This window comes from Corylus avellana, chromosome 1 (genome assembly GCF_965113065.1).
Source record: "Corylus avellana chromosome 1, dhCorAvel1.hap1.2, whole genome shotgun sequence".
NCBI lineage: Eukaryota > Viridiplantae > Streptophyta > Magnoliopsida > Fagales > Betulaceae > Corylus > Corylus avellana.
In genome coordinates this window covers 43129086-43273062 of record NC_142490.1, presented here as the reverse complement: position 1 = coordinate 43273062, position 143977 = coordinate 43129086, and the positions used below count along the sequence as shown (strand labels likewise).

Genomic DNA, 143977 nt, shown 5'->3' with positions numbered 1-143977 from the left:
AAAAAGTTATAGTAAAAATCTGTTCAAAGTACTTTTCTTGTTGCAATGGAAGACTTTAAACTACTAATTATTTATATCTTTAACGCTATATTATATTATATTAGATTATATTAATAGGTCATTAAACTATAGTTAGTGGAGAATATATAGGATCTTAAGCTACTAATTGTTTAATATTATAATTAATGAAAAAGCAACAACAAATATCACATCAGAGAAGAAAAGAAGAGCAGCATTCAGTGAATCTCGTGGCAGAAACTGATGTTGATACATTGGACTCCACATGTTCTGTAGACAAATTAATTAAGTTTAATTGTGTTAGATTGTGTTAAAGAGTAATGGATTGGTATCTAAATTATTCAGATTATGATATTTGGGCTGCTTCTTTAACACATGCATTAACTATTTAATATGCTCACCACTTGTGAGACAACCTCAGGTACTGTTGTTGTGTTGTACGAATCTGTGCAGCCTTTTGATTTTATGACTACAAATCTGCATAATTAGATTCATGTATTGGTCTGGAATTCTAGACATTCATTTGTTTTTTTAGAGGAATTGAAAGTATAGAAGCAGACAGAGATTCAACTTTAGCAGGATTTTTGTAGTTGCTGTTGGTTTTTTTTAACGGTTTTAAAATATGTGATTTTAAAACGTTTAAAATTATAATTATAGTTACGTTTTGGTAAAATTTGTAATTTGAGAAAAAAAATAAGTACTTTATAATTGTGTTTTTAAATAGAGAAATTATATCTAAAATCCTTAGGTAAACGCGCTTTTATTAAAAACTCCCTGGATATTTTTTTTTGGAAATTTAGTCTCTGGGTCACTCGAAACTACTAGAAAACTCCCTACCGTCAATTTTTGTTAAATTCGGTTAGTCTACTCAAAACTCACCGTTTTATCTGATTAAAATATTATTTTTTTATTAATTTAATTTAAAAAATTCAATCTTAAAAAAAAAAAAAAAAAAAAAAAAAAAAAAAAAAAAAAAAATTTGAACGACCGCCAGGCCACCTCCCCCCCCCCCAACAACCCATATGGGGTGGCCGTAAGCCACCCCAGGGGTGGTTCGCCCACCCTTGGGGTGGCTTGCGGCCATCCCCAGGTGGTTTGGGGTGGCCCGCAGGCCACCCCAAACCACCCATGGGGTGGCTCGAGCCACCCCTTGGGTGGCTTGCGGCCACCCCATAGGGGTTGGGAGGGGGGGGGGGGGAGGGGGGTCGCCAGGGGTGGTACCGCCACCCCTGGCCACCCTTCAATTTTTTTTTTTTTTTTAAGATTGAATTTTTTAAATTAAATTAATAAAAAAAATAATATTTTAATCAGATAAAACGGTGAGTTTTGAGTAGACTAACGGAAGTTAACAAAAATTGACGGTAGGGAGTTTTCTAGTAGTTTCGAGAGACTCAGAGACTAAATTTCAAAAAAAAAATACCCAGAGAGTTTTTAATAAAAGCGCGTTTACCTAAAGATTTTAGATATAATTTCCCTTTTAAATATGATCCCTTGTCTACCGTGCGACCCTGCCGGGATTCGTTCAGGATTCTATTGGGACCTATTCGGGACCCGCTGGAAATCGTTCAAGACTTCACTGGGACCCGCCTGAAACTTTTCTGGGACCTACCCGAGACCCCGTCGGGACCCGCTTAGGACTTGATCAGTTAAGTCCCGAGCAAGTCTCGGACGGGTCTCGGGCAAGTCCAGTCAAGTTCCGGGCGGGTCTCGGGCAAGTCCCGGGTGTCCAAAGTAGGTATAGTCAAGTCCCAGGCGAGTCCCGATCATGTCCCAAGCAAGTCCTGGGCGGGTCTCGGCAGGGTCTCGAGCATGTCCTGGTGAGGTCCCTGTCAAGTCCTGGGTGGGTCTCGGTCAAGTCCTGTGCGGGTCTTTGTGGGGTCCCGGGCGGGTCCTGATGTAGGACAATATTTATCTTTATTTTCGGTAAAAATGAAAATAAAGAAAATATCAAAAATAATATTAGGGCAACGCCGCTTGATCAGAATTTTACCGGTTTTCAGACAATTGAAGTATAAAAGGAAAGATTGTCACGATTCCCGCTGATTGTCAATTTTATATTATGATTTTATTTTATTTTATTATGACTTTATTTCATTCCCTTAATAGGGTTAGATTTGCTTTAATTATTTTCTTTTCTTATTAGGATTAGGTTTATTATTACTAATAAGTTTATGTTTACTTTTTCTACAAGTATTTATCTTCTATCAATATGCTAGTTTATTATGTAAAACTAACTCATTGAATTATTATCAAATTAGAGAATTTTCTCTCAAATACTCAGCAGAGTTTTATCTTTTGGGGTAGAAGACAAAGACGCTTCTCCAGAATCAAATACGCTGCTCTTTGATTAGTTACCTTAGTCTTCTGGACTCTTCCGCTACGTCAGGTCCCAGTCAAATCCCGGGCGGGTCCCATGCAGGTCCTAGCAGAGTCCCGGGCAAGTTCCAACTTGTTCCCTGTCAAGTCCTGGTTATGTCCCGGTTAAGTCCCGGCAGGGTCCCAGGCAAGTCTCGAGCGGGTTTTGGGCAAGTCCCGGGCAAGTCCCAGGCAGGTCTTGAGCAATTCCCAGACGGGTCCCGTTCAAGTCCAATCGAGTCTCGTTCAAGTCCGGTCGTGTCCTAGGCAGGTCCTGGTGGGGTCCCAAATAGGGACTGGGTAAGTCCTGGTCAAGTCCCGAGCAGGTCCTGGGCAAGTCCCGGCGAGATTCTGGGCGGGTCTTGGCAATGTCCATCGATTTGAGAATAAGATGCTCAAAGTCAGAAAATGATTTACGATTTTTAAAATCGTAAACCATTTTCCAAAAATTAAAAAAGAATTTTTGGTCAAAAGGAAAATATTGTCCGTTGACCACAATTTTATGTCGAAGTAAACACTATAAAATGCGAAAATCATTTTTTGAATACCATTTTACGTCGAAGTAAACGGAGCCTTAATCCATATTTTCGCATGTTTTCTGTTGACTAATTTAGTGTTCAAAACAATATAGTGCAAATCTAAATTTGATAGTTTAAGTTAGAATTCAAATGTTTGGTTAAAAGTGAAGAAACTGAAGCACTTGGTTGGAATACTTGGTTGATGGTTTGTTAAACACCCTTCCTCAAATACTATTTACCTCAATTTTTTTAAAAATTTAACATCAAAACATTCTCACTTTTTATATTACATTATTTTCTTTTTATATTAGATCATTTATTTTTTACTATTATTCAAATAAAATAAAAAATCAATATAAAACGAAACTTTTTCACTTTTTAATATTTTTTTCACTTTTCTATATCAATTATTACTCATATTATGTTTTCATACCAAACAAGTTAGCGAGATACTTGGTCAGAGCGCTCGTTCCCACATGGTCCAGATGAGCTAAATCAACATTACATGAAGAACTATTGCACCTAGTTTGAATGTGCATGTTTGATGTTAAAATTAAAAGTCCCGAAAAGCTCAGTGGGTATGAATCCGAACTGGAATTTTTCGAAAGAGTTGTCCAAACGAGGCGAAGATTGTAGATGTTAAAGAATATGTAAGCTTGTCCCACATTGTTAATTAATGAGATTCTCTTTTACCTTTTAGCTTTTATATATTCAGCCATCCTATATACTATCAAATCCTTCAATAAAGGAAGAGCTTATCAAACTTTAGTGGGTAGATGTAGGTATATTACCGGTCCGACTTAATCTTTTGACTTGTATATCTTTCCACTAGGTAGATAAACTTGGTTAATTGGAAGCTCAATCGGATTCCATTGAAAATTAAGTCTAAAGGATAATGAAACCCAAAAAATCACAACCCAAATCCTTGATCCAAACGCATCCGTAACCAAGATATGAACATAAAAAGAACAAAATTTCATATAAATCTACAAACTACAAAACACCTTGTACATCCTCTTCTACAACAGTTACATGAACAAACTGTCTCTGTGTCTCTCTCTAACACATCAAAGTAGCTGAATCAAGAAAATTGAGCACCGCCACCACGTCTTCCAGCACGGCCACTTTGAGAGAAGATAGAAGAGACAGAGTGAACTAAGCCCAACACTATTGCCACCTTCACCTTGCCTCTCTTGGGGATCGGCCGGCCAGAAAACTTCCGGCACAAGTTCCCGCCGTTGATCACTGCCCTTCTTGCACCTTCCATCTCTCTTCTTCTTTGCTAAAGAGCTCTTCAAAGAATTTCAAAAGGAATAGAGAAGAACAAAGGGGTGGTTGTGTGAGAGAGCTTGAGTTTGGGGTGTGAGGGATTCAAGGAGAAGCTTGCTTCTTTATATTGAGGAAAGTGTTAAATTTTTGCCCTTCAGTTTTGCACATTTTACACCACTTTCTCTTGATGATTCCCACGTGCAAGTTGTCTCGTTCCCACTTAACACTGTGTTTCCTAAAGGGTCGAACCTAAAAATTTTAAAAAAGTTTCTCCAAATTAATTTTAACATTTTTATTTTTTATATCACATTAATTACTTTTTATTACAATTCAAATAAAAAAATTACTACAAAATAATTTTTTTTTACTTTTTTATAAAAAATATTCTTACTTTTTTTTCTTATATCAATCAAATTTGTTACAGTACCGTTTCATTCTCTTTTTTCATTCCATTGCCAAACGCGGCCTATTTTTTTTTTTTTTTTAAACGTTGAATTTCTCAAAAATGTCATTTTTATCATTCAATTCATTCAAAGTGTTTGATCTTGACCTTGAAATTGACTAGTTGAGTCGTGACCACTTTTGTTTTTGCTTTGTGGGGGCAAAAGATTAAAGGGTACCCTTTTACTTTTTCTTTTTCTTTTTTTTTTTTTATTTTAAAAAAAATGATAGCAATTCTCGTCATATTTATTATGTCATTTATTAAAATATAAATTATTATTTGACGGTCTATAAGATGAGGTTAGAGACTAAAATATAGACTATCATGTAATAATACTCTCACTTTCAAAATACGAAAATTTGTAAGAAATTTATTCTTATTCATACATATAATATATAGTAGTTTGGAATAGTTAGGGTAGTTGTGTAATTTTAGGAGGAATTGACGAGGTGACCAAAGACAATAAAGATGCTTCTCGTACTCAAAGTGGAGGCTTTTAGGTAGTCAAGATAAGTTATGTATTTCTTTGATGAGTAATTCAAATCACGTGTCAAATTCTGTTCACATTGTAAATGGGGTCATGATTTGCGGTGGCCCCACTGTGGCTTTTGTCGTTTTGCCTTTACCTTTTCATTACTCAAAGGGCAATCTTGCCATTATTGGTAAAACGAAACATCCGTTTCTCGTGTGAAAATTGGATTTACTTTAACTTTTAGTCTTTTCCTATAAATTATTTATAAATAGAATTGGCGGATGGCGGTTAACTTGTGGTTGGCCTTTCTCGTTGTATTTAACATTGTTTGAAAAATATATTTTTTTAAGTAAAAATATTTTTTTTTGGTAAAAGTTTTATTTTTAAGTTTTTATTAAAAATGCCTTCTTCTTTTTTGGCTATTTTTAAAGTTAAAAAAATATATATATATTTTTGAAATTTCTTACCACCCATGCAAACTTTTGTTTAACACGGTTTTTTCATGTAGTAACGGTTTAAAAGTACTTTTTAAGCTCTCTAAGGATCTATTTGAAATTGCATTTTAGGAGTCTAAAAGTATTTTTAACACTCAAAAAGCCCGTTTGAAGAAAAACGTATTTGTTTGGTAAAAATATTAAAAGCGTTTTTAAAGATCCAAAAAATCTAAATGGCCAAAACACACTTTTAGCAAAAGCTAAAAATGGCCAAAATGCACTTTAAGTACTTTTAACTTAAAATTTATATTTCTCAAACGCAATCCCAAATATACTCTAATACAATTTCAAACAGGCTCTTAAAGCCTATTTTGGATTGCAGTGAGTTTAAAAAAGATTTTTAGTACCTAAAAAGTTGTGCCAAATAAAAAGCTAACATCTTTGATAAAAAATTTCAAAAGTACTTATATTACTTTTTTATTCTAAAAAATAAAAAATAAAAATTGTCAAAACACACTTTTGGAAAAGCTTAAAAAAAATATAAAAAGCTTTTTTTTGACTTTAAAAACTCTATTTTCCAACGTAATTTCAAACATTCTCTTAGAGCTTATTTAGAATTACGTTATGCAACTTAAAAAATACTTTTAGTACCTAAAAAGTTGTGTCAAACCAAAAAAAGTTGATATGTTTGATAAAAAATTTCAAAAGCACTTTTTTAACTTTTTATTCTAAAATTAAGCAAAACACATTAAAAATAAATATAAATAAATAAACAAACCCTTAAAAATGAAACTTTTTTCTTAGAAGCTCAATTTTTCAACGTAACCCCAAATATTCTTTTATTCGTCCGCCATTAAAATATTATCTATTAAACTATTATATAAATTTATAAGAAATTTATAGTAAAAACTGCTCGAAGCACTTTTATTGTTGCAAGAGAAGACTTTAAACTACTAATTATTTATATCTTTAACGCTATATTATATTATATTAGGTTAGATTAATAGGGCATTAAACTATAGTTAGTGGAGAATGTAATAGGATCTTAAGCTACTAATTGTATAATATTATAATTGAAAAGCAACAACAAATATCACATCAGAGAAGAAAAGAAAAGCAGCATTCAGTGAATCTTGTGGTAGAAAGAAACTCTTGATACATTGGACTCCACATGTTCTGTAGACAAATTAGGTTTAATTGTGTTAAAGAGGAATGGATACGTACCTAATTATTCAGATTATGATATTTTGGGCTGCTTCTTTAACACATGCATTAACTATATAATATGTTCACCACTTGTGAGACAACCTCAGGTACTATTGTTGTGTTGTACGAATCTGTGCAGCCTTTAGATTTATGACTACAAATCTGCATAATTAGATTCATGTATTGGTCTGGAATTCGAGACATTTTTGTTTTTTTAGAGGAATTGAAAGTTTAGAAGCAGACAGAGATTAGACTTTAGCAGGATTTTTGTAGTTGCTGTTGGTTTTTTTTTAATGGTTTTAAAATATGTGATTTTAAAACGTTTAAAATTATAGTTACGTTTTTGGTAAAATTTGTAATTTGAGAAAAAAAAAAGTACTTTATAATTGTGTTTTTAAATATGATCCCTTGTTTAATGTGCGACCCTGCCGGGACTTGTTCGGGACCCTACTGGGACCTGCCTAGGACCCCGTCGGAAATCATTTGGGACTTCATTGGGACCCGCCCAGGACTTGACGGAGACTCGCTTGGGACTTGTTTGGGACCTTGCCAGGACCTACCTGAGACCTCGTCGGGACCCGCCTAGGACTTGACCAGTTAAGTCTCAGGCAAGTCTCCGACGGGTCTCGGGTAGATCCAGTCAAGTTCTGGGCGCGTCTCGTGCAAGTCCTGGGTGTCCTAGGTAGGTCCGGTCAAGTCCCAAGCGAGTCCAGGTTATGTCCCTGCAAGTCCTGGGCGAAGTCCTAGGCAGGTCTTGGCAGGGTCTTGGGCATGTCCTGGTGAGGTCCTTGTCAAGTCCCGAGTGGGTCTCGATCAAGTCCTGTGCGAGTCTCTGTGGGGTCCTGGGCGGGTCCTGTAGGACGATATTTATCTTTATTTTCGGTAAAAATGAAAAATAAAGAAAATATTTACCGAAAATAAAGAAAATATCAAAAATAATATTAGAGTAGCGCCGCTTGATCAGAATTTTATCGGTTTTCAGACAATGGAAGTACAAAATGAAAAATTGTCACGATTTCCGCTGATTGTCAATTTTATATTAAGATTTTATTTTATTTTATTATGACTTTATTTCATTTCCTTAATAGGGTTAGATTTGCTTTAATTATTTTATTTTCTTATTAGGATTAGGTTTACTATTACTACTAGGATTAGATTTACTTTTTCTACAAGTATTTATCTTCTATAAATAGGCTAGTTTATTATGTAAAATTAACTCATTGAATTATTATCAAATCAGAAAATTTTCTTTCAAATACTCAGTGAAGTTTTATCTTTTGGGGTATAAGACGAAGACGCTTCTCCGAAATCAAAGACGCTGCTCTTTCATTAGTTACCTTAGTCTTCCCGACTCTTCCGCTATGTCAGGTCCTAGTCAAGTCCCAGGCGAGTCCCGTGCAGATCCTAGCGGAGTCCCGGGCAAGTCCCGGCTTGGTCCCTTTTAAGTCCCGACAGGGTCCCGGTTCAGTCCCGAGCAAGTCTCGAGCGAGTCTTGGGCAAGTCTCGGGCGAGTCTTGGGCAATTCCCTGGCGGGTCCTGGCAAGTCCTGGCGGGTCCCATTCAAGTCCAATCGAGTCCCGTTCAAGTCAGGTTGTATCCTGGGCAGGTCCTGGTGGGGTCCCAAGCAGATCCTGGGCAAGTCCTGGTCAAGTTCCGAGCGGGTTCCGAGCAAGTCCCAATGAGATTCTGTGCGGATCTTGGCAAGGTCCGTCGATTTGAGAATGAGATGCTCAAAGTCAAAAAATGGTTTACGATTTTCAAAATTATAAACAATTTTTCGAAAATTAAAGAAGAATTTTTGGTCAAAAGGAAAATATTTTCCGTTGACCACTATTTTATATCGAAGTAAACACAGTAAAATGCGAAAATTATTTTTTGAAAACCATTTTACGTCAAAGTAAACAGAGCCTTAATCCATATTTTCGCATGTTTTCTGTTATTTGGTGTTCAAAACAATATGGTGCAAGTCTAAATTTGATAGTTTAAGTTAGAATTCAAATGTTTGGTTAAAAGTGAAGAAACCGAAGCACTTGGTTGGAATGCTCGGTTAATGATTTGTTAAACACCCTCCCTCAAATACTATTCACCTCAATTTTTTTTAAAATTCAACATCAAAACATTTTCACTTTTTATATCACATTGTTTTATTTTTATATTAAATCATTTACTTTCTACTATTATTCAAATAAAAAAATAAAAAAATCAATAAAAAACGAAACTTTTTCACTTTTCAATACTTTTTTTCACTTTTTTATATCAATTATTACTCGTATTATGTTTTCACCAACTCATGAACGGTGTGTTTGAGCGTGGTGTTTACCTCAGAGTGCTCGTTCAGACATGGTCTAGATGAGCTAAATCAACATTACATGAAGAACTATTGAGACACTCGTTTGCACCTAGTTTGAATGTGGATGTTTAATGTTAAAATTAAAAGTCCTGAAAAGCACAGTCGGTATGAATCCAAACGGAAATTTTTCGAAAGAGTTGGAGGGCATCCAAACGAGGCGAAGATTGTAGATGTTAAAGAATATGTAAGCTTATCCCACATTACTAATGTATGAGATTCACTCTACCTTTTAACTTTTATATATTGAGCCATCCTTTTTACTATCAAATCCTTTATTAAACTTTAGTGGCTAGATGTAGGTATATTACCGATCCCACTTAATCTTTTGACTTGTATATCTTTCCACTAGGTAGATAAACTTGGTTAATTGGAAGCTCAATCGGATTCCATTGAAAATTAAGTCTAAAGGATAATGAAACCCAAAAAATCACAACCCAAATCCTTGATCCAAACGCGTCCGTAACCAAGATATGAACATAAAAAGAACAAAATTTCATATAAATCTACAATCTACAAAACACCAACTTGTACATGCTCTTCTACAACAGTTACATGAACAAACTGTCTCTGTGTCTCTCTCTAACACATCAAAGTTGCTGAATCAAGAAAATTGAGCACCGCCACCACGTCTTCCAGCACGGCCACTTTGAGAGAAGATAGAAGAGACAGAGTGAACTAAGCCCAACACTATTGCCACCTTCACCTTGCCTCTCTTGGGGATCGGCCGGCCAGAAAACCTCCGGCACAAGTTCCCGCCGTTGATCACTTCCCTTCTTGCACCTTCCATCTCTCTTTTTCTTTGCTAAAGAGCTCTTCAAAGAATTTCAAAAGGAATAGAGAAGAAGAAAGGGGTGGTTGTGTGAGAGAGCTTGAGTTTGGGGTGTGAGGGATTCAATGAGAAGCTTGCTTCTTTATATTGAGGAAAGTGTTAAATTTTTGCCCTTCAGTTTTGCACATTTTACACCATTTTCTCTTGATAATTCCCACGTGCAAGTTGTCTCGTTCCCACTAAACACTTTGGTAAAGGGCCGAAGACCCAAAAATTAAAACAATTATTCTTAAAATTAATTTTAATATTCTTACTTTTTATATCACATCAATCACTTTTTATTATAATTTAAATAAAAAAATCACTACAAAACCAATTTTTTTACTTTTTTATAGAAAATATTCATACTTTTTTTTCTTATATCAATCAAATTTGCTATAGTACTATTTCATTCTTTTTTTCATTCTATTGCCAAACATAGCCTTTTTTTTTTTTTTTTTTTTTTACGTTGAATTTGACTCAAAAATGTCATTTTTATTGTTCAATTCATTCAAAGTGTTTGATCTTGACCTTGAAATTGACTAGTTGAGTTGTGACCACTTTTGTTTATGCTTTGTGGGGGCTAAAGATTAAAGGGTACCCTTTTTCTTTTTCTTTTTTTTTTTTATTTAAAAAAAAATGATAGCAGTTCTCGTTATATTTATTATGTCATTTATTAAATATAAATTATTATTTGACGGTTTATAAGATAAGATTAGAAACTAAAATATAGACTATCATGTAATAATACTCTCATTTTCAAAAAATTTGTAAGAAATTTATTCTTATTCATATATATATATATATATATATATATATAGTAGTTTAGAATAGTTAGGGTAGTTGTGTAATTTTTAGAGGAATTGACTAGGGGACCAAAGACAATAAAGATGCTTCTCGTGCTCAAAGTGGAGGCTTTTTAGGTAGTCAAGATAAGTTATGTATTTCTTTAATGAGTAATTCAAATCACGTGTCAAATTCTGTTCACATTGTAAATGGGGTCATGATTTGCGGTCCCGGTGGCCCACGGTGGCTTTTGTCCTCTTTACCTTTTCTTTACTCCAAGGGGCAATCTTACCATTATTGGTAAGACGAAACACCCCTTTCTCGTGTGAAAATTGGATTTACTTTAACTTTAACTTTAACTTTAAATTATTTATAAACAGAATTGGCTGTTGACGGTTAACGTGTCGCTTGTATTTTAGTCACTAAAATATGGTTGTTGTGTTTGTGTTTCACATTGGGTTTGAAAAAGATTTTTAGTACTTAAAAAGTTGTGTTAAATAAAAAGTTGACATCTTTGATAAAAAATTTTAAAAGTACTTTTATGACTTTTTTATTAAAAAAAAAAAAAAAAATTTGTCAAAACATACTTTTGAAAAAGCTTAAAATAATTTAAAAAGCTATTTTTGACTTTAAAAACTCTATTTCCTAACATAATCTCAAACATTCTCTTAGAACCTGTTTAGAATTGCGTTATGCAACTTAAAAAATACTTTTAGTACCTAAAAAGCTGTGTCAAACAAATAGTTGATATGTTTGATAAAAAATTTCAAAATCACTTTTTGAACTCTTTATTCTAAAAATTAAGCAAAACACATTGAAAAAAAAAAAAAAAAAAAAAAAAAAACCTTAAAAATGAAACTTTTTTCTTAAAAGCTCAATTTTTCAACATAACCCCAAATATGCTCTTATTTATCCGCCATTAAAATATTAACTATTAAACTATTATATAAATTTATAAGAAAATTATAGTAAAAACTGCTCAAAGCACTTTTCTTGTTGCAATAGAAGACTTTAAACTACTAATTATTTATATCTTTAACGCTATATTATATTAGATTAGGTTAGATTAATAGGGCATTAAACTATAGTTAGTGGAGAATATAATAGGATCTTAAGCTACTAATTGTATAATATTATAATTGAAAAGCAACAACAAATATCACATCAGAGAAGAAAAGAAGAGCAGCATTCAGTGAATCTTGTGGTAGAAAGAAACTCTTGATACAATGGACTCCACATGCTGTGTAGACAAATTAGGTTTAATTGTGTTAAAGAGGAATGGATTCGTATCTAATTATTCATATTATGATATTTTGGGCTGCTTCTTTAATTAACACATGCATTAGCTATTTAATATGTTCACCACTTGTGAGACAACCTCAGGTACTGTTGTTGTGTTGTACGAATCTGTGCAGCCTTTTGATTTTATGACCACAAATCTGCATAATTAGATTCATGTATTGGTCTGGAATTCTAGACATTCATTTGTTTTTTTTTTTTTAAGGAAATGAAAGTTTAGCAGCAGATAGAGACTCGACTTTAGCAGGAATTTTATAGTTGTTGTTGGTTTGGTTTAACGGTTTTAAAATATGCGATTTTGTTTTAATTTAATTAAATTTTTGGTAAAATTTGTGATTTGAAAAAAAAAAAAAAAATTAGCGTTTTCAACTACCTTTAAAACTGTACGTTTTTTTAAATCGAATCACATCCGAATGTCAGTAGGAGAAATCTGTTAAAACTCTAGCAGCATTTGAATGAGCCAACTTACTCGTCGGAATGTAGACTTCAAAATTACTTTTTTCAGTGTTTTAATTGCAAACAGTCTTTTTTTCAAGGTCTATATAAATACTAGAATGCACAATCTTTTGTAGACCTTGAGGCCACTACTTTGTGAGCTAAGAGAGACCTTTCACATACTATGCCTTCAATTGTTAATCTCTCTTAGAGTTCGTTGAAAACTACATAAATTCTTAAACCTTCAAGTCACTGGAATTCTAGGTACGTTGTAGAGGAAACTAAATAAAAGATTGGCCAGAGTTTTAGAGCTGCTGGAGTAGAAGACAAACATGTTGTTTGTTGGATGCAAGTCAGATTTTTAGTATAAAAGTTTTGTGAGTATACACTCATTGTATGTTTAATCTTTTATAGTGAACCAATTTTCTGAATTTGACTACCATTTAGTGGTTTTTCCTTCAAAGGGTTTTCATTTCCTCACTGAAATTGATGTGTTTGATAATTTAATACTTTGATTAATTTAATGATTGTTTGTGTGGTTGCAAAATTTTAATTTATTGGATTTACTAGAAAGAGTAATGATTTAGAGAACACTGGCGTGCATAAACAGTGTGCACGCCAGTGTTCCCTAAATCACTACTCTACTAGAAAACACATATTCACACCTTTCAGGGACAGAACTAAAACTTTTAGTTTGTTAGGGCAAAATTTTTAAAAAATACAATTGGGGGGCAAAATTTAATTTTTAAAAGTCTTTTTTTTAAAAAAAAAAAAAATTATTCTTTTGGGAACTACCCTATGCCCCTAGGCCGATGGGTGGCTCTGCTCCTTACACCCTCTAAGTGTTGTTTGGGATCATTGGGCGAATGTCGTTGATGGGTGGCTCCACCCCTTACACCCTCTTAAGTGTTATTTGGGATCATTGGGCTAATGTCATTTTCAACGGAATCCCAAATGGAATTACTTTCTACCATTTTGTTTAAAAACGCTTGGCCAAACACACTTATTGTCCAAACAGGCCACGTATCATATTTTTTATGAAATAAAGGCGGCAAGTCTGCCAATTAAACAAGAAAGGAAGAAGAAGAACAATGTTGAGAAGACCCAAAATGGATGCCTCCAAAACCCCCAAAACTGGCTCTAATAAGCTGAGATTATTTTTGGTTTGCAGGGTATATATAGCTAAAGAATGAGAACCACCATTGGAATTAAAACAAGATTTGTTCCAATCTAATGTCTTAAAACAAGATTATTAAGGTAGTTTTAGTGGCAATTGTTGCTTTTGGAACTTTCGACTTCCCATTTCCTTGAGGATGTTCCACTGAACATGATTGAACAGATAAACAAAAGAAATATATCTCATTCTATACAAACATATCTTCTTTTGTACAGAAGCTGGCACTCAATCTCTCCCTCTCACCCCATCACAAATAAACAAAAAAGAACATATGTGATATGTCCCTTTCACCCTTTCACTAATCCTCATCAAAAATAGGCTTCTTGGGGTCTACTGAGAGAAATGATAAACAACAGCACATGATCGGCGGCGACTGAGGGAGAAGATGGAAGCAAAAGAGTGAGCCAACACCACCACTATGCTCACCTTCACCTGACCCCTCTTGGGAATCGGACGGGCAGAAAGCCTCGCAGACAAGCCTCCACCGTTGATCATAGCACACCCACCACCTGCCATCTGTGTTCTTCTTTTCTCTTTGATTCTTTTCCAAGATCCGAAGTAGGACATGCAACAGCAAACGTCGTCTGACTGGTGATGACTCTTTACTTTGTGGGTGTTTAGAGTAGTGGGAATTGGACAAGTGTCATTATATAGAGGCTAGTGTAACAAAATGCCCTTGAAAGTTGGCCATAACTACAAGGCCTGCCCCTATCTTTGGACAATTGTGTAAAGTTTTTTGACATTCTTCCATGTGCTAGCTAGTGTCAACATCATATTATATTATTGCAAGTTGTTGTCTTTGTTACCTAATAAACCACGTTGTTAATCTGACGAGGCAATCTTTAAGATATACTTAAATTCCGCTAGTTTATTAAACAAGTTCAGATCTCACACTAAACGATGCTACTTTTTATATGATATAAAAGGACAATCTTATGTGAGACGACATTCAAACTTTACCTGATTGGACAAGTATTTACATAACTCAAGCCACACTTGCTTAAATAAGTATTGGAGCAACTTTAGCAAGTGGAATTTAGGTTTTTTGAGTATTTGCCTATCAGAATAAAGCATCAATACTCTCTTACATGAGACTGTTCATTATAATTATTATACCTGATTCTCATCCGTCGGATTTAATCAACCGCAATTGTTATTCTCTTTACGCAATCTCGAGAATACTATATTGAGTTTGACTAGTCTATTAAACAAGTCTATATAGGAAGCTGAAATATATTGTAAGTTTCATATTTGTATGCTTGGTTTGACTAGTCAATTAAACCAAGTCTATAAAAGAAGCTCAAATCTACTTGTTCATCCAATCAAACGAATAAGCCAAACCTTGTTAGGCAAGTTATTGTACAATTTCATCATTACTTATCAAAAATGAAAAAAGAAAAGGCCAAGACTCTGCTATTTGTTTCCTTAAATTCATTAAACTAATGGGTTAGTGAGTGGTATCAATCCGTTTCTTTCCACGAAATCAATGGACATATTAATCACGTTGGAGATTTTGCAAATATCAAATGAGGGTAATCGAGTCATATTAAAAGTACAATAAAGGAGCTGCAATGATGATGGTGCTGAAATATATATGTATACGCCATGAGCTCTACTTTAATAAAGTGAAAAATGGAAAATGCACAAGGTCCTAAGAGTAGCACTTTTAGACGGCAAAACTTTGAAAAGTAATATTAAAAAATGGAAAACGTTGGGTTTTCTTCTAGTATTTTTTAGGTGTCTTCTAAATTGTGATGTGACTTTTAAAATTATTAATAGATTAAAAATCAATAATAATAATTTCAAATTCAATGATAATTTTAAAAATTACATCACAATTGAAATGACACCATAAGAACACCTAATATTTCACTATTTCCCTTGAAAAAAAAAAAACAAAAAACAAAAACTATTACATTATTGCATGTTACACATTGCATTAGCACCTTACATTAAATAAGATTTAAAAAGTTCTAAAAAAAAAAAAAAAAATTAAATGACACATGTGATAGGCACATATGTATTTTTCTTTTTTATTTATTTGAATTACTCAAATTATTTCTAAAAAGTATTAAAAAATAAAACCAACAATTTTTTTTTTTTTTTTTTTTTTTGAAGGGTGGCCTAAACCACTCCTCCAACTACCACATGTCAACCAAATGTCCTTTTTTAAAAAATAAAATAAAATTATTTGATACATAAGTATTATTGTCATTTTGAGTTACGGGTATTGCATGCGACCCATTTTTTATTGTATTTAACAAAAAAAAAAAAGTTATAACAGATAGAAAGACAATAGAAACATAGGGGATAGGAGGAGGAGTAAAGGGAATGTTGTCAAAAACAATTCTTAATGCGCCCAACATGTCACATAGTGGGCATAAAAGTTTACACTTTTACTAACTTTTTGAGCTTTCTAAAAGGAAGAATTTGAAATAATATTAAAGATATCGGAGATGATAGAAAAAATCCTCCAATCTTAAGAAAGACAAAGGATGCTGGAGAACCAAAATAACCACCTAAGAGTCACTTTCAATGATAAAACGATCAAGACAAAAGAGAAGCCGCCAAGGACACCGCAAGGAGAGCAAGCAAGCCATAGTTGTCCAAATGTTTGTTTATGCCAAGTTGCGCACCTATTAAGTATAGACCACGTTGGGATTTCGTCCGTTTTAGTTGAAAAAGAGTCAAGTCCGTTTTAGTTGAAAAAGAGTCAAGATTCGGCTCTATCCTTTCGTTTCTCCAAGCCAGCCAATCTTCTGAGTATTGGACCAAATTTTGAAATAAGATTCATTATGTTGGGTCTACATTTGACAATCTTAAAACAAATGCTATTATATAAATGTCCAAATCTTTCTTTATTTGATTCATTGTATGCATTTTTTTACAGGGTCCACAGAATTTATTATCTAACATCCTTCTTCCTCTTAACTAGGAAAGTTTGCCTTTTTTTGCAAGACAGAGACAAATAAACGATTAAATTTATCTGTCAAATTTTGTATATAAAGAGAACCCGCTTATTATATTGAGTTGTTACACTCTTTATGATTATAATTCATCAACTTGTTTGAGAGAAGAGAGGAAGTGCATCGAATCAAGACTCTTTCTCTCATTTAAAATAGAGTGATGAGACTATATACACTAAAGTTGGGAGAGTTATAATAATTGTACATGATAGTTATCATATTGTTAGGAGGAGTTCAAAGTCTTAGTCTTTGATAAGTGAAATCATTGTCTCCACTAGCTACGTAAAGATGATGGTGTAGTTGAAAAGAATCTTTGAGACCTAGATTTCAATTTCAAGCACTAACAATGGAAGTTTTCTCCTCTAACATGTGAAAGTGATAGATAGCAACATCTACCCACTAACGCTAACATCTATGTGCATGTGAAAGTTCATGATAAGTTTTGCGTGTGGGACTGCCAAAAGAGTGAGCCCACTCCAAATAAGAAAAAACTGATGTGTGTTTTTAAAGCACGTGACAATTACATGTGAATCGTCTACTCTAAAGATATTTGTCTGGTCTTGTTTAGAAAAAAATTTATTCTATCCCCAAAAGGGTAGCTAAAATTTGACTAGGCTATGGGATTGTGGGCTTGTAGTGAATCATGTGTTGGGGTTATCCCATATTGGTTGTGGGAGGGGCTAGTGGTTAGTTTATAAGTATGAGGAAAAGCTTCACCTCATAAACTAGTTTTTTGGGTTGAGAAAAGCCCAAGACCACCCAACACTAGTATCAAAGCCTAGGTTTAATCAACAGGTCTCGGCCCAACATTCCACGGAAGAAACGAGTTGTCTCTACTCTAACCCAGAGCCCGATATGTGAAGGAGAGATTGTTGGGATTATCTCACATCTGTTGTGGAAAAGACTGGTAGTCACTTTATAAGTGTGAGATAAAATTTTACGTTTTTAACTAGCTTTTAGGGTTGAGATAGGCCCAAAACCACCCAACATCATAGGCACTTATGTAATTGAGTGAATAGAGACTATAAATGCCGGTCTTCCACTATAATCATGGCTTGGTGAATTGGGTGCTAGAACAATTCGGGTGTATGGATGGTCCAGCCTAAAAAGCAAACCAGGGCCTTTTCCCTTTTTAGGCCAAAAATGTGGGTGAGGTTGAAAAAATGGGTCTAGCCGAAAGAAAGAAAACAAACATTGAATACATGACTGGTCCAGTCTTGTGCTTTTGGGTTCATGATGTAGCCCAGCCTCAAACCTACAACCATTTTGGGCTCAGAGTAAATTAGCTAAAAACAGTTTTTTAATCAAATTTTAGTTAGTTCATTATTGGATTTCCTTATTCACAAATGGATTTTAAGAATATTTTCCTCCAAATCCCATTATTTCAGATGGCATCTTTTGATTATTGGGTTCCCATGGAACCATTTGGTATTGGATCTTGCAATTTGTGAGTTTTGGATTGAAGAACTATAGGTGGGTTTTGAAATTCTTATGTTTGGGATCTATCTTTGATAAAATTGGTTATTTTTTCAGGTGGGTGGTGTCTTTTCTTTTTTTGTCTGGAGGATAGACAAGTTTTAAGGATGCTTTTATGAATGTATTAATAATACTAATTTTCTATTTTTCAAGATGGTTCCCGAACATCATTTTGGTGGCACATGATTCTTCATGAATTTACCCACATCATGAATAATAAAGAAGACTTTTTAAATAGAAATAGAGAAAGATTTAGATAGATGTTCCCTGCTTTTGAAAAATGCTTAACTAAACTAAAAAAAAAAGTGAATTTTTTAGCCAAATTTTAGTTAACGAATAGCTAATCCGTTGCGAATCCTCTTAAAAGGACACATATGGAAAGGAGAATGCATGAAGAAGAGACAAGAGATGGACGAAATTAAACCTTAAATTGCTCCAAAAAAAAAGAGGTAAATTTTTTCTTCAAATTGGATTTGAGAAATTTTTCAAACCTGTTGGAATTAGTGGCTCATATTAATATTAGTAGAAGGCCAAATAGACAGGAGCGGACGAAATTAAACCTTAAATTCACAGAGCGGGAGGGGGCTTAGGGTTTTTCTATATATATGTATGATGTAACCCTAAATCATTAAGAGTAAAAATACAGCCGCCTCTCTGTAGACATAGGCAAATTGTCGAACCACGTAAATCTGTGTGTCAACTCTCTCTCTTAATCTCTCTTTTCGATTCTATATATTGTTTATCAATTATTGAGCACGATAACAACAAAACTCAACTTACATATTTTCTTAGAGTACATGATTCTTAAGTGCATATCACATGCTTTAAGGGAAGATGCCAATCTAATAAAGTAAATTAAAAAAAAAAAAAAAAAAAAAAACTTCAAAATGGCCATGAATATGTTAGTGAGATTGCTCATAGATAACCCAAAAAATCAAGGGTATGTGGCACCCATAATAGTAAACTGGGTAGGTGAAAGTGGGAAAGCAGCCAACTAAACTCTAATTGGTTAATAATTAGAAACTATTTTAGTCACTAAGCATGTATATATAGTAGCATAAGGTTTTGAACAAGGTTGAAAGGGACAAATTATAGGATTAATAAAGTACTGCAGTTGATGTAAAAAGAATCAGCACCATTTCATGTGGTCTGAAGGAGAGATGTGATTAACAGAATTACACACTTAATATTTTAACAACCTTATACAACGTCATGTTAATGGAAGCTGAGCTAAGCCCATCTTAAGCAGCACTACTTCAAAATTATCTGCCTAAATTATATGGCTGAAGTCATTCTTGGCATGCTAAATGTCATGCATGAGTCATGAGCATGGTTGTTAAGCCTGCCGAGGAGGGACGGAACTGGCGGCCGGAGAGAAACGGTTAGCTATGCAGCTGCAGTATCGAGGTAAGCAGTATTCCCTGTCTCTTCCAAATACTTTTAATTACTATTGACTTTCTCGTAATGTTTCAGTTGATGATTATTTCAAGTGTTACTATTTGTGCATTTACTATCCATCGTTTAAATTCAATAATGTTTTAAAAGTTTATAGTGTTAAGTGTTTGAGAAATACTATATGCACTCTCAAGTGTATACTCACCGTCACGTTTGGGATTGTGGACTTGAGAAGTGGTCTTGCGGGCCTGCGGCCATGAGTGTTGCCAAATCTTCGAAAGTTTGATTGTATGACCGTATACATACGAGGTGTATTTGTATGCAAGACCATAATAAAAGAGGAAATAAAAAGTTAAAAAGGTTCAAAATGAGAAATTCTTTTGCCCTTGCCTCAAAGCATCTCTTTCGTAAAAGCCTAGTGGTTCCAAGCTTATATGGGGCATTAAAGTGAACAGATGAACAGATAATAGAATATTTGCCACTGCCTAAGTGCCTAGGTATTGCAGCATCTAATGCTTTTCTTAGTTGAGCTTGATATTTTGAATTTTCAATATAAATTCTAGATTTGTAAATTACTCATTTATTCGTGTGTTCCCTGCCTGCTATTTGGTGTGACAATCTTAGTGCAATCTCTTTGGCCTATGATGATATAGTAGATTGCACATATGCTTTAGGGTAATGGGCACCAACAAGACAAACAGGATCAGATTGAAACCATGATGGAGTGCTAGCAGGAAATAGCTTCCATGGTTAAGTCATGAGATATTTGTATAGTGGAGGTAATGGCATTGTACAGATCTAGACATGTGTCATTGGGTGATTGGGTGAGCCGGAGCATGTGTTTTCTGACGAGTTGAGGGTATTGCCTATTTTGTAGTCGAGAATCGTAAGACGGTTGGGTAGCCATGCATGGAGGGAATTTTTTACGGTCATTTTCCTTTTGCGCCTGATGAGGGCCCTTTGGGCCTCTCTATTAATGTCACACGCCTCCTTCGATTGAGCTTAGGCCCATAGGCTGGTTTATTTGGCATATTGAGGAACATGGGTATATTAGCCTCTAACCCAGTGTTTCATGTTCGCATCAAACACATTAAAGTAGACTATAATTGTGCGGGAGAAATTGTTCAAAAGTATATTAAAGTTCATTGTGCTTCCACTTGAATTTCAACTTGCAAACATCTTTTCCAAAGGACTCTCTTCTCATTTCAAACTTGGGAAAGACTTATTGAAGGTCCTTGATGAGCCCATCAATTTCCAAGGGCGGTGTTAATTAGTTGACAATGGCAGCATCAGGAAAAAGTGATGTGGAATGACAAAAAAGTAATTTTGCTTTTAATATTTTATTATTTTATATTACCATTTTGTCATCCCACATCACTTTTCCGTCATCCGGGAAAAATGATGCTCTCAAGCATTACTCATAGCTAATTTTCCTGATTGATGTAAATATGTTAATTTTTTTCTCTAATAATGATATTACTTCTTAATAAAATCATGTGTATTGATCAATAAAATCACAAGTTAATAGTAATTATGTTGTTACGTTATTTAAAATTTTAACTGACATGATACCACATACGCAGTTAGATTCAACTAAACAAAATCTTAAGCATAAAATGGATTGTCTCAATTTCATTAATTTTCCTCTTGAGGACAGAATGAGTGACTAAAAGCAAAATCAAGATAATGAACATTAATCAAGCTTATTATAGGTGGTCTTAAAGATAAACATCATGCCATATATATACCACAAACATAAATCGTCATATTACCTCTTGCCTATGTCACCCTGTGTCTCTGAGATGTATGAAAATCATCCTAGGATAAACATCATGTATTGTTCTTTATTAAAAACGTGACTTATGCTGCACCACTTTCATAAAATCTATGGCTTTAGCCTTTTGTGTCCTCCCAAGATGTGAACCTCTTTTGCGGCAAATGTGTGTTTGGTACTCTCACTCCAACTTTTGGCATCACATTCCCTGTAGGGTTCTAATGAGCTCATGATGACTCATTGATTATGAAATATAATTTGGGACTATTTTGGATAGGAGAAATGTTTGGTGTTTGTTTTTGTCCATCTCTTGTCAATTTCTTTACAAGACACGTGGCAAAATGGACATAAAGTAATATTACGTTTCACACATATTTATTACATTGATTTCACATTGATATAAAATGTTTCAAGTGGTTAACCCTTTTAACTTTTTATTATTATTATTATTATTATTATTTTATATGTCAGCACAAGAGGGGGAGAGAGATTCGAACTAGTGACATCTACTTCTTTAGGTATAGTCCTAGCCAATTGAGGTACCTCTTGAGTACCTTTTAACTTTTTTAAGCAATTATAAAAATCACTTAAAACACATTACAACAGCCGGTGTAAGATGAGTGTGTCCATCAATAATCCTAACCAATTATGTAACGACGTAAAGAATATGAGACTTAATATTCATGAGAAGTCGCAAATATGTCCTTGCCTTACACGCTATAAGGTATAAGGCTCTGTTTGTTTTTTTATTTTTATTATTATTTTTTTTTTTATCTTCTGCTGATTGAGTTACCCTTTAGGGTTCTAATGAGCTCATGATGACTCATTGATTATGAGATATAATTTGGGACTATTTTGGATAGGAGAAGTGTTTGGTGTTTGTTTTTGTCCATCTCTTGTCAATTTCTTTACAAGACATGTGGCAAAATGGCAAAATTATTCCTCACACATATTTATTTAATTGATTTCACATTAATATAAAGTGTTTTAAGTGGTTAACCCTCTTAAATTTTTTAAGCAATTATAAAAAATTACTTAAAACACGTTACATCAGTCGGTGTAAGATGAGTGTGTCCATCAATAATCCTAACCAATTATGTAACAATTTAAAGAATATGAGACTTAATATTCATGAGAAGTTGCAAATATGTCCTTGCCTTACACGCTATAAGGTATAAGGCTCTATTTGTTAATATATATTTTTTTTCTTTTATTTTCAGCCGATTGAGCTGCTACCCCTTAAAACGTTTGTTAATGTTTTAATATATATATTAATTTTAGAAATGATATAATCATAAGAGAAGATATTTTAGAGTCTCTTCATTTCTCATTATTACACCAAAAAACGATGTGACAAAACATCATTTCACCTTTCTTCTCTCTTCCTCCCCTTCCCAAAACACACTATAAATAGCTGAATTTATTCACCTTTTACATACCAATTCTCGTAAAATGATGGGTATCCCAAACTTTCACAATCCACCGAGTGAAGGCTTTAGGCTTTCACCCCCTGTTCTCAGATCAAGACCCATGAAAGCATTCTGATAAATTATTCTCAAAGTGGCCCTAAAGCTCTTCGCTTTCTTTTTCATTGGCCTTTCTTTGTGCTCTTTTCCTCATCCAACGTCATAAAACCAAACATAATTCTGATTAAATCGCAGGTTACCGCAGAGAGAGAGATAGACAGAGACAGACAGAGATTTTTTCTTCATTGATATGCCTTTAAATTGTTCAAGCCTGGCTGCCAGAGTTCCACATGTCTCGGGAAGCGGAAGAGTAATCAACAAGTTCACACCCAACCATGTAGGAAGTTTGTTCTTCATCCACCACCAGAACCCATCAAAATACATTGTCTCTCTATCAAATTTCAACCAGAGCTGTTCTTCTTCGACAATGGAGGACCAGAGAAACCTGCGGGTTGCGGCCTCGGAGCCGGAAAAATATTACAAAGAGCTCGATGTTGCTGTCAGAGCTGTACAGATGGCGTGTGCTCTCTGCCAGAGAGTGCAAGACAGTTTGATTGCTAAAACCAACGGTCAGGTCCAATCCAAGGATGACAATTCTCCTGTTACTGTTGCTGGTAATTCTGCAACTTCTTACTTTACTTTTTCTTCATAAAATTTCTGAATTGGGTTTGTGATGCTGCGTTTGATTTTCATGTATTTTGGTCGCTTTTGGCTGTAGCTTTGGTGGGTATTTTAAATTCCTCTGAAAAATTGTCCCTTTATGGGAGTTGGGTTAGGATGTATATATAATTGCTTTCCTTTTAAATTATACGGTAAAGACTTGCTAAGTGATAGTCAAGTTGTTTTCTGACAACATCGTTTCATGAGAATATTAATATTCATTTGTTTGCTTCCTTTTGGTGCTAATACAATAACAATTTTTTAATGGAGTAGGTATTGTCGCGTATATTTTTGAAATGGGCTAATCGTAAGTGCAATTTTTAAGCCACCCATACATATTGAGATTGAATAAGGACTTTGGGAAGCAGAATAATAGGAAGAGAAAGTTAACAAATTGGTTTGAAAGCTGGAATGCATGGAGAAACACATCCCATGTTACTGTCATAGCAAAGAACTTTATCTTCTCATACATGGAAATGGAACATCGCTTGTTGATTAATTGCTAGATGAAAAATAAAAAAAAAATAAAAAAGGTGAGGGACTCTCTGATAAGAGAAATATTCTTAAATACAAGAGACATTTTTTTTAAGGATAGGTAAACTTAATACTATTGTTTAGCTACAAAACTTTTTTTTAAGGATAGGTAAACTTAATACTATTGTGCAATAACAATAGCAATGAAAAAAATTATGGATTGGGCCATTAGGATGCAGTATTGTGGCTGATATACTGCTTGTGGATAGATCATGGAAGACTTCATAATTTCTGAAAACCACAGTAGCCTATGAAGCCACATTTTCAATTTTTGGAAGATGGTAAATTTCCTTGTCAGTTGTGGCTGCTTTTGGAGATACGTAGAATTATTTAAGAATTTGACAACTAGAAAAAGAAAACAAAAAAAAACAAAAGAAGGTAGTATTAGCATAATTCAAAGTGGCAAGTGTGGTCTTTGAGCAGCTCTTGCTATGCATACTGATACAGTAATGCTAAAATTTGGAGTTAAGATGTGCTCATGGGGTATGGGAATTAAATGAGTACCGTAGAGAATGCAAAGTACTTAAAAATTGGTTTGAAGCAGGCACCGAAGACTTTAGTTGTGAATTTTTCAACTATTTGCAACAAAATTCGGGTTTTCTCTTGAGCAAGCTGCATTCTTTATGCATCAAGAATTGGCTTTTGAATTTTTAGTCTCCATTATGGGATATATACCATTATAGTTCATTCATCATCAAAGTGATTCAAACTATCAATAGTGGGATATACTTTCTGTTTACAGAATCACTTACGATGAGTCGATGACACCCAGCTAATATGTAGAAAGTGTGACAGAATAGTGAACTGGTACATAGCAGTCAAATTAGATTCTGCAACAAAACTAGATATCCCCATAGAAATTCTTTTTCTTTTTTCCAGATATTGTTCTATATTAATGTATATTTTAGAAACACTAAAAGGCACTCTTCACTCTTGGGACCAATCTGAGAGGTGAAATCGATGTTTTTATCTGTTCCAGCCTATATAAGTCTCTTTATTATTTTTTTTTCTTTTCATTTTTTTGGTGTGCTCTCTGCAAATGGCTGATATTCTTGCTGTCCCCCTATTAGAGGAAACAAAGTTATATTTTCCAGAAGCAACTCCTTAGCAAGAGTTTCTTTATACCATAAATCATCATGCTGCATCATCTCTAGTTTTCACATAGAACTCTTATTCCCTTTCCTTGTATTCTTGCTTTCTTACATCTTTAAGATACTCCATGTGCTGCCTTAGTGAAGTACCCACTTACCCTCCTTTCCATGGGAAGAATACACCCAAAATTTCCTTTTCATTGTTAGCCATCTTTTTTTGGCATTCTATAAGTACTTTTAATGCTACATGAAAGCAAAGTCTTGCTGTATTTCTATCAAAAATTAACCAAATGCTTCAAACTGCAAAGCTGAAGTTTCCCCTATCAGTACTAGTCTTGAAGTAATTACTTTTGGTTGGGACCTCCACTGGTTTCCTAATCTTCTCCTGGCCCCTCTTTATGTCACAATTTTATGATTGGGGCATTAATTGATGAACGCACTGCAGTTTAAACTTATAGACTTGCTAAGAAATAACTTACAGTATAGTATTAGGCGATCTTGGTTCTTCATATTGCTTGGTCATCATCATCGTTCTGATATGAAGCCTATTTAACCATAGAAACATGTTAAATGAGAGCTATGCTCAGATGACTGAAATGTTTTTAGAGGCAGGTTATAAAATCCTTTTGATGTATCACCATTTGATCCTCAACAAGTAAATTTGATTTCTTCTCATTTAATATATTGAATATGATAGATATATATGCTTATTGCATTTCAGATTGGCTAATTATGTTAATCATGCCACGTACACAGATTGGAGTGTCCAAGCAACTGTCAGCTGGTTACTGTCCAAGTCTTTTGGGAGGAAAAATGTGTCCATTATTGCTGAAGAAGATGTTCAAAAACTCTCCAAGGTTGATGCATCTGGACTATTAGCAGCTGTAGTGAACACTGTGAATGAATGTCTAGCTGAAGCACCTCGTTTCGGACTTGAAGGTCCGAATATGGCCCTCAGGGCCTCAGAGGTGCTCGAAGCCATCAGTCGTTGCAACTCAACTGGGGGTCCTACTGGAAGATTTTGGACACTTGACCCTGTGGATGGTACGTTAGGGTTTGTCCGTGGGGATCAATATGCTGTAGCTCTAGCACTGATAGAGGATGGAGAAGTTGTGCTTGGAGTTCTTGGGTGTCCAAATTACCCTATGAGAAAGGAATGGCTAAGTTATCATCACCGCTATCATAGAATTATAACTAAGTTGACTCCACCTACGTCTGAGTCGTGGGACAAAGGTTTTGTTACTTATGCTACAAAAGGTAGTGGCAAGGCTTGGATGCAACCACTGCTCCATGCAAATAAGAAGTTGGTGTGGCCAAACTCTGCAAGGCCAGTTCGAGTGTCTTCCATTGATGATCCAGCATCGGCAACCTTTTGTGAACCAGTCGAGAAGGCAAATTCAAGTCACTCCTTCACAGCAGGACTTGCTCACACAATGGGGCTTAGGTGCATATATTTTCATTCCATTTTCTTTGCCAAGTTTATACATTTTATTAAGTTCGGCCAGCCTATATTTTCTTTCATTCTTTTACAACATATTCATATCCATTAACACATGACACAGTTGGATAATGAACATTTCTTAGCTGAGCTCCTATAAATATAATTAAAGATGAAACTAGATTCTTGGGTTACATGCAGAGAGCTGAAAGTTCATGTTAAAATGGACAGATAAACAGAAAATGATGATAGCGAGTGTGCGTGCGTTCTTCCTTTTAAAAGGAGAGAGAAAATGAATATTATAATAACAAATAGAAGAAGTTAAAGAAGATGGGGGAATAAAATTGAACACCTTGGCTGTGCGGAAGAGCTCATGCATCATGATTTAACTGCAGGAAGCAACCACTACGAGTATACAGTATGGTAAAGTATGCTGCTATAGCCCGAGGGGATGCTGAGATTTTTATGAAGTTTGCAAGAGCTGGATACAAGGAGAAGATATGGGATCATGCTGCAGGAGTTGTTATCATAGAAGAGGCTGGTGGGGTGGTGACCGATGCCAGAGGGAACCCACTGGACTTTTCAAAGGGCATTTACCTAGAAGGTCTTGATCGGGGGATAATTGCATCTGCTGGAGCCAAACTACATGAGAAGATCATCAGTGCTGTCGATGCTAGCTGGGACTCCTCTAGTCTATAATTAAGGTTCTGCCATTTTACATCCATGGAAGAGAACACGAGTTTACATGATTGGACAGAATAAGGAAATTGTGGATCATCATTTTCTTTTAAATTCTTCTTTTTTCTTCTTTTTTGTGTTGGCTTGGGGGTAGGGGTTGAAGCTTTTGTAATTATAGGTTTGTAGGACATCCCAGAAATCAGCCTGCTTCAGCAGTGAACGAAGCTGGTTTTTGTCTATTTTAAGTCACCAATAATTAATGTTTGGACTGAGGAAGTGAGTCATCCTATTTTTATCTGCATAGTAATCTAAGTGATGTTTAATTTTATTTTTTATTTAGCAAACACTCGTACAACAATGGATGTATGCTTTTTTTTTTTTTTTTTTTGGAGCAAGGATGTATGCTTTTTACTAGAACTATCAAATGCACCAACTTGAATTCCATTAGATATTCTAACACCTAATGAAACAAGTTACTCGGACTTGAGCTTCAGGAGCTAAATGGGCCATTTCTTACCAAAAAACAGAGATCTCTCAATAGTAGCTCACCTGTAGTATTATGAAAACATTAGGGACCCAGTCCAATAGCTTCAAAGGGCCGGTGCAAAAGACGATTTTTAAAGCAATCCAATGAAGGAGTGGCTTAGAAGACGGGAATTAACCCAAAAATTAGAACTTCCATGGCTGCAATGGGGCTGAACCAAGCAGGTGGAAGCCCATTAAATGCCTGTCAGTTGGGATATAGACTTTGCTGAGGGTTTACTGAATCAAACACTTACATGGGCCCCAAACAAGAGAGCCCTAATGCCACCATTAGGATCCACATAGCTCCTCTATTTCTGCTATGCTTGGGGCTTAGGCCTGGGGCATTTGGTAACTAGGCTTTGAATAGCTCAGACAGAACTCTCCTGCTCGGACAGAAAAGCCCATCTCACATATCTTGCGCCCAAAGAAATACTCAACTATTACCAGTTACCACTAGGGTTTGGCATGTATGTTTTGACTAAACCACCGGCCCTAGAAAATGCCGGTGGACATTGATTTGTGGATAATTGTGACAGATGGGAAATATGCAGAAAAAAGTAAATAATGGCACTCATATTTCTAACAAGAATTGATTGGGCCATTGATTTGCATGCCTCTGTGTTTGTGAAGAAGTGGTTGGGTTACAAAGAAGTCAATGTTGTTGTTTATAGTGGTAGGACAACCTTGGCATGCGTGGTCGAATCACAATTTGGCTTCCTATAATGCAATTAAGAAAAGGGTTGCTCCCTTGGTACAAAGTATCTAATGTCCCATAAATGTAATCAATTTTCAAAATAGATTGAAAGGTTTGGTTGGGAGAAGTATGCAGATCGTCAAAGGGTGTTGTGTGATGGGACACATGTGCTGCTTAGATGTTAGATAGGAATTTAGGATCCTTTGCTGTCGTTGATGACTTAATTGGGAACTCTTGGAAATCATTTGGTGACGTGGACTAATTAAAATTCGACACTTGGCATAAGTGGCCACGTCATTCGTGATGAAGAGTGTTTTAAGTTATTTGTTAATGTCTTTGACTTGAGAATAGAGACCAAATCCCATTCTTCTCGAGTTTGCACTTTATTTTGGCTTGAGAATAGAGAACGAACAAATAGATCTACTTCATTTCAAGTGAAATGAAAATGAGTTTTTAAGGTTTGAGATTTTATATTGTTTATCTAATGGTGTATATGATTCCACTTGGCGTAATGAATGGAAACTATCTCCTGAAAATCTTTCAAACAAATTGTTCTGCTGCTTAAGTACCACACCAAAATTCAGCTTTCAAATTTTATTGGTAAGAAGATTATTTATGTGCAAAATGATTTTCATACAACTTGGTAGAGAATTGCAATTGATCCTGGGCTTATTTGGAATTGTTCTTTGATAAGAGCTTTCTATTTTTAAAAATTCAGTGAATTTTTTTGTTTGTTTTTTTGGCTAGATAGTTTATATTTTTTAGTTTTCTGAAAATTGTAACTTAAAATGGTGTTTTCTAAGAACACCAAAATAATTTTTCCTACCATTGATTTAAACTTTTTTAATTAAAAAAAAAAAAGAAAGTAGAATTATTGGAAACATCTTATTATGATTTTTTTTATTGGCTGAAAACCTTTATTTGGGGAAACTATTTTTTGTTCCCATGAACTACAATACCTTGACACTTTTCCTCCATAAACTACCAAATGTGACACCCGACCCCCATAAACTATCATTTTTGTGCTCAAAACCCCCCTTCCATCAGTCAAAGGTGTTAACTCAGGCAGTCTACTCGTCACTTTGCCCCATAAACTACAATGCATTGTCACTTTGACCGTCTGAGCTAACATCTTTGATTGACGGAAGGGGCCTTTGACTAATAGTAGGAGAGTTTTGAGAACAAAATGATAGTTCATGGAGTTAGATGTCATAGTTAATATTTCATAGAAACAAAATAAAAATACGTTTTGGGCAAAAGATAGTTTCCCCATCTATTTGGAAAGTATTTTCTTAAAACACAAACATACAGCAAACACTATGATTTTATAATTTGTCAACTAGGTGCAGGTTGCCACAGCTGGACCACACTCAAATTTGGGCACGCATTATGATTTTATAATTTGTCAGTGGGAATATTTTGGTTAGGTACCAAGAAGGAAAAAAGAAACTGCTGTTATAATATAATAAATCTTCTCATACATATGGCTGAAATTTGGAGAACTTTCAAAATATTACTTCAATGGGCAATTTCTGCCTGAAAAAAAAAAAAAATCAGGCATAATTTTAGCTTGCTACAAGCAACCACAAGTTCAAAAATTTGGATAATTTTTTTATTTCTTTTTTTTGGAAATCCCTGATGGAATCCATGGCACTGTTGCTATCAAAAAAGGAGTGTAGAAGATTAATATACAATATATGGGTATAGTGGAGTATTGGCTATAATCATCATGAACACAAATTGAACAGAGAGCATGTTTTGAGAATGACCCATCTTTGATGCTGGACCAATCTTTTGCCTCTAAGTAGATAGGAAGCAATTTTTTGATGGGTGGGTATCATGAATGCATTTGGGTTTGGATATATCTTTCCGATTTCAAAGAAAAATGTAAAGTTGGAAAATGATTAACAAAGTTTTTGTTCACATTTAATAGTGCCACTCTACTCGTGTAGATCACTCTACGGGGTGCGATCAATTTTGAATGTCATAAAAGACTTTGACTTCTCTCACTGGACACTAATTAATTTTCACATGTGATGGTCAAAGACTCGATCCAACAAATAATAATAGAAACAGGGTCATTAGTTCTAGTTACGGGAGCGTTGAGTGATGGATTGTTGAGTTGCAATAGTGTTACTTTGCTCATGTGGGTGACTCTTAGAACATACCTTGCGATGTGCGATTTCGAATGACATAAAAGGATTTGGCTTTCATCACCAAACACCAATTGATTTTTCATATGAGATGGTTAAAGGCACGATCCAACAATTTTATTCTAGTTCATTCTATTTAAATTGACCATTGTTCTTAAAATATGTGATTTTTACGTGCACTTTTAATAGAATTAATAGATAATATGCATTTTAAAATAGTGATGTTGCACTTCACACCCACTTCACATCGACAAATTTGAAGTGTTTTTAAGTAGCACACTTTCCATGTTAGCCATTTGAAATAAACAAAAAAAAAAAGTTACTTCAAAGTCACCCAATGTAAAATGAGCATGATAAATAGGTGTGAAGAGAGTAGCACTACTCATTTCAAAAATATTAGCGCTTAGACAACAACATTTTTATTCAACAACTATCCTACAAGGTTGATGTGGCAATACCTACAAATCCTTGGATTTGTTCTTTAACAATGACTAATCAAAAGGTTGGTTGAGATTGTCACATTAACATTGCGAAATTATAGCATTATTCTTTTAAAAATAAGTAATACTATATATTACACTTTCATCACACCCCTATTTCATTGGGCTAATGTGGCACTACCTATCAACAAGCCAATGAGATAAAGATGAAAAAGGGGTATAGCGTGTAACATTAATCTTTAAAAATACATCAAAGAATAATGTGTTTTAAGAATAACTGTCAATTTAATAAATTAGTTTGAACAAATTTCTTCTCACCCAGTTTAGAAAACCTTTGTTGGTAACCAAAGCTCATTACTAACTCTCCGGGTCGGAACTACTCTTAACCTCGAGGGTCCCGTTCCCCTCCAACATTTAAAACATGGCATAAAATAAAAAATTTAAAAATTTATTCTAAATTTTAATTTTATTTTTTTAAGAAATGGGCCTCAAAACTAATATTTACCTTTAACTATTTTTTTATTTTTATCCTCCTCGATCTCTTAAAATTCTAATTCCACCCCAATGATTCTCATGGTTATCGTTTCAAATGGACAATAAAATGTGATATAAAGGGCATTAGTGATATTCGTGGTGTGAGAATATGCAGTTACTTTGGCTCAAGGATCACCGTCAATTTTAATGATACGCAGAATGGAGGTTGGACGCATTGATGCCATGTTGCCGCTTACACACATATCTCATTTATTTTGCTCGGTACATCCACCATTGCTTTAATAAAAATAAAAATAAATCTCATCTTTGTTGCTTTATAGTCAAATTATCTGCACGTGGTTGTACCTCCACGGACAGGGATCCTTTCTTGTTCCTTTCTTTTTCCCAGGAATAGTCTTCAAACGTAACCAGATAAATAATGTTGAGACGCAACAATGTTGTTTTGTTCTTTTAAACAGCTCTTAAAACATGTTTTGTATGGAATTAGATTTTTTTCAGTTTATTTGAACGAGAGAGTATTCGGTTAGTTATATATATTTGAAGGTATTTTTATTCTTTTACTTTTTGATGAGGAGAAAAAAATATCCCTAAAATATAACTAACTCTATATTTTCAAGTTAAAGTGAATCGGAGAGGATCCTTATTCATTTTACATTATTCGATTTCGAACGTCATAAAACACTTTGGCTTTCCTCACTGTACATCAATTAATTTTCGTATGATCTGATTAACGACCCGATCCATCAAATAATTATTTCATGATTTGCGCCTTTTATTTTGGGACCCTTGTTATTTTTTATTTTGTAGTTTACCTCTAACCTAAAAGTTTAGTTCCTACCCCTTAGAATGCATGCTAGGCAAATAAACTACTTGCACATGCCACCAATATTGGACCTACCCTATCTCTATTACCAAAACTGACCATTAAAAGTTGCATACAGTTATAACCCACTTCATCACATCCTCTCAAAAGTCCCCCATCGCGCATGCACAACCGTCTCTATTGTTTCATGGTCCAGATTATATTTCACATATCTAACGAGCTATACATAACATGAAGTTACAAATATGTTGTTGGGTTACTTAAAAATTTTAAATAATATTGTATAACAAAATAAAAATTTTATTCATAAAATTATTTTCTCTTCATTTTGATTCCTTAAAAGGATAGTTTTTTAAAAAGAAAAAAAAAAAAAAAAGGAAAGGAGAGGAGCATAATAAGTGCGGTTAACCTACTCACATTCAATGAGGCCCCTCAACTGTCCAAAACCCTCCACATAAATGCTCTTTTGTCACCCCCACCACCCCACTTATATATTGCTCCACACAAGCAATCCCATCTCTCCTCATCACATCCCAACCAGCTACAATGAAACCCACAACCAGCATTCTCTTAGCCTTTTTTCTCCTCACAGCGGCCGTCTCTCTAGCGGCCCGCTCCGGATCCGACGGGTCCTTTTCAGCCCAGCTCAAGCACTCCTCCAAGAACAAAAACGACAAAGGCGGTGGAAACGATGGCGGCATGGGCGGGTTCTTTGGGCCCGGAGGCGGGTTCGGCATACCCGGTTTAGGGAAAGGGTGGGGCGGTGGAAACGGTATGGGAGGCGGGTACGGACTCGGGGTCGGAGGTCCTAATGGAGGTTACGCTAAGGGTGGCGTCACAAGGCCTACTGTGGTGTGCAACGAAAAGGGTCCGTGCTACAACAAGAAGCTTACGTGTCCGGCCAAGTGCTTCACTTCCTACAGCCACGCCGGGAAGGGATATGGAGGAGGCGGAGGCGGCGGCGGGTGCACCATGGACTGCAAGAAGAAATGTACTGCTTATTGCTAGATCGATGGATAATTATTAAGCAGCCAGTTTGCGGCCGGTATTAATTAACTAGTTTCTTTCTATTATGATCTCAGTAGTTGTATAAGCATGAGACGACGTAGTTTTATATATATATATATAGCTTATATTATATTATATATATGTGATTTTGGTGTAAGGGTTTATGTGTGTTTTCTTCTTTTTCTTCCTATTTTCTCTCCAATACCAATATATATATGGAATGGAAATATAAAATATTCGTACGTACCTTTTGGGCTATAGAATTATAACAAATAAAGAGCACTGGTTTAATTTGTAATTAATGGTGAAAAGTTGGATGTTTTGGGGCTTTTGTGCCAGTTTTTTCATATTTTCAAGAAGAAAGCTGCAATACATGCATTTCTCATATATTCTTTTACAAATTCAATAGTAGATTTGAAATAACATATTCATACGGAGACGGATGGAAAATGTAAAAAAAAAAGAAAGGTGAATTCTCTTTCCGAGTTGAAACTCTCTTGGGGTAAAGTTTGTGAATTTAATGTTGAAAGATTTGCGATTCTCTTTCTGAGTTGAAACTCTTCGGCTAAAGTTTGTGAATTTAATGGTGAAAGATTTGAAACTAAAGAAACTCTCATTCTCAGTGGCATTAAAATTACTTTGATCACAAGCAAGATAGGTTCTTACACTAAATGTGTCGAAAAATCGGAAGGGTGTACGTAGAGCTATACAGACATGATACTTATTATGTTAGTCAGTGACAGAGGGAGGGGGATCAAGACTGGCATGGGGTATGGCTTGGCCCCTACCAAACAAATTTTGGCATTGTTTTTAAATTTTTTGGCCCTATTCAATAAAGAATTTTGGTCATATTCTTAAATTTTTTGGGCCATACTCATTAATTATTATTATTATTTTTTTTGGCCCTTACGGCCTTGCCAACGCAAAACCTGCATTTCTAAATTTTTAGAATCAGGGAAAAAAGACCTGCTATTCACTTGTTTTGTAGTTTGGGAAATGTGAGTAAATTGGCACGAGGGCGGGCTCAATGTAATTGGGGCCTCAGGCAAAATTTTGAAGTTTGACCTTATTTTTTTTAATATTTAAATATTAATTAAATAATATTTATTTTAATAATATTATTATTATTTTCATTCTTATTATTGTTTCATGACTTTTAAGTTTAACTTTTAACTAGTTGCCAAAAAAAATTGATGTGGCATATATATATTTTTTTTTTGGTTAATTGGTCTTATTTTACAATGAGCTTATTATATTGGGGCTTTATTTTAGAGGCCTTAAATTTTTATGGGAAAAAATTTTGTGCCTTATTTAAAAAAAAAAAAAATTAGGCCTTAAGTTAAAAAAAAATTAAAAAAAAATTTAGGCCTTATTAAAAATTTTTTTGGACCTTATTAAAAAAAAAAAAATTGGGCCTTACTAATTGGGGCCCCTAGGCGACCACCTCAGTGGCCTAGCCATTAAGCCGGCCCTGTTTGGCACACACATGGCAAGAGACAGAGTGTGCAGTGACTTTTTATTGTTTATTTTTTCAAGTTTTAATTTTCTGATATCTTGCCAAACTTGTCGTGCATTGTGTGTGTGGGTGTGAGAATTTAAGTGTGGAAATGGGCACACCAAGGCAAGTGAAAACCGTGAGAATTACACTTATTTTGTTGTTATTTAATAAGTATAGTTATTTAATTGTAAATTGCAATATTTTTTAATTTTTATTCGATAATTATAGTTTGGGGTTGTCTTTAGTTTATAAAAAAAAAAAAAAAAAAAAACCAAAATATTTTTTTTTAATAAAAAAATTATAAAGTTTGTAAAAAAAAAATGGTTGGTCCCCTCCCATCAAATTTCCTGACTCCGTCCCTAATGTTAGTTATTATATAATTAAATTTATTTTTTAAATTTTTGTTTATTTTTTGTACCTATGCCACATGCGGTATTCATGTAAGTTCTCCCGTAAATTTATATAAAAAGAGCATGAATTTGTTGGAAAATTATAAGAAAATTTTAATACTCCAAACATTTTTCATGCGAGTACGGTAGTACCCATGAAAGAAGATTAGCATGTCACTTGAGACGTCGGTCAGATTAAGACATACAACTATACAATGTTCCTAATAAATAGTCCAAAAAAAAAACCTAAAGCATCAAAGTAGAAGACATTATAAGAGTGTGTTTGAGTTTGTAAATTTAAAAAGTGATTAAAAATAACAATTTTAAAACGTGATTTTTAAAAACGCAATAAAAACGTTTGACAAAATTACAGTTTAGCCTTCAAAGTTGTATGATTTTTTACGTAATACCAAACAATCTATTTTATGCAATTTGATTTAAAATTGCATTTTTTTTATTTTTAAAATCACAATGCTAATTAAGCACACCCTAAGTCACATTTCAATGCCCGGGGTATATAGGACTTGTTTTGTAACGGACTTAGTAAAGAGTTTTTTTTTTTTTTTATTTGAAAAAAATTTAGTCTCATTGAAGAAAGATTACGAGCATAACACTCTTACAGCATATAGCAAAAAAGCTCTGAAAAATTATAGCCGAAGCTACGGGATTACAAATCATAGATGCTTACATAAAAATCAAACATTCAAAACCTATCTATGACATCAATATCCGCTACCTTATGACTATTTTTCAGTTGTAACATCAGATCTGTTCCAAACAGACTCAACTCAATGCATAGGTAGCTCATCTTTTTTACTCTGAAAACAGGTCACATCCACAACTCAAATGTCTAGACAATTCTTATTCAAACAAAAATACAAAAAAAAAAAAAAAAAAGAAGAGAAAACCCAATCCCAACAGAAAAATAGCCATAAGAGCACAAATCTGCTCCTGAGAAGATTAGATCCACTTCTCATCGACCCAAAACGGTTGGGAAACTATATCATTTTTCTCGTAGATCGCTCACGAGAACAGATTTAAAGAGAAAACTATTATTCAAAACAAACAAAACAAGCAACACAGCTAGCAAATCAACAGCGACCAAAGTGGAGAAGATGATGGGCGCTGGCCATCGTTGGTACGTGGTGGAGCAGATGGAGGAGAAGGGAGACGCAACACCTTGGAGGGTAGGCAGTAGCGTTGGAGTTGTTGATTTCTGGCCGAAAAATACCTAAAAAAAAAAAAAAAAAAACGCTGAAAAGGAGAAGGGAATTAGGAGGGGGGAGAGGAGGAGTTGAAAGTAAATGATTTGATATGAAAGGTAAGAAAGTTAAAAAGGTTAAAATAAAAAAATAAAGGTAAATCCAATCAAGCCATTATGAAAGGTAAGAAAGTTAAAAGGTTAAAATAAAAAAAATAAAGGTAAATCCAATCAAGCCATTATTGACTTGAAGGCTATAGTCGAATCGAACCAAGTCCATCCAAAAAAATTGATTGGAATCTGATCAACAGAAAAGTGAACACTATAAGATTATGTTTCCTTGTAGGGTTCATGATTGACCAAGGCCAGCTGGCCAGCCGCGGAAGCTTAAAGTGGTGTTTGGTAAATGAGTTGGCTTAAATATTGTAGTTGGTATAGATTAATGTGAAAAAAAGTAAGAATATTTGATATAAAAAAAATAAAAAAGTGGTATAGAAAAATGAAAAAATTTTGTTTTGTAGTGATTTTTTTATTTGAATAATAATAAAAAGTTAATAATTTGATATAAAAAGTGAAAAAAAAAAAAAAAAGTTAAAACACTTTGATGTTGATTTTTTTTGGGAAATAGTGATGAATAGTAACGAGAAAACCCAACTCTTTTACCAAACAGAGCCTATAAGAGGTCAACCGGGAAGATAGGGGTTGTTTGTCGCTGTTGGACCCAAATAAAAGCTTTATGCTATTCACCTTAAATTTAATTCAAATATTTTTATTTTTTATTTTGCATTAATTGTATTTTATTATTATTTATATAAAAATATATTATAATTTTTTTTTTTTTTTTTTTTTTTGGGTTCTCATATCAAATATTCTTACTTCAACAATTTCATGTCACTTTTCTTCTCTTAAACTAATGGCAAACAGCCCCTATAGGCAAGGCCGGCTAGACCACTAGGCAAGTGAGGTACTCGTCTAGAGCCCCCGGATTAATAAGGTCCAAAAAAGAAAAAAAAAAATTTGCCCAAAAATATTTTTTCATAATTTTTTTTTTTTTTGTAATTTAAGGCCCATTATTATTATTTTTTAATTAGGCCTAAATTTTTTTTTTCATAAAAAATCAAGCCTCTAATTATGATAAGTAAATAATTTAAAAAATGCCTCAATTTAATAAAGCTCAAATATAATAAGCCCATAGTAAAATAAAATCAATTAACCAAGAAAAGCAAATATCCTTATACTTGAAAAAAAGCCTATCTACTAATCTACCTATGCATCCGAAATTATTTAATACTGAAAGATCATTTTAATCCTACCTAACCATCCTTTTTTTTTTTTTTCTTCTCCACTACCGGCAGTCTTCCCTATTATTTTCTTTTTTTCTCTTTCCTTAATTTCACTCAAAACAGAACATGATGGAGAGAGATGAAGAGAGAGAGAGAAACATGTGTATCAATGAGGTAAGAATTCATAAAAATAAAAAAATAAAAAAATCATTGATTTATTATTATTTTTTTTGTAATGTGTATTTCTGTGCTTCATTTTTCTTGTGGGTTTTGTATGAGTTTTTGTCAATTTTTTTTTTTTTTGGTAGGTTTTGTTTGAAACAGGTGTATCAAAGAGGTAAGGATTCATTAATATATATATATTGATGTGCTTGATTTTTCTAGTAGGTTTTGTATTGGTTTTTGACAAAAATTTTGGTAGGTTTTGTTTGAAATAGAGGTGTATCAAAGAATCAAGTGAATAAGTTACTAACTTACTGCCATGGTATGGATATTGTTTTTTTTTTTTATAATTTTGTATGAGTTCTTTGGTGGGTTTTTTTTTTTGGGGGGGGGGGCTAATTTGCTTTTGTGTGCTTCAATTTTGGAACATGTGCTTAGCAAAAATTTGGTGTAGTTCTTGGATTAATTTGTTTATTATTGTGTTTATTTTTGTAAAGATTAATAAAAATAAGGGGAAACTTCAGAAAACCCCCCTGAAGTTCCAGCCGATTTGAAAAGACCCCCCTGAATTTCCAAAGCTCTCACTTAGACCCCCTGAACTTTGGTTTTCTCTCACTTTGGACCCCTTTAACATTAAACTACGTCGTTTTGGATGTTTTATACCCATTTTACCCTTCCTCAAAACTATGTCGTTTTGTGTCCTAAAATCACAACACATATCCAGCCCAAAACGACGTCGTTTTAAGCATAATTTTTTTTTTTAATTAAAAAAAGTAAAATATATATATATATATATAAAAAATAAAAAAAAAATAAAAAAAAAAGGGGGTGGCTTCAGCCACCCCTTGGCCAAAATGGGGTGGCCGGACCACCCCATTTTTGGCCAAGGGGGTGGCTACAGCCACCCCTGGCCGATCTGGGAGTGGTCGAACCACCCCCATGGCCAAGGGGGTGGTCCGGCCACCCCCTTGGCCAAAAAAAAAAAAAAAAAAAAAGGGATGGGGTGTTTTTGGGGGTGGCCGGACCACCCCCAAGGGGCTGGGGTGGTTTCGGCCACCCCATACTGGCCGTATGGGGTGGCCGAAACCACCCCCAGCCCCTTGGGGGTGGTCCGGCCACCCCATATGCACCCCCCCGCCCCCCCGTTTTTTTTTTTTTCCCTTTTGGGGGTGGCCGGACCACCCCCATGGCCAAGGGGGTGGTCCGGCCACCCCCAGACCGTCCAGGGGGTGGCTGAAGCCACCCCAGTTTTTTTCTTTTTTTCTTTTTTCTTTTTTTTTTAAAAATTTTTTTAAATTTTTTAATTTTTTCTTTTTTAAAAAAAATAAAAATTAATGTCTAAAACGACGTCGTTTTAGGCTGGGTAATTTTAGGACACAAAACGACGTAGTTTTTGGGAAGGGTAAAATGGGTATAAAACATTCAAAACGACGTAGTTTAATGTTAAAGGAGTCCAGAGTGAGAGAAAATGGAAGTTCAGAAGGCTTAAATGAGAGTTTTAAAAATTCAGGGGAGTCTTTTCAAATCGGCTGGAACTTCAGGGGGGTTTTCTGAAGTTTCCCCTAAAAATAAAAACTCTAAATATAATAATAATATTAAAATAAATATTATTTAATTAATATATGAATATTAAATAATAATAATAATACCCCATTTAAAAGTTTCGCCTATCTAAGGTCCAGACAAGATTGAGCCGGCCCTGCCAATAGGCTTTTGCTGAATATTTGTACGATGAACGACAATTGCAAGTAGCCTGGATTCAGCGGGATCAGAGTAGAGATTCAGAGGTGAAACTCTGCCCAAAGCTTCTCACGAATGGATGTGATGTGACACCACATATAGCTTTCTTAAAAATAAAAATAAAAAGGTTTGTTTTATTAGAAATATTTGGCCTATCAAATATTTTTTTAAACAAATTCTTGAAAAGTGATTTGTCACAGACTATACTTAAAACAACAACAACAAAAAATTTAATAATAATTATGAGAAATTTAATTAGTTGGTGTTGTATTTGGCTCCGACAACTCTGGCCGACCTACAAAGTTGTGCTGGTAAATATATATAAGAACCCAACTACACGCATTCATAACTTTACCAAAATATCTTTATTTCAAGCGTACGTGGTTGAATATATTGGCAAAAGTCTGAGAAAAGTCTTACAGAAATCTATTATAAGGAGAAAGCCTTCAACCCTTTACCTTCACACCAATTCCCAGCAAATGGGTTCTCTCTCGCATCAATCAACCCTCATTACCACCAAGACTTTCTCTTCTTCCTTTCCAAAAGGGCCTCAGCTTTCTAAAGCTGGAAAGCGGAGCCACCACCTTGGTGCAAGAGTGGCGTGCAAAGCCACCAATGGTGACCAAAAAGATGGACACCCTCTTCAAGGGAAACTCGATAGGAGAGATATGCTCATTGGCCTTGGAGGCCTCTACGGTGCTGCTGCCAGTCTTTACAGTGACCCGTTTGCCTTGGCAGCTCCGGTGTCGGCGCCGGATCTTACACAATGCGGCGAGGCTGACTTTCCTGCCGGAGCAATACCAACCAATTGCTGCCCACCAGCATCCACAAAGATCTTAGACTTTAAGCTACCTTCCCAAAACGCCCCCTTGCGTGTTAGGCCTGCAGCTCATTTGGCTGACAAGGAATACATAGCCAAATACAACAAAGCCATTGAGCTCATGAAAGCCCTCCCCGCCGACGACCCACGAAATTTCCTCCAACAAGCCAACGTTCATTGCGCATATTGCGACGGCGCGTACCACCAAGTCGGGTTGCCAGACCTCGATCTCCAAGTTCACAACTCCTGGCTCTTCTTTCCCTTCCATCGCTACTACTTGTACTTCTACGAGAAGATCTTGGGAAAGTTGATCGGCGATCCCACCTTCGCCTTGCCATTCTGGAACTGGGATTCCCCTGCTGGCATGCAAATGCCAGCCTTGTTTGCCAATCCCAAGTCAGCCCTCTACGACATCCTCCGCAACGCCAATCACCAGCCGCCAACTCTGCTCGACCTCGACTACAACGGCACCGACGTGGCATCGACAACTAAAGACCAGCTCTCCAGCAATCTCAACATCATGTACCGGCAAATGGTGTCCAACGGCAAAAACGCCCAGCTGTTCCTCGGCAGCCCTTACCGGGCCGGAGATGAACCCGACCCGGGTTTTGGCTCAATCGAGAACATTCCTCACGGTCCCGTGCACATATGGTCCGGCGACAACACCCAGCCTAATTTGGAGAACATGGGGAACTTCTACTCCGCCGCCAGAGATCCCATCTTTTTCGCTCACCACTCCAACGTTGACCGAATGTGGACCGTCTGGAAGACGCTGGGAGGGAAACGAACAGACTACACAGACTCCGATTGGTTAAACGCCGCGTTTATCTTCTACGACGAAAACGCTCAGCCTGTTCGTGTTAAGGTAAAGGACTGCCTTGACCAAAGCAAGCTGGGTTATAAATATCAAGATGTGGATATTCCATGGCTCAAATCTAAGCCGACTCCACGCAAATCTAAGTTCAAGAAAGTAGCCAAGTTTTTGCATTTAGGACATGGGGATGTAGCACTCGCCGCTGAAACATCGCCAAGTGTCAAGTTTCCGTTTGTTTTGGACAAGGCGATAAGCACTGTGGTGGCTAGGCCGAGGAAATCGAGGAGCCGGAAAGAGAAGGATGACGAGGAGGAAGTGTTGGTGATTGGAGGCATCGAGTTTGAGAGAGATGTGCCGTTGAAGTTCGACGTTTATATTAACGATGAGGACGACGTTCCAAGCGGGCCGGACAAGTCGGAGTTTGCAGGGAGTTTCGTGAACGTGCCACATAAGCACAAGCATGGGAAGAAGTTGAACACCTACTTGAGGTTGGGGATCTCTGACTTGTTGGAGGATTTGGAAGCTGAAGATGATGACACCGTGGTGGTCACTTTGGTGCCTCGGTACGGGAAAGGGCTAGCCACCATTGGTGGGATCAAGATTGAGCTTCTTTCTTGAGCTTTCAGATTTCAACAATAACAATTGAACCGTACGGTTGTTGTGGTTCTGTTTTTTCGCCGTATCGATTGTCTATATATGTTGTGAGACAATTGAGGAATTTGACTACTTTTACCCATCGAACTTTTGTTGTTTGTCAATCGAGTCTTTGTATATTTTGTTGCTTGTACTTTTCTTCTTACCCATGGCTATGAGAGCCAACATAAAAATAAGGATTAAAGGGTTAAATACTTTAGACCCCTTTGGAGTTTTATAACTTTGTTTTTTTTTTTTTTTTTTGGATTTTATTTTTATCACATGAGGTTTCTGTGGTTTTGATAATAGATAAAGTTAGTCTTCCGTCAGTTGAACGTTAATTGATTTAACGAAATTTTACGTGAACCAATCAAATGTTAATACGTAACATCTACTTAATTTTTTTTAAAATTAAAAAAAAAAAATTGGAGGTGGCCGAGCCACCCCCTTGGCCATTTGGGGGTGGCTCGGGCTCCAAGGGGGTGGCTCCAGATGGGGGTGGCCAGGCCACCCCCATGGCCATCGACCACCCCCAATTTTTTTATTTTTTGTTTTTTTTTTTTCAAAAATACTTTTTTTTTTAATTTTTTTTTAATTAGGTGTCACATGTCAACATTTGATTGGCCCACGTGGTATTCCGTTAAATTAACTAACGAAGGATTAATTTTGGTCTATTATCAAAATTATAAAGACCTCCTGTAATAAAAATAAACCCTAAAAAAATATAAAGTATTTAACCCTAAAAATAACCCAACATAAATCAAAACCAGTACCCATGACCATGAGAGCCCCAACTAGATAAGCATACCACTTGAGACGTCGGTAAGCATTAACGTAGATGCACTATTGTATTATAACACAAGATTCTCATGAAAAGACGTGACGTGACTGGATCCTTATGGAGAAATTGAAGAGAAAATCTACTAGTAGTGCTTAATTTAAAACCAAAACGACAGAAAAACAAAAACAAAAATTGACCAAGGTCAACAGAGGTGAGTGCTGTATGTGTTTTTGCTTCCGAGGATCTTCGCTGCAAAACTTTCCTTTAAACTTTCGGTGTGGGACAAAAGAAAAAAAAATTAAGAGACAATGTTCTTAAGTTTGCAATAAGATAAATTAGATTTTAAAAAAATTTAGACTTTAGATTGTAAAGAAATCTAAAAAGTTTAGAATTAATTATTATGCTAATATAATATAAACTTAACATTATAACCCTAATACTGCTAGAGTATAAACTTAATACATAAAATTAATATGGGAAGTAGGGGTGCTCAAACGGTTATAATAGGTGGTTATTGGTTATAACCGCAACTGCAACCGTCTTGGGTGGTTATCAATTTTTAATAAGAAAAAATTACAATTTACCCCCTTAAAGTTGACAGCACTTTTCAATTTGAACACCAAAGTTTTAATTTTTGCAATTCACCCCCACAAAGTTTCAATTTTTTTTTCAATTCGACCAATATTATTTCAAAATTCCCAAATTACCCATAATTTTTATTTTTTTATTTTTATAATAAATTTGGGGCTGCAAAAATGGCCAAATGGCCAAAGAGGTGGCTACGGCCACCCCGAATTTTTTTTAAAATTTTTTTATAAAAAATAAAATAAAATAAAAATTATGGGCAATATGGGAAGTTTTGGATACAATTAGTCAAATTGAAAAAATTTGAAACTTTGGGGTGGTGAATTGTAAAAATTGAAACTTTGGTGTTCAAATTGAAAAACGCTGTCAACTTTGGAGGGTAAACTGTAATTTTCTCTTTTAATAACTGTAACCGCAACAGCCTTGGCAGTTAGCGGTTATTCAATCCAATAACCGGCGGTTTTATAACTTTTTTTTTTATATGGGCTTTTGGACTTTTTTAGTGCTTTAGACCTTTAAAAGTGTTTTTTGGACCGGCTAATATTTTTGAATAAGGCTTAGCCCAAAACATCACATACTACATTATATATTTCATGTACATAGTCATAAATAGCCAAAATCCATTAATCTAAATACAAATGAAAAAATTAATATAAAATATAAAATATAAAATATTTATATTTATATTATAATATAAAAATAAAGGTGGTTAGCAGTTATAACCACTTTACCCTACTTCCTAAAATCGCTAACCGCAACTACCTTAGGCGGTAGGCGGTTAGTAGTTTTTAATAACCGCCTACCAAAGCGGTTAGCGGTTAGTATAACTGCCACGTTTGAGCCAGTGGCAGAGCCACGTTACCCACGGCACCCCCAAGGATTTATTTTATTTTATTTTTTTTAACCCACGGCACCCTCAAAATAAAAAAAATAAAAAAAAATAAAAATTCTTTTTACAATTTTACCTACCCATTACCCAAGACACATCAATCCTTCTCCCGCATGCCCATTTAACCCACGACAATTTAATCCACTACAACCCTTTTGCTGCACCCCAAAAAAAAAAAAAAAAAAAAAATCTCTAAGACGCTCTCTAGTCTCTTTGTAAAGTGCAGTTCTAGACTTTTTTTTTTTTTTTTTTATTTTTTATTTTTTACACTTATATCTTTTTGATATAGTATCAACATGTTACATTTCTAATATATCAATTTCAGCACATATTTATGAACTTTTATAGATATTTTTTGTGATGCATATATTATGTGAATTACCAAATTTTTATGGTGAAGAAGACGTTAAAAAAAATTTAGCAACCCTCCCAATATAAAATGACTGGCTTCGCCACTGGTTTGAGCAGCCCTAATGGGAAGACCCACAGTAATCATTGATAATAAGGATGAATTAGTAGCTTATCATCATCCACATAAATCACACCTTCTAATTCGTCAATCAAAACTAAACATTCAAGAAGCATCAAAATTGAATTAAAAAAACAACATCAAATCGGGGCAAAAGTTGTGTCGTCATATATCCAATTTAATTAACACATTGCGAGACAAAAAAAATAAATAAATAAAAAAACTCTATGACAATCAATCGGCGTCGACGTTCTCGTCTGCGTCGGCGTCGGAGTTCTCGTCTGCGTCGATGTTCTCGAAGGCCCATGCATTTTTGTCGTGGAGATCCTTCTCCTCTTCCGGCGTGAAGTCGTTCTTGACCCCGAAGAAGCGGCGCACGTACTTCACGCTCTTGTTCTTGATCCGATCGGCGGCGGCCTGCAAGAGAAAAGAGAGCATGTCTTTGATGTTGAGATAATTAGCAGCGAGAATCAACTCCTTGAGACACTCGTTGCTCGCCGGGCTCCCGTCCCCGAACTCCTCGTTCACGAACTTCGCTTCGAACGCCTCCCTCTCCTTCTCCACCTCCTTCCTGCCCTCCTCGTCGCTCGCCGCCAATTTGGCGCTGAGCTGGACGGCGCCCCGGCAGTACTGGATAACCTTGGCGAGTGCGGACGACGACACGTTCAGGAGAGGAAAGACGGTGTCGTACGAAACGCCGTCTTCCTCGAATAACGACTTGACGGTCTGTAGCTCCATTGCCACGGCCTCCTCCACCTCGAAGAAATCGCCGTCGGAGGTACTCAGCTTCACCGTCTTCCGGTCGACGACTTTGGGGCTTGGGTTTTCGCGGTTGTCGGCCATCGGGAATCTTTGAAAAGTTGAAATTGAGAGAGAACCGCCGGCCATCGGGAAACTTTGAAAAGTTGAAACTGAGAGAGAGAGAGAGAGAGAGAGAGAGGTAGGTTGAATTGCCGTGAAAGTGATGAAAATGTGAGGAAAGGGGACGCGGTTTTATAGTGGATGAAGAATTTTGATCGCCTTGGGCTTGGGATGTGTTTTCCTAGTGGGATTGGGTTACGATTAATAACTCCTTTTCCACGTGGGATTAGGTTTTGGTTTTTAACAAATTAGGAAAAATTATTTAATTTATACTTGTAATTTGAGGACGTGACAAATATACCTGTGTTTACTAATTTAATTATACTTGTTAATTTATATATGAATACATTATACATGAGTAGATTTTTGTATATATATGTGTGGGTGTAATGCATGTATATACATACTATACGATAAACATATAAATTTGAGATTAAAATTGGTTAAAATTTAAGTTAATTTATTTAATTACTTAAAAAATAAATCTTAATACTAATTAAATAACTAATAATTACTGCATGAAATTACCAAAAAAAAAAAAAAAAAAAAAAAACCCATTATGGCCGGTATGGGGGTGCTAGTTGAACCACCTAGAAGGAGAGTTTGACCACCCTCAAATAGCAAAGTAAGGGTGGCCGAAACCACCCCTTATGTCTTGTCTAGGGGTAGTCGAACCAACCGCATGATGTCATGGTTATTGAAGGTGGTTTAGTTACCACCCAAAAGGTCAAAAAAAAAAAAAAAGTGGCCAAATCACTTTTATGATTCTTCCGGTGGCAAAACTATGGGTGAAAAGGCAATTAGTAAAATTTACTAATTACCTAGACAGTTATCCGCCTAGACGGTTAATCGGCGGTTAGCGATTAATAACCCTAATAATTGCTTACCAATTTTTAAAATAAAATATTTTGAAAAAATTAAAAAACAAAACAAAACGACATCGTTTATATATATATATATACACAAAAACGACTTTGTTTCATATATATATATATGACGGTTAACAAAAATTTCCTAACCGCCTTTAAAAACGAACGATTAACGGTTAGTATGCAACATTTTCACCCCTAGGCAAAGCCATAAGGGGATAACCACTATTTTTTTTTTTGTTATTTTGGCCTTTAGGGGAGACCAAACCACCTCCAAAAGCAATAGAGTGATTTAGCAAAGCCATAAGAGGACAACCACTATTTTTTTTGTTCTTTTGGCTTTTAGGGGTGACCAAGGGCAATGGAATGATTTGGCCACCCTTAAGCCTACATTATTATTTGTTTTAATGAGGCATATAGTCACAACATAGTAATTTTTGATTGGTTTGACATAAATTGATGATGAAGGGAGGGACTACCAAAATCAAGTTATTAAACCACATGGGGCTAAAGGCATTTAACCTAAAATTTTCTATATTGTAAACAATATAATTATTTTTTTGCTTTTATTGTTTGATAAATATATTTTCTTAACAAAATTAAGGCTCTGTTTATTAATGAGTTTTGAGTAGTGTTTCTATTTTTTGTTTAAAAATGTGTTACGATATGACAAAGAAGTGAAATATGAAATATGAAACATGAAATTAAATTGAAAATTTGATCTGTTTAATTAAATTGATCAAGCTCGAAATTAACTATATAGTTTTATACATTTTCTTTAACATGACCTAAATTTCAATAAAATTGATTTGATTTGTTGAATTAAATTGGTCAAACTTGGGTTTAACTATATATATAGTTTTAGGGTGTGCAGAAAATCTGCGTTTTCAAATCGCAGATCTTAAAATCACTATTTTTAATCGCACTTTTTAAAATCACAATCTCAAATGAACCATTATACTCGTACCTTAATACGACCGATTGTACTGCTTTCATCAAAATAATTTGTTATACAGATAGGGAAAAATACAAAAAACAAAAATGCTTATAAAGTGTGTTACAAAGTCATTTTCCTTAAGAAAATATTTATCCTCACCAGAATTGGTATGCAACACGGTTACAAAACCGAAAATATATAAAGAGAATTGTATTATCAAATTAATCAACTATCTAATTGATAATTCAACTGGTACTTAAATCTAACCGTTAGATTAAATAATTAATTAGTAGATCTCAATCTTAAATCTTAATTATTTAATAGCTTCAGTTTGTTAGGCCTTATAAATGGCAACAAAATTTTTACATTTTTCAATGTGAGACAATCTTTATTCAATGCTCTTTAAAGCCTTTCACTTATTATTATTATTTTTTTTAAAAAAAATGCCCTTCCATTTAAAACATTCCCATGACACAAAATACTATATATATATCGAAAATATTTCAACATAATTTTGGAGAGAAATTAGGTAAATTTTACGTGCAACTAAAAATTTTTAGTCATGTTTTTTTTTTTTTTTTTTGACATGTCCACACAAGGGAAGGGGGAGGGGGGATTCGAACTAGTGATCTCCGCTTTATTAAACGTAGTCCATAGCCAATTGAACTACCCCTTGGGTACTTTAGTCATGTTTTGTTGTTTGTGCTGCTTAAGACTAGAACTTGCGCTGTTGAAATTTCCTACCAAGCTTTCAATGGCAACCCCAACGAAAAGCATTAGACCAGGCTTCAGTAATCATCTTAATGTTGTTCATCTTACAAAAGACAATGCAATTTCTTCTTTTATTGCTTGGCCTTAATCTGGATTTCAACCCACTACGTTCATGGCATGGCCCTACTGACAATCTGTGGCAGAGAACAATCTTTTTCAATCACTTTGGGTCGGAGGGGCTTTCTTTCACGCATCAGAAATACGCCGGGTTGTGAGTGAACACTGTTTCTGCATTTCATTTGTCCCACACTGAAAGTTTATAAGAAAGTTTTGCGCTTTATATTTACCTGTACGACAGGTAAGACTGGCCAAGGTTCACGGAAGCGAAACAAACATACAACACTCACCTCTGGAATGTTGGCCAACTTTTTGTTATTTTTTTTTCTTGCTTTACAACATTTACTTTATATATATATATATATATATAGAATTCTAATAATTATTTTTTTATTATTAATTTTTTTTAAATGAGTCATATGGTCACAACATAGCTAATAATTTTTGATTGGTTTGACATAGGGGTGAAAATGCGGGCGGATTATAACCGTCCATATCCGCTATTCGCACTGATCCACAATTTGCTATTCGCATTGATCCGTAATCTACTACCCGTTATCCGCATATGCGGATGTGGATAGCAAAAATTAATATCCGCAAATGTGCATGTGGATAGCGGTTTTAGGGTATATATATGTATAATAATAATTTTTTTTTTTTTTTTTTTTAAATGAGGCATATGGTCACAACATAGCTAATAATTTTTTATTGGTTTGACATAGGGGTGAAAATGCGGACGATTATCAAAAATTAATATCCGCAAATGTGGATGTGGATGGCGATTTTAGGGTATATATATAATTTTTTTTTTAATTTTTTTTTTTTTTTTAAATGAGGCATATGGTCACAACATAGCTAATAATTTTTGATTGGTTTGACATAGGGGTGAAAATGCGGGCGGATTATAACCGCCCACATCCGCTATCCGCACTAATTCGCAATCTGCTATCCGCACTAATCCGTAATCTGCTATCTGTTATCCACATATGCTGATGTGGATAGCAAAAATTAATATCCGCAAATGTGGATGCGGATAGCGGTTTAGCAGTTTTAGGGTATATACCCTAAAACCGCTAAACCGCTATCCGCAAATGTGTATATATATATAAATGAGGCATATGGTCACAACATAGCTAATAATTTTTGATTGGTTTGACATAGGGGTGAAAATTTGGGCAGATTATAACCGCCCACATCCGCTATCCACACTTATCCACAATTCACTATCCGTTATCCGCAAATGCGAATGTGGATAGCAAAAATTAATATCCGCAAATGCAGATGAGGATAGCAATTTTAGGGTATGCAAATACGGATATTATCCGCATCCGCATTCCTTTATATATATATATATAATATTTTTTATTTATGTTTGTCGAATTTGTAATTTATATTTTTTATATTTGCTAGATTTGTAATGTTGTTGAATTTTACTTTTAGAAAACTCTTTTAATTTGTTCTTATTAATTGCCTTATACGTTCTTCCTTCATTATTATTATTTTTTATATATATATTTTTTTTCTTGTTACCAAATATAGACTTACTAGAAGCTAAATATTAAATAATGTATGTGATGAAAATTTATTGGCAAAATGATTAGGAAGTGTGATATGAATAATAGTGTTCAAGTATAAATAATATATTTATACACTAGAAGCAAATAATTAGTGAATTAAAATTTTAAGGTCTAAAATGTTAATTACCTCAAATGCGGATGGCATATAATATCTGTATTAACCGCGCAGATGCAGATAGTAATCGCATGACATGGATGCAGATATCAAAAACCATTATCTGTATTTTCACTCCTAGACTCTGACATAAATTGATGAAGGGAGGGACTACCAAAATCAAGTTGTTAAACCACATACGGGCTAAAGGTATTTAACGTAAAAGTTTCTATGTTGTAAACAATATAATTATTTTTTACTTTTATTGTTGGATAAATATATATTTTATTAACAAAATTAAGGCTCTGTTTATAAATGAGCTTTGAGTAGTGTTTTTATTTTTTGTAAAAATTTGTTTTTTATATTTTTAAGATTACATTATTATATTTGAGTTACTTGTTAATATTTTTTAGAAGACAGTAGAGAATGAAAGCAAAAACAAAAATAATTTGTATTATTATTTCTAAGAAACGGAGGAGGAAAAGGAAACCGAATCCCAAGGTGATCAGAAATCCAACAAAAGATCGATCGTATGAATCTTCCACTACATCTCTCTGTGTCTGTCTCAAAGTTTTCCAACGCCGGGAGAAAACCCAACACCCAAAGTCTCTGTTTCAATGGCAACCCCAACGAAAAGCATCAGTAATCATCTTAATGTTGTTTGTTCATCTTACAAAAGTTTCTGCAACCATTCTTTTGGTAATTTCTTCTTTTATTGCTTAGACTTGATCTGGATTTCAACCCACTACATTCATGGCCCTACTAACGATATGTGGCAGAGAACAATCTTTTTGAATCACTTCCGGCCGGAGGGGCTTTCCACGCTTCAGAAATAAACCGGGTTGTGAATGAACACGTTTCTGCATTTCCTTTGTCCCACACCGGAAGTTTATAAGAAAGTTAGTTGGGGGGGGGGGGGGGGGGGGGCGGTCCACTCCCTATGATGTGGCGCTTCTACGTCACATGTTGCCTTAAAACCACACATACTACGAGGAGCTCCGTTAAAAAAAACTAAACTTACAAAATTTTGTCGAAAGTATCAAGTGAGTTTATTTGCTTATCATATGTACCATTTGTGACATTTTTAAAACTGAGGTGACTATTTAATTTTGGCATAAAGCACAAGTACTGAAAATACATTTAACCATTTTTTAAAATATAATTTTTAACATTTTTTATTTTATTAATAGTACTTTCGTCATTGAAGTAAACATCGATAATTTTTGATAGTTTAAAGACATCCTCCCAAATAAAATTGAGTAAAAGACATTATCAATTAAATAATAATTAGAATGAAGCATGTAGACTTTTTCCAATCTTAAATGGGCATTTTCTTGTATGAAGTGATGCTCGTTGAGTTGGTGTATATATATATATATATATATAACACATGTTTTGCAAAAATTCATATTTTATTACTCATAAAATAAAAGTCTATTTTTATTAAAAACATTTGGTTTGAGAAATCCCAACTTTGGATTGTGACATTAGGCACCTCATGCTGATTGCTGAAGACACTGTGAGATCATGTGTGGATCGGTGATTCTCTTCATTTTCCTTCTGCCAAACTCCATGTCCAAAGGGAAAAGACCAACTCCAGCTCAATCTATTAAATTGACGTGTCCAAAATGCATATGAGAATCACAAACTCTATTAAAAATGCATGTAAAAATCATATGCATTTTAAACGTATGTCAATTTAACAGATTGAATTGAAAAAAAAAAAATCCTATCATCCAATTTTAAGAAAAACTGTCCATAACCAGCTAGTTTGCCATTCCATGCTACTCAAGTTCAACGACCTCTTAGAACCGACGTTATTTTCTGCACATTCATGATTTATAGACAAAAATGAGCATGAATATGAAATAAAACCATATAGGATCAATTAATATACAGAAATGGGTGTATCATGTTTTACCATAATCCTCCAACCAACCAACTCCAATAAACCACATGAACAACAAATAAAGGTAGCCCTCAAAGGAAGCTATAAAACACAAGCAAACTCAAGCCATTCTATCTCTATCCTCATTTTCTGTGCCAAGGGCATATGTAATCTACAGTCCATACATCTTTTGCTTTTTGCCACGGGTGGTGTCAAAATGCTGCCCTCACAGCTCCTCTTGCAGCCTCTTGCCTCATCTGACTAGCTCTACCACTGCCTCGGAAATACATGTAAACTTGCTGCAAAACCAAATAATAATAAACAAATGATGTGAGAAGAAAATAACTAAAGGGAGTGCTGAGCAAATGCTTTTCAGAATTCAGGCAAGGTGAACAATGCCATAAGTTTGACCTGAATAACCCAGATGCAGACTACTATTTCAAGACAGAATATTCCAAATCCAACGAAGTAGAAGATCTACAAGAAAAAAGAGATTAAGCCTCAGCAATACAAGAAATAAAGGAGTAGAGCTCATGAAAGGCCAATCAATGGACTGCTCAATTCGACTAAAATGAGGATCCTTTTGAATTAGATAAATGCCACTATATAAAATATACTTTGGCACAAGCATCCTTACCCCAGCCAAGGGATGGCTGTCCACAACGTCTATTGCAGACAGAATGCCTCTGTTAGAAAGAGCACACAACATAGAACCATCAGCAGCATAACAAAAGCAACAACCGACATTTTTTTAATTAGAGACATTCAGTAGGGCAAAAAATAAACGAATATGGTTGAGAGAAATGAAATTAAATACCGAATCTTATTGCTGTATGTCCACTTCAAACAAAAGAAAGATAAATGGTTTCCTAAAGAGAAAATATAGAATTTCTAAAGGAACATACGTGAAAGATTTTCCTTTGAAAAATATAGGCGGAGCAACCGCAGCTACTATGCAGAAGCCAATGTGGACCTGCAGCAGAAGAGAATAGAAGAGAAATTAGGCGTCTTTTGATCCTTAAATTAAACAGAAGAATTGAGAAAGGAATATAAAAATTTTACCATATAAAACATGAAAAACCATCCAAAGTTCATGGCACTGTCTTTCCTGCAAGAGAAATAAAAGAGAAACTTCAAACATAGTAAGGAAATCAACGATTATACAGGCTTGAAAATATGTGTATATATATATATATATTTTTTTCTACGTCATTCCTTTTGCATTGGTAAATGGGCAGGTGCATGGCATAAACACTATTTTTCAGACGAACATATCCAAGTTGTTCCAAGAGAGATATACACCTTACGGGCATAGATATGCATTTCTGTTAAAATTCTTCTTCCATATATCCATAAGTATTTGCACCCATCTAATCAGATTAGTTCTTTCTGGAGATAACCACATACTATTCATATTTAACAGTGAAGTTTCCCCATAACAAAATTCATTAGGGGTGTTAGCTGGTGCATTGAAGTCTCACATGGCGTCCAAAGCCTCAGAAAGATTTCTTCCAATTATAAACGACTAAACAATTAGCATTTCTGAGTATAGGAACAGCTAAGTTTATAAAATCATGGGGAATAAGTACCTAAAAGCACGATAAAGAGGCCGATACCACAACACATAGGCTCCTGGAACCCCTGCTATGAAATAGATAATGGCTAGGAACCAAATTTTTACCCCTACAACCAAAAAAGAAAGCAAGATTGAGGTCTGTGGAATTTAACATATCAAGTCCGTAATGAAGATGTGGACATATTTCTGAACTCACCTTCTCCCTGAATCCATGCCGTAGTGACAGCAATAATGTTCCAAGTAAGGCACAGAACCAATCCTGCGTAACATAAACTTCACTGGCTTAGATCAAAATATATATTTTATGCATCACACCTCTAGAGAGGTCATCAAGTCACATATAAACCAGGTATGCAATCTATCTTACAACCACAGGTTCGAATCAAGACTGCAAGACTACGCAATGGTAAGAGACAGGTAGAATAGAGATTGTAGCAGGCCATGCCATTGACTTGGCCAACAAAGATGGTATAATCCAAACAAGCCAGGTTTATGGTATAATTCATGGAGACAAATACAACCAATTTATCACCTCTGGCTTGTTGTTCTTTTGAATCTTCAGATTTTCATCAAGGCAATTTCAATATTAGAGGTCCACTGACATCCATGAATTGCTCTAAAATGAAATATTAAACAAATCTTTGACTCTGTGAGACTGTGTCTATAGCAAATGAACGTCTTGATAGTAATATCAAATCCACTGTGAGGTCGATGGTGCCTTATGGAGTGCTATTTTCAATCGTATTGGGTTGTCTTAGGATATGCTTAAACGAGTAGTAGACCTTTTCACTTGTTGGAGAGGATCATATGGCAATCCTCAGAGTGCAACAATGTGGAAGATGATGTTGTCTTGCCTTTTGTGGTGCCCTTAGGGAAATAAATGATAGAAGATTTGAAGATTGCAAAAGGCCAGTAGTGAAACTAAAGTCCTTCTTCAATACTCTCTACCTCTAGGTAGCTGCTTTAGACTTTCCTAATGTGCTTGATTTTCATGTTTTTCTTAATCTTTTTTCCTTTTCTAGATAGGTATTTCTTTTGTATATTTCTTGTGTATTTGAATTGCGCTTTTAATGAAATTTTAATTACTTAAAAAAAATATTAAAATCTCATTGATTAAAAAACATTACATTCTTTTTTATAGACAATAGACATAAAAATTTTCAATCTATATAATTAAAATTCCCTCCAGGAGAAAAGCTATATAATTGTATCCAAATGCAATGCAAGATAATAGTTACATAAATCAACTGCACAATAAGCCAGTCTAATTACTTATCAAAAAACAAAACAATAAACCAGTTGAATTAATATGATTTTACAAGGATGAAGCCAACTCCTTCCTTCCCTCGCCCCTTCTCCCTTTTCTCCCTATCCAACAGGTACAGCCAACCCAACTTTTCCAACATAAAGGATTTGATGCAACCAGTGATCATTACATAAAGAGGCATGTTACACAACCATCTTTTAACCATCTCTTTTTGCAAATCCAATGAATCAATCATTGAATTTGTGGACTTATATGGGTTTCACACAAATTCAATGGTGGATTCATCAATTCGCTATATGAAAATGGTTGAAATAATGAATTTTATCATTTCTCTTACATAAATACAACATAAAACATAAAATTGGCTTGTAAGTAGCAGCTGAATGACATAGTTCTATGTTGTAAACACAATAACTATAGAATCAGGCAAAGGCTGACATACCTAAGAATGTTGAAAATGCAGTATACTGCAATTTTTGTAGATGAATTGGTACTTCATTTGCAATATCATGATGGATAATCGGACAAAAAGGAGGCCAATTCTTCTCTTCAAGAACAATTCCAGCTGCAGAACAAAAGGGAGAACTCAAACTATAAAATTTGTGGCCAAACTATGAGGAAGAATAACTTTCCAAGGAGTTAGAACTGGTACAAAGGTTATTGGACAGCAATTGAACAAACAAATTGATAACATAAATAGTGGATTAGTGCACTCAATACGGTATATATTTGATCGCATCTAAATGCAAACTGGATCTGAATGCAACCAAAAACACAATGGATACCCCAAGTAGAAAGAGAGAAAAATAATAATCAGGCAAATGAAAAGGCAGAGGACCAACAACCCCCAGCCTAGAAATGAAAATTTCAAATATAAACAGGCAGATAAAGAACCTCGTGCAGCAGCATCTTCTTTCCGTTTTACTTCCTGCATGGCACAGAAAAAGCTGACAAGTGAAATTCAAGAAGATACCAAAAATGTATTGAAACATGGAATCGCTAAACAAAAGTAGATATGCTATTACAATGAAATCGATACAAAATAATACCTTCAGATCTTCCACAGAACTGAGTACAGAAGATTTACAGGGAGAAAGATCTACCAAGATGGCACTCGTATTTCAATTAATTTGAAAGATTTTCAGGCTTTACTATCTCACAGTTCAAAAATCGTTTTGGAGCCATCATGACAGTGACAGATACTCAACCATTTCCACATTTTAGTCATACAGATATCACTACTTCAAATAAATTGAATAAGAACCAAAATTTTGAGATAAAATAATTTGCTGATCAATACAAAACAGCCAACTACAGTTTTCAACCATTACTCATGCCTAACTAGATTGCCTTCAACAACTAATGAATACTACTGGAGTTTACTATCTCAGTAGACTTAATCTCACTAATGGCTTCATGTACCGTGAGGCCAAGTATGATAAAACGAGCATGGCTTAAATGCGTCAAATTTAAAATTAATTGAAAAGCCTTGGTGGCTGCCAGATTGAAAAACAAAAATGCCACTAGGTTAGTCTATAGTTCTTTCAGAAATTGAACACTTCAAATTTCATTTCCATCAAACGCACACCTGCTCCCGCCTTCTCAATTCAGCCTCCTTAGCTTGGAGTTCCTTCTCTTTCCTTTGCAAATCCTAAATTTGAAACAGATTACAATGAGAAAAATCAATATCAATTATTTTACCATGAAAAAAAAAAGGAAAAAACATTGATTCATGTATTCATCAACCTTAAAGTTCCGTCCCCCCGACGATGTGTCAATAGGTATATCAATTGTTGCATCATGGCCATAGTTGAAACCAGCAGGTTCAGGAGGAAGAGGCGAAAGCCTTGAGTTTGTGTCAGATTTCTGAAAAATAGCGACATTAAATGATGTGTAAGAGTTCAAGGTAGAGTAACATGGAGAATCCATTTGTGCAGACTTCCACAGCCTGAATTCTTTGATATTTCATCTAGTTAGATTTTGTTAGTAGTCAAATGAAAAAGTTACTCCAAACATTGAAAAAAAATAAAAAAAAATTGATTGTGCTAACAAAAGATTGATGAAAATTAAAAGAGAAAACTGAGTCATTCAAAATGCAACTCTTCTATTAAAGACCAAACTAAGATTTGCAAGTAAAATATCAAACTGTACATATCACTCCAAGTATAAATTCCAAGTACATAGTTAATTATCAAGCTGATATATAAAATTCTCAGTCTGAAAGAGAGGGAGGAAGGTTGCCATGACAGCTAAAAAAAAACAAAAGCTTACTGTTGTGTAAAATGCACCTCCACCATAGTTTGACTGCCCTGATGCCTTTCCCCTAACTGCTGGATCCTGGTAGTAAAACTTAGAGTAGTAAGAAGTTGCATAAAGTGTATGTCCAAAACATATATCAACCATATTTGGCAGGGAGAAAGAAATTATATCATTAAAAGTTCAGAGGTAAATATGTATATCATCGATGACAACTAAAACCTTTATGTCAGAAACCACATGACATGTGTATGGGTACATGTAAGGTTTGAGTCCACCTGGTTGTCCAAATCATCCACACAAAAAACATTTAGGACACTGGACACAATGGACAGTAGTAGAAACATTCAACTTTTATACATCTACACCATAAAGAAAATGAAATTAATCATGAACCCATCTAAACCAAAATGCAGTCTCTAACCTTTGTGAAACCATCCAATCTACGCTACCTATTAAGGCATTTTAAGCATACAATCCATATATCAAGCATTGTAAAATCAACAAGCCAATCGGTTCAAAAATTGAAGATTCAATCATAGGAAACAACTTTATATCCCTTCATTCCAGAGACTGACTACGACCCAAGAGGCTCGAGTCTAAAAACTTCGAAAGAACAACTTCAAAGAAAACCCATCACAACGATGATCAATATTCACAAAAATAAAAAACCAGAGAAAACACAGTAAGATCATTTCCCAGCACAAGCTCAAAACAATACTAAAACGTCGCTGCTTAAGGTCAAACTAGAATTTTGCACCAACACAAGCTCAGAATGTGGAGAAAACAAACGAATTAAGCACAGAAACTGAAACTGGATCCAGCAATATAATAACCCAACAACAACAAAATCTAACAATTAATAGAACCAAAAGACCAAAATTAACCGAAAAACACACTTTACTTTCTGCTTCAGCCATCAAATCAAACAAATCACCAACTACTCAACCACACAAACTCCCAACTAAACCCTAGAAACCCAACAAGTTCCCAAAACGAAAAGCGTTCACAATCACCTCCCTACTCAAACTGAAAAATCAATGTTCGAATTCTGCTACACAACAAAAAGAATTAAACCAAGCAACAGTACAGAAACTACATCGTGAGCTGAGAAAGATACTCACAGCGAAGGGATTGACTTCTTCTTCGTCGAAAGGGTTTTTATCGTAACGACCAGCCATGGAAACAGCACGAGGAACGACCAGTAGTCTCAGCAGAGAAGAAGCTCAGAAAATCTGAGTTTTCTCGGAAACTCAAAAAGTTGCCGAGGAAGAGAGAAATCTTGGAGATGAAGAATTTGGCGTTTACTTTTCTCGCAAGTGAAGGGAAAGGGAAGAAGAAAATCTGAGGAGAGAAAGTAGAGGGCGAGGGGAAGGACTCGTCTTTGGTCAGCATCTACGGTTTTGAAAAAGAATTGAAGCGAAACATTGTCCTGGGATTGGGAGAGTGATATTGTGTATCATGGTTTCACAGGAAGTCCGTGAAACCTACCTAAGATTTGGACACCCTGTATATATTTTTAGATTTAAAAAAGAAAGAAAATCACATAGTCTTATTTCGTCTACATAGTCTTATACTCATACATTATCAATCCACTATTGATTTTTTTTTTCTTATAATAAAGGTTGATAATATAAGGGTAAATTAACAATCTCATGTAAGTATAGTGGGTTAGTGGTAGGATATTGGTACCAAGGCTAATAATTTTTGACACGACTAGCGAACCTGATACTAAATTAAAGGGTTAGGGATGAAGAGTCGACCCGTTTAATTAAAGGGGTTAAATTAGGATTAGCATATATAGTCTTATACTCATGCATAGACCCAACCCGAACCCGACACACGACATAATAACTTACAATTGTTGACATGATCCGTGAATTCAACACGAACCTAATACAAAATTAAAGGAATAGAAGAGAGAAATTTGACCCGTTTAATTAAAAAAGTTGGGTTATGATTAAACCACAGTAAAAGTGAGTTAAAAGTGCTAATTTTGCTTATCATTTTAAATTAAAAAATTATGAGCTTGATATATTTAAAGAAGTTATCAAATGAAGTAACTTGTTAGGTATATATATGACAAGAAAGATGCTATTGACGTGACCTTAGAGTTAATTACATACTATATTCGATGCTCTTTAGTCATTGGATTATTTATTGCACATTACAACTCTCTACAGCTAAAGTCCATACTATATTATTAGAAGCTTGGCTTTGGCCTTTGTGTTTAACTAATAGTTATTATTATCATTTTTGTTTTTTTGACATGGTTATGATGTTTTTGTTAGACTTGATCCCATGACAGGGGAATGTGAAACCTACTACTATAGATAGAGAGAGAATAAAATATGATAAAATGGTTGGGGTTTTACACCTATCTACCAACAAACTCACGTGATAGTCTATATGAGCGTCACGTGGCAAAGGCACAAAGAATGAGTGAAAAAATTAAGCAACAAAATTTGATATAGGTAAATTTAATTGACGTAAAAAGTATCACGTAGACTATTACGTTAGCTTATAAATGACTTGTAATAAAAGCAACAATACATAAAGCACATGGCAAAGGCGATTCGTCCCACGTTTTCATTTTTCTAACATTCTTTTACTTTTGATATCATATCAATCACTTTTTTTTATTATTCAAATAAAAAAACTACTACAAAACAATTTTTTTTATTAATTTTTTCATACCAAACATTCTTTACTTTTTTTAAAAAAACATTATTACTTTTTTCACGTCAATCAATTTTTGTTACAGTATCGAACCGAAGTCATTTACCAAACTACCCTTATAGTATTTTCAGCCTATGGAGATTTCTTCCATGACGCCACCAAGAATTTTGAATGATGACTGCCGGCCGTAAAGATGCATCATTTGGACCAGTTGACCAAGAGTTGTTCTAGATGAATGTTTTGTCTTATGTTTGAAATGTCGTACTAATTGACCCATGGAGGCCACCGGATCCATCTGGTGGCCCTGTGTTGGCCGCAAAGTCATCGGGCAACCTAGCAATAGCTGTCAAAACTGCCTAAAGGCCCCAGGTTGGCCGCTCATCAGGCGGCCACCAAAGTGAAGTCAACTCCAACACTTGTTTTTTTAAAAGAGGCTCAGTCCAGCCAATGATCATGTGCATAACCACAAAGCAAAAAATGAAGGACTTGTACAATTAAGCAAATGTAAATAAGCTGCCTGAACCATCAGGTACCCCAAAAAATGCTCATTGTCCATATATATATATAAGACAGCTACAGCTAGATACAAAAGGCAAAATCTAAATTTTCTAAGAACAAATATGAGGTGGTTCAAATAATGAAATAAATATGACAAACTCAATAACCCTATTAAGTATAGATGATAGTGGGTGTCTGTGGATGAAGCCCAACTAACACATATCCAAGCATCTTGGTTAGGTTAGGAGTGAAGAGAACTCAGTGTTGGCGACTTCTTTTTCTGTATATTTTCCCTCTTCTAAACGGATCAACCCACTTCTTGTCGGCCTCGACCGCTCGATTCCAACGCTCTTTGAAGATTTGAAGCTCCCATGTTGATTGCCTCCTAATCTGCTTAATTCATCATGAATGTAAAAACCAGTAGAAAAAAGGAAGGCTGCCCAAATGCCACTAACAGTAGATAATATCTTTATTTTTATAAAGTAATCAAAATTCATAAGAAAGCGAAAAGGCGCTACTCAAATGCACAAGAAATATACAAGAGAAATACTTGGACTAGAGATGAATGTAGATTACAGTTTCAAAGCTCTCACCTCAGTTCGCACATCAAAAGCTGAAGGACCATGTCTCTGAAAATCAAGAAGAAAATTGGCACAAAAAGGGTTAAATTTAAGGCCAACAAAGTCTAAATGCATGAATGAATTAACAGTGATTTATTGCTTGGAAGAAAACGAAGCTTACCTTTGTCAACTCTTCATGATTTGAGGTCTGCAAAAGGGTGAGAAGTGTTTATAATGGCAAAAGAAAAATGAACAAAATAACAACTACAGAATATGAAGTCATTAAACCTATTCAATTACTGGAAACAGATAAATATTCAGAAGTTTACAAGGTCACTCTAAAAAATCATACCACCATGCTACTTTTCATTTATTGTTTAAAACCAGTAAATGGATTTAGTTCATCTAATAGCCGATCCATTAGTTTTTATGAAGGATCACAACATTATAGTTTCAAGAGAAGGACAGATCCAGGTTGGTTGGTCCGGAAAGTCAAGGGAGACGCAGGCCAAGCCCCTCAAACAAAACAGTTCTTGGAGAAGACTTTCAATTTCTAGAGACCTCAATTACCCAAATAAGCAAAATAAAGAATTGAATGCACCTCAGTAACTTGTGTTTTTACATGCACAGTTAGGAGACTCTTCATTAGCACGGTATCCTTACAAATTCCAGACTATGAAATTTTGTCGCCAAAAAGTCGGCCAGATTTCAACCAGATGCCATTGGAATGTCTTTGAGCAGTAATTCATACTCTCACATTTTTGACATGTAGAAGTAATGAAACATAGCATGTCGATTACGGAGGCTAAGGAGAATATAATTTAGGATAAGATAGCATTGCGGAGAAGAATACATGCGGCTGATCCCGATTACTTGACGACCATCCATAGAGCAGACCCCAATTTCTTTGGTCTTTAAGATAGGTTGAGCTCAGATGAATATATTCATTTTGGACATCTTTCCAAATAAACAATTTTTTTTGGGCAAAATTGAGAAATATATGTAAAAGAAAGAAAAGTCAGCATTCAAAGGGAAAAAAGGGTATTCTAGAGAAATTGGAGAAGTCAAACCAAACAATTGATACTTAATTAAAGATAATTAAAGAATTTTGGTTGCCAAGTTTAGGCAGTGAGATCAGCCAAAACAAAGAAGTTGGATTTGGACAAAGAAAATTGTCTGGACAGAAGGTATGTGAAGCAATTAATTACATTTCCTAAATGTTTAAACCCCCTTGATAGAAAGGTTGTATTGGCTTTAGTGAAGGTGTATGCCAGTCTGTGTTATCATTTATAAATAATAATGATTAAGATCCCGCAATTATATCATTTCAGTGGTTGCCAAAAAAAGCACAAAAAATCTAAATTAACAAATACATAATCAGCTTAAACAATGCAAGAAATGGCAAAGCAAATAACCTTTTTAGAAGGCGGTCCACTCCCACCCAAAGTTTGTATGCCCTTATGAACTACATATTCGCTATCAATGACTCCCACATTCCTAGTGCGGTCCCCCTGTAAAATGCCATATTCATCCATTATCCACTGCTAATGCTACGTGTTATGCAGTGACAAAGAATTTAGTTTTACTAGAAAGGGAGATGGAAAAACGAATAAAGGAAGTCGGTAATCACATATGTAAAATTGGTCTGACACCAGTTGTTTGTTACTTCTCATAAGAAGTTAAAAGGGTGATAATTTCAGAAAACATATCGAAGTCAATCTCACCTGCGCACAATACCCAAGTTTCATATCCATTCCCCATCCATGGACGAGATCATTCTGAACAAAAAGGAAAGCAACTCTGTGATGAATCTATTAATATTATACTGAAAAGACTGGAACTTGCTGTAACAGTGCTGCTCAAACACCTTATAAAGATAACTACTCCAAAAGGCAGAAATTAAATCCAGAAAATTTAAAGACCAAAGATTTACTTTATCTGACAAGAGATGAAAAACTAAAGCAGAAAAATTACAAAATCATTCTAGCACAAAACATAAGACAATTTAGTACAAACCAAAACTACCAATTAACAAAGACCATCTTCTTTGAAATGGATAAAGGCAGTGAGATAATCCACAATCTCATCATGTCAAAGTCAATGCACTGTGTTATAGAAATCCATGTCAACAAATTCAAATGGTCAATAGAATCTTTTCACAAATGACAATTACACACAAAAAATACATGGCATAATGTAACAAGTATCCTGATTCATGAACAAATGATTTAGTGTAAGTTTGAATGTGAGAGTCAATGACATACAACAGCATGGACAAGCAAAATGATATAGGACAAGGCGCAAAAAACTCGCAATTGAATCTGAAGCTTTCACCAAGTATACACTAAAGGCAGGCAATTACATATTGGGGGAAGTAGATATACCCCTGAAAATAAAAATTATGATCAATAAATAAATTCAACTATAATGCCATTGTTTGAAGAAAAAAATATCTATCTATATACATAGACTATATATATATATATATAGAGGAGTATTATTCTCCCATCCAAGGTACACTTTTTTCAGATTACACAATAGTACGTGCCCCAGAAATTAACCTTGTTATTTATCTCATCCAAGAATGCAAATTCATAACAAATAAAAAGGGAAAAAAAAATGCTAACAGAGGACACTTCTCAACTAAACATAATAATTGGACTAAACTGTTTATACATATTGGAAGATGCTAGCTGGTTTAGTTTTAAAAACCTCTTTTTTATTTTTATTTTTATGAATGATAATTATTTAGAAGACGAAGCAAACCCGGTTTAATTTGTAAAACCTCTTGGTGTTGGACAAAACACCTGAGATCAAATCCTGCCTATTTAAGTTTAAATGTAAAGTTAAAAGGATGTTAATAAGTACATGACAATAACACTGACACAAGAGCTATATTTGCCTGAATAATTTTTCACAGACGTTAGTGTAAGTTACAGTATTTCTGGGTAGATCACATGTATAAGCTTACCTGTATAAGATGCCAGGTGCAATGCCAAGCAGACCTTGAAAACACCGGAGCCATGCCTTCAACAAATCTACAAATGAATATAGACAATCAAAGGGAAGATAACCATTAGTTGATTCAAGATTCTTAAAAGACGAATAAAAAAATAGCTTCTGTAAGAGACTAGATTGCTCCTTTCTTAATATTTTTGAGAGATGAGCGTAACTATTAAATTGTTCTAAAATAAATTGCAAAAAGGTCATTTATTTTAAAGACCAGGGAACTAGAAAGATGGGATTGACATGTGAAAACCAAAGCGGTCTACTATCGTCTAACATCATTAAAGAAGTGTGTTTTCAGAAGGACATCCTCTTCAGCACTCTGTATGCTTCTAGATTACAAGGAATCTGGCAAAGCTAATAGCAAAGGGGATCTCTGTCTCTCTATTGAACCACATGGAACAATGGCCCTTTGTATTCTTCTCGCTCAAAACCAGAGAAGCCAAAAACTCTCTCTCACCTCTATCTTTCTTCTCTTATATGGAGTAAATAGAGGCCAAGGCTGACAACAATGACACTGCTCCTAAGCATCATGCTAATGCTGGGTATGTTTACTCAAAAGTGAGAACACTACATGTAGGAACTGCTAGTGTACAGCATCAGCCTTGATACTGCCTTCATGGACCTCTATTTTTCATGTTATAGAGTAAACCGTAAACTAGGTTTGATGAGTTAAGAGGAATGAAAAAGTTGGATAAGTCCTACTCACGGAATGAGTAGTGTCAAATTAATCAACCATTCCATTTCTTTATACTAAACAAGGAGATGCTTAAAGTAATCTTAAATTCCATTTTTCTTTCTGATATACAAATATATTTAGGAGATAATGTGGATATCAACCTTCATTACTTAAGTCATTGAGGATGGAAAGGAACTCAAAAGTTCCAGAATAAGCAACAAATAGAAAAGAAAATATTCAAATAGCAAATGTACCAGTAAGATAACTTACCCAGTGCATGGTGGCCCCTCACTGGAATCTGAACACTTCACACTGCCTCTACGGTCATAGACTCTCCTGTATAGAGTAATATATATCATATAATAATTACAAGGATAAGAATGTAGATTCTCATGGATTGTTCTTATATAAGACCATCTCATTTACCTATGAAACCTCTTTGTCCGAGCACGAATAGTAATTCTATGATGTATATCTGTTGAATTTGGGTCCAAAGCTGGCTGAGATATCTCCAGTCCTTCTGTTTTCACAATATTCAGGTACCTGGAAAACAAAATCCAAAATCAGATTGTTTGCTGTGGAGAGAATATGAGTCCGCAAATAAGTAATAGATAAAGACTCATGAACCACAACTAGAAACCATGATTCCACAAGTAAACTCCCCTTTTACACTGTCCAAATAAGGATGGTTTACTAGGCAACATTATTTAAACAAATAAGCCCTCCCAAACTATTGTCTGATGTTGAATGGTTTCGGTTGAAGTAACTGCAAGGCAGGTGATTTCCTTCACAGTAGTCTAGAGAGCAAGAGAAATTGAACTGGACAGCAATCAGGTAAAATTTAATTGAAGCATTACATATCTGTCACAAGTATCAAAAATCTAAGAGAGAAATTTGGAAGAGAATAAACCAAGAGATATTCTAGACAAGCCCTAGTAGTAGTTTTAACTACATAAATTATCAGATCAACTACTGTTGAAAATAGCCTATAATCTAGGTTACCCCAACTCTGCTCATTTTTCTAGTAAAACTAGAAAGTTCTATACCACCAACATCTTTACTTTTAACTTGAGGCATTTGAATGCAGGTCTCACACTATCAAGATAATACACCTTCACACAGTATTCCAGTGCATTTAACACCAAATATATATATATATATATATATATATATATATATATATATATATATATTTTTGATTTGACATCGGGTATCCGGAGCTTCGCTCCAACTAATCCCAAGGGTGCACAGGCTTTCGGCAAGGAGTTTTCCGCAAGTGCACTTCGGTTAATTCAAGGGGCGAACCCCCAGTTTGATGGCCCCAAGAAGCAGTTTGCACTCAGTGAGTTTCGAACCTAAAACCTTGAGGAGCATACTCAAAGTCCCAGGCTGTCCAACCACTAAGCCAACCCCTTGGGGTTATTTAACACCAAATAAATAAACACTTCAATTTCAGAGGCTGACAACTTCAAAGTATTGCAGGCAAATGATGTCCCACAAGCCCTTTAAGCATACCTTGCTGGGTTAAAATGTGCAACCCCCAAATCTTCATCCCAAAGAAAAATGTAATCATAAATGGACACAACATCCGGATGTAGAAAGCGCTTAGCAAACCACCTGAGAAGAGGAGGGAAAACTAATAAATACAGCAGGAAAAACATTAACAAAACTTTGAGCAATGCCAATACTAGGATTTGCAATTGGATAAGTCCACCTAGAAACCAATGATTTTCATATTCATATGATAGTCTAAATCATAGTCCAACCCCAGAACTTAGATATTCTTTAGCTTTTAAACTCAAGGAATAAGGACTACAATTTTTTTTAATATATATATACACTTAAAAATCATAGGTTGGTTGCTAAATGCCTTTTCTCTTTCAAAGCTGGTCCCAAGTGTGGAGATTGAGGGTTGCATTGTGTAGACAGCAAACAGTACAACAACTCCTCTATTCCCCTCATCACCTAGAAGGTTCATTGTTTCAAGTCCCAAAGATAATTATGCCTTCAAGAAAATCTAGGCTTATTCTAGATCTAAGATTAAAATCATTTGTTACAAAAAATCCTCCAAAATATGATAACGATCTCCAATAACCATTTGATCCTCAATATACGTTGCAATTCCAATATATATATAAATTATTGCGATTCTAATTACTAATGGCCAAAGCTTACCACTTTGTTTGGTTCTGAGCAACTATATGTGTGGCTTTCTTACTCCAGTTGAGGTCCCGCCACCCATCCACATTGTCATCATAATGGAATAGAATAATTGTAAAATTCTCTGGAAGAAACTGAATTAAATGAAATTAGGTAAACAAAACAATACTTTATAGCATTTTGAATGTCAAAAAGAAGAATATGCATTACCTTTTGCACAACAGCATCAACATTTAGCTTTTGCTGAATACCAACTGGCATCGCCAGCAAGTTACGGTTGCTATAACCATTGATCTGTAAGTCAAAAGCCACCACACATCACAAGAAAGTAAGTATCTGATTCTGTTGCATTAGTAACATTATTCTAAAAGTAATACAACAGTTTTTCTATAGCAAGAAAAGTAAGTGCACATTTTAGAAAGAAGCCTACAAACCAATTTTACTATAGGACCAGAAACTAACCTTTGACCGTGAACTACTTGTTGACCATAGAGGCCTTAACTCCAAATCTGACCTAGCTTGTATAATACCACGAGGCAAACCATCCAAATATCTAGATCCCAAACGCGATTCCTAGAAGAGAACATCAGAAGTGCCTTAGAATGATAATGAAGATATAGAACATACATCCATATTCCAACATGAAACATTCAACTCAGGCAAGTACTAAATCCACTTGGTAACTTCAATAATTTACAAATAAAAGACTGAATGTAATTAACAAGAGCTACTAGGGTAGCTACTTGTAGGGGTGGGCAGATTAACCGTTACTGACCGCTTATCGACTGCCATCAAACACTTACCGACCGACAAATGACTTCCGGCGGTCTGCAGGCAAAATAAAAATATTATTTCGACATCGGATCGGTTCGGTTCGGTAGGCGGAATAATTTTTTTTTTATCGGTTAACCGACAATTAACCGACTTAGCCAATTTTTGAAGTGAATTTTGAATTTTATCTAGTAACTTTCCTTATTGTGTTTGTCCAGCTGATTTGTGGTTGTCATTTTGGTCCATATTCCATGAATTTACTTTTTCTTTTCATTTATAAAACATATTCTTTATTGATTCTATAGTTACAAAAAAAATTGATAAATCTTAACATAAAAACTTGTAATCGACAATTAACCTACTTTACCAACCACCTATTAAACGACTAACCGATTAACCCAAAAAAGCCGACACTATTCCTTGTCAGTATGAAGTCAGTTAATTAATCGACTTAACCGACTTTTACGAATCAGTAGGTGGAAATGCTGCTAACCGACACCAACCGAACCGATACCCACCCCTAGCTACTTGCAAGGGTTATGAGCAAACAAAGAAAAGAAATGAAAAATTAACCTTGACAAGGTGCTAATACTTAACCAACTTTTACGAATCGGTAGGCAAAAATGCTCCTACTGACACCAACTGAACTAATACCCACCCCTAGCTACTTGCAAGGGTTATGAGCAAACAAAGAAAAGAAATGAAAAATTAACCTTGACAAGGTGCCAATATGATAATACTGACCTTTATGGTGTTAAAATGACGGTACTTCCCTTCCATCTGATAATGGGAGGAAAAATTAGCGTACAAGTTACCAGGAAAATAATAAACGTTAGCTTAAGAGCATCGTAAAGTAAAAAGAGCATGCAGCTGCGGCAAGCCTTATGGTGACCTACTAACAAAAAGATGTTATGGATGGCAAACTAGCAACTGAAGATCTCTAAACACTAGCATGAATAGCAAATTGAAGATTCCGGACAAAATTTGAACCAAAATAAAAAAGAATTTAGTTTTGGTTTATTTATGTTCCTCTGAACTATTAGGCATTCCTTAAATTAACCAACCAATTGCAGAAATGCCATCATGGGAATTCTTGGGCAAAATAGTATCAAACAAGCTGAATTTGACCAGGTGAAAGCCACTGGCAAGACATCCTGTATATCAGAGTGGTTCTCTTAAAAGATGACAAGAAAAGATCTGAAGAATTGACGGGGTCATTGTACCTCAGTGTGATGATACTGATAATTTGTGATTCGATATACAACAAACAACATAACTGTACACACAACTCCCATAAACGGCAGCTGCATCTTGAATCCACATTTTCCCTACACCAGCATCACCCATTTAGAAGCTTTAAACATATCAATATTATTCCTAGAATATAAACGTCCATCTTCCAAACTACTCTCAATCACAAATTATACGGAATGGCAAAAAAAAAAATGAAAAAAGGGACCATACCCCATCAGTGAATGCAGTCCGTTTTCTCATCAGCCATCTCCATGATTTAAATGACTTCATAGACAACCAAGGCTTCTATTTAGTTCTCATAACAAACTGCAATGAGAGTATACAAAACATCAACAACCTTAAGTTGAAAATATTATTTCTAAACATTAGCTTAAGTTTTCTCACAAGCCAAACATGATCCCTGCCAAAACATGAAGACCAGTACTTGTCCAATTCTACATTAAACACTAACATCTTAGAGTATGCACGCGTGAAATGCATGTGTGTGTTTTTGCACACGCATGTGCATTAATGTAGAAAAGAGCTTCTCTATTGGCATGACAAGTAAAAGAAACATACCTAGATAACATCAAATACAAAACCCATAATCCAAAACCAACCACCAAACAAAGTAATCTCCTCCAAAAACTTGCCCAGTCACACAAATAACATCCCAGCAAGCCAATCTGGCAAAGAAAATGACGCAAACCCCCCCCTGGAACCAAAATTTTCCACCAAACTTTTTCCCGGAAAATTGTAAAACACAACAAACAGAGAGAATATGTTACCCGGGAAAATGGGGTTCTTCCATATCACCAGAAAAAGTAGGAAAACCATTTTTTTAACCATTTCCATTAGATCTAATAACTGAAACTTTGCTAATAAGCATGATTAACATTTATTATTCTCCAGTCATAAAAAAACCAAAAAAACAAAAACCACACCCTTTTCACCAAAAATGAGAACTTTGATTTCATTCTCTTTTTTCTCCACCACTGGATCTTGCTGTGTCATTCTGCACCTAAAAAAACAGAGACTGGGAAAAGAGCAGGAGATCAACCCATCACAAACCTTAAACACCACACGATCATGAGCTGGACTCAGTGTCCGTCCGATTAGCTCCTGTACCAACAGTCGGAGAGAGAGAGAGACGGAGACTGAAACGCCGCGTTTTAAGGGACTTATTGCATGGTAGTGGTTGTCCTTTTTAGCTTCCGGGCTGACCGACCAGTGTAACAGTGCAACGACACCTGTGACACACAAACACAAAAGCACAAACACAAACGCCCCCGTGCGCGTAATTTATACTCTTGTTGTCACGGAGACGCGCAAGCGGTGGAATCCGATCCTCTATGTTTTGCTAAATCTCTCACGCAATAAACAATGGTGACGCCCCAAGCTGCGTGCGCGTGTGTTTCTCGTACCGTCTGTCTTACGCTTATGTTGTTCAAGAGTTCCGATTTTGACACATGGCTTTGCGCACGCCGTTTGTTTCCTTGTTTTTAGTTTCTTTTTGTCCTTTCATGGTTTTGAATTTGAATTTTTTTTTTTCTTTTAATTATTTTTTGTTTAATGTAATCTTTGATACTTATCTTCTTGGATTTTTCCCATTCTTGCACGCTAATTATGTTGTTATAATGGGATAAGTATAAGATTTTAGACTTTATGATTAAATATGGATGAGGTATAATGTCACTATAAAACCATGTTCATTTGGTTTTTTCTAATAAGAAACCATTTGTTTGAGTATAAGATTAGTTTCATAATCCATTGTTATCAAGTTTAATCATAATATAATTAAATTAATTTGATTTGATTAGTGTAGTTCACCTATATATCCTAATTTGAGTTATTTTAGCCTTATTGGGCTCTTTTCTAGTGGTGGTCCACATAGGTGTTTTTTTTTGACGCTATTTTATTTTATTATAAAAAGTAATATTATATACTACATTTTCGGGCCATTTTTATTTTATTAGGCTATGTAGTATATAGCATTGTTCATCAACTCTTGCTAAAAAAATAAAAATAAATAAATTAAAGATTGATGAACATTATCACATCAATCCAATGAAAATGGGTCTAATAAAATGGAGATGAGATGAAGATATAGTATTTGATTGTCATTGATTATTTTGCCTTAAAATTGACAAATCTTTATTAGATTGAATCATTTAATACCAAAAAAATAAAAATAAAAGTGTGTATTTTATGATTGTTGTATGTTTTGAGTTGTTTGTTAATGTTTTTGTATTTAGAATAGAAAACAAAAGACACATAACAAGAATTTTAACAAATAGAGCCACATAATGTCGAATGTCATGTGGCAATCAGCATGACACTAACTGAGTTTATAAAGGAATGTGACAATTTCAGTAAAAAAAAAAAAAAATTATGTTTCACATGACACTTATCACGTCAATCACTAAAATATAGTATGTGATATGACGGTTTCTATAATATATAAACTATAACGTAAATATATATATATATATATATATATATATATATATGATGGGTACTTTTTTTTTCCAAATAAATTTTTTGAGTGTTAAGCGCACTTTTAGGCTCCTAAAAGACACCTAAATAGGTCCTTAGTGTCAACTATCAAGGATCTTCAGTAATTTGTTATTGTTCGAAAGACAATCTAAAATTTATTTAGAACATGTTTAAAATTGTATTTGAGAAATAGAGTTTTTAAGTAAAAAAAAAAAAAGTTTTTTTGGGGTCATTTTTAAGCTTTTTGAATCCTTAAAAAGCTCTTTCAATTTTTTTTATCAAACGAGTATTTTTTTTTCTTTAAAAGCATTTTTTTTATTGTTAAACCCACTTTTAAACTATTCAAACGCATACCCAAAGAGACTCTTAGAATGTTAAATTTTATATCAACTTTAAATTACTAAGAAATTGTTTGAAAATTCCCAATCCGATTCTTGGTGGCAAGAATAGACTAGCAAGACAAAATTGAGGAATTATGGTTACCAAGAACAAGTAAAAAAGTCCACAGAAGTGACGTTCAACAAAGGCATGGTAAAATGTAAATCATGCATGTGACTAATTTCTTTTCTCCCAATTTCAACAATTGTGAATCTCAGTGGCATGCATCGTGATCATCATTTTTGTTGGCCTAGTTTCCAACATCTTGTACAATTTCGACAATTACCACTGTATTATCGCCATGATTACTCAACCTTTTCCCTCATGGGGTGATAAAAATCTGCAGGACAAAAGCTTCTATAGCTGTGAAATTCATGAGAAATTCAATAAACTTGTTTCATGAGTTTCTTAATTAGCTTCCATTTTTTATGTATAAATAATTAGTTTTTTATTAGCAAAGAGAGTAATGGGTAATCAAAATATTATAATAAAAATGAAGTGGGTGGTTTCTCTTGGTGCATTATACACATGGCAGGTTAGCTAAAAAGGGGTTTTTGGGTCAAAGATATGTTTACCTAATCACATTTCTTATAATTGGTCATACACCTACCAGGCTACCACTAGGTAATGTTATGTGGCTAAAGACATAGGTCATTAGTTGAATAAGATATTATTTTGTTTTATTTTATTATCTTTATTAATAATTGTTAAGTGTTAATGATAGGATACACTTCTTTGATAATAGTTTACCTTTATCACATTTTGTTGTAATCTTATATAAATTTATGGGGTTGATGAATAAAGTAAGTAATTAATTGTCTCAATTTTAGTAATTTTTTTTGAGAGGTGTAGGATTCTTCAAACTATCCTAAATCATCCATTGGTTAGGTGCTTGAGAAATTAGCCACGTAACACATAATAAGCAAATTCATCTTAGTTGAATTTTGAACTGTCAATCTATATCCAAATATATCAAGAAAAATGTTCAGTGTACTACAATTTTTAATATATATATAAATTTTCGTAATAGTTCACTTAAGTGTCATATGGTGTCACATTGGTGAAAATTTGAACAAATACATTTAATTGTTTAGTGGCTAATGTGATAGAGTACAAAAAATGTTCTTTTTCAGCCGTGTGATCGATAAAACATTTTTAGGTTGTGACATGCAACTATATATAATGCCTAAAAATCTTAGGTTTAGGTGTTTATGTGTGGTATTTTTTTTAATGGTCCATATTTAAATATAAGGTTTTTTTTTTTTTTTTTTATGAAAAGAACGAGAGTAAAATTAAATAAGGACGGTTGAAAAAACTACAGCACACATGCAACATGTTGTGTTTTTTTTACACCACCTAAGCCAAATTTAAAATCTTATGACTAGGGTTTGCAAGATCATAGGCTTTGCCAAAAATGGTATGCAAAATAGAGTTTGTTTGGGTAAAAAGTTTGCACTTTTTTTTTTTTTTTTTTTTTTTTTGACATGTTCACACAAAAGGAGAGAGAAAAATTTGAATTAGTAATTTCTACTTCATTAAGCGTGATCTCCAACCGATTGAATTACCTTTTAAGAACGTAAAAATTTGCACTTATTCATAAAAGGTTGTGCATTTGAAAAGTCATATTCAAGTATTAAATATAAAAATTAAAAATATATGGGTAGTTGATATGTCAGCAATCAAATAGTTGAGAGACAATTATTTATCGATCAATCCCACCAACTACACGACCACCAAAAGATAGCAAGGAAAAGCAAATAGTGCTCTCAATTAATCTTATTCAATTATCACATTCCTTGGCTGACACTATAGAAACATTTGTAGATGCATAATTAATCAAATAAATAAGTGGATAGTACATAGGACTATTCAACAAATGACAAAGTTTTTTTTTTCTCCACATTGAATTGGATGAATTCTTCTACATTTATTTTTGGAGCATGTGAGTGTTACATATATTTTGAAAGGAAATGCTAGAAGCTCTTTTGATGTTCTCTTAATGTTCTTCTTATCCTAGGTAGATATTATTTTTTAAAAACAAAATGATAGAAATAAGAGAAGTCTCTTTTTTACTTTTTTAGAAAATAACATCCACCTATGATTAGGAGAACACCAGGAGAACATCTATATTTTCTTATTTTTAATAAGATTCAAGTAGTATGTGAAAATCACCTACTCTAAGAACATATATCAATTTATTACACTAGATTTCAAAAAAAAAAAAAAACCAACCCTATTTTGAGAGAGAAAAAAATTGTCCTCTAAAAATAACTAGTGTTTGAGCATTCAACAAGAAGTGACATCAATTATGTAGAAAGCCATCGCTTTAGAGGAATAAGAACCATTGAACAGTCAAGATTTTGTTTTGTTGTATCTAATGACGTGACAATATATATAATACTAAATCTATAAAAATAAAAATAAATAATAATAATAATACAGCTTCAACTATATAGATTTAATTATAAGTTTTTTGAAAAAACTATAACATTATTCAATGCAATCAACAGATAACAATAATATATTGAGAAGGCTTGAAATAATATTTTAAATAATTAGCATTATGACCTTTTCAAATGGTAGTCCCAATCAAATTAAAGAAAGCATGCAAAAGGCTCAGCTTGGGGCGGTTTTAGCAGACATTTTTTTATTCAGTAAATTTGCTTGTGATTTTGGTGGGGGAGGTTGGAGTGGTTTCGAAGGCTTTTTGTCAAAACGGCAATGCAGTTCACGATGGCTAAATGCTAATACAAAGGCACTGGTCAACTTTCTGCAACTCTAGACCTTTGTTTATTTTTTTGGCCTGCACCTGCACGTGCCATCCATGCCCCATGGTTGGGGGCTTGGGTGGGATGATCAGATTGGAATTTCTTGTCGGTGGGCTTTGTCTCCATAAATAGAAATTCGGATAGTTTAAGAGATGATGTTGCAAGGCTAACCTCTTTCGGGCAAGTGAATCTTGCATTCTAAGACACCTAAGACTTTAATTTAAACTGTTTAATGATGATTTTTAAAGATACATCAGTTTTAATGTTGTGCAACCACCCTTGTGTTGCCTTTGAGTAAGTTCATTTTAGGTAATTCATATGTAAACGCACAATACGCTAACATTTTCCATCCCAAGTGACGACGAATTTAACTCAAGAGGTACGTAACTTGAAAAATCGTTATAGTTGTAGTTTAGAAGTGATCTAGTCTAAATGTGATAGTAATTTAGGTGGATAAACTATAATGTACTCAAAAATAAAAGTTTGACGGCTTTTTTAATAGATAAGGAGCTGTAGAAAATACTTCTGGGTACGGTTAAGAAACCTTTCAAGGTTCGTGTCCCTTTTTTTATCGTGTTGTGCTGCGGTATCTTAATTCTAGACCAATATACAAGGACTAGGTTGTTTTTGACCATTTCTTATTATTTATTTGTAACTTTAACATTGTTTTTTTTTTTTTTTTTGAATTTATTGTTAGTCAACAATATCAACAAGGACTTGAAATAATATTTTAACTTGCATGGGATTATGACTTTCAAATGGCAGCTCCAATCAAATTAAAGAAAGCACAAAAGGTTCAGCTCGGGGAGGTTTCTCTTAGCTTATAGATATAGGCATCATATAGCTGGGGCCCGGGGAAGGTTGGAGTGGATTCGAAGTTGTTGCATGTGGCTCTCATCTGCTGTTTCTCTCAAAGGGCATGGCGGCTCACGAGGGCTAATAGAAAGGCACCCTAGGGGTCAACTTTGTCCAACAAACCTTTCATATGTATTTTTTAGGCTAACCACTTCTTAATTAATTGGACTTTATCTCAAATTGGTATTTTCATAAAGTTGATGGCAATGTTAATTAGCGTCACCACAAGAATTTTGATCTTTTTAATGGTTGTTCCGTCGAAAAAATTTATCAGCAACGACTTTAATGTTGTTGCTGACAATGTTAGAAGTTGTCGCATGCATGCATGTAACTTAGCCAGATTTTAATTGAAGTGAAAGCATTTTAAAAAATAGGTGATAATGATACAAGTATGGTAGATGAAGATAATATCAAATCAAATTTGATTTCAAGAATCTGAATAATTTTAATGCAATCAAATCCAATTACAAGTACTACCCATTTTAATTAAACTTGTATCCTCAAATTGGACCACAATGGGCTTCATTTTATTTTATATATATATATATATATATATATATATTAGCATTCAATATCACATCGAATTTCAGCAATGGAGAATCCCCACATATACATGATTAGTAATATTAGTATTAGCCGCCTTAAATTTTCATTGATGCTCTGGTGGAGCTGAGCCAGGATATGGCTTAGTCGGACTTGAGAGAGCGCCATCAGTTTCCACTGTCTAGGCCTCTCATGTGCGGCTCCCAGCAGATAGGTGTTACTATGGTCACACTTTAGATAGAATATCCACAATTGATCTCTTCTGCCTTTTTAAGGAGGAAAAAAAAAAAAATTTTGAGGAAAGACAATAAGTAGCTTACAAGATGAGTTGTTATGGAGAAAAGAAATATTGAGAAGCAAGCTAATTAAGAAGACACTGGAAATGCTTTATTGGCAAAAGGTCAACATCTAAAAGCTTTGATTTGTTTCATTCAAAATTGTCGTCTGCTGCTCGTGAGCCTGTTGATAAGTTTTCCTGGCCTGAATCCTTTTTCTTTAAGCTTCGGCTGAAAGCAGCTGTTGGACAAGTTTTCGATAAGGTAGAAAATGACTTTGACATAAGATGCATGCTTGCTTACTTTTTGCTAGAAGTTCATACTAAAGGAAAGAGATGGAAGGAGCGAAAGTAATGCGGCATGAATTAGTAGGAGGCAATAAAGAACAACAATAAAGTAGCAGTGTGTTAAGTGCCAAAATATTCATATTTTAACCCTTAAATTTATATATGTTAATTTCTTAGTATTGTTAATTTATACTATTTTAGTTCTTTTTATGTGTTTTTCATGCTTTTATAGGCTTTTGGAAGAGAATGAAGTAAATCTGAAAGATTTGGGCTCAAAGAGAGAATTTGAAAAAAGTTGGAGTTTCTGGCAATGAGATGAGCACACTACTAGAGAAGACAAGCAGCGAGTGCAACCATGTGCGATCGTGCGCACACCAGAAGAGTGTCGATCACAGTCGTGCGATCGAACGCACACGGGTTGTGATCGAGCGCACTCGTGCGCTTAAGACACATAAGAGGCGGCCAAAATACTCTTTCCTTTCATATTAGGGTTTTTCAAGTCTCATTTGTAATATGACTAAACCCTACGAATTTTCTAGGTTTACTAGTGTGTCAAGGACTTCTAAAAGCCTATAAATAGACATCTTAGCTTTATAGGAAAAGGGTGAAGAAAAGAGGCACAAGCTCTGGAAATGAACTGAAAGCTAAATCAAGAGAAGTTTGGGTTTTTCTTCTCTTCCACCTTTTATTTTTGTTATGTAGTTTATATTTTAATTAGGGCTCGATTGAAGCCCTAGTCATGTCTTTTTAAGATTGCAATATTGGCGCCTTTGCTACAATTATATTTTGGTGTATTTAACTTGATTCATTCCTGTTATCTTCTATTCCTCATATGTATTTGCCTGATCAACATATGCATGTGATATGAACTAGTTAATTAAATCAATTTGAATGATTGAGTCATGGGTTTAATAAGAGTAACAAAAGAAATCCACACGGATTCTTGGGTTAATCAACATGGGGAACCGGGAGTAGACACCCATGCCCTAGGCCTCATCTGTTTATCGATTTTCATAGATTTATGATTTCTTAAAGAAAAACTTACTAGGCACCCATGGTAAATACTTTAAGAAAAATAAAGAATTAGAGTAGACACTCATGCCTAATTCGTTGCTTAGGAAAATCAATAGCTTAAGGAGTAGACACCCATACGTTTAAGTTGGCAAACATTAAGTATACCGGTATGATTGGTGCATTGACATATTGTTATCTTAATTAGTCTGATTAGTGGTGGATATCAAAACCCTAATCCTTTTTAGTTTTAGTTTATCTTTTATTTTATTTCTTTATTTTAACTCCATCGTGACAATTGAGTTTTATCTATTAATTAAATAGGAAGTTACTTCTAAACATAATTTACCAATTCTCGTGAGAATGATCTCGTATTTGCCTGTTATACTATCGTTTGATCTTGTACACTTACGAGTAAAACGTATCAAGTATTTGCCTATTAATTTAAGTGGGTATTTGGCACAATAAGTTTTTTACGCTATTGCCAGGGATTGTGTTAAATTATGTCTAGAAAATTTTTTTCCTTTAGTTTAATTTAGTTTCTTTTATTTATTTTTTATTTTTTAATTTTGCTTTATTTTCTATGTTTTGTTTATTTATTTATTTTTTATTTTGTTTGTTTTATGTTTCTGTTAATTTTTGTTTAATTTTTATGTTTTGTTTTTCGTTTTTGTTTCTATCCGCAAATCTGATTTAATTTGCGGCAGTACGATCGAGTGCAGTCTCATTGTGATCGAGCGCATTGTTGCTTGTGAGCCTTATATGCTTATGTTTTGCGATAGTACGCTCGAGCGCCCATTCCAGGGAGATCGAGCATAGCTGTGCGATCGAGCGCAAGTGCACTGCGATCGAACGCACAGCCAAACAGTAGTACTGAAGTTGCTAATTTCAATTTTGTTTTTATTTTTCATTTTTCATTTTTCATTTTTATTTTTATTTTTATTTTTTTGTTTTTGTTTTCTGTTTTATTTTATTTTGCCTTTTGTTTTATGTTTCTGTTTTTAAAGTCTGTTAGTTTATTATTATTATTATTATTATTATTATGGTTTTAATTTTTCTCTGTTTTTGTCCACAACTTTGAGCTACCATGCGGCAGTGCGACTGAACGCACCTCCATCCAGCAGTACTGAAGCTGCTATACAGTTTGGCTGAAGACGTTAAACTTAGCGCTCATAGAAGGCACCCCATAGTTTATTCTATTATTTTTCTATTTATTTTTATGTTTGTCTTTAGCTTTGTTTTTGTTTCCTTTTTATTTGTTCTAATGTTTTATTTTGCATGGACAAGTGTGTTTCAATTTAAGTTTGGGAGTGTGCTATGAGCCATGCTATTCCAAACAATTTCGTCCATATCCCGAGTAAATTCTTTTCATGTTATAGACACATTGGGGACAATGTGTAATTTAAGTTTGGAGGTATGGGAGGCACTTTACATATACTTTGTCCCAGTTTTATTTTATTGTTTATGAAAAAAAAAAAGGTTTATTTTAATTTATATTAAAATAAATTAAAATATTCATAATTTATTTTTTTATCAAAATAAATTATTATTATTATTATTTTAATTTTGAACACATGATCTAATATTTAGTACATTTTAATCAAGGATGAGTTTTTTTTTTTTTTTTTTTTTTGTCTTTAGTAGGCTGCAGCGAAAAACAACAATAAAGTAGCGAATAACTAATTATAGATCTTAAGTCTATCAATGACCTAAGAATTCTTCTCAAAATATAGTCTATCTATGATTTTAAGGAAAAATAGGAAGAAAACTCACATATGAGTAATTCTTATTCAGCAAAATCAATAATAAACAACAACTGTTTTCTCTAAAGGTTATAAGCATATATTTATAGCCTAAAACCCTAAACTTAATAAAATATGACATAAATACCCCCAAAACCCAAAACCTAATAAAATAACGAAATAAATACTCCTAAAACCCTAACCTAATAAAATAACAACATAAAGTCGGTTTTAGAAAATAAAACAAACTGACGGCTACGCAATCTGCATCATTCTCCCATTGTTGGAGAGAATTCATCCTCGAATTCGGCCGGTTCTTTCCACGGTCCTTCGGATGCCCAGTCAACTCATTCCACTCGCCGTTCCTTAAGATCAAGACAAGGAAACATCCCACAATAAGCATGACGCTTCTCATCATCGAAGTACCTTGATATTTGTCGTGAAATCCTCACACACCCCTTTGCTGTGTAGACTTGTCATGCTTCTCTCGTGCTTTGCTCTTCCCACAAGCCATGAGAATCCCCAAAGAAATCATAAAGACCCTTTCAATCTTTAACAGAAAAGTCTTCTCCACCATACAGATCTCATAATAATTTTGGTTAGAATAATTTGATAAAATAGTATCTATCCCAATGGAATCAACATAGTCAATTGGCTCAACACTAAAATCGAAGACTTTATCATCGGGGCTCTTATCAGGCACATGATATGTAGAATTGTCATCAAAGAGTGCAAAACTATCCGAAAGATTTACCACTTCCAAGGGTTCCTCTTCTTCATGAAAAATTGCAAAACTATCCGAAAGGTTTACCTTTTCCACTTGTTCCCCCAATTCTTCAAGCTTTTTAGGACTCTTGATGTCGTGCGGATGGTTAGGAACATTTGACCCCGGCACCAAATCAAGTTGAGGTTGAATGTCTCGTAATGATGGTACCGCTTTCGGTAATTCTGCTCGGACCACGTCGACAAATCTTCCCAACAGCTCCTTTATCGGCCTCGGTACCACTTCCTTGATGCCGCTTTCCGTGTCTGTCAACTCCTGTTTGGATACAAAGGATTGACCATCCCCTTGTGAAGGTTTTGGCTCCACCCATGGGCTATGTGGCAACGTCAATCTGGTTTTACCCAACATGAAGCTGTACGTGTTCTTTGTTTCATCATGGATAGCAACTTTATCATCTTGCCATGGCTTGCCCAATAACAGTTGACACATCTCTATGTCGACCACATCACACCATATAGTATCCCTATATTTAGCTCCAATGGAAAAGGACACTAGACAACGTTTAGAAATCGTTACCTCGTTTCCTTTTGTGAGCCACTTCAATTGATAAGGAGTAGGATGTCTCTTGGTCTCAAGCCCTAACTTGTGAACTGCTTCCTCCGAGACTATATTCTTATGACTCCTTGGATCAATGATAAGCTTGGCCCCCTTGCCTCCCGTGGTGCATATAGTTTGAAATGGTCGGCACGTACGTTTAATGTATTGGGACACCGAACGACACTTGATCTCCTCCCCCTCCTCAGGCACCAACTCCGCCATCTTTCTAGGTACTTCTTTTTGTGGAAATTTTATATTTTTTTTTCTACCACCATGAACTCTTTGGGTTGCAAGCAACCTTAGAATTCCGGTGTATCGAGTTTGAATCTACTCACCCGCTGATTGGCATGAGCTTGCGTAAGGTGCTGACGTCCTTGCTTTCAGCGCTCCGTAAACGGGTTTCTATATTCATTCCCATTATGACGACACCAGTCGGATACTTGAGTAGCTCTTCAATTTGATCCCTCATAGCCCTGAGTCGATCCTCCTTGTATCGCCACCACTCAGCGTTAGATTTGCCTTCCGCCTCCGCGAATCGCAGTCTTGGTTGGCGACGACAACTATTCGGCCGAACGATTGCCGTTTGTTCCCTACGTGCTGCCTCCGTGCGCACGTACACCTTGTTCATGTCTGCAAAGCAGTTGCTCCTCCCCATTCATGGAAAGTAACTGAACTCTGATACCAACTGATGCAGCATGACTTAGTAGGCTGCAACGAATAACAATAATAAAGTAGCAGATAACTAATTCTAGATCTTTAATCTATCAATAACCTTAGAATTCTTCTCAAAATATAGAGTCTATCTATGATTTCAAGGAAAAATAGGAAAAAAACTCACCTATGAGTAATTCTTATTCAGCAAAATCAATAATAAACAACAACTATTTTCTTTGGAGGTTATAAGCATATATTTATAACCTAAAATCCTAAACCTAATAAAATATGACATAAATACCCCAAAAACCCTAAACCTAATAAAATAACGAAATAAAGACTCTCAAGACCCTAACCCTAATAAAATAACAACATAAAGTCAATTTTAGAAAATAAAACAAACTGACGGCTACGCAATTTGCATCAAAAAGGGTGTCAAAAATTACGTGGTTTGGACATAGACATATATCCGAAGGCAAAAGTCTTAGAGGCTACATTTTTCTTGTTTGATTTGATTGTGTGCCAAGGAATAATCCCTTGGATATGATGCAACCTATTGTTGATTAGAGATTTTTCTATGAACAATACGAATAGGAGTATGAAGGGGAACAAGAAAGAGTCTTTGACCTGCAACAAATATGGATAGAGTTTTTTGAATAATTTCAAATATAAACAAATCTCTTAAGGATAAATAAGTCACTATTTTATTACAAATTTACAATCATTAGACATAAATTCCTTATAAACCCGCCTCTAAAAGCCACACGTGTCATTTAAGCCAATTTTTTAAAAGTGAAATGTGTCCTTTAACACGTGAGATATATATATATATATATATATATATATATATATATATATATATATATATATATATATATATATTTAATAGCTTAAAAGACATACGTCACTTTTAGAAACTAGCTAGTAGGAGTTTTCTACAAAGCAGTTTCTAGGAAATTTATATCTTGAAAATTCTCACATGCTAAGAGACACATGTTGCTTTTAGAAGTTGATTTTAGAGGTTGATTTTGTAGGAAATTTGTGTCCTTTATTATTATCAATGAGCATGCAATTTTGAATAGAACAAATAAAAGCTTCCTACCATCCTTAAAAATCTCAAATTTATGGGTTTTAATTCCAAAGATCCATATTGTTCATGTAAGCCTTAAAAAATATAAAAAAGCAAAATAATTAAAAGGGTGGTCAAACCACCTCTAGAAGAGTGGCCAACCACCATTTTACCTTTTGAATGGATGGTGAGCCATCGTGGTCCAAAAAGAAAAAGAAAGAAAGAAAGAAAAAGAAAGAAAGAAAGAAAAGAGATCCTTTAATGTAAATCTCTTTCTTGTACTATAATGTCTAGGATCATTCTTTATGTTATTTGGATCTTAATTTTGGGTAATAACCATGGGTGTATCAAGTGCTTGAATAATGATGAGAAGCCTCCATTGTGGCACTAATATTTGAATAAGCATGCCCTAAGAGCCCTTAATTCCAATGCATTTGCTTAGAGAAATAAAATTTTTTCCCTTTAACTTTGTCTAAGGCAAGATGTCATCTTTTTGTGACTGCTTATGGAGTCTTCATTTTTAGTCAAATTGATTTTCCCCGCTATTGTGTTTATTGACTGCCGCCCTTATGAGACCCCATGAAAACAATCTTAGAGAAATTCAGCTTCTGTCTTTTGTTGCCGACGGTTTGTTTGGTGGGCTTGAAATCAAACTATGACTCAATTTTTTTCTGAACAAACACATGCAAATCGCTCATAAAATCTAGGCTTTTTTTGCATGATTGTTATAGTCATGTTCAAATAAAGATGCTACATTTGGTTGCCTTGCTCTATTCTTTTTGTTCATGAATAAAAAACTACGGTTACATGCATTATACAATAGATCCGGCCGGATGTGGTGGTCAAACGACTCAAACCAAACTCGAGTTGGCCCTTTTTAGGTGGCTGAAACACCCAAAGCATTCACCTAGAAAAATATCTCAACAGCTATTTCTTTTATTGTAGCTTTGTTAATAACAGCTTATAAAAAAAAGGGTTTCAATCCCACAAGATCTGCCTTGAAAGGGAGTACCTTTGGAGTTTAGCAAAGGAACAATTTTAGCTTGAAAATTCAAAATTTGAAAAAGAAAATAACAAAACACGAGAAACGACAAAGTCAGAGTGAAAACGACAGCTCAGGCTGGGCTTTGTACAATGTATGTGCCCAATCCATGGATTCAAATAAAAGAAAACATCCTTTGAGAAAAGCCCAAAATTGGGGAATTTATGGATTTAGGAAAAAAGCTTGGTTTATACAAATTTTTAATATGCTTTAATCTTTCATTTATAAGACTATAACCAGATGATTATGTCTTAATACTGCAACCCAAAATTATTTGGTACGGTCTCCAAGAGGTACCTCAATCGACTAGAACCACACCTAATGAAGCGGAGGTTTATAGTTCAAATCTTCCTCCCTCCTCTTGTGCGGACATGTCAAAAATAAAATAAAATTATTTGGTACGTTCCATTCTGAAAAATCAAAACAAGCAGCACAACTTTTAACTCTTTTATATTATTTTTTTTAATTTTTAATTTTTAAGATATTACATCAAACAACAAAGGCTGGGCAACCCAACAATAAGCCCCAAAACGTCCCCATCAGAATGAGTAAAAAAAAAAAAAAACAATGCATCAAATAAATGACACGGGCCTATGCTTTCTTGGTACGAAGACCAAGAAAAAAGCTTGGTTTATACAAATTTTTAATATGCTTTAATCTTTCATTTATAAGACTATAACCAGATGATTATGTCTTACGGCAACCCAAAATTATTTGGTACGGTCCCCAAGAGGTATCTCAATTGGCTGGAACCACACCTAATGAAGCGGGGGTTTCTAGTTCGAATCCTTCTCCCCTCTCTTGTGCGGACATGTCAAAAATAAAATAAAATTATTTGGTACGTTCCATTCTGAAAAATCAAAACAAGCAGCACAGCTTTTAACTCTTTTTTATTATTTTTTATTTTTAAGATAAAACAAGAGATTACATCAAACAACAAAGGCTGGACAACCCAACAATAAGCCCCAAAATGTCCCCATCAGAATGAGTAAACAGAGAAAAAAAACGACAATGCATCAAATAAATGACACGGACCTATGTTTTCTTGGTACGAAAACCAAGAAAATTGGCCACCAATTAAGGTGGTTTGAAATGGTACACTAGAGATGATGCACATAAGAAATATACAACTGCAATAGCGAAAAAGAGCTGCAACAGTATGGAGAACCCTGATGAAAATCGAATCAAAGCTAATTAAAGGAAAAACTAGCACAGAGTCTAGGAGACACTGCATAACGATCTGCAACCATATCGAGAGAGCATCAAGAAAGGTGGAAAGGACATCTAAGTCCCTGAAACTACAACATAACAAAATTAAAAACAGTAGCATCAGTCCAAAATACAGAAACACGAGAATCATAGATGGCAGAGTCGCAAAAGGCCACACGCCTGTGGTAGATCCAGAAGACCGGCCTAGGTGATGGGAGGTGGCGGAGTGGCATTTATCCAATATCACACGTCGGCGTGTGGAGCACACGCGCCCGCAAGTAAGATCTACTTGCAAGCGCATGGTGGCCGGATGGGAAAGATGATGGCGGCAAACGGTAGTGCAAAACACCCAGGAACCCATTGGAGTGGCGCTTGTACGTCAGGGGCTTCCTGAAATCGATAGATCTGATTTTGAAAAAATCAAAACCAAAGATTTCAAGAAGAGTGTGAATCCCTGCCTTTGAGCACCTGATGAGAACGATGATTAGAGCTGTTGCGATGGAGAATGGAACGATATAGTTATTGGACGAAAATAAAACGCCTAAAGCATCAGATAAGCAGGGGTGGACCTTTGTCCCCCCAAAATTTTAAAATTACCCTTAAAATTTAAAATTTTACTTCTAAAATTTATGGGTTTTTATAAAATGTCCCCCCAAAAACTAAATTTTTACATTTTGTCCCCCCACTCATAATTGTCTAGTTCCGCCCTTGAGCTAAGGCCTCCGTGTAAGCGGATAGGGTCTCCAAAGAGACGGTTTGGGTCTCAGAAGAGACAAGAAAGGGGAGGGGGATACAGGAAAAGGGAAGTAGAGGGAAAAGGGGAGGAAGCTTCCTCTTCCCATGGCTGTCGGAGGGAAGTTTTTGGGACTATTTGAGGAGAGAGAAGAGAGCGAAAGTCTCTAAGTTAACTTTTTAATCCGTCGACTGATGACTGCTTTTAACTCTGCTTCACTATTTTATCATTTAAGTGATCAAAATACAACAACTCATGAAGGGTTTCTTTCTTGAGGGAAACTTTGCATTTGTAGCATTATAGTTTATCAGATATATTATTATTTGCATACTCATACAAAAGAACACAAGAAAAAGCTGAAAACAGGAAGCTTGTATACAATTTAGCTAGATTCCTCTTAAGTTAATAATCCGTTTAAAAAAAACTTGATGCTCCTGAATGGAACAGTAGAATCCGATATAAGTTAGCTGACTGGATGATCTAGATACGTATCTTCTTCTTCCCCTCAGTTGGTGAGCGGCGGCCCCTTCCACGTTGTATGGGATAAAAAAAAATCCATGGAGGATTAATTCCAATAAACCTAGGACTAGAATTTTCCTCTCGACCTACCAGTAGTCTTTACAAGAGCATAATCCACCTTTGAAATGGTGAAATCGATTGCAATCTCTAACAACAATCTCCCTGTCAAACACCCTGGAGATCATCTTTATTGCAACATGACAATCACTGCATATCCTTAGGTTCTTAACAATTCGAATTGGAGTACCTGGACTGGTCTTTAAAAAGCAGAAGGCAATGGCCAATTTTTCGCTATGATAGGATATTGCCAACTCCCTTTCTTCCTCGTCCAAATCAAGCAACACCTCATTCGTGTTTCCCACAAAACCCTCCATCTTCAACTTCTTCATAATCTCATCAAGCATCTTATATATCTCTCTGGTTTCTGGATGAGAATCGACTCCCACCAAAAACTCATGAAGGACACCTCCCAACTCAACCAAACTACAACCAGGAACTTTCTTGATCCCCCTTGCCTCCATAAGATCTCTCACATGCCTCACATCTGCCCACCTACCCCTTTTTGCATACACATTGGATAGAAGCACATGGGCACCACTATTTGTGGGATCCAACTCAATCAGTTTTTCAAGTGCAATCTCACAAGTTTCAATGTCCCCATGCATTCTAGATCCGCTAAGCAGAGCACCCCATATCAGCACATCAGGCTCCATAGGCATAGACTTGACCAAAACGCATGCCTCCTCAATGAGACCAGCTCTTCCATAAAGGTCAACCATGCAACCATAGTGTTGGATCATAGGAGTAATACCAAACTCCTCACTCATCTTCCTAAAATACTCCAGCCCTTCACTCACCAAACCTCCATGTACACAAGCACAGAGAACGCCCAAAAATGTTACAGCATTAGGTCTCACCCCATAATTTGTCATCTTTGCAAACAATTCAAGGCATTCTTCTGCATGTCCATGCATGGCCAATCCCGTGATCATAGCACTCCAAGCCATCACGTCCTTCTTAGGACCCAAATTATCAAATACCCACTTCGCCCTCTCAATACTCCCACATTTCGCATACATGTCTATCAATGAAGTTCCTAACACAACATCAACTTCCATTCCACATTTCCCAATATAAGCATGAACCCATTTCCCATGCTCAAGTGCACCTAACCGTCCACAAGCCAAAAGCACACTCGACATGGTGAACTCATTCGGCTTAACTCCATTCACTTCCACTTTTTGCATCTCACGAAACAGAGCAAGTGCTTCTTTATACTCACCACACCTCCCATACCCATTTATCATACAACTCCAAGATATCACATTCCTTGCAGGCATCTCATCAAACAGCTTCCTTGCAATATCAACCAAACCGACTTTGACATTCGCATTAATGATCGAATTCCAAGACGGTAAATCAGGTTGGGCAATCTCATCGAATGCTTGACGCGCAAGCGTCAAATTGCCACAAGACGAGTACATGTTGATGAGGGACGTTTGAACAAACGGGTCGTTAGCGCGCCCAAAGAGGAGAGTTTGCGCGTGGATTTGTTTTCCTGATTGGAGGTGAGGCGGGGAATCGAAAGATTGGAGAAGGAAAGGGAAGGTATGGAAGTCTGGTTCGACTCCATGGAAGCGCATCCGGAGAAAGATGGAGATTGGTGTATGCGTTAGGGCGTCAGCTCGAGACCTGGCTTGAGCGTGGGCTCGAATAAGGTTGTTCCAGATGAAGGATTCAACGGTTGGATGTGCAAAATGAAGAGTAGGGTGCGTCGAAGATATGAGCCTTGCGCAAGCTTGCATTGCAGCCTGCAGGCACTGGGTGGCGGGGAAACCGTACAAACCGTTTCATAAAGAAAATAGATCCTCTTATATATGGAATTAGTATCTCTTTGATTTAAACCGTAAAATATCCAGTTAGTTATATTGAAATTGTATTTTTATCATTTCAAAAAGTAAAAAACAAAAATTGAACTGGAGAGGATTATGCTTTCATATTAAGAACCCATTACCCTTATTTGGATTGTTGCCTCATTGCACTTGTATTAAGAACAATAAATTAGTTCAAATTCTCTACAATTAGTTGTCTGAATTGTCATACCGAAAGGGTGCTGCAGGATCCATTGTTCTCGAACAGGTAGCCTCGCATTCTGGATTGCTCAAGGTAGTTGAGCCCGAATTGTAGGAATTGTTGAATAAAGGGAGTGATTTGATAACAAATTAAATCTTAATAATCAATTTAATAAGTTAAAAATCTAAGTGATTTGATAAAAGGTCAAACCTTACGGATTATTTGATAATTTAAAAAAAAGGTAAAACCTCTAGAACTAGTAGAGCACTTCCCCACCCCCACCCCTGACACCCCCCCACTATTTTTAAAGAATTTCCATGCAGCACTCCTTATCCTTTTTTTTTTTTTTTTTTTTTTTTCTCCTATAAATTTGCTTTTAGCTGAAGATTTGCTCAGTCAGTCAAAAATTGCAGTGTCCACCAATTTCTTTAATTGCCCAGTTAGCAACAATATTCAATTATCTATGTCAATATGCCAGGCTTGATAAGTGGTGCTAACACCAACTTTTAAACTAACAATTGCATTATTAAAGGGATATGCAGAATCAACACTCGGACAAAAAGCAAAAGAAAAAAAATTTATTTTCCATCCTATGTGAGTGTAAACTGTATACAATGTATTCTTGCGAATCGTTTTATCAACAGAGATATTAACAACAAAAAGGGAAAACTTTTTGTACACAGAAAGGTCCTGGAAAGAGAAACTTAGCTGACTCTATAGCCTGGGACAAGAGCTGAGGAAAAAGGTAGGTTCAATGGCGTATTTACTTGGTTCGAACCCTCTTCCTTCCCTTCATGGGAGAAATGGGTCCTTGATTAACACTTCCACGCCCAACTTTTCTTAGCCGACCAAGGCCTTTTTTTGACACAGCCAAGGATTCTACTGAAGAAGGGGAATTAGCATAACCTGGAACTTTACCTCCATTTGAGGTCTTTGTAACAGCATTCCCAGCATTAGCTGCTTTTCCTGATACCTTTCCACTACTGGGGCGAATGCTTCGGGGTTTCACTGCCCGATTAGGTGTTGGGGTTTTAACTGAGAGGTTGGCAGAGGTAGCCTTGCTGCTGCTGCTAGAACGCTTGAAATGTTGCTGCATTTTTTTGGTGATGAGGTCTCTGAGGAGTAGAGCAGATTTATATTCACGTGTGCTCTTGGAGTAAAAGACCAAGGAATTGTTGCTGAGCAGCAGAAGGTCTCGGAAGAGTTCCAAAGCTGATGTGATGGAGTAGCTACCAATTCTTGATCTTATTGTGTCAAAATCCATATGCCGCCGGATCATTTTCTTGTATCTTCCCCTCTTCTGTGATGGAATACATTAAATAACTAAAATGAGCTGGTTCCATGGATAACAGCAATCAATGGGTAAGCTAAGCTTAAGATTATTTGATCCAAAGTAAGTAGCTGATAAGAAATCCAGACCAAATCATAGATACAGTTTGGACGAATTAAATGCAGCAATCAACATCAAGCGTGTATTTGAATGATGGGAAATCCAAGAAAGCATGAAATATTTGTTCATACCTGGCTATCAAGCCGTCGACGGAAGACGGAGGCACTTTTATTCTCCAAAAGATAGTTATAAATCTCCATCAGATCATCGATTCCATCCTTGCTCAAATTTCTGTTATAATCATCAGCACCAGAAGATCCTGCAACCTCACCACGGTTGCTGGTTGCATTTTCTGTACAACGCAAGGCAGTTAAACAATCATCTGAACCCAAAACGTTAGTTTCTCCAATGCTACCTTCATTGACATCCCTACTGCAGAATTTTCTCTTTCTCTTCCCCCTCCTCTTTGTTAAACTTCCGCCTCGTCCCCCATATAAAGTCTCTGTCAGCTTCTCAATACCAGAGACTTTCTTCTGCTCATAAGGCCGTGAAGTTTCTGGGTTAGTCTCCATCTCTTCAGCTGACACTGCTGCAGGAATCCGACATTCAGCCGTCCAATAAGTACGGGTTTCCTCTGTGAAACTACCAGCAGATAGTCCATCCTTCGACATTTCTTTACTGGAAGATTCAACTCTCATTGATTTTTGAAAAGGAACAGGTGATTCAGTCTGGCTGGAGCCATAACCAACATGATAGTCATGTCTTTTCTCAGCCTTGAGAGATTCAAGCTTTGATTCCAAGGACCTGAAATAGGCAGATTATACAAATCATAACAAAATGCAAACTATAGCTCGCTGTAGAGTGTAGACTGAAAATCCCCACAGAAAAGCAAAACATATTTTCTATATTCGCTCCAGCATTATATATATATTTTCCCCTTCTCTCATGTTTAAAGGAGCTTAAGGTCTTTGACTCTTTGGGAGCGTCAAATAAGAAATTTAAAATTATATGGTTTTGCCGTACTCCTTTTGACTTCTCCAAATATCTACTCCTAATTTCTAACCAACCACATCCTCAGCAACTCTGATTCATCTTTCTTCAATTTTCAGCTCTTATAACTTGGGCAAAACAGATTGTTACCACTAAACTGCTACAGCATGTCCTTCGAAGGTAGCTGAGAATCCATGTTTTAGGTGTAAGACTCTAAATGTTAACTTGTTATCATCTTGACTGCTGCATAAAATCTTTCAACGACAGTTTTTGGAATTGAAAATGACCAGCTCCATCAGAGTACAAAAAAAAATGGAAAAAGGGAACCTGCCACCATAATGCTATTTTACGCTTTTTTCTTTTTTTTTTTGGAGGGGTGGGGAAGGATAGCATGGAGCCCTTTTGTCTTAATATGAATAGAAAAAGGGGAAAATACATTTAGTCCCCTCAAATTACCACCCTTTAGTACTTGGACCACAAAACTTTAAAAGGTGACGATTGACCCCTCTAACTACTACACCGTTACAAGTTACACCATTTGTTAGCATTTGGCATTAAAATGGATGGAAAAATGTCACATGTGACGTGCATGTGAATATTTTATTTTAACTATCCAAACTACTCCTAAAAAAACTGAAGAGTGGTCGAACCAACACTAAGGGCCAAGGGATGGTTCAGCCACTCCTAAGTGACAAAATGGTGGTAGTTTGAGAGGGTTTTCCACATAGAAAAAAGATGTATTAGGTCATTTGATCTTATACAGCTTGACAGACAAACATATAACTAACCCAATTGAGTCTTCAGACAGCTCTAAAGCTCGCCTCAGCTCAGTCATTCGCTCCTTCCGTAGCTCATCAAACCAGGCCCTAAGGAGGAAATCATAAAATGAACTTGAGGGAAAGAACCGTCCTGATAGAATTTAATAATATACATAAACATGCATAAGTGCAAGTAAAGCTTGACAAGAAAAGAGTCAAGAGCAGAGGTATGAAAAATTCAGAAACCAAACATATTAAATTCATATTTAAAAAAAGGATACAAGAAACAAAAAAGTCCATCATTTATATACAGTCAAACTAATTAAATGCTAAATGTTATGCATTACCAGACAATCAAAGTAAACTTACGTGCATCCAGCATAACGCCGTTGCAAGTCCTCATATTTGGACTTACATACCTGCAAACAAGATACTATATTTACTATATTGGATGTGAAAATGAATTAAATTGAAAAATTAGTCAGAAAATTCCCTCCCATTTCACATTCTGATGACTTATTTATAAATCCAAATACTCATAGCAGGAAGGTAAAGAAAAATTACAACTGGAAATATCAGCATACTGATGGTAAGAGAAAATAATGAAAAAAAAAAAAAAAAAAAAAAAAAGTCAAGTAACTCTTTCACATTCTTTCTATAAAACTTATACTGTGAGTTTGTAAGAGATTGTATTAAAAACTGTGATACCCAAAGCATTTTTTTTTAGTAGATGATGTGGTAAATATCATGTGAACTGTGGCAGTGGCATCACTTTGTAAACATCGCAAGTGACAATGCAAACTACCGTGTGGTAATACATATTTTAGTGGCTAAAGTGTAAGTGCTATGTAGACTATTACATCAATTTGTAAGAGATTTGTATTAAAAGCTCTTCATAAATACCTATGGACCTAACTTCCATTCAATCCTACGTTGTAGTCAAATGGTTAATACACTAAGGCAACAGCAGTTCACTTAAAAAATATCAAACTCCCTATTTGATCCTACTAGTGTCCATGAGATCCTCAAGATTTGAATCCCTTCCTCTTCCCATAAGAATTTTCTTTGGACCCCCTCCTCCTCTGGTAACTTCACTACTAGTTCTGCCTTTCTCTTCCTCACCAAAAGTAACTGAAAAACGCTATGCCGACTTGTTTATCACAATTTATGCGGAATTAATACTATGAAGCAATAAACAATTCGGTCACCCAAAATATATAAAGCAATAAAAAGGCAGACACTGATATTTTGGTTACGAATAGGAAACCTTTTAGAAACCGATCTAAAAGTAAAACCTCTCCGAGGCAGCCAAACCCAGGAAATCACTATCAAAAGATTATCCAGATATTACAGACACTAGGAACATTTACAACCCTTTGCAATACCTTGGCTCTGTAAGATCGACAAGCCTACAACTCGTCTCCTTACTCACAATCTTCTTCCACGTGATTCTCCTTTACCGTATCCATCCGATAGACTTCTCAACTATAGATTTATCAAAGGAATAACTAAAACTCTAAGAGATTCAATTTAACGCTCACCACATATGATCTCTCTTAGTATAGCCTCCGACGAACTCTTTGGGGGCGAAAATTCGTGCCTCTCTCTTCTATAATGATGTATATATATCAGTACATCAAACCCTAGATCTGGGCCCACTAAAAACACGTTTTTGGGCATAATAGGTACGGAGTGTCCGGACAGGTTAATGGGCTGTCCGGATAGGGCCTTGCGGAGCAAAAATAGAGTTTCTGAAAAGCCTCTCCGGACAGCCTATCACCGTGTCTGGACATGGCCTACCTTGATCAACAACTCTGATCGATGGGCATTTGTGGTCCGATTGAGCTGAAATTTTGCAGGGACATTCATGACACATGAATCTACATTATGAACGGTGGAGATTGGATTCTGAGTATTCTATATCAATGTTTGAGCCCGTAAACAGTAGCCTCTGCATTTTAGAACTGAATTAAACCAACACAAGAACTAACAGTAACAACCCTCCCTGCAAATCCTGGAATGCTCTCTGGAGATTGAACCATTGTGATAGGCTAAAGATGTTCATGTGAAAAATTGCTTAGAACATTGTCCCAACCAACACCAGAATCTTCTCCCTTTTCCAAAATCCCTCCACTGTCCTGCTCTACCCCCTCTGCAAAACTGAACCAGACTCATTGCCCCACCTTTCTTTCAATCACATTTTTGCTTCTGTGGTTTGGAAAGAATCCTTCTGGCCCTTGGATTCACGGGCCCTGAATTTTTCTTCCATGGCTGATTGGATTGAGAACATTATTTATCCAGGGAGATCCCTTCGGATTCCCTTGATACATACTCACCTTTTGCAAATTTATGCGGCCATGGCTTGTAATCTACTTTGGCTTTACAGGACTAAAGCCCTGTATGAAAATCTTTCCACTTATCCTCTCTCCCCTTCTAAGACAATAAAAAAGGTGGCATTGGAAACATCATGCAGCTTGGGAGAAAAAACTCAACAAGTTGGTGGAGAAATGGTCCCCCCTGTGGGCACTCTAACACTACTATTAGGGACTAATTTTCTGCTCAAGCTGCTGTTGCAGAAATTTTAAAGGCTGCATCCTCAAAGCAATTTCTCTAGTCAGTCCTCCCTGTGATCTCAACACAAGTGAGGCCCTTGCTGCTCTCTTAGCAGCCGAGCTAGCCCTCTCTCTCGGGTTCAAGCCCATCCTTGAAGGTGGCTTTTTTTTTTTTTTTTTTTCTAACATTCCGCATAAGAGGGAGGAAGGGGATTCGAACTAGTTACTTCCGCTTCATTAGGCATTTCATTAGGCGTGATCCCAGCCGATTGAGCTACCTCTTAGAAACGTTGAAGGTGACTCTTGGTGGTCATCCTTGTGCTTCAACACCCTAACATTACTCAAGACTAGCAAATCTCGCCCATCATCCAGGACATCATCTCAACAATCCATGTGGCATATTGAGCCGCTGCCCTCTTCAGGCAGCATTCCCATTTCCCCCTCCCAATTCCCTCCTGTCCCATTTGTAATGAGAAAGACGAAGACCCCTCATTCTCTTTCTTAGCTTACCGTTGTACTTTCAATAAATTCTTTCAAAAAAACATATCATGCTATGCTCCGTGAGCAATGCTACACACTCCCACTCATTGACGTGACTTTTAAAATTATTAAAGGAACGTAAAATATATATAACATTACTCATACTCCACAAAAGATGGTGAGATCATTCATATTCATAGGTATAACCCTATTCTTAACTACCCACTCACTCATAAAGGCTAACAATAACAATATAATTATGTGCAGGTTCTTTAATTCCGCGTTTGTACAACAAAAGGTACCCTATTCCATTCTTTAGGGAACAGTGAAAACCGAGTTAGAAAAGTTAATGGACATTTCTTTTTCTCACTTTCAAGTATATATTCTCCGACCCACCTACATTATTACATATATATATATATATATATATATATATATATTCCATTTAAGCCCTTGGAACATTAATACTATTCCCTTCCAACACTACCCTACCCTGGAGGATTTGGACCTTTAACGCCCTAAAGACTTTGCGGGACCCACTAGTAATAATACCAATAAAACAAAATTTTAAAAAAAAATTAAAGAAAATTCCGACAAAGTAAAGAAGACCAAAAATATATAGAACACTTGTTAATACAATGTAACACGTTTTTTAGGTGAAATTTTGTTACAATTAATATATGATTAGAAAGTAGTGTTTATAATATAAATCCCCATAAAGTAATTAACTTGTGTTTAAATATTTGTTATTATTATTTACCTCGGGAGTGAAAGTGTGGGTCGGGCAAACAAGTCGGGCTCGGAGCTCCGTGGCCACGACGGCCCAGTCTCGCGTCCCGTGGCGCAGCACGGCCCCACCAAGGAGAAGCTCCTCCCATGTACCCCACCTCCCCAACATGATCACCACCCTCCACGCGTCCGGCCACCGCCGCCTCCTCCTCCCTCTTCTCTTTCCCTACGCACCCGGCGCACGTTAGCGAGCACCTTCCTCGAACGCAAAACCCGAAAACAAACCCCTTTTCCGTGAGAAAGAAATGAATTAATGAACGACCCAATTGGGTTTGTTTGGAAGAAAAAGAAAAGAAAAGAAAAGAAAAGAAGAAAAAAAAAAAAAAACTGCTTTTTGGGATGTGGGTATGAGAGGGAAGGTGGTTTTGGGATGAGAAAAGCGGTTTTTTTTTTTTCTGCAGAGAGGGTATTTCTTTCTATTAGTGGTTTTGTAATTTTTTTTTTTTTTTTGGAAGTAGTCGTTTTTTTGTGTTTTTGTTTTTGTTTTGTTTTTGCTTTTGTTTTGGGTGGTTCTCTGGAAATGGTAAGCGTGAGACAAGGGATTGACGGATTCTATCCCCAAGGGTTTGAAAGAGAAAGACAGAGAGAAAACAGAGGAGATGCCTTTTATGGAGTTTGTAGTCATGAAATGTGGAGATATAGAGGAAAACAATGGAGTTCGATGGATTTTCTTATGTTTATGGGGATGGTTTTGATATTTGCTAAACCTTCCTGTTAATGCTTTATTCTCGCTTATATATGGCTGTGGTTTTTGCAGAATGACTTCTATGTCCCCCATATTTTCTCTCCCTATGTCATTTCTCTCCCTATATATTCTTTTTGTACATTTTCTTTCTTTCTTTTTTGGGGGTATTAAGTCAATCGTGATGTTCTTCATTTTACATGACTTGTTGCCAAAGCCACTGTTATAGTCAACTTAGGTCTCATTTGATGGTTAAAGATTTCTTACTGTTTTTAGAAAATGTTAGAACCTACCCATTTGTACAAGGGACAAATTTTGTCTAATATGATTTCTCTATTACAAACTAAAATGGAAAGAATCTATTTTACATATCATATTAACTTATTGACAGAAATTTCCTTCAAACCAGGAGGAAATATCCTGTAACCCGTGTAAAATAGTGTTAAGTGTTTATAAACATTTAAAATACATATTAAATTTTTAAACTCATTAATAGTAATTTACTAACTTAGACTAAATTTAACATGCCTTTTAACTATTTACAGACACTTGGCACTATTTTACATGAGTTGAAAGATATTTCTTTCAGACCAGTTTGAAATAAATTTATGTGATTAACTTATTATTTGGAATTTTTAAATGATGTGAGTGTGGCACTATATATATACAGTGGCGCACGGGTTCAGATACAGAACCCAGTCACCAAGCCGATGAAGGTGCAGCTGATTCCCTTCCCCTGTTGATCCGCCTATATAAACGATCCACAGAGAATGGGGGAAACAGAAAGAGAATGGTGGAAAGAGGAAGGATATGGAAGGAGGAGGAAGGAGTGGGTCTCGCTGTGCTGTGAGATGGGGGGGAAAAAATTTGGGTATATTTTGGTGAAGGGGTGAGTGTTGGTGGGGAAGGGGATATTCACGCTGTGCTGTGGGGGGGGGGGGGGGGGGGGGGAAATTTCAGCAAGCTTTTGTGTGTGGGTGTTTTGAATGTGCAAATAGTCATTGTCTAGCATAAGAAAGGGGCAAAATAGTCAGCATGCAGCAAGCAGTTTGACTGCTTTTCTCGATGTCTTCGGCGCCAGAGTTGCAGCTACAGTGCCGTGAAAAAAGGCTACAGTGCGCAAGGGGTTAACAAACACACCCATATTATCATACCATTTACCATCATAGATTGTTAAATGCAGCAAAGCGAAATTTGGATCATAAATAAAATTAATCATCCCCATTTGACTTGAGATTAAAAGAATCTTAACGTTATATTTTGCAGTCATTTCAAATAAAAATCTATAAACTTTAAGTTTACTAATTTGATGTGTGTGAAAATTCATTTTACATTTATTTATTGAGAAAAGAAAAAGAGATCCATTGCACGTATTTTCGAAATAGGATCCTCTCCATTTCATTTGAAATGGAAAATATCAATTTAGTGTAAAATGAGAAGTAATATTGTTTTAACATCAAAGTTGAAGGATTATATTTACAATATTACCCATTAGCTTTTACACTAAATGAATACCTTCAATTTTATCCTGACTTTCGGGTCGAGGATGATGAGTTTTGGCTTGAGATTCTTTGCCCTCAATACCGAGGAATAAGAGCTGCCTATGCATTGGTTTGAATATGTTTGACGCATAACTGCTGTTTAATTTGAAAATTAGTCATAGGTTAGTAGATTTTGTATGAGTCTGGAATGCAATACGTTATCTTTGACACTTGTAACCTCGTAGGTTCGACTATAGTTGCTTCAAAGCTCTGCTCTGTGTTGTTTGAGCTTCATGCTCGTTTATCAATGAATGAGATTGAACTGTTTAAAAGAAGAAAAAAAATACCCTCAATTTTTTAAATGAAATGGAAAGGATTTTATTCCTACAATAATGCTCTTATAATAGACTCACTTTTAACTTCATTGGCTTTTCATTGAACTTTTAAAGAATGGACATAATTTTTTTACAAATTGAGTTTGTCTTTCAAACATGGCGTGTAACTTATAAACATGTGATATGTTATAACTTATAACTTAAACAAGAGTTCATATAACTTATTCTTTTAAAAAAATGACGCATGTCTTTTAAACATATAGTTTTCTATTAATGCATGCGAGAATTGAGAAACTTATGTTATTAAAAAAATATGTGTTAAAAGATACATGTCATTTTCTGAAAGGTTGAGTTGTAAGAGTTCATGCAATCCTGTGCTACTTATTGCCTATGAATATAATTGGTCTCGTTACTAAAAGTCACATTTCTTAACAAATAAGAAGAGATCACCTTTTTGTCTAAATAAAATAATCAATAAAATAAAATAAAATGAAAAGTAAGTAATATATTAGCCGGGTAATAATACATAAAGGTAATTTGGTCTCACACGAAAACTAAATATATGCTATAATGATTATTTATTTCTTTTAAAAATAAAGAATTGGAATTCAGCTCAACGTATAGACGAGATTGAGAAAGTTATTATAAACTTTACTCTTCAATCATTTCTCATCATAAAGACTGGATTGAGATGGTTATTGTAAACTTTTAATCCTCCATAATTTCTCAAAGCAAGCTTATTTTATTTAAAGCATAGAATTTTTATTTTTATTTTTTTTTTAAAAAAAAAGGTTTATTTTGTTTCAAGTTAGACCCACCAACCAATTCAAATTAACCTACTAAAAACAAAAAAAAAAACAAAAACAAAAACAAAAAAAAAAAAAGGAAAAAAAAAAATGTTACGATCTTAGTGTCTCACATGAGTTTAAGTTTAATATTAACTATGTGCAGGGATGGACCGTGGGCATGCTTTGGGCGGGGGGGCGGGGGCAACACCCAAAATTTTAAAACCCACCCCTAATTTTTTATTATTTTTTTAAAGGATTTTAAAACCCACTCCTAATTTTTTTTTTTTTTTATTTTAAATATACCTTTAAATATATTTTTTTGCCCCCCCTTCCCTTTTTTTTTTTGTTGCCCCCCAAACCTAAAAGTCTAGTTCCGCCCATGAATATGTATATATAAGTTTTTGTACATTATTCTCTTGCAAGCCGGTTTTCAAAGGTAAATTATACTTAAAGTTTGTATCATTTTAGAGGTACCAAAAGAAAAAAGACTATCATTATGTCAGTATTAATAAAGAATTCCACTACAGACATCGGTTGCGGCTTTAGGTTTATAATCCAAATGATCTAAGCATCCAATAATACTTGTTATTATCAAAGCTCTCTTATTTTTACTCTCGCAAAACATTAATAACAAAAGAAAAAAAAAGTAGTGCTCTTGTTGAATCAAACTTGCTAAAACAATTCAAACTTATTAACGATTTACTTTCTTGACGTGTCAGTACAAATCACCATTGAATAGTACATATAAAAGTCGTTCACTATTTATTTCCATTCCATTTCTTCTTTGAACATATTATAAAATCTCTCTCTTTTTTATTTTTTACTACTCTTTTTTTAAAAATAAAAAATAAAAAAAATTTGTATTCCTTTCCTATGTGCTACGCACATTTTAAAATCAGTTGGAATCTTTTCATCAGGACCATAGAAAAATCCATTTGCTCATTAAAATTGACAAGAGATTTATTTAACTAACAAATATAATTTTTTAAGAATAAAGTTTTCTTCCAATTTTTTATTTTTATTTATTTTTTCAATCTAATATATTAAATTGACATATATCTTTAGAGCATGTAATTTTTAAAATACATATAAAAGTTGCATGCTTTAAAAATAAATATTAATTTAATAAACTGAATTAGATTAATTATAAAAGTGTCACCTGCACTTCTACTTTCTATAAAATATTTGAGAAGTTGTTGAACAATGACTTCTTAAAAAAATCTGGAATTAATCCCACAAAAATTGGGAGGGTTATACCTTTGTAGTCTGCATGGCAATCATCGTCATATAATCTAATTAAATTTTATTCAATCTCAATTTGTTATATATTATGAATAATGATAAAGACACAACTTAAATTCAACTTTGGCCCAACTTTTCTCTTAAGTTAAAAAAAAAAAAAAAAAAAAAAAAAAAAAAAAAAAACCCTGCATGTGGAGGAAAGAGAGAGCCTTAAACTAGAGAGAAAAAGAAATTTGGTGTAAAAGTCGGACCAAAGTTGGGTGTAAGTTATGGCTGTATCACACCTCATTTCTGTCTTTTTTCCTCCACAAAAAATAGAAAAATGTTAAGGTCACAACATAAATCCAACTTATGGCCAACTTCTCTCCTACGTGTTATTTAAAAAATAAAAAAAATTGACACAGAGGATTTTGGGATTTTAAAAATTTGGGAAAAAAAACAATTGTTTTGGTTTAAAATTCAAATTTTTTTTACACATAGGAGATAAGTTGGTCATGGGTTAGATTTGTGTTATGTCCATATCAAACCTCCAAAAAATATGATGTGGTATTTTGTCTAGTGAGTTTTTATTAGATTCTAGCATTTCTCAGTATAATCCTATGAGAAGAATTTTTGAAATGATTGGCTCCATCATTGCCTGCCACGTGTGTGGGCTGGCCTGTCACATACTAAGGACGTGGCACAAAACAAATCAGACATGTTTCATGCCTCTGGCCAATGATGTGTTGACAACGAGGCATGTCATTCCCCGACTTTTGGGTCCCACCATGACTCGGCCAACGGTTGGTTTAGGTTTAGCAGGTCTTGATTTTCAATGAAAAGAGGAAGAGGAAGATGTGGAGATCCTTCCCCATGAAAAGGCCACCATTCTCATTTCAACGTCGAACAAAGTTGATTAAGTCTGGCTATGACCATGACTCCATGAGGGTGTTGGTCAAATTGCTCGGTGTCATTCTCATTGGATTTGGACTAATATTGTAGAGATCTATAAAATTTAACGTTTTAGTAAGTCAAGTCTTAGTCAATGTTGTTATGGTTGATTGCACGCCAAATAGTCAGCTGAGAATGTTTTCAAAATAGACAGAAGGTGAGCAAGGACACTTGTTGGGTGTGCTGGAAAGGGAATGACTCTAATGCTTAAGTAAGTGAGATTGTTTGGGAGAAAGGAGAACTAATGGTGTGAGAATGACAAGATTTGTTCATACATGCAATAATGATTTTTTCCTAATCAATATATAGATCGCAGATCCCTTCTTAGCGTGCTGTCCAAACACTAGGCATCCTTTGGTTAGGCATCATTCTGTCGTTCAAAGCATCTTAACAGTGTCTTGTAGTGTGGTCACCCCCGGTTTGTGTCAGCTGACAGCGGGACACGATAATGAGAGAGTAACAAATATGCCCTTTGTCCTCCAATAGACCATTACAGTGATGCAGTAGGGGTAGAGATCCTTTATTCATTTATATTGCACCTTTCGTCAGTGACGGAGGAAGGGTGTGGTCGGTATGGACCATGGCAACCCCCAAATCATAAGGAAAAAACAAAAATTGAAGGTACTTTTTTTTTTCTTCGCATATTGACCTCTATCAACCCAATTTATTAGCCCTTAGCTCCTTCCCAACATTAACTTAATGTCACTATGCTTTGTTATCAAATCACTCTCTCCATACCCCTGTCGTTACGGGTTTTAATGAAAATTGTAACACAAAGGTGCAGGACCATGTCATACCCAATAAAAATTTTTTAAAAAAGCTCTACATATACAAGAAACTCAATTTTCAATGTCCGCTCTTCTGATTTCCATCTTTCCCACGTTCCCAGCGTCTCTTGCCCGTTTCCTCTTCCTTCTATGCAATATAATCTCCAACTCCACCTTCGGCTTCCACCTCTCCCGCTGCACCATTTTCCAAATCGGGTCCCCCAATCCTTGTTCCCAAACACCACCACAATTCATCTTGGCTCATCAAGGTCAAAGAGATCCATCTCCGTCAAATACCCTTGAAGAACTTTCGTTTGATTGATAGCGTGCATATGTTTTTACTTGGAATTGTGAGAGATCGAGAGAGAAATGAGTGAAGGGGGAGTAAAGATAAAATGTAAAAAGAAAATGGATCAAATGAAGAAAAAATGTATTTCTATTAAATACGTTACAAATGCAATTTATACATGATTGAACCAATGATACAATGATACTTTTCCGGAATCAAAGAATCAAAAATAGGGGCTCATGCACCGCCACAATGCCAAGATTGGAATGACAACTACTGCCGTCTTCAAGCTCTTACAATGGCAAGTAAAGATGTTGCTTCAAGCTATAACTCTCTTCACTGACAAATGCCGGGGACGAAAACAAATGGTCGAGAGATTTGGACAAAATTTGTGTGATATGAGAAACTATGATTCAATGGGAGTGTAGTATTTATATGCAGTCCCCCTCAAAGGGTTCAGTTGAACCGCCCTTTCTTGCTTGCAGAAATTCGTTTGGATGGCAGCATTGGTTATGATTCTTGAAGAACTAGACTCAACTCCTGAGCACATCTTGCCAGCAAACCACCCTTTCTGCAGAATAATCAAGAGAAAAACTTTCTCTATGTCAATTGCAAAATTTGCAATAAGGAATATCAATGAGAGTAACCAGGAGAAAGAAAGGGCATTGCCCTTCTCAAAAACTATGGAGTCAAAAGGGCTCACAAAATGACCATTAAGGGGTTCAGCATGCCATAATGAGCCTGAAGAAACTGCTACACACAGCACACATGGCTAAGGATTTTGGGTTTGGAAGGGAGAGGAATTAATGAATATCATTCTGATGAAGGCAGACAAGGATTTAGCTCTCGGCAGTACAGAAATTAATACATTTCAGATTGCTATATTTTCTTCCTCCTCAAAAATAATGCTCAAGAGCTTGAGTTTTAGCCATCCAGCAATTAGGGATGATTCAAATGACAAGATTTCTCTAAACTCAATTACAGTATAGTAATCTGCATTACTTTTCAAGTCAGCATCTTTTTTTTTTCTTTACCATTCTTACCTTCCTTTTTATATTTGTATATTTTTTTGGGTGGGTATACTCATTGCATATGCAAGGCATGTTCAAAAACAACATTATAAGTTATATTTTGAGAACTTCAGACTTCTGCATAAACTCCAGTTTCAACAAAAAGTACTCTTTGAATTGTGAAACGCAAGATAACATATGCTTACCTTACAAGTGCTGGAAGAACTTTCTTGATCTTTTGCAGCTGGATAAAACACTGGTTGCAGCATTCTAGCCTGCGTTTAAATTTCAAATCAAGTAAGGCCATCAAACCAAATATGGTTGACTCATCCACGCCCACACAAGAAACAAAAAGGAAAATGCATTATTGTAAGCATACGAAACCTTTGTTCTGCCTGAAGATTGACACCAACAGCAGGACGTGCTGAGATGGTCGAGCTTATCACTGGGCCAAAGACTGCAACAAGCTTCAATAGCATCTCCAATGACACATTTGCATGCCTGTGTAACATTTTGCAGCATAAGACAATATCTATCAGAACCGACCAGAAAACTCCAACGAAATTTGGGTAAAAACCCACCTACCCCTCAATCTACCATATATGGTAGACTAAACAGCACCTAAATATTATCTAAACACACTTTTCAATCATTAATATGCCAGCAACAAGTGGTTCTAGAAGGAATCATTCATGACATTTAACTCAAGCAATTTTCCTGATGTTGAATTCCTTCCCCTACAAATTACAGTTCCAGATGAGTAAAAATGGACTCATGCTGATTGTGGGCGCTTAATATACTTATTATGAACCATGTGAGGAAATTCACATGTCAAATCCGATATTACCAGCTCTATTTGCAGGGTCGTGACCCACATTTGGTGAGGACCGCACTAAGATGGTATAAACCCAGGTCAAACATCTTCCAAACCCTAGAATTTTGAATTTGCTTACCATTTTATGCATGAAAGGATTACCTTTCTATCTTGCTATCCAGCAAGCCCAGAAGCACAGGAAGAATGCAGGAGAACAGATCTAAGGTGAGAATCTCCGTTTTCTCCATAAGTACACTGATCACATCTGCTTGCACCTGCACCAGGATTGAATGATCATTGAGGCAACCAAGTATGCAGAAAAAAGCACTAGTTACTAGTTCGAACCATTTTAAAAAAAAAAAGCATCACAGTTGAACTCTTCCAATAAATACCCACAGAATGATCTGGCAGCTTCCTCAACGCACTTATAGCACCTTTAGTATCATTTCGCTCCCAAAAATGCCGTACTACCTGTAAATTCAAATTATAACTGCTATGAGTAACTTCCAGCATAAATACAATGTAAGAAAAAATCTTCATGTAAGAAAAATTAAAAGGTACTTGAACAATATGTAGTAAAGATCTCTTTCCTTTCCCAATTTTTGTCCCGCAATAAGTTTTTTCAATCATTACAAAGAGTCAGATGCATTTTACATATTGCAAACTAGATGTACTTGTAACATTCCAAATTGCAATAAATCCAGAGTCTATTCAATCCACGAGCAATTCAATAAATTTCCCCATGTCAGGTGGAAGAGTAACTACTACTAGAAAACTTGGTATAACTAACGAAGGAATAGGTTGCATGTCATAACTTAATTATTCAATTTGTTTGAAACAGGTTACCTGTAATTTTGTTAAGCGGGACCGAAGGGTACTTAGGAATACATCATGAGCTTGCAAGAGAACTTCGGTAAAATCCCTATTCGCAGAAGTTGAGTCCCTTCCAGAAGTTTGAGGTTCTCCTTGCTGTAAATTAGAAAACAATGTGAAACAAAAATTGACCGACTTTTGCTAACCAAAGTTACAATGCATACATGTGAGTTAATTGACTGACAAGTAAATGCTTCAAGAACATTGGATCTCCCACTGCTTAAAGGAAAATTGCACAAAGTCTCATTTGAATTGAAATTAAATAAGTGAAGGAGGTACGCAGTAAATATCATAATGTGTTTCCAGAACATGAGAATTTTGGAAATATGAGCAGCTTTTGACCCCCAATAGCCACTTACATATTCTCAAACAATCAACAAATTTATATCTCAACACTATGTAACAGGCGAAAAGAAATGGTAATCATCAGATGATCCAAACCAGCTTGGACTGGTAACTGATAGGTTTCCTAATGAAGCAATATTATTGGGGACTAATTCAAACAATCATGAATATATATAGAGAACGGAAAATTCCTAGTCTTGAGAAGCCAACTTCATAAGTCAAAAGTTTGAATTTTTGAGTCTTTCTCATATTACTTGGAACCTAGACTACGAAAATCTGAATTTCCAAACGTAGTATAGATGCCACTATTTATATATGCCTATAGTCTAAAAAAGCTTTCCTGTAAGAGTGCAAAACTTTTACCGGCTTGGTGGGAGTTTTATCCGTTTCAGGTATCACACGGGACATGGTAGATGCTTGATCTTTTTTATCCTTTTCAGGTATCACATGAGGCATGGTAGATGCTTGATCTTTTTTATCCTTTTCAGGTATCACATGAGGCATGGTAGATGCTTGATCTTTTTTATCCATTTCAGGCATCACATGAGACGTGGTAGATGCTTGATCTTCATTGCTATTGAATCTTTCTCTTCTTTCAAACCTCTCAACGAGAGAGCGGGTCCTTCCATGTATAACTGCAACTGCCAAAGGGAATTTTTTTAAAGAATCAAGATCCATCCCACTTGTACACTATAAAAGAACATGGTCAGCGATAGCAAACCTCCATTAACAATTTTAACAGGGCTTATCCCTTTGCTGCAATTGAGGGACTTATCGCCTGAAAAAAGAAAAAAGAAAGAAAATTACTTATTACCGGCTGCAGACTATAATTCACAGACCATTAAAGATGATTATTAATCGAGGCCACTGCTAATAAAGGAGCAAATAACCATGGTTCAGCTAACCCGAGAATGAGATTAAAGAAAAAGTCCGGGGGCAAGCATAAACAGAGATACCATAAGATTATAACCTGTAATTTTGGAGGAAAAAGCTAACAGAAATACCCATACACCTCAGTACTTATACAGTATCAATTCGCATATTTATCAACAAAAAATACTTGTAATGGAGATTGATGAAATGATAGACATTATCTTTGAGCTAAAAGAGAAGATCCAATTTGGGCATTGGCAAAAGATCTCGTCAAATGTTCTAGAAATAAGGGAGAACTTTAAAAGACAGCTGTAAGCAGTATGCTGTATAGTATGGAACGCTAAACAATTTTTAATTTTTTTTATAAGAAAAAACTTTATAAAAAGTGTGACTAGAATTAGACATCGTGACAAATAGCTATACAAGGAAACATTAAGAAGAAACGAATGCATCCACTAGGAGCTATGTCACAAAGTGGTTTCATAATATGCATAAAAGACCAATTTTTTTCGCACATAAGAGAAGCAGTATGGTTATATTGAAAGTGTCACAAGACATGTCAGCTATGCTGACTAAAAAAGTCTTGGCAAAGCAAAATGGAACAAGACTTCGGTTGAGTGAACTAAGATTGTTGGGCTAAGGCTTCCATGGGTAAATGAAATCAACAACTAATAAAGTTACATTAATGGGAAAATTGACGATAGAAAGAAATAGGTGAGTGGAGGGGCAAAAAGGATGAAAACAAAGAAACAATCACAAAATATAATCATATTTGGGCTACGGTTTTGATAGGGTAAATGGAGATCAACAGCTAACAAAGATGCATTAGTGGGAAAATTTGAGGATAGAACGAAATACGTGAGTGGAGGGGGAAAAAAGATGAAAACAAATAAACGATCATAAAAAATAATCATATTTCACTTGTAAATAGATGACACTAGAGTACAAGAACTTACAGCTTTCCTGATTAGAGGGCGTCTGCGGTGACAAATTGTTTTCAAACTTCTCATCAACGCCCTTGATATTAGAATGCTTTTCCTCATAGGATTCTCTAGATCCATCTTCTGATGCAAGTTTGGACTGGAAGTTCGAACATATTGCACCATCTAATTTGCTTGTCACATTGCTCAAAGTTCCAGATTCAACAACTTCTGGCTGCCTCTCAAACTCAATTTTGTTATTTGATGGCCTCCGTATATGAGCTGGTTTGAGCAACATACCACGTTTTGTCCTCGAAAAGGTTATACATTCTTTTCCAGAATTGGGCCCATCTTTTCCATCAGGACTGTCCCTAGGTACAATACTAGGCACAACAAAGGATTTATCAAGTGCTTTTTCTTTAGATCTTGCATTTAACCCTGTTGCAGGACTTTGCTTCTGAGTTGGCAAACAACTGATTTCCTTGGACTCTGATGCAGGTGCCTTTTTCGGACAATCAGACTCAACCCTCTGTGAAGCAACTGGCTTTCCGCCAGTAGCTTTACAAAAATGAGAAAATGGCACATTAAAGAAGTAGGATGAAACGAAGGGGACATAAATACACAAGAACGCCTACATATCCAATAATATGTCAGTTTTTCAGTTGGTAGTTGTTTGTCAAAGTAAATTCCTTTCCAAGTCTCTGTGGTCTAGGGTACATAATTTGCGGCAAAATGCAGAAAATTTGTCTCTACTCTCAGGATTTCACGTATCAAAATGGATTTTTCATCTATCCCTTAATTTGACTAGTTATAAGAAAGTTACTATTTTGCCTCGTTTTCATCAAAACTGTAATGGACGAAGGAGTGTAAAATTTGAGTGGGGGCAATCCAGGCCAATCTCCAAAATCTGCCATAAAAGGCATACATGACACTGAAAAGGGAGGGAAAAAAAAAAACATGAAATCGAATGTGAAGTCATAACTAGGACATAAATTTTCTTTGATAAATTTTCTTATCTTTATTTATTTATTTATTTTTCTCTCTTTCTACATATTTGTTTGAGGGGGAAGGAGGAACCAAAGATAATAATCCTGTCAAGTAGCTTCTAATCAAAACTGAACTCCATGTTTATAAGTTGTGAGACCAGTCCAAATTTCCACACCCTTGGATGTGGAACATGTTTAAAATAGATGGATATGAACAAAATATTCAAAAAATGAGAATTTTAGTGATTTATAAACTGTTTCAAAATTAACTAAAAGAAAGAGGAAAAAAAAAACAGGAGTAACAACTTACAATCCACATATATGTTCTTTATCTCTTTCGTCTCATAATCAGGAGACGTACACCGCAAACCCGAAGTTGACCTGATACCACTTCCTACTTTCTCTGAAGCATGACTTCCCTGGGAATTAAGATTAGTTTTCTGCTCTGTACAGTCATTTTGGTCATGTGCTGAATTAGCTCCATATGGCTCAATAAGCTGTCACGGAGAATATAACTTTAAGTTGACTTCAAGGTCCATAGGAAAATTATAAGGATTCAAATTTTAAAAAGCCAAAAAAATGGGACATAAGTTACATGAAAAGATAAGGTGAATACCGAAATATCTGCTGCCCAAACTCCAATAGAATTTTGATAGTATGTGCAAGCCAGAAGTTTTCCATCATGAATGCATAGGTCACCAAGTGTCGACCATCCCATATCAATAGCATCATGACAAATCACAGGTTCCCACGAGTAAACCTACAATTCAAAAACAAAGAAATGACATTTTTATAACAATCTCATAAAATTTTGGTGATTGGGATAATCCAAACCTTCAAACCATCTTCCACTCCAGAAAACAGGGTCCTCCCATCAGGATGAAAGGTGATTGCGCGTACTCCCGTAGCCTGGAATCGGGTAAAGAATTTTGTTAGAAAAGTGGGATGAAATCCATATCCAACTATGATCAATAAGAAAGAAGGGAAAATACAGAGATCTCCCTAGCCAAACCAAAAGACAAAAAGACGCATGGAGGAAAGGGCAAAAAGGAGGCTTGGTACGTGTCTCAGAGTTTTAGGGTAATCCCATCAGAATGCTGAACTTCTACAATACTTAAAATTACTAAGCAACTTTCATTTTAGGAGCACATAACATCAGATACCTCCGGTCTGGTAGATCCAATCAATTCAAAGGTTTCCAGATCCCAGAATTTCACAGTTCTGTCTGCTGAACCTGGAAGATGATTCTTATGTTACAATAGCTTACTAGTACATAAACAAATTAGTGAAAACATACTGATTTCTGGAGGCAGAGGAAAGGAGTCAGAAATACGACACATGGACATTCTGAATATACTTGCCAACTTATAAATCATCAAACTACAACCTTCCTAACTTGACATATATTTATCATACAGAGTGTTAAACAAACCACTAAAAGGTTTGAAATTGCTACAGTTTATGTAAATAATTATTTTGGGTAAACTAAATAAATATAGTACAACCAATGACAGCTAACCACCTCTAACAGCAATTAACGCCAACACAACCACCACCCCCCAAAAAAAAAAAGAAAAGACAAAAAAAAAGAACAAAGGAAAAGGAATAGAACTACACTCATAGAGATGCATATGATTCATTAAAGTTCTGGAGCCTTTTTCATCTAACACATGGTCAATTTAAGTCTGGAAATCTAGGCTTTGAGTCGGATACTCACCTGTGGCCAGGAGAAACTCAAGGGGATGGAAATCTATGGATCGAATGTGTCCTTCATGGAACTTAAAATCATGCAAGAGCTTTCCAGCAGTTAGATCCCAAATCTGTTCAGCAGTAACAGGAAATTGCTGATTACAGACAGTGATAAGAAATCTTGCCACAAGCTGCACTCTAGCACTGTAATCCATTATTACCTTTACAACGTCATCAAATCCACCAGAAACTACCCATCGACCATCAGGAGTGAATTTGATTGTACTAATGCCTCGAGTATGGCCCTTGTATGTGTGAATGCATCCTTTCTTTCTAATATCCCAGATCTTTAAATTAGCATCCATGGCACCAGACGCAAAGAACTCTCCAAATGGATGAAATTCAACAGCACTGCAGTTGGATCTGTGTCCAGTGAGAGTTCGAACCACTACACTTCGATAACAACAACAAATAGATTAGAAGTTTACTCACAAACTACTACTACAATTCATGTTACAATCCCCAGCTGCAAGTCTGTAAATTCCGATCCACACAAGTCATGACTTGAAACTGAAAATTGCAAACCCAAATTCTTGTATGAGCCCGAGTCCACTAAGTGGGTGATATGATCTATATAAGTACATTGTTCGCTTTTTCCTTCCTTTTAAATAGAACAAAATTATATAATTAGTTACTCCAAATAAAAAGAGCAATGTAACGCATTTTTCAATCTAATGACTCCAATTTTAATTAAGCAATGAGAAACCAATCAAGAAAATGACTTACTCTTTACTTCCTCCAAATCCCAAAGCTTTATCACACCAGTTGAAGCTCCAGCAAGCACCAAAACTTCTGCCGAATCAAAAGCTACAGATTCAACTGGACTTGTGTGGCCACACAGGCTCTGTACATTTTCACACCGAAAAAAAAAAAAAAATCTCATTTTGCCATACTAAAACGGTCGAGCAAACGTATGACCCTCGTCAAACTAAGTTCTAAACAACCATAAAAGAAGGGTAGAGGATAATATGAATTAGTTCAAAGCCCAGTTAAACAAAATTGTGATTTCAATTTATTAATCCATCTACCATACTCGAAAATAATCTTTTCGCATTGTACCCACAGCCCATAATGTGCATTTAGATTTAAGGGAAAAAAAAAACAAACAAGCAAACAAATTTGGCAATGGACAATGCAGTCATTGAAGTTTTCCACAAATAAGAACTTTTTTGAAAACCCGATGCGCGTCAAAGTAAATTGTCAATGCTATAGCAATCCAATGCAAAATACCAAGGCTTGAGCTTTTACCATTAAAGAATTGGGTTTCCCAATCGTCCACAGATTAACTTTATGGTCATCTCCGCCGGTAATAAAAAGACGGCAGGCTTTCTTCCCGATGTTCAGGCAGTTCACACTCGCCGAATGAGCCACAAATTCCTCTATAATTCAATTCAGTCAAGAAATCGTACGGCCCAAAATGCAAAATCTTGCTTTAATTAAAAAAAAAAAAAAAAAATCCATGGATTAAAAATATTGGCTATGAACTTTGCTTAGACTCTATAATGCTCCTAGTTGCTGAGAATATTGAAGAAAAGACAAATCAAACTGACAAATATTCAAACTTGCCCGAGAATTCAAAACCCTCTTCTGAGCTAAACCCAAAGTATGTTTGAGCTAGATTCAGTCAAAAACCAGATTTTAAGTTTCGTTTCCTTCAGAAACCAAACAGAGCCTAAAGTAATCCCTCTAAGAAATCTTTTTTAACAAAAAAAAAAGACCGAAAAAGGAAAGTCGGTTAAACCATAAACTCCCCAAAAAACAAAAAGCTACTACAAAAATACAGTTCGGATTAAAACGAATTTTCAGGTAAAATTTCAACACAGAATTTCCAAAATAAGCTCATATACTAACAGCAAAAAAAAGGCTAAAAATAGAACCAGATTGCTCAAATTCTGAGCTCATTCAAGCTGTGCATTTGAAGCAAACCAGCAAAAAAAAAAAAAAAAAAATCCAGGAACTAAAAACAGAAAATCAGAAGGATACGGAGCTTATATCCACGCTTCGCCATCTTTCTGGAAGCTGAGAAATCCAACTCCGAAGCCAAAACGAGATCGACAAATGCAAGCCCTTTGGCTTTACATACGGAAACGACGTCGCGAAAGGAAAAGGGCGGGTCTTTGGGTGAGGAAACGAAATCCGGCGAGAAAAGATTAGGAATTTGATTCACGTGGAAATAGTTTTTTTCACAGATTTCGGAGAAACTCAATTCCGAACAAACAAAAATCCGAAACACGAAAAAAAGAGACTATTTTTCTCTTTCCTGCTTTTCTGAGACGCGTCAGATAGAAAGAGAGAAGGGTGCTTTTGAATTCTGACCGTGATTGAGCCAAGTCTCTGCTGGCTTTTTTATTTGACCGAATTGCCCTCCATGTCTATGCGTTTCGGAAGTTCAAATTACGTAATTGCCCAACACAATCTTCTTAACGTATTTTATGGGTATTTTTAATTTTAGTTAAAAAGATTAAAAAAAAAAAAATGTATAATAAGTTCATAAGTCATCTTCCAAAATTTAAAATTTGTTGAATTTTTTTTTAAAAAAAAAAATTTACTCTTGAGTCAATTGAAATGACAATAAAATATCTGCTGTCAAAATTTTTTAACAACGGTTAGGATTACTCAAAATTCATTGTTTTACTTGATTAAAATATTAATTTTTTATTAATTTAATTTAAAAAATTAAATCTAAAAATTGAAAAAAAATAAAAATAAAAATAAAAATGGAAGGGTGGCATGGCCATGTGCCACCCCTGGCCACCCCCAACTCCTATGGGATGCTTTGGGGTGGCTCACGTGGAGGGGTGGCCGTGCCACCCTTCAATTTTTTTAAATTTTTTTTATTTTTATATTTAATTTTTTAAGTTAAATTAATAAAAAAAAATTAATATTTTAATTAAGTAAAATAGTACATTTTGAGTGACCCTAATGCCTGTTAAAAAATTTTGAAAACCGAAATTTTATTGTCATTTCAATTAATTTAGGAAGCAAATTTTCGAAAAAAAAAATTCAAGGAGTTTTAAATTTTTGAAGGTTGACTCAATGACTTATTATATATTTTCTAAAAAAATATTATGATGTGATATAAAAATAAAATTTTATTTTTGAGTTTTATGGGTATTTTTTTAATTTAAGTTTAAAAAAATATTTTGATGTGATATAAAAATAAAAGGATATTTTTGATTTTTTAAAAATGTTTTTTGGTTGAATAAAATAAAATACAGAAAACAAAATGTAATTTTCTTTTAGACAAAAGAAAAATGATTATTTTGTTTTATTTAATTTTATTTTTTATATATATATATAATCTAGCACATGCATTGGTGGCTAGATTATTCTTTTTTTTTTTAATTTTATTCTTTATTCGAGCACATTGGTGGCTCTGATAAATAGGAATATTATTTTATTTTTTGGGGGTGGGGGATTCTAGTCACTTCCTACGTACGTCTCTACCACCACTATTTGATGTTTATTTTATTGGATTTGGAAAATGACTTTTGTGAAACATTAAAGAGGAAGGAATTTCCTTTCTTGTCTTTGCCTTTAAATATTTTTTGTTTTGATTAAGACATGTTATTTAGTATTTTATTATTAATTAAAATATTGAATGCCCCACAAAATAAAAATAAAAAATAAAAACTAAGACATTGATTTGCAGTAAGCTTTACTGCTTAATTATAGTTTTCTCTTCTGATTGAACCTCTTTTTGTGATGTTATTTCCGTTGAACCATTTTATTTTTATTTTATTTAATAATGGTTTGAGGTAATTGGTGATAGATATGGATAAGATTTATATAAGTCATACATTTTGAAGCAATTTGGTTCAATCATCAGCAGCATACCAAGTCCTCGGTTTCTTTTTCCTTTCACTTTCCTTCGTTGCATCACAACATAGAAAAAAAAATAGTAAAAAGCTTGTTTTGGTATGAGATAATTTCGAAATCAAATAGAATCATCTCAAGAAAAGTGAAACTAGGGGAGACAAAAGTTATGTTTTACCATATGTTTGTCGTTATCTATAATTGTCGTAACTGTATGCCACATGTTACACTTTATTGGAAACTTTCCTGTTGCAAATATTTCTTACGTCTCCTGACTCTCATCATGCGTATTGCCTCATGTTGAAAACTATCGGGATGGTTATTTACCTAACGTGCCTTAGGAAGGGATTCAGTGTGGAGGTATTTAGAAGTTCTTAGATTGGTTAGTTTATTGATGGATTGGGCATTTGGTCCACTAGCCGAATATTAACTATTTAAATAAATCAAGTGTGTACAACAAGTTATAAATGACTTGGCAACATATTCACAATCTAACAATATATACACCATTAAACCTGTAAAATTACCGAGAATGATTGTCAAGGTTGTATTTTTTGAGCGTCAAGCAATCGACTCGGAACTAGTATGAATAAGGGCAAGCTTTTGTCAATAGCCGCAACATATATTTAAGTTGTTGTAATTAAAGAGCTTGTAGTTAAATTTTAAGTTGGCGGGGTAGGTCGGTCCGCATGTGCACCGAGTGTGAAAAAGCATAGAAATCAAATGCTTGAGAGCTAATAATAAATCATAATGAACAATTCATACAAATATGATAGAAGAGAAAGACAAGGTGTCCAGGCCTTCAATGGTGGTGGGGTTGTATCATCAATAGACAATTTTATGGTAAGGCAAGAGGAATGTCTCCGCAGGTGCATCAGCAGTGAACGTTTTCCATGGTCTCGGCCCTATCAGCAGCAGGTTCGCAGCCATCGCTTTCCTGCTTGGTCGGTGTGCCTAATGACCTTTAATATAGCGTTGAATACTTTTGGATTAACTATCTGGAAAAAAAAAAAAAAATGTAGAATAAATAAAATATTTATTTATTTACCTGTATTTGTTCTCTCAAGAAAAATAAAAAATATTTTATTTTAAGAAATAAATTATATATAAAACAATATGGCTTTGTTTGATAACCATTATCTTTATGTTTTAAAAACAAAAATATTAACAAACAATCTAAAATACAAAACATTTAAAACTATTTCTGCTTATATCAAACAAAAAAGAAAAGAAAAAGAAGCCCAGTAGAAAGAGCGTTAACAAATGAATATTATTTCATGAAATAGACAAAATGCTTTTACAAATTTATCTAACAATGTCAATCAAGCCCAAAATTTTTAAGATTAAGTTTTTCTCTAAATTGGGTTAAAAAATTATTTTAATTCAATCTACTGGATTGACATATGTTATTAGAACATGTAATTTTCACATACTCTAAGAACAAATGTCAGTTTAATAAAGTAAGTTGAAAGAAATTGCTCTAATCTAGTTTAGAAAAAAGCTTTGACCAATTTTCAATGGTAGCTTCTATAAAGGTAGAGGCAGATCCAAGTGCAGCCTTAGGAGGCTGTAGGCTGCAAAAATTTTAGAATTTTCCCTTTTTTTTAATTTTTTTATATTTTAAGATGTACCCTTAAAATTTTTTTTTTTTTTTACCCTCCAATATTTATTTACTTATCATTATTTTTTATAGTTTTGCCCCTCCCAAACCTAAAAATCTTAATTCTGCTCTTGTATAAAGGGTTCACACTAGAAATATTTATTTGTAAAATTAAATTTCCTCAAGGACTGACTGACAAAATATAATAAGGAAAAAGTAAAATTCAACTAGTATATTCCATGGTATAATACAAAAGAAGATATATCAATGAGAGTAAATTAAACAGAATGGCTAGAAAATGAAGTGATCCATTCTATTAGTAGTATGGTTGTTTTATTTGAGTTGCCCACATCTTTTTAAGGACGAATAATGCTAGAAACCATATTTTTATCTCGTTACTATTTTACCTTGTTGATTTTGTAGTGCTAAGATTAACCTTTGTTAAAAGAGTAATGTTAAAAACCAGACTTTTAACCTGCTACTATCCTACCTAGCTAAACTGGCAGTGTCAACTAGTCCTTGAATTTTTGTTATAATAATGACTGATCCAAATGCTGATCGACACTGCTACGACCAAAGTGAAATAGTAGTAAGAAAAATGTATGCTTTTTAGCATTACTCTTGTTAAAAAAATAAAAATAAAAATCAAAGAATGATTGACAATATCACGTTAGCATAATAAAATAATGACGAGATAAAAATATAGTTTATCACCTTACTCTTTTAAGGACGATTCCAAAGGGCATGAATCAAGGGACTACAATAGAAAACTAATAATATAATGCTTTAATCCAGAAGTGCTTCATGTGCTTGGCACAAGCTGCTATTTGTGCTCACTTTACAGTCCTTGTCCTGAACTTCTATGAATTAAATATGATTAATGATTAAGTGAAAGAAACATTTCACTGTCAGGAACTCAGCCGACATCCCACATTACCACAATGCCACCCATCAAATCCAATGACCTCTGTCTTCTAAAATGGCTCCTTTTTTTAACTAAAACAATACTCCAAGTCCTCACAGAACCATGTGCATTGGATATCAACAACTATGGTTTTGCTTAAGCACAAAGCTATTAGTAAAATACTTCCACATGTTTATGCCTGAAAATTTTTTTAAGCCAAAAAAAAAAAAAAGAACCCTAGAAAAATTCACATCCTCCTTGGCAGATTGGTATTGCACCATTTCTGGGGCATCCATGAAAATGACTAACACATTACCAAGCCATTAAATAAAGCCAAGAAAAGCCCTGTCCAAACAGATTAACATGAATATATTAAAAACTGAACACTAAACTGATACATCACATACTTTTCACCATAAATAGTTACATTGTTTTAAACAAAATGGACAAAATGGGTTTTAAATTATAGTAAAGAAGCCTCCCTCTATAGAGTGACCACCAGAAAAAAATTCACAACCACTGCATGCTCGGCACACTAAGAAGCCTTCTACTCCAACTGTCTTCTCTCTAAGTCATTTGTAAGAGTTCTTGGACAATTTCAGATATTGACGGCCTGAATTCCGGCTCCCGCTGCAAAAGGATTGGATGTTAGGTGATTTGTTAGTCTAGATAAGCAGTGAAGTTGTCGATTCACAGTTGAATTGAAATGCAATATATATAGTTAAAATACACATAATATAAAGCGTGTCAAAAAAACCCTCACCTGCACACATGAGGAAATAATATCAGCAAATCGTGATAACGACTTGATCGGATAAACTCCTTTTAATGAGGGATCAACCATCTTTGCTAATGCATCAATATCATGAAGCTGAGGAATTGCCCATCTAACCAAAAATTGCTCCCCCCGTGGCCGTGACCTATATATTATTTTTAAACAAGAAGACAGTTTTAGCTGAGACCAAATCATCTGCTGGGGATGTTATGCAAAAGTTAAAGATAGGTGCAGAACATATTGCATTTTCTGTAACGGGGCCGCTAACCTGTCGAATGACTTCCGCCCTGTGAGGAGCTCTAACATTACAACTCCAAAACTATAGACGTCACTCTGGTAAGTATAACTTCCCGAGTCAAATTCCGGGGCACCATAACCATAAGCAGTAAGAAGCCGTCCGGACAACTGACAGTAAATGCACCAATATCAGCTACCAGTTATGTATAATAAAAGTTGATCATCCAGCTTAATTTTCTCTCTCGCCTTACCAAATAAAAGTTTCATGTGTTTGCACAAAATTCATGCAATTTTCAGCCTAGTAACAAATAACTAATAATAAGTTTTCGCATCCAATGGTATTAACTGGTTAGTTTTGGCAATATTATTACAACTTAGGTCACAAAATTGATGCATCTAAGTCAGAATGAGGACAACATCTACATAATTAATTCGTTATGGCACATCATATCTCACACTCAAAATTACCTGACTCGCCGAACCAGATGACAGTAGAGGAGCCAAACCACAGTCTGAGACACGAACTTCAAGCTTGTCATCAAGGAGAAGATTGGCAGACTTGAAATTTCGGTGAACAATGGGTGGCTGGCAGATCTCATGCAAATACCTATACCACAAAAGAGAGGAAAATCAGTTTTTAATTGACTAAACATATACAGCAGAAGGTCTTGCACAAGTACATAATCCAACAAGCAAGTTATGAGCTCTTCAAGAGATCCCCTGGGTCACCAATAAAGGAGACACAACAAAGAAACCTGTTTCTGACCTCTAGGTCTAACATGAGCATTCTATTTAAGCAAGAAAAATGTCGTGAGTCAGTTGTTCAACTTACTCTAGGGCTCTCGCAGCTCCAAGCGCCATTTGGATGCGTGTTTTCCATGTAAGTCTTTTATGAATCTCATCATCCACATGCAGTGCATCATGAAGTGTCCCATTTCTGCAATACTCATACACAAGTAGCTGCTGACCATGCTCAGCACAGTAACCCACAAGCTCCACAATATGAGCATGGCAAAGTCTAGAGATACTAGAAACTAGTTCAACGAATTCCTCATCACTCTGCTGCCTGGAAACTTTAGTGTCTAGTTTCTTGATTGCCAGTAGCTACAAAGAATCAACAAGGGGCAGATTAAATGTTAGGATCTCAATTTATAATGTGTGTGACTAGGAACACAAGGCCAACCATGAGAGAGAGAGGAGTGGAAGTGGGTGGTCAAGAATAGACCTCAAGCATAAAAAGATACAAAAAATTATGCTTTTTAAGAGAAATTTTGAAGGAAAACTAGAAGGTTAATTAAGAAATGTCATTCCCATAAATATTTGAATCAAGGTTTGTCTCCCATATAACTGAAAACTTGGGGAAAGAGTGGTGGTTTGTGGGCGGGGGTGGGGGTGGGGACTCCCTAGCAGGTAGTTGTTTTCACACTTAGAGGTGAGTATAATAGATTGACAGTTCAAAACTCTACTGACGAAGATGAAGATGATGAAGAAGAAGAGGAAGAATGCCAGCAAAATTGAAAAAGTGACTCCAAGTATGCAAGCCTACCCCAGCAGCCCACAAAGGAACCTCCATATAATCAATATGAAAAAATAAAAAAATAAAACAAAAACAAACACACGACACAATGTCTGAAGTAGAACCACACAATCAAACAGCCACATGGTCGCAGCAAATCAGTTCAGACTAAACTAAAAGACTCTTACCTTTCCATCAGGGAGCTCAGCCCTATAAACACTACCAAGCATGCCTTCCCCAATAAAATTTTCTTGAGAAAAGCTGTTTGTATACTGCTGAAGCATTGCGACAGTGAAAAATTTTACAGAACTTGTGTTCAGACTCTTAGAGGGATCTCTACTTGTAGTTACTTTGATAGGCATCATTGGTTTCACACTGATCTTCTCAACGGGAAAGAATGGAGGAGGAGGTGGTGGTGGCAAGAAAGTCATATCCATGCTGGTCATGTCTATCTCATCATCCTCATGCATTGAAACTGCAGACATTTTTTTCACATCTACCTCTTGTTCATTCTGAAGCTTTGGAGTGGCAAGTTTTCTTCCATTGTCTATTACATGCCTATCTAGTGGTTTCACAACTGTCTCTCTTGGAACTGCTAAAAATGGTCAAAAGGCCAAATTTCAAGTAAAACAGATGGTAAGAGATTAAGAAATTTTGAAAGTGGACAATAACAAAGCTACCTTTCTCTATTAGACCATTTTGCTGAACCGGAGATTCAGTGTATTTAAGCTTTTCTCTAGAGCCCTTATAGGCACCAATATCATGCCTCTCAGCATTCTTTTTCTCTTTCCTTCCTTTCAAGCATCTCAACTTACATAGGCACAGCCCGATTGCAATAAGAATTAAACTCCCTATAACAGCAATCCAAGTGACCCTCTTGGCTGTCAAAATTTCCCCGGATCCTGTATTCTTCAGGTTTTCTGGGACAAATCGTCCATTTGCTGGTTGCCCAGGGGCTTTTGCAGAGTATGGTGCCACCGCCACCGGCACAAGAGGAGCGGCTGCAGTTGGGGGTGATGGAAGAACTGTAGTATTAAATGGATTTCCATCTTTTCTGCAGAATAGATGCTAGGGTTACCAAAAGAAGCAACAAAGTAAAAGCTAGACAGGACATATATGACGGTAAAATGGAACATTAGGCACACAAATTTAAGCCACGGCATTGGACTTCAATACGGAACAATGGGGGTATCGAGTAGCTACTATACTACTAGTATCCATTGTGTCCCCAGTGACTACTCCATAGAGGTCAAAATGATAACAAACCTATCCAGATCTTGGAATGATATATTGGTCAGAAGATGGGACTAATCATGTTCTACTTTATGATCTTAAATAGAATACTAGGCATTAATGTAAAACATTGTCATGTCAGACTAGTTAATATCCAAAAAGAAAAGGGGGAAAGGGACAAAAAAAATTAAGAAAGAAAGAAGTATCAAGTTGTTCTGTATTTTCCTTATGCTTCAACAACAATACATTTATGCTCTCTGACTAATTCATGTAATATACAAATAACATAATTCCCCTATTAATTAAAAAGGACCACGAGAGAACCATTAGTGTCATTGTTTCCCAGGATTTGGCAAAACACGACACAACTATATCCATGTTAAAAAGACAAATCCATGCCTTGTAATTGGCACAAAATATATATTTAAAAAATAAGCTAAAGAGGGGGGGGGGGGGGGGGGGGGGGTGCATCCCCAAGCTTCACCTGAAATTTGGAATCCTCAGTAATGTTGCAGGTATAGGTCCAGAGAATAGATTGTTCTCTATGTTCCTACATAGCACGAAAGAAAGAATTTGAGTTGCCGAAGGCAGCACATAGTTCCTCCCAAACAACTTTTGCATCAATATCAAATCCTCCAATAGTAAGATTGCCAAGAAACAATATAATGAATGTTCAAAAATAAAAATCAAAGAGGATGAAAGAAGGGTACAGATCCTGCAGGAGAAGACTCTGTAAAACATCAAGGGTCCCCGAAAGTTGATTGTTCTGCAAGTGCCTGCATAGAAAGTATATAGTTAATGGAAATAATTACGCATGGTAGATTCACAAATAGAAATTATATTGAGATAATTACTCACAATGTGGTAAGAGCTGACAAATTTCCCAATGAGGGAGGCAACTGACCACTTAAATTGTTGCCCGACAGATCTCTGCACCATAATATGCGATCACAACCACAAAAACAGAAAAGAAAGATGAAGGCAAAGCCATCTGAACTAAAAGAAAATGCCTACAAGTTCATCAAACCAGTAAGATGTTGAAAGGCATCTGGTATTCCCCCAGTTAGAAGGTTATTGTTGAATGACCTGAGGGGGAAAAAATAGAATTTAGATGAAGAAACTGATCACAAGAAAACAATAACAACTCAACAAGAGGACACTAAGGCTCTAATTTTTTCAACGGCAAATGGTTTCTGGATGATATTGTCATGTTTTCGTTGTTTGGTGCCATAGAAAATACTAATCAATGGAAAACACTTTCCTGGTCATCTCAAAATTGCACCCTAAGTGGCATGACTTACACTTTGTGTAAATGTACGTCATTTTGTGGAATGCAGCCCTCTCTTTTCTCTCATCTTTCTATCTCTTCTCTCGCTCTCTCAAGCCTCTTCCTCCTCACTCCTCCACACCGCAACCGCCACCACCACAACCACCCTCCTTCTCACTAGCACCTCCCCCTCCCTTCTCTTCACTCCTCTACGTCGCCACCGCCTTCTCCCACTCCCTCCTCCTCAGTCCTCCACACCACTATGACCAGTTCTCTCTTCCCTTCCCCTTCATTCCGCACGACCACCCTCCTCAAACAACAGAAATTTCTCAAGTAAAAAAACATTGAAAATCATTTTGAAGGTCTCAACCAAATACCAGAAATAAATCATCTAATATTTTGAATTGAAAACATTTCCCCAAAAAAATGTTTTATGTTGAAACAAATAGAGCCTTAGTATGATTAAACTTTAACCAAAACTTACAATTCCATTAATTGACCTGATGATGACAAACTGTCGGGGATGCTTCCAATGAATTTGTTATTCGAAAGAGAACTAAACAAGTGTAATAAAAAGAAGACTCAAATAATGTCAAAATAGGGTATTTAAAAACATAACAGAATAAAAGTAGTTTGCTAAATCAGCTTTCTCATGGAAAGGGAAGTGAATGAGGTTTAACATACAAGTTCCTGATGGTAAGGGGCAAAATTGATGGAATGGTCCCGCCAATATGGTTGTTGCTAAAATCTCTGCTCCATAATGTAGCAAAAGGCTTCATAAGATTCCAGATAGAGATATTTAAACAGTTAAAAATTTGATGTGGCAATGCAATTTGATGCTCCTTCTTAAGGTGGTCAAACCATCCCATCGGTCGGTTTTTGGGGTAGCTGAACCAGCCCCAGGTTACGAGGGTGGTTCGGCTGTCCCCAAAGGCCGGATTTGGTGGAGGTCAGCCAACCCAAACCATTTTTTTCTTTTTTTCTTTTTTTCTCTTGTTTTTTATAAATTTTTATTGAAAGGTAAAATTGTAATTTCATAAGGACTCTATCACCCCAAAAAAAAAACTGAATTTGTACGAAATGATCATTTTGCTACAGACACATACCACACAAATTTATAAGCTCGATTTGAAACTACATCAATTTATTTGTTCCAAAGCAAAACCAAAGGGACTAATTTAGCAAGTTTCCCTATCTTTTTAACATATTGAGATTGATAGACATTTATATTACACAAACTGGATTCAGATAACAGTGATAATAGTCTCTCTAAATTATCTCAACCTCATTCATATGACAACTGCATGCACATATGACATAGAAAATTGCAGGTAATTATGACACATACATTGCTAAGATCGATCCAAAGCTTCCCAAGCTATCGCCCAATACTCCTCCCAAATTTACGGCACTTAGTCGTCTGTCAACCCAAACAGCTCAGAAGATCAACAAAGGAATGAAAACTGATCGATAGATAATAACTCAAGAGTGCGAGAATCAACATACAGTTCCGTTATGTTTGAGAAAACACACTCAACACCTTGCCACTTATCCCCGCATGGGTCTCCTCCAACAAGAAGCCACCCAATAAGTGGCGGGTAGCCCAGAGCAACATATAAGCTATTAATTGCCATAACTGGAAAAAGAACAGACACAATAAGATAATTAATATACAGGTATACAACTCCATAGTGTTATTTGACAAAGTTAGCCTATAATTTCTTGGCTAAAGAAACAGAAGAAGCAAAAAAAAAAAAAAAAAAAAAAAACAACCGTATTAACAACTTCTATGATCTATCTGACAAGTATGTCGAAGAATTCAGTAAAATTTTTCATAAGAACTGAAAACTAGGATTTAATAATACAGCAAACTATAGACAAGCAGGGTTTAACATACACCAAGAAAAGAAAGAAAATTGAAAATTTTAGTACTAGCCACTCTTATTCTAAGTTGGGTTTGCAGAAAGAACCAATTAATTGAAATAAAATGTTAATCAAAGATGCCACCTTCAATCATTTTCCTTTTACATTCCCGAGAACCAAACAGACCACTGCTAGAGAAATATAATCAAAAAATGTGAGCTCTATACTTTACCATCAAGAGGGTCAGTGACCCCAACACAAAATCTCGCTGTAGAAATCAACAGCAACCCAATACAGACTCCCGCACAAAAACTCCGGTTCATGCAACCCATTTCCTCAGCAGCAAAATCCCAGCTTTCTCTCCTCTTAGAACTGTTTTCCAGAACCAACCATCAAATCCTTGAAATATCAAAACACAAAGCAAACAATAAACAAACTTTCAAAAAGAATCACTGCTAAAAAAATAAAAAACGAACCCTTTAGAGCTTAGAGCCAAAGGAAATCAAAACAAAAGAGTGTGACGAAGATGCTTCAAGGTCTGATAAGCTGAATGTAGCTAAAAGGATTCAGAGAACAACAACATTAGGAAAGATTGGAGCCGAGATTGTCATTGGAAGACGAAAAGGGTAAGAATATAAAGGATTCGATGGCCTTAATATTTTAAAAGTCAGCAAGAAAGCTACACAAGGAGAGAGTTTCCGGCCACTCCGGGTCCACTGTTCGCAGACCAAACGTTATTTTCCTTCTGGGACATGTAAATGGAATATGTTTTTTTAAAAGTGATTTAATCATATATTTAAAATTATCTAAAGACCTTCTGAGAAAACAAAATTAAAAGCTGGTCGAGTGGCTCCAGCCTCCAACGTTTGATTTTTGAGTTGGGTTGGGACCCCTTCACGTCATAGTGCAGGTATATACTTCTATTTATTAAATAAAATATAGAAAACGACTGAAACAAAATTTTCTTTTCAATGTTCTTCGAGGAAAAATAGGTTTAATGTTAAAAAATTTATTGCTTGAATTTTTATTTATTTTAGGACTATCTTAGAAAAATACATTATCTATATATTCAATGGGCCCCACTCCCTAGGAGTAATGTTTTTAACCTTATATATATATATATATATATATATATATATATATATTAACATGTCCACAAAAGAAGGTAACGAGAATTCGTCCTTAAGAGGTAGTTCAATCGGCTGTAAATTTTTCCTTATAGAACGGAGGTCACTAGTTTGAATCTCCTTCTCTCTTTCCTTGTGTGGACATATCAAAAAAAAAAAAAAAAAAGTGACGAGAATTCGAACCAATAACTTCTACTTCATAAGGCGTGATCTTCGGTCAATTGAGCTACCTCTTGAGAATAATGTTACATTTGTTAATAGAGGGTGTTTTTAACGAGCGTGATATTACAACTTTTACTATAAAGTTATTTACAAATTAAAATGACAGTTTATAATTGGCAAAATAATTAAGTAGGAAATTTGACTTTTTAATTATTTTAAACAATTATAGATTATCAAATTGATTTATAAATGAGTTTAGAATAAAAGTTTGTAGTCTTAGATTTGTTTTTTTAATTAATTATAGTAATTATTTATAAGAAAGAAAGACTGTCTCTGTATGTTTCTTCTTCCAGCTGTATAGAGCATTGATCACGGAATCACTTTAGACTTAATTGTATCCCCATTTTCCCTTTTCCCTTAAAAAAAAAGTTATAGGAATGGGGCAAGGTAGAGTTGACTTTTTTAGACTAATCTGTTTTTTTGGGCCGTCTTATGTACTGAAATTGACATTTTAGCCTTCTCTTTCCTTTTAATTTATTGGAATAAATAAAATTGAGAAATTATTTATTTCCTCGTCCGATCCTCTTATCTTCTCAATTTTCAAAATTACAATTAATTTATGCAGGTTGACATACAACTTTTACGGGCACATACGTTTTACACAAAGATCTATTGATGCATGTTGCACCATCTCAGTTCCGTTGCTCGCTCCACCAGAGACTTTGCCCTCAACGTTGACAAAGAGTTCGAGATTGACATGCAGCGGCACACTTTTTCCGAACTTCAATAAGAACCGCAAAAAGTTAATTAGAGCATGTTTAGAATTACGTAAAAATAAAACTTTTAAAGCTAAAAAGTTTTATTTTTTTGATTATATATATATATATATATATATATTTTTGAGTGTGTACTTTTTAAATATCTTTTTTATCATGTGTTGCTGTTTTAATAGACAGCCTCGGGTTTTGTGCTTATAATGGCATTGAAAAATGCAAGGGTGTTTTGGCTTGGAGTGGAGTGGATTAGCTTGGAAGCCAATTTTGGTAGAATGATTAATTATGCTAATAGTATGTTGATTATGTTCACTGCATTGCTTTGGATTAATCCATTTGCTTAATTTCTTATTGCCAAGAACATTGATGACGGTAAAGGAGGGCGTCGGGGGTAGTGATTAGTGAAATTGGGGATGCTGAGAGTTTGATTGGTAAATATAGGTGATGTTGATATGTCTCCTTCCAAATGCTGAGAGGTTGATTGACGGTGTTAAAAATAAATAATATTTAAATCAAAGTTGGGAAGGAATAAAGTACATGTAATAAAATAACGAAAAGAAATGATACATTATACACGTAAATTTATAATGAAATGAAATTGACCGGCACTACCACGTCAATTTAGTAGATGAAATAAATTTATAATGAAATGAAATGAAATTGACTGGCACTACCACGTCAATTTAGTAGATGAAATGAAATGAGAGTGTAGTATAATATAATATTATTCGTGTCAATCAGCATTTGAATTTATTTTTTATAGAAAAATTACACTTTATCTCCTTAAAGTTTGGAGCGATTTGCAATTCAACCTCCAAAGTTTCAATTTTGGCAATTCAGCCCCCTAAAGTTCGAAGTTTTTGCAATTCGACCAATATTATCCTAAAATTTCCATTTTGCCCCTAATTTTTATTTATTTTTTTATTTTTTTATTAAAAACAATCAAATTTGGGGGTGCAAAAATGGCCAAATTGGATTTTTTTAAAAAAAAAATTTATAAATAATAAAAAATGAAAAAAAAAAATTAGGCCAATATGAAAAGTTTTGGATACAATTGGTCAAATTGCAAAAATTTGAAACTTTGGGGGGGTGGATTGCCAAAATTGAAACTTTGGAGGTCGAATTGTAAATCGTCCCAAACTTTGAGAGGTTAAAATATAATTTTCCCATTTTTTAATAATAATTGGCATTGTTATGTTATCTGTGACGTCTCACATTAAAAATGATGTGAATAACGATACGATGAAAGTATAGTTTCTAGCCGTGCTCATCAAAAAATAAAAAATGAAAAATTTTAACAAAAATCCAGCAAAGCTTGAGAAGGTGGGATGTGAATGCTTATATACACGCAATCTCCTTGTGCCCACTCTCATTTCCCTCGTCATGGCACTCAAAGGCTAACATTGACTGGCATTGGCCTGCAATTTGTCCTACTAGTGTGACCAACAAAGTAACATGAAAAGGGCTACTTCCATCCTAGTTTAGTAAATACTAAATGGAGGATGTTCGAATGTCACCCACATGCATAGAATTTGCCTCATGGAACATTGGGAGCACAAAGTTTGCTCTGTATATAACACATAAAAATGGGGCACTGTGTTTTTTTTTTTTTTTTTTAAACTTCACCTTAGATCTCTGAATTATCACATGTTTTGAGAAGACCTTTCAAATTTAAAAAACTCTCAATTCCATAATGCAATGTATCTCCTCTGTCAGTTTTTAAAGTTAAAAGTGATAAAATGACCATTATAACCCTAATTTTTTTTTATATAAAATTCAAAATTTACCCTTAATTTCAAATTAAAAATAATTATAAAAAATAAATCAAAGAGTAATTTGGTATTTTTAGGGGTTTCTGTTAGGGTTTAACGCCAAAAATTGACGGATTTGGTAAATTGCATCAAATTAAAAGTTCGAATAAGTGAAATTGAGAGTTTTTGAAATTTGGGGAAAGAGTATTCTCAAAATACATGGTAATTCAGGAGTCATTTGTGAAATTCCACATTTTTCTTTAATTTGGGTCAAAAAAAATACCTTCAACCAAGTCTATTAAACCGATATCTGTCCTTAGAGCATGTAACTTTTATATGATTTTTTTAATAAGATTGATAAAGTGTGTGACATCTGTCTTTAGAGCACATAATCCTTATATGCATTTTTTAAATACATGTAAAATTCAAAATTTTGTTCACCTCATTCTCTTTTTTTTTTTTTTTTTATGAGGAATGGGAGACTGATGTTCAAATAAGAACAAAACCCCCATTGTACAAAGAAATTATTTTGATGCAAGGGCCACATCTCTGGTTCAGCTGTCTTGTAGGCACAACTGTATGCAGACGTACCCCTTCCTAAATCCTAAACACTTTAGGTCATGCATAATTGTAGTCTACCACATTTCTTTGTAAAAGAGGAAGCTTATATGATTAAAAAGCTTAAACAAGTTGTTTAGGGATTAAGGTTGGCAAAAAGAAAGATGCATATTATTAAATCTTCAATCCCACGCTTTCTAGGTGAAACTATGATGGCCAAAGTGAGTTATCCCTTCCACCCTTCCATCTTGTCTCAGCACCAAATCAAGCTCAAGCATGTTTTGAGGATGTTCTGTGTCTTTTTTTTGAAAAAAAATGTCCCGACGTGACATTAAGGTGAAAATTATTTGTTAATATTTTTGTTTCGGAAAGCAGTTTTAGCAAACTTGGCGATTCATTCACAAATATTGAGAGGGCTAGATGTGTAGGTCCACTTTTCTTTCTTGTTTTCATTGAGAAATGTTGATTCACAACAATGATCAAACACTTGTCGGGCATTAAATATCATACTACTTTAGTTGCCTCAATTGGTTGGTGGATTGATAATTGGTGAAATAAAGTGTAGTGATTGTTACTCTCTTAGTAATCCTTTTGGCAAAGTCACTCCATTGCCATGGGGTGCAAGCATCCATTTCCCTTGCGTGAAAATTACATCTTAAATTCAATAAGCCAATATAGTTTCATGCCATTAATACATTTCTCTTATGGCCTTTACCTAACTTTGCCAAACATTTGTCTACACATGAATGACCAAGCTAATCAAAGATCTAGATATGAGAGCACGCATCAAGTAATTCGTATTGCTAGATATCGATTTAGATAATGGACATGATGGCTTTGGCAAACATGCTTGGGCTACTTTATTTGTGGGCGCAAATGTACATGGTTTTATCCATATTAAGTAGCTTATGTCTGGCTTAACGGTTTTAAAACGTGTAATTTGAAAAAATAAAAAATAAAAAAAATAGCCATTTTAAAACTCAGTTAATGAAAACGTGAATTTTGAAAATGCAGTTAAATGTTTGGTAAAGTTACGCACGGTGTGGCTTTTAAAAATGTGGTTATATTTTTAAAACACACCATCTTGCCTGAAGTTTAAAAATGTAAATTTTTATATATTTTCAAATTGCCATTTTTTTTTTTCAAATACACTGGCAAACAAGACATTGTTAGAATTTGTTTAAAAACATGTGTTTAACTTGCAAAATCTCAAGACCAAACACATTCTAAGCCTAAAACTTGGGTTATATGTTGCTTTAACTTGTCTTGTTAGGTTTGGGACATAAATATTTTACAGGCCTATTTTGAATGTGCTCCTTTGTCCTGAAGCAGTGCTTAAAATCCACAAGAAAAGTGGGTTCAAAGGCCTATCAAGTGGGCATATTTATTATTTACAGGTGGAAATTTCAGGATTGCTTGCCATATGAGTCTAAAGTTTGAATTGACTCAACCACTCCCTCACTACAAAGCACAACCAAAGTTAAATATGGGAAAGTACATGCTGCTCTTCTTAGGGCAGTTACGGCTATCAATAAGAGATGTTCATCATCATTTTTGGCTTCTTCCCAAGTTGGAAAGCTCTCCTAATGATTATTCATTATTCATTTTGTGAAAGATTAGAATATATATATAAATTAACATGAGCCGATGTGTGTGACTTCTGTAGTTGTAACGTCTACAACGGTCGCTTTCACAAGTTGTTTAGGTAACATAGCTAGAAAAGGTATTTAAGAAGATGCAAAGTTATAAAGTCGATTTTATTCGTCTTAATTACATGCAAAACTATTCGAATCAATTTTTAAATCAGCTAGTGGAAAATTATATACATATTTTTTGACATATCCACGCAAAGGAAGGGAAAAGAAAGAGGGAGATTCGATTTAGTGACTTCTGTTTCATGAAGTATAGCGCAGTTTGGTAGCGCGTTTGTTTTGGGTACAAAATGCCACGGGTTCAAATCCCGTCATCCCTACCTATTACTTATCTTATGAGCCGTAACGAGGGATTAATTGAAATTGATTAAAATTGGGTATGATCAGTCTTTTATTTTACAATATTCTATATATTAATTTTACAATATTCTATATAATAGTAGATGCATGCAAAAATATATTAGGGTTACAAAATATTTATGAAGCGCTCTTAGTTCAGTTTGGTAGAACGTGGGTCTCCAAAACCTGATGTCGTAGGTTCAAATCCTACAGAGCGTGATTCCATTCTTGTTATTCTTAAGTAGAAAATTACAATGAAATAGGAGGTAAATAAAAAAAAAAGTGTTTTCAACCGATTAAGCTATCACTTAAAACGAAAAATACTTCTTACTAGATATTTTTATTTTCTCAGATTCATTAGGTTTTGAGAAGACTCTAGTTATGTTAAAGTTAGCACATCCATATTGGTAATGAGTATAGGCAAATGATAGATACTTTGAGGTTGGCTGCACAATATTCCGACGTGGATACCCTAATTGCCAATATATCTATAATGTTGGACAACTAATGTTTAAATGAGATCTTTTATATTTTACTATAATAGTATAATAAATATAAAATATGAAATATTGAAAAGGACACTAGCCTTCTCCTATCATATATATATAATTTTTAATTATTTTTTTTCCCATTTGGTAACTTTCGAATGTAATGTGTCATAGAAAAAATGTCTATTATTTTCAATTTTAGGAAATTTTAAATTACTATCTTTATTTGGACCTCTTTCTACTAAATTATCTCTTAATCTTGTATAAATATTTTCCCCATTAACCAGGGAAATAATATTTTTATTTATTATTGTTTAATATCTAGAATAAGAGAGTTAGAGGTATGAAAAAAAAAAAATAGAAATAGGTTTTTTTTTTTAAGATAAAAAGTCAAGATCCTATGATGCATTTTAAGGCTTTAAGCTTCTCCCTACAATCGACTAGGAATGGGTGCCAGAACATTTGGGATGTTTTGGGCCATTTGATCACTTATATATCTAAAGTGGCTTTCGGTCCAAAATGCACAACCAGCCCAAATTATAACCACCAAATAAAATATTGCCTGGGCCTCTGGCTTCTCTAGTCCTAACTCCTACGTACGACTTCTTGATTTTTCTTTTAACATGAAACTATTGTATTTTCTAAACCGATAAATGATATTTAGTACATGCTATACGATTGTCATATAATTGAGTAATGTTAGGGACTATTTTTTTATCCTTCTAAAGCTGATGTGTCATTTAAAATCATCATTAAATTTTAGATGAATCATACTTGAATTTTGATCAAATGGTGATTTTAAAAGCCACATCGGCTTTAAGAGGATAAAAAGATGGTTCATAACATTACTCCATATAATTAGGATAACCTGGTAGTAAAAATCAGCTTTTTTGTTTTTTTAATAACTTATGATATAAGGGCTGATTTTCATTGCTACTGACAATGGTGTAGCAGTCTACTAAATAACATTACTCTTACTACACATCCTACCATTTCATGTTGCACCAAAGACAGTTGTGTATAAGAACAGCGCTCGGAGTAATACAATTTTTACTATAATTATTTTACAAACTAATGTGCAAGTATAAGTGGCATTGTTATGCTAGTTACAATCAAATTTTATTTGTTTAGTAATTATTATAGAAAGTGTTATGTAGACTTAAAAAAAATAATAAATAAATAAATAAATAAAACTAGCTTGTCAGCCTATGTGGCATTGCCACGTTAGCCACAAACACAATTCTTTTAAGTAATCAATTTGTAAGAGGTTTGTAGTAAAGGTCTAACAACATTCTTGTGTGAAGACTGAAGTCATACAAGCATGTTAGAAGCGTGGGATGCAATAGAAAAACATCGGCAACAAATTTGGCATTGAAGGAGAGCACATCTAGGCGTTTAATGAAAAACTTTCTATAAATTTCGATTATGTTTATCTTTTGTTCATTGTCTTTGCAATCTATCATTGAATTCGTAAGACCTACATGTTCAATGATGGACTTGTCTATTTCTTATATGGAAATAAACAAAAGATAGACAAAACATAACAACCAAGCATTTCTCATTCCATTTTGGCCTTTTACCTTCTTCCTTTGCCAATTGTATGTGTATTCACTTGATAATTTAGTAGTTTACATATATCAAAATGTAATTCTCTTCCATGGATCTCAGCTGTAAATGGATCTCTCCTGCATTTACAGCTGAGATCCATGGCATTTACAATCTACCAGCATTGTCTTCTCATTTTGTTCTTTGTCATTATCATACCCTCTGGTCTCGTGGGGTCAAGAAATTGAATAATGAAATGTACGTCCAACTGTTGGATCCATCCAATTTATGAGTCACTCAACCTACCTATCATGGGCTACAGTAGCTCACCTTGGTCTTTTCCTTTATCTTATTCTTGGGGTTTGTTCATCATCCTGCCCCCACATCCTCCCATCCACGTTGCACATAATTATAGGAAAGTGGGAGAGATCTCCCTGTCAAGGGCTTATTTTGCCCAAGCACCTATCAAATAAGTTTTTGTTGGAGAAAAAATAATTAAAATATTAATTAAATTAATTAATTAATTATTTTCTCACAAGCTTAAGCTTTCGGATAGGACAAGTGGTGCTTTAACTTGATATCAGACCCAAAGGTCTTAAGTTCGAACATTGATTATGTCATTCACTTCGTATTTCAATTAATATTTTACATGTTAGGTATTACTTATTAAATGAGAGTTTAAGCCAACAAGTAAAGAGGAGTGTTAGAATATTAATTAAATAACTATACCAATTATTTCCATAAACTTAAAACTTTTCAAATAAGTGGTGATTAAACCCTCTCTGGAAAAAAAAAAAAAAAAAAAAAGCCTCTCACATTCTCTTTTCTGATTGTAGGAGGTGGATGACTAATTGTACGGAATCCCAAAATTTGATACGTTACAAGCCTGCAAATTTAACTCCTAACAAGGAGTGGCAATTTGTGTTCACATGTCGAGTTCGAATTGCGTCAAAGCATGAATATAAGACAATATAAGTCAATCATAATTCGACCAATTTAATTAAACAGGTCATACATTTTAACTATAACCTAATAATTTTATGTTGGATTTGCGATTTGTGTTAAAAATTATCAATTTTAAATGTTGTGTGTCGAATTCAAATCGTGTCAAAATATATATATAAAATTATGTAAATCAATGATAATCCGAGTGTTAAGCTAATATCAAGTTGATAAGTCCTATAACAAATTTCACATAGGCCATTGGCACATTGCTACTATTTTGTTTGTATATTATTTGAAGGACAGAGGCCATGTTCATCTAAATCTAGGACACATTTTTTTTTGGGTTCAATCATGTGTAGACCCCAAGTCAAAAGGGTGAGAAGCTATTCTCACCGCTGGATCACTAGTAAAAGTGCCCCACACACGTGTTCTTGAACTTTTTTCCCAGAAATGGGAGTGCGTGGCCGGGATGGACCGCCCATACGGATTGGACATTACATATGTTAATTCACATGTCAGTGACGGTCGCAAAACCCAGCACGCCCTTGCCATTATGATAACGCTCACATCAACGAACCCAATTATCAATCTAGTAATTCTAAGAATTACATTTTTATTTTTATTATTATTTTATAATATTATGGTGAAAGTCTTAACTAATTCTTTAAACATTACAAAATAAAATATATTTAAAAATTAATTAATACCGCAATGTCAACATTATAAAGGTAAATATATTATAAGTTTTTGAGTTAATACGCAAAAACATAAAATATAATAAAATCACTATGGTTAAATTTTTTTTCAAAGGGTTAACATGCCCAGTCTCATTAAAACGCATCGTTTTATCACGTTAACATATTAATTAAATCTTTAAAAAAAAATTTGAAGGAGTGGCCAGTTGTGGAGCTGCCACCCCTGGCTACCCCCAACCCTTATGAGATGGCTGCAGGGTGGTTTGCCCACCCCAAACCCCCTATGGTGGCCCACAGGCCACCCCTAAACCCTAGGGTGGGTGGGGGTGGCCGCAGGAGTTGGTTTTATTTTTTTTTATATTTAATTTTTAAATTTAATTAATAAAAATTTTAATATACTGACATGATAAAACGATGTGTTTCAATAAGACTGATGCCCGTTAACCATTTGGAAAAAAATCCAACAATAGGAATTTTATTGCAATTTCGATTAATCAATGAGGTAAAAATTCGAAAAATAAAACTTAGACATTTTACAGTTTTGGCGCGTTGACTCAGAGACTTATAATATATTTATCCTTATAAATAAGTGTAGTATGTAAGGGTGTAAACGAGCCGAGCTTTAGCAAGCTTCCCTTGTTTGAGATTGGCTCGTTTAAATAGTACTCGGACTCGAGCTCGAACCAAGATTAATAACGAGCCAAAAAATTGAGTTTGAGCTCATAATAAGTCGAGTCGAGCCAGCTTGAACTGGCTCTTATACTTTAAGAGATAGGGAGTGCCACAAGCCTAGGTCCCCAACAGAGATATTTGATATTGGTTTGGTGGACAGAGTCTAGGTCGCCAAACCTAAGCCCCTTGACAGAGAGTATGGATCACTGTCTCAAAAATGCGTCTTGCTTAGGTTGAAGCAAATGCCAATATAGTTGCTGTTCTTATGCCGCTATTAGTAGTTCAAATGCTTTTCTTTTATTTTTTTATTATAAATTTAAACTTTAAGTACTCTTAAAATGTTCAAGAAGCCAGCTTGCACATGAGCATTTGCTTAGTCTAGCTAGCCGAGTATGGAACCTGAGTCAAGACAGCAAGACACTTGGTTTCGAAAAGAAATGATATGTATCATTTTGTAATAAAATGATGCTATTAGGGGGAAAAAAAATCATCAATTTTTAATATTAATATGAGTAATTATGTGAACAACTACTAATTCAAGCCTTATACGAGCTTTTCACGAGCCTAACTAAGTCGAGTCGAGCTTGCTTCGTTTAATATTCTAGCCAGTATTTGTATTCACAAAATGCTTCATTTAATAATCGAATCGAGTACAAGTCGAACTTATATGAGTCGATCACAAGCTCGCTTGCAAATAGCTTACTCATTTAACACCCCTAGTAGCATGTAGTAGGATATTACCACATATTATAGAAACGACGTTATTTTGATTTTTTTTTTCTTTTTATACAGTTGTTAGTAGTTAATAAACACTAATTGATGGTTAAAAAATAACTACTACCTATCAGTTAGTCAATTTTACTAATCGCTTAGACGGTTAACTATCTTTTTACCCGAGTCCCGAGCTAGGAATGTTATGACAATAAAGTTTATAATTATCTGAGTTTACGGGAAATAATTTTTTTTTTTTCTTCTAAATTTGATGGAATATAAATCTTAATAATTATTATTTTTAATAAAATAATTTAAAATTTACCATCACACAGTTTGGTAAAGTTACTAAAGTACAATAAATACATTTCATTGACGCTGACCAATCCATCCATCCATTTCACTCATCGAGTACTCTTTTATTCAACCAACTACTCCTACCATTAGTCCCCTTCTTCTTGTCTTCCATTTCTAGCACCTCACTCACTGCTCCGAGACTGCACCCTCCCCGGCGAACGACCTAGTCACTCTCACCAGTTTCCGGCGAAAATGGTCTGAACAGTTATTTTTCTCAAGAAGATCTCAAATGGGTTGCTGTGTGAGCTCCGCCAAGCCCTCAGCTTCACACAAAAACCACCATTCTCCGGTGGGCACTCACCCAGTAGGATCCGCTGATGCCAATGAAAACAGAGCTTCCCATCCTTTAGCCGAAGAAGAGACCGTCAAGGAAGTGCTCTCCGAGACCCCAAAACCCAAGCCTCCGCAACAAGACTACCAACCCGCCGCCAAACCGGTCTCCGGCGACGTCAAAGACAACAAGAACAACGACGAGGACGAGGACAAGATCGACAAGTTTCACTCGCCCATCAATGCCGCCACCGACAACGACGTCTCCGAGCTCTCCGAGGTCTACAGCTTGAGCGAGAGCGTGTCCACTACAACCACCAAGAGAGACGAAGACGAGGAGGTCCGTCAGAGAGTGCACAGATCGTCCCCGGCGAGAGCGCAGCAGAGGAGCAGAGTTCACACTGGGGACTTTGGGGCCAAGAGAGAGAGGCTTCTCGGGAAGTCTCCGACCCGGAGATCCGATCAGTCACCGGGTCGGATTAATTCCAGGTCGTCCCGGTTGGTTCACGGCAGAGAACCCATCGCTGGTCGTGGGTTTAGGCCCACCGAGCCACCTCCGAACCGTCGGAACCCTTCTGGTGAGGCTTCCAGTAGGCGTTCCAGGTCGCCGGCCACCCGTGTGGATAATGGGCCAAGTAGATCCGTCATGGGTCGGAGCCCGTCTGCCAGGAGAACGAACAGGTCCCCGAGTCGGGTCAAATCGGCTCCGACTGAGACTAATGCCCGGAAAATGGAGCAGACCAAGAATGATAGCTGCACGGAGGGTAAGTGGCCGACCATGTCGACGACGACGACCACCACCAATGAGTCATTGGACAACCCACTTGTGTCCTTGGAGTGTTTCATCTTTCTCTAACTCTTCGTCTCCTGTTTTTTCTTTCGGTAATTTGTTTATTGTAAATAATTTTAATTGTAGTGAAAAGGTCAATTTGGGGATTTGGGAAGATTTTGTCTATGTGTGGGTTGGGCGGATTAGCAGATGACACCTGTCTGTGTCCGATTTCACAGAAACGCCATTAAATTGACCGCTGTTTACTTTTTACTCTCACAGTCACAGGCTTCCAAAAGTGGGTCTCTTCTGCTGCTTGCCCAAAGATTGCGTTTCTGCAGAATAATGATTCTATGTACATAATTTATTTATTTTTTATTGTCCTTTTTAATGGCTTTTTCTGTTTTTGAATTTGAAAGACTTGGGCACTCAAGCAAACAAAAGTACACATTTTTAGAAATAAAAAGCTGTGAATTTATTCATTTTATACATAAAATTAATGCAATATTTGGATTCTGGAAAACATCCATAACTATAAGCATCCATTTGCAATGTTATTGTTAGAATATGAAAATAAAGTAGAAAATAGGAGAACCCGACAGTATAATGATTTGAGACGGTTCGGTTTTAGAGACCTACATATTGACATATTTGATAGAATAGTGATAATGTGTGTTTATAGGCCACATGAATGCACAATATAAGTAATGTAAATTGTGTAATAGTGATCAGATTTTGATATTATGGCATGATCAGAATAAGAATATTATATTTGATTATATCATTTGATAAAGAAAGAATATCACTTGAATTTTAACATGAGCAAGCTTGAGTTTGAAGGAAAAATTAAACGAGCTGATAGCGGTTGGAGACGATGACAAGTGGGGATGGTGGCATAGTCTGTAGGCTCTTACGGTCGAACTACCTCAAATTATTGTCTCTCTTTTTGCTTCTACTCTCGTATTTTGATATAGTACCTAACTCTTGCTCAATAATTCATATTTCATTTTTGTCAAATATTTACATGTTAAGTATCATTTAGTGAAAAGGACTTTGAGTACGAACATAATAGAGTATTAAATATTAATTAAATAATTAAATAGTTTTTTTCTTTTAATTTATTTAAACTTTTTAAAATAAGTGAAAACAATTTATCTCCAAAGCTTCTTCAACTTAGTTTGCTTTCAACGTTTAGGCCACTAGGCATGGGGCTTCTTATTGCACATCAAATTTAAGAAGCATTAAAAAAAAAAAAAAAAAAAAAGCATGGACACGTCATACTTGCTCCCACATTATACAAGTAACCAGAAGAAGAAAATGATGGTCTGGTCATGATTTTATACTCGAACAAAATCTTGTGATGTCTATGCCTACATTGCCTAGGCTGGCTTCCATTATTAAAGGTGCTAAAAACTATACTATAAAATATATATTAAAAAAGCAATCTTCCTTGTGCTAAAACCCATGACATTGACAGTACTAGTCTGAAATTTAGGGTTTGTTTGAAATTGCGTTTAAGGAGTTTAAAAGTATTTTTAATATTTAAAAAATTTATTTTATGGAAAAAGTACTTAGTTTAGTAAAAAAATTAAAAGTGTTTTTAAGAGTCCAAAAAGCATAAAAATGGTCAAAACGCACATTTGTCAAAAACTTAAAAATAAAGCTTTTGTCCAAAATCACTTTTTGACTTAAAAGCTCTATTTCTTAAACGCAATTCTAAACAGACTCTTAGTATAATTAGTGTAATTAGCAATAAGCAATAGTGATTTTACTTTTTATTTTTGTCTAAATTGTTAGTAATTTGATTAATGAGTAGAGATAATTTTTATAGAATTTATCTAGCCAAGCAAGTTTCGAATAGTTCGTCTATCTATTTTTCTGACAACAAATTGTTCGAGATCCAAATATTAAATAATAATTTGATTAGTAAATATGAGAGAACTCTCATAAAATTTACCTGGTCAAGCAAGTTCCAGAAAGTTCACCCACTTATTTTTTGGACAATAAATTGCTGAAAATTTCTTGCAGTTTTTCTATCTAAAAGTCGTAGAGAATTTTTAGTAGTTCCAATGGTAGGAGATTTCGATTCGTAGATCATTACCCGAACCCAAAATTTCATATGAGGTATAAAATTATAAGAAATTCGGGTGCATATTAATCTCGAAGTGAAAACAAGCAAATTCTAACATAAAGGTGCCTTTAGATTTGTAATATTTTTCCAATTAATACATTACAAATTAATTTCACATATCATGGAAATTATATATTTTGAATGAGAGTTGAAATGGGAGAGGAGGGAAACCCTTTTGTATGTTCTTATGAGCCGTTGAGATATGAAGACAATTTAATAGTGGTCCTAATATTATATTAAGCCGTTGGCTTTTCTCTGTGGAAAGCAAATGGGCAGTATCCTACATTTTGGACTGTTTCTTTGGTCGTCCCCATCATATGCAATATTCTTTGTATTCCAATCATGTGGAATTCAATGCAAAAAGGAGGAGACTTCTGTGGTTTGAAAATTCAAATTTAATACCAAATCAATTGTTAACATTTGTTCTTATTATGTGCAGATCTTGGAGCTTCTAACTTTGTCATTTTCAGCACTTGGGCTTTTGTGGAATATACTTCACATGTTGAAAGAAAGGATGACTTTAATAGGTTAGGCATGGTTTAATCAGTTTTGATACATATAATTATTGAAGTATTTATGTGTATGTATGAGCGATTAAAAAGAACCGTCTTTTCTGTATACTTTCCTTTTTTTTGTGGCTACTGCAAGCTTCACGCAATCGACCGGATATATATATATATATATAGAGGTTGTATCTATATCTTATGTGGGGAGGGGTTTTTGCTGAGCTTAAATGTTACGATCTTTAGTGTCTCACAAGACTTAAGTACGATTTTAATAATGTATATATAAGTTTTTTAACATTCTTCCCTTGCAAACTAGGTTTAAATGGTGAGTTATATAAAAAATTTGTATCATTTAAGTGGGATAGAGAAGTGGAGCTGCCAAAAGAAAAATGGCTAGTATCGGGTTATTGTTGATGGAGTGGGTCGTTGTGAACGTCGGCCACAGAGTGTGTATCGTACATGACTTAACTACAATCTTAATCATGTGTATATAAGTTATTGGACACTTTTTCCTTGCAAGCTGATTTTTAAATATAAGTTATAAGAGCATTTTCAATGGAGGAGCCATAATTTTATGTAAAATGGCTTCTTAAAACTCACATTTATCTAGTTTAGCTAAGCCATTTTTAAATGTCTCTACATCCGATTAGCTATATTTCTATCTATTCTATTAAAATATTATTAAAAGTAAGAAAAGTTTTGGGAAAAAGAGAACATGTGAGGAAAAATGGAAAAAGTTTTGGGAAAAACAGAACATGCAGAGAAAAAGTAGAAAAATATTTGGAAAAAGAGAGAAAATAGGTGAGATAAACAATAAAAAATAAAATAGTTCCCTTGAAAAGTGCTGTTACATTTAGTTTTTTTTTTTTTTAGCTCTTCCAATCAAATATCTATTTTACATTTTCTTTTGGCTAATCTAATGTAGGGTTTTTTAAACATTCGAAGAGCCATTTTAGATAAAAGTAACATTTGGCTCTTCCATTGGGAATGCTCTAAGAGCATTCCCAATGGAATAGCTAAATGTTACTTTTATCTAAAATAGCTATTTAAATGTTTAAAAAACTCCCTACATTGGATTAGCCAAAAGAAAATATAAAATAGATATTTGATTAGAAGAGCTAAAAAAAAAGCTAAATGAGCCGCACTTTTCAAGGGAGCTATTTTATTTTTCATTATTTCTCTTACCTATTTTCTCTTTTTCTCAAATATTTTTCTACTTTTTCTATGCATGTTCTATTTTTTCCAAAACTTTTCTCATTTTTCCTCTCACATGTTCTCTTTTTTCCAGCTTAGCTAAACTAGATAAAAGTAAGTTTTGAGAAGCCGTTTTACATAAAAATATGGCTCTGAATGCTCTAAGGGGGTGAAATACAATAAATAAGGTCTACCTTTGTTTTATGGGCCTAAAGATAGGAGGCCTGGCTTATTTTTAGTGCTTCAGTGATCTTAGTTAATGATTATGGACAAGGCCCATTTTCCGGCAAATGAAGCGCCCCACTAAAAAGCCCATCCCCGGGAGCTGATGTTATCCTCAGTGAAGCGTGGGCCTTAGAAAAGTGCCAATTAGTCCATGGTATTAAAACATTAATTAAATTTATAATTTTTTTATTATTATTTGGGATAATTGCCTTTTTCCCCCATGAACTACAGCGTCTTTGCATTTTTTTCCCATGAACTATCAACTATGACACCTGATCCCATCAAATTACCATCTTATGACAAAAAGCCTCATTTCGTCAGTCAAAGGAATTAAAATTGACGGTCAACAGTCATGTACATGTCATGTGCCATTTAAATTTTTTTTTCTTCCACTTTTGCCTTATTTTAAATTGTTTTCATGTGTTGGATTAGGATTTAGGAGGGTATAAGCATCATTTTCTCAGTAGAAGTGAGAGCAAAAGTGGGGAAAAAAAAAAAAAATTTAAATAGCACATAACTTGCATATGACCGTTGACCATCAATTTTAACCACTTTGACTGACGAAAGAGGGCTTTTTGCCATAAGATGATAGTTTGATTGAGTCAGATGTCATAGTTGATAGTTCATAGGAAGAAAATGCCAAAGCGCTGTAGTTTATAGGGACAAAAGGTAATTACCCCTTATTATTTTAAGCTTTATAATCAGAATAGAAGTCTTAAATTTACATCTTGATTATGTGAATCCTATGCTGCAGATGTAATTGTTTCTTTGATGTTGCAAGAATAATCTCTACATAAACCAGAAATTGAGATAGCCTCACCTGTTGACACACTTGCTAATCAATTCTACAGCAGTCAACCACGTACTCGTCGTTCTCCACATTATTATGGGATCAAAAGCTAGGGTTTTATCTATGATAGAATCCCACACCAGAGTAATAATATTGAAAATAAATGATTAATATAACATATTAAGTCCTATTACCAAAAAACGATCAGTTGGTACTATCACTTCTTGCAAATATTCAAGTCATATATCTTTGTCATTAGTACTCTAACTTGCCGTGGGAAGTTGGCAACCTGGAAATTTGACACATGAATGAGCATCTATTGAAGGCTTTGCTTTGCACCCTTTTGACAATTCTGCACCTTTATATTCCTCAGTTTTTTACAAAAGAGACTCATCTATGTGATGGCAATGCAATACATCTCTAAAGATGCAAATCATATTTGGGATATCTGAAAATTATAAGATAAATATGTAATGCCAGGTGCACTTGGATGGTAGTCAGTCTGCAAATTTGAAGGTGGCCCATATGCCAAAGCCAGCCTGACCATTAATGCTATACACAAATCAAGAGCTTTTGGGTAAAAAGAAAAAAGTGCAACCTTGAATACTGTCCGGCCATGCTTCTCCAGGGAGTAAACTCTTAGTCTGAGTGCATGATCATGATTTGGGCTTGATGTGATTCACATGTTTAGTTTCCTCCTAACGAGCTTGAGCTTGAGCTTGAGTTTGCGCTCAAGTTGGTGTTTGAGTCGGGATCGGGCAATGAAATATGATGCTGGGGAGGCCACAAAAACTGTGCAGGAGGACATGGCATGGGGGCTGGGTGTGCAATGAAGGTAGGAACATCATCTCCAGGCATCAATACAGAAACCCCACTAGCATACACAGTCATCTGCAGAGTTAAGCAATAGCAAATTGTTAAAATATACCTAGGAAAGTCGAATAACGGATATGCGAAGAGCATAATAAATTAAAACATATGAACCCAAAAGCCAAATGCTTGATAATAAATTATAACTACTTGCGACTTTTGAGGAAAAACCTACCATAAGGAAAAAAAAAAGCGCACTAGCAACCACAAACCCAGGTCAGGTGGGGTGAGTAATGAGTTGCAGGTCAGCCAAACTGACACCAGGAGTGTAGATGAGTTAAACAGGAAGTTAGCCTAAGTCCTTTTATCATTGAGAGACTGATCTCAACCGAGCTTGGGGTGATCGGGAACATGTACACCCCTTGCTAATATACTAGTGTGCATTGCACTGCTACCACTGATTTGAAGTGAAAAATTAAAATCATTTTTGGATCTTGAGAACATTGGAATAGGATGACTACAGAACAACTAAACCAAAGGTAAGAAGATATTAGTATTGAGAAGCAAAAATACCAATGAGGCGATTTCACCCAGATAAATGATTGGGGATGGCCAATGTCAAGGAAAAACCTTTACCTGAATACATCAGTTGAATCCTTTAAAAGGCACAATCAGATCCCAACTAAGCTTTAAAGAAACATTATCCAGAATATGGAAGTACAGCTGGATCAAATCACAGTGCTTGCTGTTCTATATCAATAATTAACACATCATTCTATATCTATAATTAACACATCATTCCTTCCACATACTTAGCTGACAGGTGAAGTCACTGAACAGGGGCTTGTAGTGCCCATTTACAAATATTTTAATATAACACCAATAAATGTTGTGGCCCAATATAATTGAATGATGCAAGGATAATTAAGTAGTCCGATTTAGTTGGTACATAATGTAAAAACATAAACAAACGTCTCCCGGCAGACGCACCTTGTTGTCGGACTTTTACTTATCAAAAAAAACATAAACAAACAGCAAAAGCAATAAAATAAATCAATTGAACCCAATCTCATGGTGTTGCTTTGATGATGCATTTTGTCTTGTTCTTTTATTTTCATTTTTTTGACTTATTAGAGAAGGTAGCAACATTATCCCAACAACTAGCATATGAGTTTGACTTTTTGCATTTCTAGACAAAAGCTTAGGATATAATTGGTGGATTCTGAGAGAAGACAACATTTTATGGGAATAAGACAACTGAAAAAAAGTAATAATAGGTGCACAGTTGATGGCTTCATCTAACCAAACGAGATGCCTTGTTAATAAATTAAAAACATTCAAATGGAGCAAGATTCCTGTGTCAAAAACTATATTACATATTTGGATTCTTAGTATGCATTTTAGCTTGAAACCATATGTATCTTCTAGGTTTCTAGTCTATTGAAACATCCATGGAATGACACACTTTTTGTTCCTGCAACTGTTTCTAGCTTTCTGAATGATTTATTCCTATATTGCCATCACACCTGATAAGTTTCTGAAATCCCAACTGGAAATCCACAAAAACTTCAGGGAATGACTGTGAGACCCATAAACATTTTGACCCTTGTTTTAGCTTTGCAATGCAAACTACAGTGGTGATCTTCTGGTCTAGGTGTTCAACAAACTGACCATTGATTCACAATATAACCCGGTTTAGATTTTTAAAACACTAAACTATTCCTTTTTCCATTGATGACCCTAGATCTGTATCTCTGTTCATAAAGTTGAGAATACATCCTTTGTCGGCTATGTCCCACAAAAAAGGTAGTCCCCTAATTGAACAATTAGCAAGGATCAGTAGGTGGGCCTTGGATGTTCCCAGAAGTATGGTACAAGGTAGTCCCTAAATATGATGCTCTAGACAAATTAATAGGATTCTGTTCCTTTGATGCAATTATAGCACACAATATCTTTATAAACAGTTTTCTTTGCTTAATAAATCTAGTTGGAAAACAAGTTGACAGCTAAAGATGGAAATAAGAAGACACTAAACTATTTCTTGCCCACAATGAAAGACCTGATGCTTGTCTCCGACCCCGGCACTGACCATGCGGGGTGGGGTGTCATAAAGATTGGTAGTGATGGGCTTGGTGGCCACCATGTAAATTCCAAGTACATTTAGTCTCAAGACACTCTTCCTTGGGACCAATCAGCTACCATTTAACAGACAACTACTTGGATGGGGTCATTGCCCAACAATCATAATTACATGACAACATAGTTCTTTGGTGACGAAAAATTCAGATAACCATGTGCAGGTAAGAAAGAAACTTAACATCAGCAAATGGTATTCAACGGAGGAAATTCATAAATTTTATCAAACTGGTTTTGGGAACTATTGCACAACACACAGTGCACCCAGTGTTTGGAAGTATAATTCACACATGAACTTGGTCTTCAACGATCAAAAAAAGAACAGCAATTTGATCTGTGACAAGAGTTGGCCAAGTAGAGGAAAAAAAAAACACCCAGAAAGAACATCTACACAGAAATCACAGACAAGCAGGAAAGACGTGTTTGGAGGAGGGTTCGAATCAAAAAGAAGAGAGTAGGGCACTTTGGGAAAAGTCAATGGTGAGGGATGTACTTATCCCACTGATTACAGTGGTATATGAGTTTAGATTTTCTGTTGTAATTGGTACTTTGGTGACTGAAAATAAATAAGACTGGGCCTAAAGAACCAGAAACAAAAAAAAAAAAAACACAAAGAGAAGTAGACTGTAGATGCTTCATTAATGCCCAAAATACAAGGTAAAATTAGACCCCGGAGTCAATCTGACCATAAAACTTGTAAATTGACAAAAATGATTGTAAGAGAGAAAACATTCGGCAGCAGAACTTTATGTCAGAGAAATAATCATCATTATTTAGGAAATAAATTTAAAAAATAAAAAAAAAAGGTCACTCAAACTGTCATGAAAAGAAAAAAAGCACTAACATTTCTGTTAGAATGAAAGTGTTCTGCATTTCCCTGTTTGGTCTTATTGAAGACTGAAGAACGAGAAACCGAAAAAATAAAAAAACTTTAAGCACTTTATAGAAAATCAAACATGGCAAAAGAAAAGCTACACAGTTGCAAAACGAAAATGCAATGTAAAAAAAGACCCAAATTTAGAACTTTCCAAAAAGACATGGCCGGGTTTGCTTACTTTGGGAGATGGGTGACCAAGCTTTGCATTGAAGCCCATCTGGGACTCAAGGTCACGGTGATTGCGGCCACCGGACGGCGAGAGCGCCGGCGAGGTGGGTCTGAGGAATCTCTCAAAGATGGCCATGATCAAGAACATAGAGATGAGAATGGCGGTAGCAACGAACCCGAACGACACAGCATTGACCGAGTTGTCGAAGTGCCTCAAGGGCTCCTCTCTCTGCACGTTGTCCAAAGGAGCCCCTATTGGTGCCCATGCATACCCTTCTTCTTCCACCATTTTCGTGTTTCTTGTTGTTTTCCCTTCTTTTTTTTTTTTCTTCTCAACTCCCAAATCTAGCAGGCTTACACCATGTTTACGTGGTTCTTCTTGGTCATAGCAATGCAGTTTCAGAGAGAGCTTTGGACTGTACTGAAAGGTGTGGCAGTGCTTAAAGGCTTTACACCATTACCAAAGCCTTTGCTGCTGTCGGAGTACTTAAAAACTTGTGATTTAGGCCTCCCAAAAGAGGGACTCTCACACAAGAAAAAGAGAGAGAGAGAGAGAGAGAGAGAGAGGGGCATGTGTGCTTTGGACTTTGGATAGCTCTTCACCTAAATGGGCAAATGGGAATTTTGTTATTCTTTTTTTTTTTTCAATTATTTTTTGATGTTCTTCTTTTCAATTTTGGCCGATTGAAGAGGTGAGGAAATAATAGGAATTTAGCACTTGTGTTTTGGTTGGACTTACAATTGACTACCCAAAGTTTTATTCTTTTATTCTTTTCATTTTGATGCAAAGCATTAGAAGTAATGTTATTTATTATATTTTTATTTTATAATGTTGGTATGACCGTCCTAACCATGACTAATAAAAAATTAATAAATAGTCACCATGTCAATTGCCTATTAATATGTAGAGAAATGTTACACATCCCAATTTTTTTTTCTCAAAAATTAGTTTCCAAATAACGTGTCACC

General features: G+C 35.1%; 11 protein-coding genes and 1 pseudogene across 18 annotated transcripts; 4 read left to right on the top strand and 8 right to left on the bottom strand.

Moving 5' to 3' along the window:
• Window positions 1-22560: 22560 nt before the first annotated feature.
• HL (HAL2-like protein) lies at window positions 22561-27375 on the top strand. Its single transcript, XM_059583677.2, has 3 exons — window positions 22561-23260; window positions 25688-26375; window positions 26765-27375. Exons 1-3 carry the CDS (start codon window positions 22897-22899, stop codon window positions 27066-27068), a joined length of 1356 nt encoding a protein of 451 aa, XP_059439660.1. The 5' UTR covers window positions 22561-22896; the 3' UTR covers window positions 27069-27375.
• Window positions 27376-32680: 5305 nt separating this feature from the next.
• Window positions 32681-33478, top strand: LOC132171802 (uncharacterized). The gene has a single exon (XM_059583206.2). It carries the CDS (start codon window positions 32724-32726, stop codon window positions 33183-33185), a length of 462 nt encoding a protein of 153 aa, XP_059439189.1. The 5' UTR covers window positions 32681-32723; the 3' UTR covers window positions 33186-33478.
• Window positions 33479-39937: 6459 nt separating this feature from the next.
• Window positions 39938-41943, top strand: LOC132172505 (polyphenol oxidase, chloroplastic-like). Its single transcript, XM_059584019.2, has one exon. It carries the CDS (start codon window positions 39938-39940, stop codon window positions 41708-41710), a length of 1773 nt encoding a protein of 590 aa, XP_059440002.2. The 3' UTR covers window positions 41711-41943.
• Window positions 41944-44683: 2740 nt separating this feature from the next.
• Window positions 44684-45292, bottom strand: LOC132169904 (SKP1-like protein 1A pseudogene; annotated as a pseudogene).
• Window positions 45293-51479: 6187 nt separating this feature from the next.
• LOC132171459 (secretory carrier-associated membrane protein) lies at window positions 51480-57999 on the bottom strand. Its single transcript, XM_088511247.1, has 13 exons — window positions 57727-57999; window positions 56618-56683; window positions 56093-56212; window positions 55935-55997; window positions 55241-55274; window positions 54789-54911; window positions 53276-53338; window positions 53093-53186; window positions 52566-52611; window positions 52409-52476; window positions 52141-52189; window positions 51915-51980; window positions 51480-51802 (listed from the first exon to the last, which is right to left on the bottom strand). Exons 1-13 carry the CDS (start codon window positions 57781-57783, stop codon window positions 51716-51718), a joined length of 936 nt encoding a protein of 311 aa, XP_088367373.1. The 5' UTR covers window positions 57784-57999; the 3' UTR covers window positions 51480-51715.
• A 1755-nt stretch (window positions 58000-59754) lies between these two features.
• Window positions 59755-69585, bottom strand: LOC132171458 (uncharacterized). 2 transcript variants are annotated; one of them, XM_059582774.2, is made up of 16 exons: window positions 69260-69585; window positions 68420-68515; window positions 68179-68283; window positions 67700-67735; window positions 66647-66757; window positions 66395-66478; window positions 66200-66318; window positions 65540-65641; window positions 64451-64567; window positions 64295-64360; window positions 63311-63377; window positions 62064-62117; window positions 61755-61850; window positions 60521-60547; window positions 60373-60408; window positions 59755-60169 (listed from the first exon to the last, which is right to left on the bottom strand). In XM_059582774.2, exons 2-16 carry the CDS (start codon window positions 68477-68479, stop codon window positions 60038-60040), a joined length of 1212 nt encoding a protein of 403 aa, XP_059438757.1. In that variant the 5' UTR covers window positions 68480-68515; window positions 69260-69585; the 3' UTR covers window positions 59755-60037. The 2 variants fall into 2 exon arrangements, with proteins under 2 accessions (XP_059438757.1, XP_059438758.1); XM_059582775.2 differs by lacking the exon at window positions 67700-67735.
• Window positions 69586-84868: 15283 nt separating this feature from the next.
• Window positions 84869-86970, bottom strand: LOC132171650 (Pentatricopeptide repeat (PPR) superfamily protein). Its single transcript, XM_059583024.2, has one exon. It carries the CDS (start codon window positions 86893-86895, stop codon window positions 85177-85179), a length of 1719 nt encoding a protein of 572 aa, XP_059439007.2. The 5' UTR covers window positions 86896-86970; the 3' UTR covers window positions 84869-85176.
• A 751-nt stretch (window positions 86971-87721) lies between these two features.
• Window positions 87722-94757, bottom strand: BRD4 (bromodomain 4). Its single transcript, XM_059582211.2, has 5 exons — window positions 94034-94757; window positions 90611-90660; window positions 90272-90349; window positions 88685-89297; window positions 87722-88463 (listed from the first exon to the last, which is right to left on the bottom strand). The coding sequence occupies exons 1-5, from the start codon at window positions 94169-94171 to the stop codon at window positions 87927-87929; spliced, it is 1416 nt and encodes a 471-aa protein (XP_059438194.2). The 5' UTR covers window positions 94172-94757; the 3' UTR covers window positions 87722-87926.
• Window positions 94758-100705: 5948 nt separating this feature from the next.
• Window positions 100706-110447, bottom strand: LOC132168929 (Transducin/WD40 repeat-like superfamily protein). Of its 5 annotated transcripts, none has more exons than XM_059580023.2 (18): window positions 110130-110445; window positions 109395-109525; window positions 108873-108990; window positions 108308-108534; window positions 108115-108217; window positions 107561-107631; window positions 107232-107306; window positions 107014-107157; window positions 106708-106894; window positions 105448-105969; window positions 104340-104396; window positions 103982-104253; window positions 103247-103369; window positions 102797-102871; window positions 102563-102675; window positions 101971-102087; window positions 101793-101861; window positions 100706-101147 (listed from the first exon to the last, which is right to left on the bottom strand). In XM_059580023.2, the coding sequence occupies exons 1-18, from the start codon at window positions 110152-110154 to the stop codon at window positions 101087-101089; spliced, it is 2490 nt and encodes an 829-aa protein (XP_059436006.2). In that variant the 5' UTR covers window positions 110155-110445; the 3' UTR covers window positions 100706-101086. The 5 variants fall into 5 exon arrangements, with proteins under 5 accessions (XP_059436006.2, XP_059436005.2, XP_059436008.2 ...); XM_059580022.2 differs by having other exon boundaries at window positions 103982-104259; window positions 110130-110444; XM_059580025.2 differs by lacking the exons at window positions 109395-109525; window positions 110130-110445 and adding an exon at window positions 108579-108656 and having other exon boundaries at window positions 103982-104259; window positions 108308-108497; window positions 108873-108957.
• Window positions 110448-114816: 4369 nt separating this feature from the next.
• Window positions 114817-122114, bottom strand: SUB (Leucine-rich repeat protein kinase family protein). Of its 3 annotated transcripts, none has more exons than XM_059582139.2 (17): window positions 121834-122114; window positions 121590-121756; window positions 121001-121130; window positions 120843-120914; window positions 120179-120244; window positions 119979-120050; window positions 119242-119313; window positions 119086-119157; window positions 118938-119003; window positions 118712-118777; window positions 117675-118048; window positions 117183-117589; window positions 116311-116582; window positions 115947-116085; window positions 115510-115646; window positions 115230-115386; window positions 114817-115096 (listed from the first exon to the last, which is right to left on the bottom strand). In XM_059582139.2, exons 2-17 carry the CDS (start codon window positions 121687-121689, stop codon window positions 115034-115036), a joined length of 2265 nt encoding a protein of 754 aa, XP_059438122.2. In that variant the 5' UTR covers window positions 121690-121756; window positions 121834-122114; the 3' UTR covers window positions 114817-115033. The 3 variants fall into 3 exon arrangements, with proteins under 3 accessions (XP_059438122.2, XP_059438124.2, XP_059438123.2); XM_059582141.2 differs by having other exon boundaries at window positions 117183-117586; XM_059582140.2 differs by having other exon boundaries at window positions 121590-121729.
• An 11037-nt stretch (window positions 122115-133151) lies between these two features.
• On the top strand, window positions 133152-134444 carry LOC132171618 (uncharacterized). Its single transcript, XM_059582988.2, has one exon. The coding sequence runs from the start codon at window positions 133362-133364 to the stop codon at window positions 134256-134258; it is 897 nt and encodes a 298-aa protein (XP_059438971.2). The 5' UTR covers window positions 133152-133361; the 3' UTR covers window positions 134259-134444.
• Window positions 134445-139462: 5018 nt separating this feature from the next.
• On the bottom strand, window positions 139463-143592 carry LOC132171728 (CTTNBP 2 amino-terminal-like protein). The gene is made up of 2 exons (XM_059583115.2): window positions 143019-143592; window positions 139463-139908 (listed from the first exon to the last, which is right to left on the bottom strand). The coding sequence occupies exons 1-2, from the start codon at window positions 143295-143297 to the stop codon at window positions 139705-139707; spliced, it is 483 nt and encodes a 160-aa protein (XP_059439098.2). The 5' UTR covers window positions 143298-143592; the 3' UTR covers window positions 139463-139704.
• Window positions 143593-143977: the final 385 nt, after the last annotated feature.

Bases quoted from the DNA above. Each gene is read 5' to 3' on its own strand.
- HL (XM_059583677.2), top strand. From the start codon at position 22,897: ATGCCTTTAAATTGTTCAAGCCTGGCTGCCAGAGTTCCACATGTCTCG. The intron at 23,261-25,687 runs GTAATTCTGCAA...CCACGTACACAG, and splicing joins TTCTCCTGTTACTGTTGCTG to ATTGGAGTGTCCAAGCAACT. The intron at 26,376-26,764 runs GTGCATATATTT...ATTTAACTGCAG, and splicing joins GCTCACACAATGGGGCTTAG to GAAGCAACCACTACGAGTAT.
- LOC132171802 (XM_059583206.2), top strand. From the start codon at position 32,724: ATGAAACCCACAACCAGCATTCTCTTAGCCTTTTTTCTCCTCACAGCG.
- LOC132172505 (XM_059584019.2), top strand. From the start codon at position 39,938: ATGGGTTCTCTCTCGCATCAATCAACCCTCATTACCACCAAGACTTTC.
- LOC132171459 (XM_088511247.1), bottom strand. From the start codon at position 57,783: ATGGCTGGTCGTTACGATAAAAACCCTTTCGACGAAGAAGAAGTCAAT. The intron at 56,684-57,726 runs GTGAGTATCTTT...TTTTACTACCAG, and splicing joins AAGAAGTCAATCCCTTCGCT to GATCCAGCAGTTAGGGGAAA. The intron at 52,190-52,408 runs GTATGTTCCTTT...TCTTTCTAACAG, and splicing joins TTCAAAGGAAAATCTTTCAC to AGGCATTCTGTCTGCAATAG.
- LOC132171458 (XM_059582774.2), bottom strand. From the start codon at position 68,479: ATGAAGTCATTTAAATCATGGAGATGGCTGATGAGAAAACGGACTGCA. The intron at 66,319-66,394 runs GTAATGCATATT...CATTTAATTCAG, and splicing joins TTGATGCTGTTGTGCAAAAG to TTTCTTCCAGAGAATTTTAC. The intron at 61,851-62,063 runs GTGAGATTGACT...GGCATTTTACAG, and splicing joins AACTTGGGTATTGTGCGCAG to GGGGACCGCACTAGGAATGT.
- LOC132171650 (XM_059583024.2), bottom strand. From the start codon at position 86,895: ATGCAAGCTTGCGCAAGGCTCATATCTTCGACGCACCCTACTCTTCAT.
- BRD4 (XM_059582211.2), bottom strand. From the start codon at position 94,171: ATGTTGGGGAGGTGGGGTACATGGGAGGAGCTTCTCCTTGGTGGGGCC. The intron at 90,661-94,033 runs GTAAATAATAAT...TCTTGTTTGCAG, and splicing joins CCCACACTTTCACTCCCGAG to GTATGTAAGTCCAAATATGA. The intron at 89,298-90,271 runs GTTAGTTATATG...TGCCTATTTCAG, and splicing joins CTGTCTGAAGACTCAATTGG to GTCCTTGGAATCAAAGCTTG.
- LOC132168929 (XM_059580022.2), bottom strand. From the start codon at position 110,154: ATGGCGAAGCGTGGATATAAGCTCC. The intron at 106,895-107,013 runs GTATTCACCTTA...TCTCCGTGACAG, and splicing joins TTTGGGCAGCAGATATTTCG to CTTATTGAGCCATATGGAGC. The intron at 104,397-105,447 runs GTAAGTTCTTGT...TTCTTTTTTCAG, and splicing joins GCCCTCTAATCAGGAAAGCT to GCGATAAGTCCCTCAATTGC.
- SUB (XM_059582139.2), bottom strand. From the start codon at position 121,689: ATGGGTTGCATGAACCGGAGTTTTTGTGCGGGAGTCTGTATTGGGTTG. The intron at 116,583-117,182 runs GTAAGAGTCTTT...GATTCTTTGTAG, and splicing joins CTGAGCTCCCTGATGGAAAG to CTACTGGCAATCAAGAAACT. The intron at 115,647-115,946 runs GTAATTTTGAGT...ATTTACTGTCAG, and splicing joins CATCTGGTTCGGCGAGTCAG to TTGTCCGGACGGCTTCTTAC.
- LOC132171618 (XM_059582988.2), top strand. From the start codon at position 133,362: ATGGGTTGCTGTGTGAGCTCCGCCAAGCCCTCAGCTTCACACAAAAAC.
- LOC132171728 (XM_059583115.2), bottom strand. From the start codon at position 143,297: ATGGTGGAAGAAGAAGGGTATGCATGGGCACCAATAGGGGCTCCTTTG. The intron at 139,909-143,018 runs GTAAGCAAACCC...TTAACTCTGCAG, and splicing joins TTGGTCACCCATCTCCCAAA to ATGACTGTGTATGCTAGTGG.